General features: G+C 39.4%; 2 protein-coding genes across 7 annotated transcripts; one reads left to right on the top strand and one right to left on the bottom strand.

Moving 5' to 3' along the window:
• Window positions 1-49,135: 49,135 nt before the first annotated feature.
• On the top strand, window positions 49,136-84,326 carry LOC148011068 (peptidyl-prolyl cis-trans isomerase FKBP53-like). Of its 3 annotated transcripts, XM_087671879.1 has the most exons (10): window positions 49,137-49,392; window positions 49,497-49,573; window positions 49,726-50,012; window positions 56,615-56,709; window positions 56,849-57,107; window positions 57,207-57,747; window positions 83,301-83,388; window positions 83,493-83,534; window positions 83,669-83,717; window positions 83,819-84,326. In XM_087671879.1, the coding sequence occupies exons 1-10, from the start codon at window positions 49,380-49,382 to the stop codon at window positions 83,895-83,897; spliced, it is 1,530 nt and encodes a 509-aa protein (XP_087528005.1). In that variant the 5' UTR covers window positions 49,137-49,379; the 3' UTR covers window positions 83,898-84,326. The 3 variants fall into 3 exon arrangements, 2 of the variants coding, with proteins under 2 accessions (XP_087528006.1, XP_087528005.1); XR_015689528.1 differs by lacking the exon at window positions 83,301-83,388 and having other exon boundaries at window positions 49,136-49,392; window positions 83,819-83,854; XM_087671880.1 differs by lacking the exons at window positions 83,301-83,388; window positions 83,493-83,534; window positions 83,669-83,717; window positions 83,819-84,326 and adding an exon at window positions 59,132-59,336 and having other exon boundaries at window positions 49,136-49,392.
• An 11,032-nt stretch (window positions 84,327-95,358) lies between these two features.
• On the bottom strand, window positions 95,359-105,583 carry LOC148011067 (uncharacterized). 4 transcript variants are annotated; one of them, XM_087671718.1, is made up of 6 exons: window positions 105,496-105,583; window positions 104,164-105,369; window positions 103,687-103,883; window positions 103,431-103,572; window positions 103,085-103,271; window positions 95,359-95,869 (listed from the first exon to the last, which is right to left on the bottom strand). In XM_087671718.1, exons 2-6 carry the CDS (start codon window positions 105,187-105,189, stop codon window positions 95,787-95,789), a joined length of 1,635 nt encoding a protein of 544 aa, XP_087527844.1. In that variant the 5' UTR covers window positions 105,190-105,369; window positions 105,496-105,583; the 3' UTR covers window positions 95,359-95,786. The 4 variants fall into 4 exon arrangements, with proteins under 4 accessions (XP_087527844.1, XP_087527843.1, XP_087527845.1 ...); XM_087671717.1 differs by lacking the exon at window positions 105,496-105,583 and having other exon boundaries at window positions 104,164-105,450; XM_087671719.1 differs by lacking the exons at window positions 95,359-95,869; window positions 105,496-105,583 and adding an exon at window positions 96,369-96,614 and having other exon boundaries at window positions 104,164-105,451.
• Window positions 105,584-144,179: the final 38,596 nt, after the last annotated feature.

The raw sequence follows: 144,179 nt of genomic DNA, 5'->3' as shown, positions 1-144,179 counted from the left end.
TCATGATGTATGCTACATGTCTATGTGGTAATCCCAAAAATATGATGTCATTTACTAGTGTTTCTCCATTTAGGAAACATGTGACCTAAAATTTTCAGGATAGTGAGTTCGTGTAGTCAATTATGATGTATGTTTCATGTCCATGCGATAGGCCTAAAAATTATGTGCAGTATGGGATTATTATTTCATTTAGGTAGTTGTATGTTGCTGTAATATGAATATTTCAGATAGATTATTATTTTGCATTGATTATGTAAGGCTGTTACAATGATAAAATGGACTATTTATCCTAAGAGAATCAATCTTAGAATTTGAGCACTCATCCTAAAGAAATTGATGACTTACCCCACACTGGAAACCACATTAGTTTTAGTTTGTAGTTGAAGCCCTGATAGACCCCAAGGGAAAGAACAACCCAAGACTGTTCAAAGATTGCCTTTTAGGATAAATCAATTTTTAGATAAATGATAAATGTGAGTTTTAATTGTGCATGTAATGATCTAGCAATGCATCAAGAATGAACTCCTTGCGATTGCAAGGTAAGATTCTGACTAAATCCAATGAGAATTGGGTTAAATAGGAGGAAGGATGTACTAGGCCTCCCATTGATCAAGCCAACTTTGAGAAGCTCAAACAAAGCTTAGTGATAGCACCCATCTTGAAGCCACCCAACCTAAGCAAATAATTTGAGGTTATAATTTAGCAAGCTCTCTGGCACTGGGTTGTGTGCTTATGCAAAAAGGTCATACTATAGACACGTAGCCACCAGGGCTTCAAAGAGGAAAAGCTTGAGAGCCATGGGAGCCACGAGAGCTACAAGAGTTGTGATCGCAAATACAAGTGAAGACAACATTCCACCTATAACCATGTAAACCCAAGTTCTTCTAATCCCTATAAGTTGTAGAAGTTAATTTGTTCTATTGTTTGAAAGGATAGTTAGCTTGCGACTCAAACTAGATTAATGATGGTATCTAAAATTATCTTAATGAATTCATGTCAAGATTAGTAGCAAATATGCAGTCTTAGACAAAGAAAAGGAAATGTGCATCCAATTAGATTATTCGTAAGCCATATCTTATGGATAGCCCAATAAGTATGCACCTTTTGGGATTTAACTCTCATAAGAAATGTAAATCCTTGTAGATAGTGCCCTGTTAGAGTTGAACCTGAAACTCTTACTCTATCTCCTACGAATCTGATGTTGTTTGCTATTGTTTCTTCATTTAGGAAACATTTGACCTGCAGAATTTAGGGTAATGTGTTCCTATAGCTGATCATGATGTTTGCTACCTGTCTATGTGGTAATCTTGAAAATCTAATGTTATATACTATTCTTTTCTCATTCAAGAAATATGTGACCTATAATATTTAGGATAGTGTGTTCCTATAGCTGATCATGATGTACGCTACATGTCTATGTGGTAATCCTGAAAATTTGATGTCAGTTACTATTGTTTCTTCATTTAGTAAACATGTGACCTATAATATTCAGGATAGTGAGTTCCTATAGTCAATTATCATGCACGCTTCATGTCCATGTGATAGTCCTAAAAATTATGTGCAATGTGGGATTATTCCTTTATTCAAGTAGTTGTATGTCACTGTAATATGAATATTTTAGGGAAGTTATTGTTTTGCATTGATCATGTAAGGCTATTACAATGATAAAATGGAGTATGTATCCTAGGAGAGTCAATCTTAGAATTTGAGTAGATATCCTAAAGAAATTGATGACTTACCCCCTAGTGGTAAGCACATTAGTTTCAGTTCATGGTTGAAGCTCAAATAGACCCTAAGGGAAAGAACAACTCAAGATTGTTCAAAGATTGCCTTCTAGGATAAATCAACTTTTGGATAAATGCTAAATATGATTTTTGATTGTACATGCAATGATCTACCAATGCATCAAGAATGAACTAGTTGTGATTGCAAGATAGGATTCTGATTGAATCTAATCTAAATTAGGTTAAATAGAAGGAAGGATACACTAGGCCTTCCCCAAGGCTAGTTGCAAGGACCCTATTTCAAGGGGGTCAAAAACATTGATTTGGGAAGCTCGAACCGGCCCCATTGCAAGAGGCCACTCTATGGGGTGCCAGTTAGGTAGAAGGGGCTAAGGGTGTGAGGGGGGCTCTTGCTAGTAAATTCCTTAGCTCTTTGGATATGCCTAATCCCTACGTGACCCAAAATGGTCTTTTTGGGGCCTTGATACTAGTTGACAGTGCAAAATCTTGGAGGATACCAAAACTTCAAGTCGATGTTACTTTCATATGGGAGAAGGGAAAACTATAATAAGAAATATTTAAAATAATAAAAGAGTTGTTTATCAATGGTTGTTTGATCTTGCTTTCCTATTATGCCCTAAGTTAAGGCTAATTAAGAGAGCTAATTTTAAGTGTTCAAACATAACTATGGTAGGTAATTAGATAATTAAAAATTCCCATTGAGGGAAGTAGGCGGGAGTTGGATCTTCTTTCGAGAGTTGCACTAGCTAGGAAACTACATTGACCCAAGTAGAAATCAAATAGGAATCTTGACTCCGTGTCCTTTTAGGGGACCAAAGTGAGACTATGCCTTATGGATAGAGGGATCAATATGCTACCCTCCCCCTTGTTTTCACTCTCTTTGAACCAAGTGTGACATGAGTCTGCTTCAATTCGAGTGATCTCATGCTAAGCAAGCATTCAAAGATTGATGCTAGTGAGCCCTAGGTGAGCCCAACTAATTTAGGAGCCCGAATTCAAGCCTGTCCTACTGGGTTCGACCAGAGCACTTCTATCCTAGTGTGGACTTAGGAGAACCTGAGTGATTATAATGTAAAAGCTAGTTTTAGGTGTCATGTTACACCCATTCGGATCTGTAGAGCCTAACATTCAAAAGGTCAAGGCCACAAACATTGACTTTGATGATGAAGAGCTAGTACCTCTTAGTCAATGTCAAACTCATTCCCAAGATAGAGCATAACATAGATGCTCTCATCGATGAAGGTTGAGAATTCAACTCCTTGACCTATGATGCATGGACTAGGAAAGGACAACCCAAAAAATGCAATTGTTAAATGTTATGAAGGATCCCCATATTCCCCCCTAGGAAAATGCCAAATTCTTATGATCGTAGAGGCTAAAAGCATACCCATTGTGTTTTGTGTGCTTGCAAATCAAGAAGAGGTGGGAAAGGAAATATTTCTTGGAAGAACTTTCAAGTGTGTGGAAAAATGTGATGTTAATTACAAAGCACAATGAGTAGAATTGAGCTTACAAGGCATTAGGATAATCATATCTTTTAGTAAAGGCAACCTTGCTTCTTCTTAAGGGAAAGGAAAGAAATCAACCTTGGAATTAATGATAAATTCTTATGAGGACAACAAGGAAGTGCTTAAAGAGTTGTCTAAGAGCCAAGATTAGAAAAGGGAGCCACTAAATAAAAATCCTCCTAATGCCAAGGAAAAACCAAGCCAAGAATAAAACAACTCCCAAAACTACCAATAAACGCATTCCATCAAGAAGGAATAAGAGTCCAAGGCCTTATAGTCATAAGCATTGATAAAGAGTTAGACGAAAGGTGTGGTAGGTTCCCAAAGCCCTACTACATGCATAAAGGTACTATATGGAAAATCTATGGGTTTAGTTATCTCAACCACCCTCATAACCACCTCCACTACCCATAGCCCAAGCTTTGTGATGTTGTTATTTCACAAGAGAAACTAGCACTACATGAGAAACATCAACTCAAAAGGGGGAAATGAAATGGTAGCATTCTTCTGATGCTGCTCAATTTGAAAGAGACAATCCAAAAAGGAAAGTGATAGAACCATTTAGTGAAGGCAAGCAACAGTCCAAGGCAAGTGCTAGTCATCCCCAAATCTAAGGAACCATTGTCACCCAAGCCAAAATGGAGAAACCAATAGTAGCAACCTCATGCCACTATCCAATCCCAAAAAATGAATCCTCGAGGGATACCAAGGAAACACCAAAGAATCGATTATCTCCCTCTAAGAGCATGGTCAAAATGACATGTAAAACTTCTAAGACCAAGACTACAACCAATAAATCCAAGCATCCAAACAAGTAGTTATCCTTGATAGTTGAACACCCAAATTTGGTAGTGGGACCTTAAAAATCATAGCCCTAATTGCATCCAAACATATCACTTTAGCTAAGGAACAAGTTTTTGGTGCTTGAAGAAAACATGATACAAGCTTTGCATTAAAAAATACAATCAACTCATCATTCACAAGATTGGTTGTTCTCGAATAGCTCTCTAGCAAACAAAAAGCCTAAACTGATCAAAAAATCCATTTTGAAGATGTTGCAAGAGATGGCATGCAAAGAGCATAGAAAGCTCCTAGAGAGGCCATTAATATGGGGAGAGCAAGAACGCACCTACATGCATTACTTGTAGATGAAATTTAAGTGTGTTTCTAATGCTACGGCCAAGTAGCTTTGGTTGATCCCTTCATTCCATATTGAGCATTACCAAAATAGCATAGAGAGTACAAGCACTAGAACAAAAAGTAGAAGAACAAAGCGATTTTGCAACAAAATGGTATAGCATTCGAGCTTAAATTGCCAAGATTGGTAGTCTCCTAGACTGATCATATTTGAGAAAAAATGAGCTAGATATAATTCCATGCATCATCCAATGCATGTAACTTCCACTTTCCTGTGAATGATCATGAGTATACAAGGATTCAAGCTATATAAATAGGTCCAACACCTCCCTTTGCTTGACAAACTCCTCAAGAAGAGTTACATATTGCTAGTCAAGTAGGCCACAACCATGTGGTAAAATATGTGATTATTGCCTCTAATTATCAAGTGGCTAACTCACAACATCTCCTTAGCAATGTTGCAACTCTTCAATACAATCTAAACGTCTAAATCATAGTCCAACAAATTGAACACGTATATAAATAAACACACTATTGTTGTTGCATATAAATAAGTTTCCAAATAGGATAAAACCTATGCACACATAAGACCCCAACCCATGCAATGCTTGAAAACATTGCCGCATTTATTGTGTAGAGGGGATACAAGGTACAAGGTTGAGTTTAGAGCTACAATGTGGGATGCTATGGTAAGAAGCAAAAATTGTTATCAACTTTCCAATATTTTGTGCTAGAATCAACTATATGATGCCCTCAAGACTTCACCAAGGGAATACATCATAACAAATGTGGCAAGCATTGAGGAACTAAAAACTCAAAGATGACATTTATAGCAAAAGAATCACTTAATCTACAAAATTTTCAAAACACAAGATCATTGTGGAGCCTCACATGAGAGTTTAAGATATGCAAGAAGAATCAACATCAAGTCCCTAACTTCTTCAAGCAAGATTTATCTTGACTTATACCTCACATGACCATTGTCTTCCTCAAAAGGAGTTTCTATTTGCTTCATCAACAATAGAAGTCTTCGTCGACAACTATAGATCATTAGCACCAACCATTCTGAGAACTAAGTTTACGGTCTTTAAATAGACTTTGACCCTCCCAATTCACACTTTGTAAATCTACAAACCTAACTATATGGTGCTATATTTATTGAGAGAGAGAGAGAGAGAGAGAGAGAGAGAGAGAGAGAGAGAGAGAGAGAGAGAGAGAGAGAGAGAGAGAGAGAGAGAGAGAGAGGTGTGTGTGTGTGTGTGTGTGTGTGTGTGTGTGTGTGTGTGTGTGTGTGTGTGTGTGTGTGCGTGCGTGCGTGCGTGCGTGCGTGCGTGCGTGCGTGCGTGCGTGCGTGCGTGCGTGCGTGCGTGCGTGCGTGCGTGCGTGCGTGCGTGCGTGCGTGCGTGTGTGTGTGTGTGTGTGTGTGTGTGTGTGTGTGTGTGTGTGTGTGTGTGTGTGTGTGTGTGTGTGTGTGTGTGTGTGTGTGCACCATAGGCATTGCACTACACTTAGGGGTCCCCCAATAAGGTGCATCTAATGGCCTTAGTCAATTGGCTCCACCTCTAACCCCATAGCCCCTCTTCTCAATTTCCCCTACATTTATTTAGGGCCTCTTCTCAACTTTTCCCACATTTATGTAGGATACACTTGGTGAGGCTCAACTTGCCTATGGTTAGACCTATCTCACTAAGTCACTTGCACCTATATCCTCTTCACTTAATTCACCCCAATGTCAATTAACCATGAATGCAAGGTGGAAACATTACTCATAGTAAAAAGTGGCTAATTCCATTAACTACCAAGTCTTGTAGTTGAGCCCTTGGAGGCCCCTCCTTCAAGAAATACTTGGATCAACTCAAAGTTTATCCATCCTACCTTTAGGTCTTCCTAAAATTTTCTTCAAGAAATACTTGGATCGACTCAAAGTTTATCCATCATACCTTTCAAGTATTCCTACGATCCTCTCCAAGCATCCCTTTTCCTTAACAATGATAACCAAGTCTCTTTGCTTCATCAATTGTCGTCAATAAGAAGAACCCATGCAACAATCTTCTAACCATATAATAACCTATGTAAGCATGGGTATACATATACTATTTACCATAAAACCTACATATTATTTATGTCCTAAAGTGTGGGACAACACTCTATAGTTGCTTGGAACTCAATCCATCTCCCAGTTGCACTTGCATGAGCACACTCTTCACTGCACAATAAGATAATCACACCCCCAAGGAGAGCAATTCTTCACTCTGTGACGCATGATAAGATAGTCGCACCCCCAAGAAGAGCACAATTGGTTGTAGTTACTACTCAAGACCAAGCAAGAAGACCCATCAACATTGCTAACCTTGATACCCTTCAATTTTTCATCTCTTCACTTCTTCTTTTGTAATGATACATGATGACACCATCCATTGCAAACCATGTCATCATCCATAATACTCCTCAAGTTTATCATTAAAGACAGATAACACTCCTCCAATAGGACCACAATATCGCAATCATCCCTAGCATTCGACATCTATGGTGTAAGTTCTAGCATGTTATCTCCAACAATGAGTGCCCAAGGGACTAGGAGTGGGGTAACGTTAAGGTAATGTTAACTGCAAATATAAAAGGAAAAGAAACAAAGTAAAAGTCAAAATGCCCATTTTCCTATTTTTGAAAGGTGGATTTTTTTCAAGATTCACTATGTTATTTTAAGGCATTTGTAATTTATTTGGTGAGAGACATTATATTTTTGTAAAATTTGAGAGAGCCAAGCTCTGCCTCATGTAAGGGCAACCTATTCATATGTGTATAAACTTTGAGCTACAACTCTTCATGTCTTCTATCTCATGGAACTATTATCAAATTGAGGAAGAGAGTGAGAGTGTGTATATGAGTGAGGGACAACTCGGTGAAGTGAAGCTCATCTCCATCTCTTGCTTCCCTTGTCTTCTTCTCATTAGATAAGAAGCTAAGTTTGAAGTTGTGTATGAAGGAGAGTTTGTGAGAAAGTAAGGGACTTAGCGAGGCAAAGCTCTTCCACTTCTTCATCTTTGTTGGGACCTAAAATGGGCCAAATAGTGGCTCACTCACACACTAAATTTTCTTAGGCCTCTCAGTTTGGCACACCTAGCTTTGATGGTCCTATGTCTAAGAGCGATTGGTGATACTAAAAGAAGACCCACTCGTGATACCATGGTTTATAAAAGACAAACATGAAATCATGCTATGAATGCTAGGTGAATGCTTTAAAACCAACAAATGAAATTCTAATGTTTGGTTTTGATAGACACTCTTATTATTTCTTTTTATGATGGAATGATGATGCATAAAACTCAATTTTAGCACCATTTTGAACTTTATATGAAAGATGATATGATTTATGTGCTTATTCTTATTTTTGCTTCCATTTGAATCCCTGTACATTCCCATACCATGCATCAATATCATACGCTTAATACTTAAAATGACAAGCAACACTAAGGCTGTCTTCATGCTACTAAACCCATGTCTTGGCCCTTTAAACCATGTAACTCTAATAAATATAAAGGAAATCAAGGAGAACTTGATGTCTAACTATTTTATTGGAGGGAGTGAGCCCTAAGTGGAAGCACATGAGTGGAAGCAAGAGCTATGGTGGAAGAGAGAGAGAGAGAGAGAGAGAGAGAGAGAGAGAGAGAGAGAGAGAGAGAGAGAGAGAGAGAGAGAGAGAGAGAGAGAATATGTGGAAACTCCAATAGTCACAATGTGTAACCAGACTTCTCTTATTCAAATGTCATTAAAAAAATAAAGAATGAAGTTGTAGTGATGATTTGCACCCACTACCTGTAGTGTATAGGTGTGCAAGTACTATCGGTATAATAATATACGGTGTCGAAGGGTTTGTGAAAGCAATGTCACATCCACAGAGGACCTTAATTAAATTCAAGATGGAAGATCAATCAAGTGAGTGAATACAAATCTGCAACAGCAACTCCGACATAATGTGCATTGAGCAAAAGAATATTTTCATCAATCATGCCCAGCAACACTTAATTTCTGTTCCAGGCCTGATATGACTGCAATTGCCTCCTGTAATGTTGATCAGTTGGAAAGATCAATAGTATTCATGGTCATGCACAACCTTTTGTATTGAATGAACCAGCAAATCTCCATAAACGAGGAAGAAATACACACAGCAGGGAAAAGAAGTTGATGGTTATCAATGTCTGTAACATTCTCAAACCAACACTGCATCTATTATCCAAGTTGAGACAGCAGTCATCTTTGTATATCTTCTTATACAGGTTTAACAGATTGTTATTGTTGAAAGGTAGGTAGCCAGTGAGACCTCAATTTAGTGAGTCCTCAATTTAGTGAAATAAGTTCAAAGGCATTCAGTAATGTTGGTTTCTTTAATATTTTCTTCTCTGTCACATACTGTTCATCAGAATCATCGAATACTGTGTATACTTCATCAACATGAATGTTTGGAAATCTGTAACAAGTGTCTCTGGTTTGTAGCTTTTCTTAAGCTATGAATTCTGAAGAGTCAGAAGTTATTCAGTGTAGCGACTGTTTTGTTTTGGGCTTTAAATGACTTTCTTTCACTTTCCACAGACAAAGATGTCTTCTGCCATCGTGAACGATCAAAATTCGTGTGACAACTGAAGGTGGAAGAATCTTCCACAGCCAAGAGTTTTACTGTTTAGGAAGGAGCTGAAGTTAAAACCATTAGTTGAACCATTGGCAGAAGCATCAGTCACACACTCATGATGGGCACGCCGTCCTGAAAGTCGTTAGATTTATTGGAGTTGGAACGGCCACGATATGAAGGTATTGAGGGGGCTGAGATTGATGTTGTTAAGGCAGCAGTGGTTGCGACAGGCTGTCGCTGTGGTTGAGCCTAGGCTGAGCCTCTTCGATTTCCCCACAATTTGCAAAAGCTTTTCTTATGTCTTTAGTTGTGACTGAAGGAGGCACACTCTTTAATATGATCGAAGTTTCTCTGCTGAAAGGAGCGTCTTTATCACTGCTCTGCACCATCCTTTGCTCTGTTAGTGATTCACACTCACCATACTCAGGAGTGGCTATGTCATCGTCATCTTCATCACAAGTGTATGACAAACCCTGCTCTGAGAGTCCTTCTACAATGTCGTCCTCTACTCTTGAAACTTGATCTGCTTCGACACTTGCTCGATTTTGTCTGTGACTTCTATCTCCAGCATTCGATCATGATCTCCTTCTTCGTCATAATTACAATTCATTCCGCCATCAAAGTGTGACGAAACTACTGATACCTTCACCTTTCGTTAGATGTCAGAACAACTGTCTCGCCTTCGTCTTCTTTCGAGCTCTCCTGCGTCTCTTGCTACCATCTTTGACTTCTTCAGCACCTTTGTCGACTTCAGCTCTGCCCAAAGAAGGAGTTCCTTTTGCTCCGATTTCAATTCGTATCCTTTTTCCCCTGTTCTCCTCGTTTTCCTCTACTGCATCTCCTTCATCTGTAAGCCGACGATGTTGAAAATACTGCTGTTTCCCTTTGTTTGCCTCCGCATTGTCCTCTCATCATCTGCCAATACTGGACCTTCTTGATTAAGAGTGATCAGTTCCGTCTCGGATAATAGCTCGTATCTTCATATATGATTGTGCAGATCGCAAAGTTTGCAGCCTATCTGGGCTGAGTACCTTTTCAATCATTTCTGCCAGAAAATATGGTACCTCTCCCCCCCCTCCTCTCCAAACTCCTCTGATGTATCATCCTCCCCATCAATCCTCTCCCGTGCCCCCAAATTGCCAAGCTTTTTCCTTGCGTGTCGACTCCTTTTTTCCTTCAGCTTTTTCCTTTTTTCAATGCCTTTTTGGGCACACTTTTGCAGGAGCTGAGACCTCCCCTTTCGTCGCACACGTCCAGGCTATTCCAACTCCTCCTTGTGCTATTCTGATCATCATCTGGTGTTGCTCCTCCTCTATTCCGCGCAGAGTATCGTCCTCTCCCAAATCCATATTCAGCGCTGAATATCGTCCTCCTTACTTCCCCTTTTCTCCCACCAAAAACACTTTTCAAAAACACAAAAGCTTCTCTTTTTCCCCCCCCCCCCAAAGCACGGCTCCTTTCATGGGCTCGAATATGCCTCCACTAAATATGAAACACTAGAACCCAAAAATGTCCCAACAAGTGCCTTAGAACCTTCTTAGACCCTTCAATCATCACATGGAACCGAAAAGGTGTTCAGCACTAGTGGGAAAATTGCATTAGCAGCAGATTTCAGCTTTTCTACTCTTTGTATATCTGATAATGCAATCCCATTCATTTCTAATGAAAGTAATGCTTCCCACCATTGTTGTACCAAATGCTGCAAAAGCCTCCTTTCTGTGAGAAGATCCTTACATAAACCGAAACCTTTCCAAATTCCTTGCTGTTGACGATATTAATTACACGCTTATTGTCAGTGGAAACATTGCAGTATTTGCTATTCACAGCAATAAGATTGATCGTGTACAGATTTGAGAAAATGCCCTCCTCTTGCATCTGTTTGTATAGTTGTAATGTCTTCTCTGCTTGACCCTGCTCAACATAGACTGAAAGCAACCCTTCATACTCGCCACTATACTCATACACAGAAAATAAATGTAATCACAACAACTAAGTATGCATAAAGTATTAGATCGCACACACAACTTTCGGGTGGTTTTCACATCTCGAATGCGCAGCAATACGACATCCACCCCCTCTAATCCTGCGCATCCTCCGGATGGGCCAACTACCCATGATCATTATCTTCAAGATCTACAAACAGATCAATCTCTTCGTTATGCATTTTCGGTAGATCAACAAGATTATCAGCCATATCATCTGTCTCTTCCATTAGAGTTTCTTGTTGTTACTCTTCTCTTGAAAATTCTTCCAATGCATAATCCTCATCATCTCTTTTCTTGAAAATCTTGATTCTTTTTCCAGCAATAGGCACTCTAAGCACTGTTCCATCCAATTCTGTCAGCTCATATGTTGCATTATCAAATACATGTCTGACTATGTATGGCCCAAACCATCTTTTCACCATCTTCCGAAGTGCAGTATGCTGATTTTCAAGGCTGCTATCAAAGACCAATACCCAATCTCCCTCTTCTATTGCTCTAGGCCGCAAGCGATGCCTGCTGTCAAACCTGTCCTTATTTCTTAGTCTAGCAACCTTCAACCTGTCAATAGCTAGCTGAATATCCTCAGGTCTTCTCTCCAACTGTCGAATCCGAAGAGCTAAGAGCTCCTCTCTCGTCAAATCCTCCTGCCAAGGTAAAACTGACCAAGTCAAAGCACAAGTCTCAATCGGCATAACAGGTTTCTGACCATACATCAACTCTGCAGGCATATATCCTGTGGTAACACTATGAGTCATACGATCAGCCCATAAAGCAAATGGTAGAAGTCTTGGCCATTCTCCAATCCGTCCTCTGCATGCTTTGGCTAATGCTTTCACTATCGACGGATGCCCTCTTTCACTCTTTCCATTTCCCTCTGGATTGTATGCTGTGGTTAGAGCCAATTTGATTCCTAGCTGAGAGAAAAACTCCCTAGCTTCATCTGCATCCAATTCACCACGATCCGCAGTGATCTTACCCACACAACCATACCTGCAGAAAATTTCCTCCAATAAGAACTTACACACTGCACTAGTGGTCTTCGTTCTCAAAGATCTGCCCTCAACATGATTAGTAAGATCCTCTCTAGCCAAAACAATGTATCTCATCTGCCATAGACCCATAGGCAGTCTCTGCAAAATCAACTACCCACTTATAATGAATGCATAGCGGATAGGTCGGATGAAGCTCATCTCTATGACGCACTACTGAATACATCTGGCAGTCTCTGCAAGTCTCAACAAAGTGAGAAACATCTCTGTACATGCCTTACCACCAATATTTCTCCTTGATTTTCTCATAAGTAGCCCATACTCCTCTATGACCAGCCCAAGGACTCTCATGAAACTCTCTCATCACCTGTAACTGTGTCTCTCTATCGCAGACAACCCGCAAAGGTAATCCACCTCTTTTCTTCGGATGCTTCCAAAGAAATCCGTCCTTGAGAAAATAACCATAGGCTTTCCTTCTGATCTTCTTGAACTCTTCATCTGTCCATTCATCTCTTTTGCTTAGTGTACTAAGGTACCTGCCAATCTGCAACCAATCTCCAACATAAAGTTCTTCTGTAAAAGCTATAATATCATAGACATGACAAACATGATCAACCATAGTGGCTGAAATTTCTGCATCATCCTCTTTTGCAAGTAGAGTCTCCTCATCATCATATCTGGCTCTAGACAACATATCTGCCACTGGATTATCCTTCCCTGCTATGTGTTTAAATTCCGGATTTAATGACTTGATGTATGCAATCCATCTCAACATAGCTATATCCGGAGTAGAGCAACTCGTGATCATACCAATCAATGGCAAGCAATCTGTCTCTACCACAACTGAAGCTCCAATAAAGTACTCCTTGTCACATTTGAGAGCCGTAACAATCCCCAATAACTCCCTCTTGATTTGCGAATATCTCCTCTGTCTCTCGTTTAGGACTTTCGCCCCAAACCAAATAGCATACATATTTCCATCTGCATCATCTTGACCCACAGCCCAACCTATGCCAATTGGACTAGTGTCAACTGTCAATACAATAGGCCTATCACAATTATAATCCGCTTTCCTGAGAGTAGGAGCATTATGCAATAACTTCTTCAATTTCCGCATGGCTCTAGTGTGACTCTCATCCCAATAGAATTTCTGCCCCTTTCGAAGCAGCTGATACAAACAATCTGCTATGTGTGCAAAATGAGGTATCCAAATCATATAAAACACACAAGCACCAATGAATCTCCGTACCTCTGAAGTAGTAGAACAATACTCTGCAATCTTGCCTATAGCATTCACCTTATCAGGTGAGGGTTTCATGCCATAATATCCACACATATGCCCTACAATAACAACCTCATTCACTCCAAAAACAGATTTTTGCCCTGAAAGTGTCAAGTTCACTTCTTCTAACCTGGCTAAAATCTTCTCACATGCTGAAATATGATCAACCACAAAGTATCTGCATCCCTGCTCATTTAGGCTCTCATTCTTCTCTTCTTCTGCACACCCCTTAATGGGCACATCATCCAAGAAAGGCATAGTAAGCTGAGGTATGTAATCACGAAGGACCTTATGCATGGCATTCATCATATGCGCAACAGAATTAGTGGCACCTTGAGGCAAGGTACACATCCTGACAAGCCCAATAGGAGTTCTCATGGTGGTTATGTCCCTGCTTTCCAAAGCCATCTGAAACTGATCATAACCTGAATACAAATCACCCAAAGAATAGATGGCACGTCTAGCAAATGCCTCTGCAAACTCATCCACAACTGGACCTATACCAACATTCCTGATAGTAACTCTGTTCACTGGCTGCATGTCCTGAATAAATCGAAGAGTACCATTCTTCTTTGGAACTGTAAACCACCTGTTTGAGTATGGTGCAGATGAAGGCTCAAGGATTCCCATCCTGATTTTCTCATTCAATAAATCAATCAGCTTTGGCAAGTGTGCTTTAGGCACTGGAATAGGTCGGAGATTCCATGGGATATGAGGAATAGTAAAAATGACCATAGGAGCAACAATATCAGGATTCACACATCCAATCTCATGTGGCAAAAAAGCAAATCCCCTTCCATGGCGCTCAAGCATATCCTGAAAGCATTGCTTCTCTATGGGTAACAAGAATTCACCATTTCCAATTTTCAATTCAGCAAGTGTCTCTGCTGAAAATTTATGACCAATATGCTCCGGATTCCTCAAAATTTGCTGTTTAGCAGCCCTCTCTATTTGCTAATCACTGTCAGGTGGAAGCGGTACAGCAACCGGCTTCACCTTCTTATCCACAGTTTTGTATTTTGTGTCAACCCTGGCTTCATTATGCTCTTCTGCATTACATAAACCTTGCTGTAAATCAGCAATTCTGCACTCCAATGGCTGAATATTCTCAGCCCTCTGCTCTATGGACTGCATAGAAACAGCCCCAAACTCTGAATGCTGAAATATTTCAGCAGTAAACTCTGTTGGCTGAAAATTTTCAGCCCTCTGTCTCTCTGAAAGCTGATCATAACCAGCTGGAAACTCTGTTTGCTAAATTTCTTCAGCACTCAACACTCTTTGCTGAGTTACCTCAGCCTCTGACTCAATCTGTGACATAAAATCTGCAATTTCATGAAACATGTCCAGGGACTGCACTAATACATTACCATGACAATTCAGCATATCAGTTTTCAGCATATCTCCCATCTCTGACATCGTATCTGCACAAATCACACTGTCATACATACCATCTATGTGCTCATCATCCTCCAAAATTCCTGCATTTTTCAAATTTTTCTCCTTCCTGCATATATACTGCCTGGCAGCTCTAGGCAACCTAGAAATCTTCTGATAACTCATTGAACTGTTTGCTGAAATCCCAACATAACCGGAGGAGAAAACACCGCTGCCAGGAGGCGAGAACTCCAATCTCCTCTCCTTTATACCACCGTCGTCTCGCGAAACGGCGGTACCTAATGAAAACCCGAATCCCTCACAGTGGGCAAAGGTGCATCTCTGAGAGTATCTCTGTTTCTAACATGGTTCACACATACAGTCATAAACTGAACTGCTCTCATACCATCTTTACTGCGAATCCGTGCACAAGCAGATCCATCATCCATGACCTTTGTTTCCATGCGCATCTCTGTAATGAATGGCTGACCAAGAATTATGGGATAAGAGCATGAATCCTGCACAAAGAAATGAAAATCCTCCTCTACATCACCAATAGAAACCCTGACACTAGGGCAAGCAGCATATAAATCACCTGCAGTGTTATTGGCGGCTCTCATACGCCACCCATGCTCTACATCCATAGGCCATCTGTTACTCTCATAAACTCCACGAACAATGAGATTAATCTCTGAACCATGATCAACCAATGCAACATAAGGCACCTGTTTCTCTCCAATCTTTACCATCGTCTCTGTAGTTGCCCTAGCCCAATGGCTCCGCGAGAAGTGACTACGCGGTATCAAAACAGGCTCATCAATTTCAGCATAATGCATAGGCTGAACCCTCTTCTCTACCTGCGGCAAAACAGAAGCATTATCAACCATAACCTCATCATCATCATCATCCAACTCTCCAATCATAACTCCCTGTGTATCAGTGGTAGACAATGCATGTCTTTTCCTCTTCAGGACCTCCTGGAACTGATCCTGAAACTCTCTTTTTGAGATGCCCAAAATCTCAGAAATAGTGAAAGTCACCTCACTGCCAAGTATTTTATCATTAAAGATTTTCTTCATGTCTGTAGATGTCTCAATGTCGGACATTAATCTGAATCCTGGCTGCTTTCTCTCTCTAGGCTCTTGCCTCTTTTCCCTCTTTTTAGCATCCTCCATCTGTCGATCTGGCCCTGATCGTGAAGACGGTCCTGCAGTAGGTGGAGTAACAAACTCACCCCCTCTAGTCTTCTTAGCTGCACTTAGATTTTCTTCATCCCTCTTATGCTTCTCCTCAACAAATACATCTGCACCATGAGATTTAGCCAAATAAGCATAAATAGAGTACCTGTCAACAGGCGAGTCCCAACCTGTCTCTGATCTGATGCTAGAACCTGCACTAGTCAAAACAGTTTGCTGAATTTTCCCCTTGTTTGCAGTCTCCATAGCATAAGTCCATAGTGCGGACTGAGTCTCTGATCCCTTCTCAATCTGTACTCCATATGCAGAAGCATCACCTCTAGCCGTCACATAAGAAGTACGCGCATCCATGTCCTCCACTAACTTCTTCATTCCACCTTTACCAAAGTTGGTAGCAAGTGGAGCTCCTGTCTCAGTCAACCAAATCTTACCATCTTGCCCCCAATATACCAAATTCTGTCTCCTTGCATCCTGGAAAGAATCACAATCTCTGCAATGCTGATGCTCCGTACTATCACACCAAATACATCTCCGATCTCTCCTAGGTGCACTAGGAGCACTCCTAGGTGCAGTAGGAGCACTAGAAGAAGTAGTAGGCACAGTCGAAGCAAACTGCTCCTTCAACTTACCCACCAACTCCGCTTTGACTGACTCTAGTGTCAAATTTGTAATACCTTTGATTATGTCATCAATAGAGGTAGGCACCGATGGAGCGGATGGTTTTGGAGCAGAAGGTGTAGGCATCGGTCGTGGAACATGAGGAATAGGTGGAGTGGAAATAGTAGGCACTGGCATAGGCCAAGAAACTAGCTGAGGAGGAGAAGAAATAACAGGGATAGAAGTAGGCATAGGAGCAGATGATGGTGTAGGTGTCATGGAACCATTCTGTAGGCGAGTCTTCCATATCCTCCTCTTGGTCAAAGTCGAGACTGCATCCTGAGCATCCTGCCAATCAGTTTTAAGACCCATAGGCTTCGTACGATCTTCAAGAAGCTCACCCAATTCTTCTTGAAGAGCAGGATCTGCAGCTTGCAAGAAAAGCTCAACTTTTTCAACATCCAATGCTCTTTGTTCAATAGCATCAAGCTGACTATACCTCTCTTCGAATTCTCGAATCAACTCCGAAGCAGCAAGACCTTTGTTTGGCATGTAGACCCACTCTCAGAATGACCGCCAAGTAGCCATACCAAAGTCCTCAAGGAAGTATTCTTCTTTTAGAGCCTTCTTAAAATCTTGCCAATGTGTATTTTGAATAAAAAGATCAGTCACTTTTGTCCTCAAAGCAGGTGTGACAAGACGAAGGAAGTACTTACTCATAAGTCCAGCAGGAACTCCAAAAAACCCCATCTTGATCTCATATGTCTTTAAATATGCTGAAACATTACGCCCGTCAAATAGCTTCTTCTCACTCTCAACTGCTTCAATAGCCTTAGTCGCGTTGTTTGCATTCTCCTGCTCCGAATACAGTTGCCTTTGCTGAGACAACTGCTGTTGATGCAATTGTTGTTGCTGCTGCATATACATTTGTGTTTGCTGATTTTGGAGCTGCATATACATGGACATATTCTGCAAAATCTATTTTAGATCCTCCGTTGAAGTACTTGACGCAGCAGTCATAGATGGAGCTGAAGTAGACGCAGCTGGAGTTGAAGAAGAAGCTGAAATAGAGGCTGAAGTATCTCCCATCCTAAATTTTCTGCGACGCTTTCACGTCGGGTTCACCAAAGATGTCGAAGGGTTTGTGAAAGCAATGTCACATCCACAGAGGACCTTAATTAAATTCAAGATGGAAGATCAATCAAGTGAGTGAATACAAATCTGCAACAGCAACTCCGACATAATGTGCATTGAGCAAAAGAATATTTTCATCAATCATGCCCAGCAACACTTAATTTCTGTTCCAGGCCTGATATGACTGCAATTGCCTCCTGTAATGTTGATCAGTTGGAAAGATCAATAGTATTCATGGTCATGCACAACCTTTTGTATTGAATGAACCAGCAAATCTCCATAAACGAGGAAGAAATGCACACAGCAGGGAAAAGAAGTTGATGGTTATCAATGTCTGTAACATTCTCAAACCAACACTGCATCTATTATCCAAGTTGACACAACAATCATCTTTGTATATCTTCTTATACAGGTTTAACAGATTGTTATTGTTGAAAGGTAGGTAGCCAATGAGACCTCAATTTAGTGAGTCCTCAATTTAGTGAAATAAGTTCAAAGGCATTCAGTAATGTTGGTTTCTTTAATATTTTCTTCTCTGTCACATACTGTTCATCAGAATCATCGAATACTGTGTATACTTCATCAACATGAATGTTTGGAAATCTGTAACAAGTGTCTCTCGTTTGTAACTTTTCTTAAGCTATGAATTCTGAAGAGTCAGAAGTTATTCAGTGCAGCGACTGTTTTGTTTTGGGCTTTAAATGACTTTCTTTCACTTTCCACAGACAAAGATGTCTTCTGCCATCGTGAACGATCAAAATTCGTGTGACAACTGAAGGTGGAAGAATCTTCCACAGCCAAGAGTTTTACTGTTTAGGAAGGAGCTGAAGTTAAAACCATTAGCTGAACCATTGGCAGAAGCATCAGTCACACACTCATGATGGGCACGCCGTCCTGAAAGTCGTTAGATTTATTGGAGTTGGAACGGCCACGATATGAAGGTATTGAGGGGGCTGAGATTGATGTTGTTAAGGCAGCAGTGGTTGCGACAGGCTGTCACTGTGGTTGAGCCTCTTCGATTTTCCCACAATTTGCAAAAGCTTTTCTTATGTCTTTAGTTGTGACTGAAGGAGGCACACTCTTTAATATGATCGAAGTTTCTCTGCTGAAAGGAGCGTCTTTATCACTGCTCTGCACCATCCTTTGCTCTGTTAGTGATTCACACTCACCATACTCAGGAGTGGCTATGTCATCGTCATCTTCATCACAAGTGTATGACAAACCCTGCTCTGAGAGTCCTTCTACAATGTCGTCCTCTACTCTTGAAACTTGATCTGCTTCGACACTTGCTCGATTTTGTCTGTGACTTCTATCTCCAGCATTCGATCATGATCTCCTTCTTCATCATAATTACAATTCATTCCGCCATCAAAGTGTGACGAAACTACTGATACCTTCACCTTTCGTTAGATGTCAGAACAACTGTCTCGCCTTCGTCTTCTTTCGAGCTCTCCTGCGTCTCTTGCTACCATCTTTGACTTCTTCAGCACCTTTGTCGACTTCAGCTCTGCCCAAAGAAGGAGTCCCTTTTCCTCCGATTTCAATTCGTATCCTTTTTCCCCTGTTCTCCTCGTTTTCCTCTACTGCATCTCCTTCGTCTGTAAGCCGACGATGTTGAAAATACTGATGTTTCCCTTTGTTCGCCTCCGCATTGTCCTCTCATCATCTGCCGATACTGGACCTTCTTGATTAAGAGTGATCAGTTCCGTCTCGGATAATAGCTCGTATCTTCAGATATGATTGTGCAGATCGCAAAGTTTGCAGCCTATCTGGGCTGAGTACCTTTTCAATCATTTCTGCCAGAAAATATGGTACCTCCCCCCCCCCCCCTCTCCAAACTCCTCTGATGTATCATCCTCCCCATCAATCCTCTCCCGTGCCCCCAAATTGCCGAGCTTTTTCCCTGCGTGTCGACTCCTTTTTTCCTTCAGCTTTTTCCTTTTTTCAATGCCTATTCGGGCACACTTTTGCAGGAGTTGAGACCTCCCCTTTCGTCGCACACGTCCAGGCTATTCTAGCTCCTCCTTGTGCTATTCTGATCATCATCTGGTGTTGCTCCTCCTCTATTCCGCGCAGAGTATCGTCCTCTCCCAAATCCATATTCAGCGCTGAATATCGTCCTCCTTACTTCCCCTTTTCTCCCACCAAAAACACTTTTCAAAAACACAAAAGCTTCTCTTTTTCCCCCCCAAAGCACGGCTCCTTTCATGGGCTCGAATATGCATCCACTAAATATGAAACACTAGAACCCAAAAATGTCCCAACAAGTGCCTTAGAACCTTCTTAGACCCTTCAATCATCACATGGAACCGAAAAGGTGTTCGACACTAGTGGGAAAATTGCATTAGCAGCAGATTTCAACTTTTCTACTCTTTGTACATCTGATAATGCAATCCCATTCATTTCTAATGAAAGTAATGCTTCCCACCATTGTTGTACCAAATGCCGCAAAAGCCTCCTTTCTGTGAGAAGATCCTTACATAAACCGAAACCTTTCCAAATTCCTTGCTGTTGACGATATTAATTACACGCTTATTGTCAGTGGAAACATTGCAGTATTTGCTATTCACAGCAATAAGATTGATCGTGTACAGATTTGAGAAAATGCCCTCCTCTTGCATCTGTTTGTATAGTTGTAATGTCTTCTCTCCTTGACCCTGCTCAACATAGACTGAAAGCAACCCTTCATGCTCGCCACTATACTCATACGCAGAAAATAAATGTAATCACAACAACTAAGTATGCATAAAGTATTAAATCGCACACACAACTTTCGGGTGGTTTTCACATCTCGAATGCGCAGCAATACGACAACGGGCAACTAGGCATAGGTGCCTTTATCCCGAACAACCTCCCACTTGAAGGCAAATATGCCCCTAGTGAGGAGAGAATAAGAAAAAAGTGGCAAAGTACAAATGTACATAAGTACAACAAGATGAGGAAAGATGCCATCTCATCCAACACCCATCAACATCCTAAGGAAGACAAAACACTTTGTTGAGAAAAAAGATCTTGACAATGTCAACAAACCTGTCCTCAATGACCTTTCTGATGAAGTGGTAACACACCTCAATGTGTTTTCTCTTCACATAGAAGACCGGATTCTTGGCCAACTAAATAGCACTCATAGAGAGACGCACAATCTCCAATAGTCACAATGTGTGACTGGCCTTCCCTTATTCAAATGTCACTGAAAGAATAAAAAATAAAGTGATAGTGATTGGCATCTGCCCACCACCTGCAGTGTGCAAGTACTGTCAATGTAGTAATATACATGCAACTAGGCATAGGTGCCTTTACCCCCAAGATTTATATATATTGCCTTTTTTTTCTTATTTATTTACTTTTTACATCAAAGAATAGTCCATAAGAATAAAGGAATAATCCAAAACCATGCAAGGAAACTCCATTGATTATTCACAGTTGCTAACATAGTCCACTTGGCTCCATTATGCTTTAGCAAATAGATTTTAAACTCTCTCTTAGCTCTCACTCTCTTTCTATACATTCTTTATGATAGACATATTATGCAGAGAAACAAGCTTTATGCAATAGGAGGCATGGAGGAGAGAGGAACGAGTGTAAGACAAAAAAATCAGGAAACTAAAAACTCAATGATATTGCATAAAAAAGATATCATCACATTATGAAAGGTGAGAAGGATCGAAGCTTGCACACGAGCTATGGCGGGAGAGCAAGAGCAAGAAAGAGAGAGACAAGAAATGGGAACTCCAACAGTCACAATGTGTGACCGGGCCTTCCTTTATTTACTAGTCATCACTAAAAAATGAATGTAAAGAATAAAGTGACGTGACGGGCGCCCGCCACCTGCAGTGTGCAGTGGCGGGTACTGTCAGTGTAGTAATACACGAGGCGGCACGGCGGAGGCACCTTTACCCCAACAACCTCCCACTTAAAGGCGAATCTGCCCCAATGAGAGAGAAAGAAAAGAAAAAGACAGTACAACTGTACATAGGTACAAGGGATGAGGAAAGGCAACATCTCATCCAACGCCCATCAATCTCCTGAGGAAGGCAAAGCGCTCAGTAGTGAGGCTTTTCGTGAGCAGATCTGCAGGATTCTCGTCAGTGGAGATCTTGACAAGGTCAATAGACTTGTCCTCCACGACACCACGTATGAAGTGATACCTCACCTCAATGTGTTTTGTCTTCGCATGGAAGACCGGATTCTTAGCCAACTAAATGGCACTCATAGAATCCGAATGCAGTGTAGGTATAGCATCAATCCCAAGGTCAGCAACTAGACGGCCTAGCCATATGGCCTCCTTGCAAGCCTCAATGGCTGCAACATACTCGGCCTCAGTGGTAGACAAAGACGTACACTTCTGAACCCTGGACATCCAAGAGACAGCACCTCTAGCATAGGTGAATACATAGCCAGAAGTGAACTTTCTACTATCTGCATGTCCTGCATAATCGGAGTCAGTGTACCCCACGACCCCTGTATCCTAGCTGCCATAGCAAATACACATATCTGTTGTGCTCTTCAGGTACCTCATGATACCCTTCACGGCATCCCAATGTTTCCTACCAGGTGTAGCCATATAGCATGCCACAACACCAACTACAAAGGCAATATCTGGACGAGTGGCTATCATGGCATACATCAAACTGCCCACGGCTGAAGCATAAGGGATCTGGGCCATCTCGGCCCTCTACTCATCTGTCTGCGGACAATCGGCCTGTGATACCTTCACATAAGAAGGTAATGGACAGCCAATAAGCTTTACGTCCTGCATGCGGAAGCGCTCAAGGACTTTATGAATATACTCCTTCTGTGACAAGTAGAGGAGTCTCTGATGCCTGTCACGTCTAATGCGCATACCAAGTATGTGAGAGGCCTGTCCCAAATCCTTCATCTCAAAGCTCTTCTTCAGCTGAGATTTAAGAGCATCTAGCTCATTATGAGCTTTCCCTGCTATCAGCATATCTTCCACATAGAGTACCAAAATAAGCAATGAACCATCATGGGCTTTCTTCGTGTAAAGACATGGATCCATAGCACTCCTGTTGTAGCCCTATGACTGCATAAAGGCATCAAACTTATGATACCATTCCCTAGGTGCCTGCTTCAAGCCATAAAGACTTTTCTTCAACTTGCACACTAGGTGCTCCCTGCATAAAGGCTATCATGTCACCCCTACGCATAGCCTCATCATGATAGCCCTCTCCCAGGAGTGCCTGTCCAACACCCTGACCATGAGCATCTGCTGCAGCTGTAGGCTATCCAACTGGCTGTGCAGGAGCTCTAGGCTCCTCCTGAAAGATCACTCTGCGGATCTCAACCATTTTCTCAAGCTGCCTGTGCATCTTGTCTTCATGGAAGACTACATCATGGCTGTGTACTATTTTCCGCACCTGCGGATCCCATAGGCGATAGCCCATCTCTCCTGAATCACCATAACCAAGAAAGATACATTTAATGCTCTTTGGATCCAACTTACTCCTCTTGTCCTTGGGCACATGGCAGAATGCCTCACATCCAAAGACACGAAGATGCGCATAAGAGGGTGGCTTACCGACCCAAGCTTCCTCTGCAACTTGGAAATCCAATCCACTAGAAGGCGATCGGTTTATGACATGCACTGTCGTACTAACTGCCTCAACCCAAAAGCTCTATGGTAGGCCTGCATGGCTAAGCATAGAGCGGACACGCTCCTGAATAGTCATGTTCATGCACTCAGCCAAACCATTCTGGGCGGGGGTGTAAGGGGCGATCAACTGACGCTTAATACCCCCGTCATCACAAAACTGCTCAAAAGCACGTGAGACATATTCTCCCCCATTGTCAGTCCTAAGGCATTTCAGCCTATACCCAGTCTGGTTCTCAACAAGAGCAAGCCAACGCTGAAAGACTGTGCATAAGCACAGGTACATGACGTACATCCCTAAGCAAAAAGGAACTGCCAGTGAAAAACTGCAACTGAATATCTCCACAGCCCACAATATCAAAAGACCTGTCATCTCCAAGTCTTGACTGATCCAGATACAGTACGATAAGAGTGAAACCACTCACTGTAAGGCGTCACATGGAAGGACGCACCTGAATCCAATAACCAGCACTGTGCATACATACTAGGTGTCTCAGTCAAGTGTGAAGCATCAGAAGAACTAGCTGCAAGTATGAACTCATCACTACCATCGGAATCCTCGGTCTGCATGACATTAATTTCTTCAATCTTGACGTTGGACTTCACAGGTACTATGCCGTGATCAGAGGACTTCTCCTGCACTTTCTCTTTGCCCTTATCCTTGTGCAACTTATGACACTGTGGTCTGATATGGCCTTTTTTCCCACAATGATGACAAGTGACATTAGCGTTGCACCCACGCGACTTTCCACGAGATTTAGACCCGACCCTTCTGCGAGTCACGGCCATGGTTATTACTACGATCATTCCTGTCATTCCTGCCTCTAACTGTCAAAGCATGTGAAACACGAGAGGCATCCAAGTTTTTGTGATTAACCTCTTCCTGCAAAAGAGCACTCTCAACATCATTCAGTTTCAAAGTAGCACTAGAGGCACATAGGGCAGTGCGGAATACATCCCATGACCCACTCAGAGTCCCAAGCAAGAAAAGAGGAGTTACTTCCTCTCCAAAGGTGATATCCTGCAAAGTCATGTTCTTCAGTATAGCATGGAACTAGCTCAAGTGAGCAGACATAGTCGCATTATCCTTCATGCGCAGATCCATAAGCTGCTTCAACCAGTATATCTGACTCGCCGGACTTTTCTTATCATAAAGATTCTTGATCTTATTCCATAGATCCCATGCACTTTGTGCTTCCTCAAATACATTATAATGTACATGTTCAGTGAGAGACAATACAATTGTGGACTTGCATAGCTCATCAAGTTCAAGCCAGTCGTCATTGTCCATAGTTTCAGGCTGCTCCCCACTCAACCGAAGTGGCTTAATCTGATATTTCTGCACCAAGACCTGCCAAATTTGACTCTTCCAATAAGAGTAGTTGGTACCATCCAACTTTGTGATGTTAAATATGGCATTATCAGTCGAAGAGGACGTCATAATGCAGGCTGGAAATGCACAGACAATGTAAAAGTGCTGGTTGTTTTACTGCAGAAAATGCCCAAAATCCACTAAAATGAGCTCCAAATGGCGAGAAAAGTGTGCCAAAAGATGCTGCCCACTTAGTATTAGGTGCGATACACCAAATCAGGATATTTCAGCATAAAAAATACTGCTCAGTCCACCAATAAATGCTTGCTGTAATAAATTTCAGAATTGCAATAATGAGAGCAAACTGTCCCAAAACTGGATCTAATGTCAACTAAACAATGCTAGGTCCAAAGCCGGCATAAAGAGGACAAAGCAAAGCCAAATGACAGTGAAAATACATGAGCATAACACCGAGAGATGTCAAATAGCATCTGCCAGTAAGAGGCACACCCCAGACAATCTAGGCAAAATATAGAACCAACTGCCAAAACCTGACACAAATAGGTATCTGCTCAAAAGAAAGCGGATCCAAAATTGAGACTCGGCTCATAAGCATCCTGTGAACCAAGACGTATACTCAATGCAACATCCAATTATCGGAGTATAATCCCAAAGTCTCAATACATCTATAACTGCTCAATGACATAGACTGCTCCAATAGCATGTAATCCCTACTCAAGGTCAAGTAAGCATGCAAGATGCTCCCACTGGCACAAAAGGCGTACAATCGAGTTAAGGGCTCAAGCAACCCAAGACAAAGTACCAGTGACAAGTGACAAAGTAAATGCGTCATACGCTTCCCAAGAGCATGACATACATGAAGCAACTGATGTAGCAACCACTAAGTAAGACATAATCCCAATGACAAGCCTCTTTGAGCCTTGATAGGTGTAAGGCACAATATGAGGAGAATAAGCTTCAAGGGTTTGAAGCCATGGCTACCCTTGCTGTTTACAACCTGTAGACTGAAATAAAACCCTGAAAGAATGATCAAATACCTCAATATCAATGCCTTGAAGGTGCCTCAATAGGCCGGGAAGGTGCTCGGGAAGCCAGGGAGTGACGGGAGCTCGGGGAGATCGGATATGGCTGCCGGGATGGAGATCCAATGCGTGAAGGGAGTCGATGCGAAGGTAGAGAAGCACCGAGTCAAGCTCGAGCAAGAGGAAGCCAAGCTCTGATACTAGTTGAAATGTGAGAAGGATCAAAGCTTGCACACGAGCTATGGCGGGAGAGCAAGAGCAAGAAAGAGAGAGACAAGAAATGGGAACTCCAACAGTCACAATGTGTGACCGGGCCTTCCTTTATTTACTAGTCACTAAAAAATGAATGTAAAAAATAAAGTGACGTGACGGGCGCCCGCCACCTGCAGTGTGCAGTAGCGGGTAGTGTCAGTGTAGTAATACACGGGGCGGCACGGCGGAGGCACCTTTACCCCAACACATTAATCTTGAGTAGTAGGCTTTGAATATACAAGCATATCTACAAAATGCTCCATATTACAAGAGATCTACCACAAGGTTAGAGGCACCATCTCTTAATCTCCTTTTTTCCCAAAATATACACATATTCATCTCAATTTTTTCATTTTCATGTCAATTAACCACTTAAATTTAAGGCCTCCCCCATTTTCCTCATGTTATAAGGTAAATTTGGTAACCAAAATGCATAGAAATGTGAAGCATTTTTTTATCTTAAACATCTTGCAAACCTCCCAGCTACCCCTAAACTGGATTGGACATCTATCATGCCTTTTATTTTAAAATCTTGACTGAAAACCACTTTTGATACCCTCATATACATGTTGTCACCTAATGCTTTTTTGTGTGTTTTGGTCTTCAAACATGCTAGATGGACCATAAAGAACTAGCCACCAAAAGACGTAAAAATATCTTCCTTAAATATGCCTCCCATTCTTCTAAGTCTTCTTCTCTCAACTATGGACTTGCTTGATGTGGATGCAAAGGAGTTGAGGTGTTTGCTTATGGAGCACATTTGGATTGTGGAACCAACTTCAAGCCTTCGAGCTTTAGACTGTAACAAAGGAAGGTAAGTAGGTGAGTTCACTGCACCTTGAACCTAGTCTTGTGTCCTTTGATTTCTTGGGATAGGGAGAAAGGATGGAAGATTGAGTTTGGAGTTGGAGAATGAGACAACTAGGTGAGAGATAGTTGATTCATGGAGGTCACAACTCTTGAAACAACAAGAGTTTCGTCCAATGTCCTATTGTTGAGCATTGAGGCCAACACTTTTTCCCAATAATATAGTTGTTATTTATCTTGTGTGGTAAGCAATAATGGTGGGATGAAAATTTAGACATACAAAACGAGAATACAAGACTAAGAGTTTGATGCATAGTTATATTCTCAAATGGATCTAGGTGCCTTAGATTTACCCCCTACATCATACTAAATAGCATACATTGAATAATATTAAATAGATTGTCCCTTCTAATTGATCATATATGGGTATGTCTCACAAAAGGTCTAGATGAATAAAGCCATCTACTAGTGTTGACTTTAAATATCATGGTTACTCTCTTGTATCTTTTGTCTTAAAACTTCATGGATATTCAAGCTCTTTAGACAATATTAGGATTGTTTAAGCTTGCCATAGATTTTTGGAATCTCCTTGGGTTAGGATTAAGATATTCATGTTACTTTGAGCTAACTAATTCATTTTTAGTAAAACATTGATGTTTGGTAAATTTTTTCTTAGATCTTAGTTAAGATTATAATTATCATATTAAGGAAAGTAGATGATAGATATATAGGGATAGCCCTTATCACTCAAAACTATTTGAATCTATTTTGGCTCCCAAAGATGACCTTCAATACTAAATGTATTTTCAAAAAAAAAGGTGGATAATATTTTTAAAAGGGTATAAAAAACTTAAAATAACCCAAATTACTTTGGAATGATACATTATTGTGAATATTAAAGTCATTTTCTAAAAAGATTAAAGGTGAATAATATTTTTGAAGGGTAGAAAAGACTTAAAATAACCCAAATTACTTTGGGATGATACATTATTGTGAGCTAACTTAACCTAGGCACTAATAAAAATGCTGGTTAATAGTCAAATATTTTATAACTATAGATGAGGGATATTTTGTGAAATAGGTCATGCATGATGTGTGCAAGCAACATAGATTGTATAATTATAGATGACTACAATGCCTGATTTGAAAACATTAAGATTTTGTATGGTTCATATCTACATCATTACAAGCAGAACAATGGGTTCCTACATGGTCTACTAAAATCTTAATCTTAATTCAAAAGCATTTGTGCCCCAATATATCCGATAGGCTCATAAATTATATTTTACAGAGATCGCTATAGTATTTTACCAAGTGACCATCTTAATATTCATGTGACATGATGACTCATAGCTATCCTCATGATGGAAGATTACTAGTGGAATAATGGCATGTGTATAGATACTATGTGCCTTAAGTTGATTTTCTAGATAGTATACTTATGTAACTACTAGCAAGATAGTAATCTAACTAGATAGTTGGCCACTCAAATCTAATTTGATTTTGACTATACTAGATTATATGATAATATGAATATAGATTCAATAGAAGAGTAGCAAAAAGGGGGTGAGCTTGACAACTCTATCCTTGATTCCCAATTCTCTACTTTGTTATTCCATGATGACATTCATGAACATTACAAAATCTTCCCCACATATCAACTCTTGTGTTTAGTTCTTCATTCCAAACTCTCATGCATGAAGCAATTATGGAGCCACCTCCATCCTCAACACTTGGAGCATCTTCTCCTACAACTAGCAATCAATGTGTGCTGCCTTCCTATCCTCACAAGAGTACCATCATCTTCTCCGCCTACCAAAACTCCCCTTTCACACAACCACATCTTATGGTGTCATTGATCCTTAGAGTATGCCTTTCATGCTCCACCTTTTGCCATAGTATAGGTAGCATCAAATGAGCAAGCAATAGATTGAAAGAAGTAAAGCACTAAAATATGGTCTCCTTCATAAGTTGTTGTGATATTAGATCTATATGAGGACAAGTGGATATATTTAAGCAAGGGGAACTTCAAGGCCAAACATCACGACAACATTGCTTGTGGTTTGAATGACTTGTGTGTTACTAACTTGCTAGACAACCAATGTAAACATAGGTGGGAGAATGTGAAGAATTCAGCATGAAAGAGAAGCAAAAAGAATTTGCATTAAGTGTAGAAACATTGACATGGGAGTAATTTAGTAAGATGTTAAATTTTCTCGGACAAGGATTCAATTATGCCTTCACATGGGAAGAAATCATGGCTCCAAAGGTGGTATCTTTGGTAGAGTATGAAGACATAACATTGGGAGACAAAGAGGGTGTTCCTACTCCCCCACCTATGGAGAAGGTAGGTGATAAGATTGACATATACATTGCCAAATCAACTCCATCAAAAAGTGCAAGCATCAACAATAAAGACATCATTTTGGGCCCAACCATTGGTCATGCCATACAAAGCCAAAAAAACAAAAAACAAAAGATAGCATTGGCATTGGAGAGATTAGGAGCATCCTTGAGTGTGGCATTAGATCACTTTCAATGGCATGTAAATGAGTGGAACTACATGGAGCTAAGGAGAAGGTATTGGAAGTGCTATTGGAGATTACAAAACTCCTTGCTCCTTCTAGATCTATTACAACAAATGTTGAAGAGAAGCATTATCAGCAAACTAAAATAGTGCACAACTTAGTGCCTTCTCAGGCTCAAGTGGGGTGTGAACAACTGTCACATGGAGCTAAGGAGAAGGTCTTGGAAGTGCTATTGGAGATTACAAAACTCCTTGCTCCTTCTAGATCTATTACAACAAATGTTGAAGAGAAGCATTATCAGCAAACTAAAATAGTGCACAACTTAGTGCCTTCTCAGGCTCAAGTGGGGTGTGAACAACTGTCACATTGGGCTGAAAGTGGTTAAGGTTTAAACTTTATAGAAAGTTTAAATACGTAGGGGGTGCTTGTGAAGCTTTTGGTAGCCCATAAGGTGCCATATTTTCACATGATGGTCAAGTATGTTGTTATTAGCTTCAATCCTCTCCTTTAGATCAACATTAAAAAATAAGTGACTGCATTTTGGGACCCACTGGCTTTTAAGATCAAGCTATGGATCACAGGGAAATCAACCTCTTCTCTTCTCTATTTTTAATAGACATAAACAGACCCCCTACTTGGGTTCACAAGTAGGTCCTATGCTCAAACCCCTTGCTTAAGCCATATGCAAGCACGCCCCCTACTTCCAAATGACAATTTGCTTGCTTTCTTAATCAAGGCATGTGCTTACATACATCAAAACCATGGGCCAAAACTTATTTCCAAGCATCTAAAGCCAAGCTAGTCTACTTCAACTCCAACTGCTAATGCCTGCCCAAATGCAATCAAATCAGGTAGTGAAAGCCCTCAAATTGAGCATCACTATCTCCTCAAGCCAAAACTCTTGCTTGAATGCGATGTAGAGCTTAATAATGAGAATAACACCTCTTTCAAGATGTGGACAAGAAAGCATGAATGTTGTAAGAAGAGCTCAAATCCTCAATCTTTGCAACAAAACTTCACTCCTTGTACTCCTTGCTTCAAGCACAGGCTCCCACAAATGCTGCTCTAATACCAATTGAGAGGGAAGTAATTTTTGGATGCAAGTATAAGCTATGCATTGCAAGTGGGTTGAAAGAGAAGAACACATGAGAGTTTTGTGGGTACAATGAATGGTGGTGCCCTTATTCTTTGTTATCTTCACTTTTACGACTATATAGTGTGTACTTATGCAAGGGTGCCCAGTTGGTTATTGTCCATTGGCCTTTACCCCAATAATACCATAAGATCCTGGCACTATCTTTTTTCATCTTCATAATAGCAAAATACAATTCACCTTTTTTGAAGGGTGTGTCAATGCTGAAAGAAATAACCTTGCTAACTTAGGTTTTCATAAGGCTAATAAAAGTTGCCAGATGAGCTTCACATCTTATGTCTTCCTTGCCTTTTGCAATGTTCAATAATGGCATAAATATAATCTTCCCACATCTTACATGGTTCAGAGCAAGGAATGAATGTAATGCACAATTGACTAACAAATGTTTATCATGCAAGAAGGACCTATTAGATCTAAAGGGAGGTTGGCTTTATATGTTTCCTTTACAACAATCAAAATGGGGAAGTAATTAAAATCCTAATATTCTCACATTATATGTAAGGCTAGGTGATACCCAATCAACATTGGCATATGCATAGATCCTATCGAGTCTAGCACCTCTTCACCACCACAATGCTTATCATGTCATGTAAATTGATTATTTTCTTGCCCACTTACTTATTCAAAGTTTGTAAGGCCTTTTCAAATATGATTGCATGATATGCAAGCTTTAAGAGTGAAGGTCTAATGTTAGACAAATTAATTATTCATTAGTGTTCCCTCATATATTGTGCACATGACTAACTATGGTTAGTCATGGAGTGTCGAAACAAGACTTACAAGGACCAAAAGGAGTTGTTGCACACATGCTCTCTAGTTTGAATCCATTGCTTGTTGAATGTTTCTAGTAAAAAAGAAACCAAAAAACATATTTTGAAGAGGTTTTGCCTCTCCTCTCTACTTGTCCTATTGGTTCATACTTCTTCTCTCAACTGATGCTTACTAGTGATCCATTCACCTCAAACCTTTTATTTCTCTTATCCTCTTAGCTTAATCCCTTAATCTTTATTTCTTCGTGTTCCTCCACACTTTGACTAGATCTACAAAACTATATTCTCATAATGTACCTCCTTTAGCAAAAGGTCTAATGGATCACTGCCTACAAATAAATCTTCTTGCATTGTTGGAGACATTTGAAGTTAAGAGGAAAGCTAGTAGTCTATGATTCCCAGATTGGTTCTCAATTCTTGTTTGCACATAGATATCAACAAGTCCATCATCTTGGATTATATTTATGTTGGATGATGCTCATTTTCTAGTGATTATGTTGGCTATGTTGATATATAAAGGTAATTTACATTCATTTGGTCTACAATAACTATTTTATGCTTAAAAATAGCCAAACAAATTGGAAAAGTTTGCAAAAAAAGTCATATGCCTTTAGGAGTGTTGGAATATTAGTTTTGTATTATTTTTATGTTGGCTTGATGTTGGCATAGCCATTTCTTGGCTTTGCAAGGCACTTAGTTTTTGTAATTAGTTATCTCTTTTGAGCTTGCAATTGGGCACATCTTACTATCTTTGGTACACATAACATTTTATCATCATTATCGCTTCTTCATCGGCTTCAAATAATGCATTATTCAATATTAAAATGCTTGATAGCAAGAAATTTTCATACTAAAATAGCAAATCTATAATGTATTGGTTCAAAAGAAGAAGGTAAAGCCCAACAAATGCAATGGGATTAAGTTTGAGGTCATGGATGTAGATGTATAAGAAAAAATGGATGAGTTGGCATGTTCCACTATCATGCTAACACTCTCAAAGTCCATGTATTTCAATGTAAAAGACATGAAAGGTGGTGCATTTGGGATCTGGAAAATGCTTACTGACTTGTATAAGAAAGACAGTACACCTTCACAAGTTTATTGGTTGAAAAAACTCATTGATCTCTACGTGGAGGAGGGGGCTTCTATGTACATCCATCTCAATGAGTTCAATAGTATTTTCAACCAACTAACATATCAAAATATCACCTTCCATGATTCAGTTAAGGCTATATCCTTGTTGGTCATCTTGCCTCAAAGTTGGGACACTTTTGCAACATCCATTAGTAACTCCATACTTATAGATGGTCTTATGAGTGTTACTATTGAGAGCAATGTGCTCATGTGAGGAGGTGAATAGAAAGAATAGTGTAGTAGTGCACTTATTAGGAGAGGAATGTCAAACACTAGGGGGAACTATCATGGGAAGATAAGTCAAGGAATAAGTATTGCAACAAGAAGGTTATGAAATGCTTCATTTGTAATAAGAAGAGACACACGAATAAGAACTACTTTAAGTGGAAGAATAAGCAAAAGGGAAAAAATCATAATGAGGATGATGGCAAAAAGGAAGAAAATGGTAAAACAAAAATTGAGGAGATTAGTGCCTATATGGTAATGATGATGGAGATGGAATAAGTGCTTCCCTAGGGCATAGAGTGGAGACATTTGTAGCGATCTTTGAGCAGGTGGTGATACAACTTCAAATTTCACAACTTCTTATCCCAACCAAGGATTTCCTCGCATAGCAAAATTAGATTCAAGATTTAGGTGTTTGAGCAGGTTGTCCATGTTTCTTGCCTAGGTGCTAAGTGAGTGAGTTCCTAATTGTCTAACATGAGCATGTTGTGCCTAGGTGTGAGATTATGTAGACCTAGGAGTTATCATAAGTGTGACCGATTTCACTTGAGGGAGTAGATGCAAAGGGTCTAACCTAGGGGGTTTAGGATATGTTCATAAGTTTGTGTCTAAACATACACCTAAGATGGTGACAAACACTATCTAAGGCTACATGTAAAAATGATAAGAGTGGATTTCCTACGTTTTTGCATCCTAGTGCAAAGTATACTTGCACATGTGTGCAAGAGGTGCCAACTTAGAGGAAATGTAAGAGACGAACCTACGAATAAAGTAAAAGTGCCTATGTGTTGAAGCCCTAAGGATGAAGCTCTAGCCTTAACTTGCAACTAGTGCTTATGATGCCTTAGGGAGGGCATTAGAGACTCTTAATCAGAGCCAAAGTCTGACCAAGTCCATGTTCTAAGATCATTGAAGTAGACAAGAACCTAAAAGGGTTGAAAACAACATGTACATGAGAATGTTGCAAAGGGCCACAAAAGATTATGCAAAACTATTCACCACAGAATTATTTAACTAACAATAAGCATGACATTTATTTAAGATGATTGCATGTTAAATCTTCAAAACATAAAAGTTTCAGCCTAGATGCATCCGAGACGTCTCTTTGTCTCTTGACACTCTTCTCAAATATATTCTTAGATTTGATTGCTTCTTACTTAATAGGCCAGAAATCATATTTGAATACTTCAAGCTAAAAGCATATAATATGATATAAAGACAAATCAAACTTGTGGTCAAAGTAACAACACCATCTGAACTTACTGCCGTGATCATCCTTTGTATCAACCTTTGTGCAACCTAAGAGGCTTTGATGTTAATCAAATTAGCACACATCAAAATATCCCAAGTGATGGACCCATGCCAATGTCCATCTAGAGAGTATTGAGTTTAATGTCTAGTTTTTTATGAGAACATCCCAATGCTATAGCTCATCCAATCATTTGAACAACTCTAGTATAATAATCTAATGGCTTTAAGTTAAAGTTACTCCAATCCTAGTCCTCTAGCATGCTTCATTTGAACAATTTGATCCCATACAATAGCATGGATTCCAGCTTTTCTTTCAAAAGACCAATAATGTCTCCTAAATAGAGATTCAAAAGCACTTCAATGAAAAGGGAGAATTGTAGTATCAAATACCATCATGAGGGGCGAGAGTCATTTCAAGAATAGTAAGTTTGCTTGATAATTTAAGTAGTATTTGACCCCACTTATGGAGTTTTGTTTGAATATTCTCCAATAGCCAATTAAAGCACTACCTCATACAGATGCCAACCCCAATAGGAGCATCCAAGTAACGAAAAATTAATATTTGTGAATGACCTTGAAGCCAAGTATGGCAACTTTCCCCAACTGATCATCCCAATAGTACTTTTGTCTTTTCTTTATTAATCATTGAGGACAATAGTGCTACAAATTCATCATAGATTGCAAGAAGTTTCTATAAAAGCTTGTTCAATAAGGATGATTTTGGAATTATCATTTGTGAACATTTAATATGTAAATAATTCACCATTAGGAAGGAGTAATCATTTCATAACTCCTTAACGTACCTTGAAATCAATATGATGTGGTAGGGCTTGAGTTACTAGAGCAAAAATCAATGGAGCCAAATAATAACCTTGTTGAATGGACTACATGAGCTAAAAGGTTTGATAATAGTATCTATTGATGTATCCTATAGTAGAAGCATTAGAAAACATAGCACCAACCATTTTGCAAAAAATATGGCCCCAAAACTGTACCATTCAAGAATTCTTAAGACAAAATGCCATCTTAATTTGTCATAGGTCTTATCTACTCTTGTAAGCAATATTTGTCCTAGTAAGGGAGTGGTAATGGCTTGGAGTCCTTCTTATCTTGGTAAGGCCTCAACTTTCCTTGGTTCACATATAGCCTCTAAGCTTGGAACTATTCAACATTTTATACAAATAATCAAAGGCACCTACATCCGCAATGCTTCAATTATCTCAAATGGGATACCTAAGAGGGAAGCAATGGTGGGATGTGAGGTAGAGCTATGGAGTGTAAGATGGTTGAGAGAGAAGCACAGAAAGAAGAAAGTGTTGTGGGTACAATGAATGGTGGTACCCTTATACTTTGTTATCTTCACTTATACCATGACTGTATTGTGTGTACTTATAAAAGGCATGCTCTCCTTTACCATTGGCCAGTGGCTTTACCCCCGAACAACCTCCCACCTAAAGGCTAATGTGTCTTTTGGGAGTACACGAAGAAAGTGAAGATACTATCCAAAGCCCATCAAACCTTTGTAGTGTGTAAAGCATTCAGAAGGTAAACTCATTGCTAAAAGATCTGTAAGGTTATCACCTATTGCTAGAAGATCTACAAGGCAAACTCATTGCTAAAAGATCTGTAAGGTTATCACCTATATAAAACTTGACAAGCTCAATGCACTTATCCTCAAGAACCTTCCTCATGAAGTGACGTATGAAGTATCACCTCAATGTGTTTTTTCTTTGCATGAAAGACATGCTTTTGTGCAAATTGAATGGCACGTTGATGATCACAATGGAATGTAGGCACCTTTCATGTAATGGACAAGTCTCCCACTAGATGAATAAGCCATATAACTTCCTTGCCTCTGTGGCTACAACATACTTAGCTTCAATAGTAGATAATGTCCTACATGGCTACAATTGAGACACCAAATAGACTGCACCACCACTTATGAAAGTAAAGACAAAACTTGGTAGACGTCGTAGAGTCTACACTCCTTGCAAAATCAGCATCCACATACCCAATAAAAGATGCATCCTTCATTCCAAATCATATACATGTAGATCTTATACCATTCAAGTATCTCATGCTATTCTTCACTTCCCAATGCTTCTTGATAGGGTTTGACGTAGATGTGATAACTGCTCCCATTGCACATACAATGTTTGGATATGTAAACTATGGCATACATCAAGTGTGTGGACATATTGGCTAATTTGGCCTTCTATTCATCTAACTTGGAGCTATCTTCTTGGTTGAATTTCAAATATGCAAGTAGTGGAATATTAATAGCCTTCCGCCTCTCCATATTGAAACGCTCTAACACATTCCCAATGTGGGATAAATAGATCGTTATTCCCAATGTGAGATGAATAGCATTCCCCCTCTCCATATTGAAACACTCCAATGCATTCCCAATGTGAGATAAATATACTATCATTTTGTCTCTATCTCACATAATGCATATGCCAAGAATGTGAGTAGCATAATTCACAATACACATGAACTTCCCAATGTGAGATAAATTGAGTATCCTCTTGACTTGATCTTGCATAATGCGCATGTCAAGAATGTGAGAAGCATTCCCCAAGTCCTTCATGTAAAAGGCTCCATGCAACCTTTTCTTTAATGCATCCACATCCATGAATGCTTTCCCAGCAATCAACATGCCATCCACATAGAGAATCAAAATCATAAGGCCACCATCCCATGTTGTTCTAGTATATAGTCTCACTTCTAGTGTATCCTTGAGACTATATAAAGGCGTCAAACTTATGATAACACTCCCTAGGAGCCCATTTCACACCACGTAGACTCTTACATAACTTACACATCAATTGTCCCTTGCCTTCCAAAACAAATCCTTCAAGCTGCTACATATAAATATCCTCATACAAGTCTCCATTCAAGAAATCTATTTCTATATTCAATTGAACCAACTCCATTTCATCTTTGGCAACCAATGCAAGTACTATATTGAAGGGAGAAGCTTGACTGAGAGCATGAGTAAGCAAAAGCAATCGAGGAGTGAGCTATGGTGGATGATGGTGTAAGAGAGAGAGAGACTCAAGATGTGAGAACTCCAATAGTGACAATGTGTGATTTGCCTTCCCTTATTCAAATGTCATTGAAAGAATAAAGAATGAAGTAACAATGATGGGCACCTGCCACTTGCAATGTACAGGTTTGTAGAAGCACCCACCATTTGCAATGTATAGATGTGTGAATACTGTCAGTGTAGTGATACATGGGTGGCATGAGCATAAGTGCCTTTACCCCCAACAACATCCCACTTAAAGGCTATCCTGGCCACCATAACATATACACGTATCTATAGAGCCCTTAAGATACCTCATGATACCCTTCATAGCATCCTAATGTCACTTGCTAGGTATAGCCATATAGAATACCATAGCTCCCACTACAAATGTTATGTTAGGATAAGTGGCTATTATGGCATATATCGAATTGCCCATTGCTAATACATAAGGGATCTTGTCCATCTCGGCCTTCTGCTCATCAGATTGTGAACAATCAGCCCAAACTAACCTTTACATGAGAAGGTAGAGGATAGCTTATAAGCTTAACATCTGCTTATGAAACCAGCCAAGGGGGCCTTCTAGATGTACTCCTTTTGCAACAAGTAAAGGAGTCCCTTAGAGCAATTGCGTGTGATGTGTATCCCGAGAATATATAAGGCTTGTCCCATATCCTTCATCTCAAAACTTTTATTAAGCTGACTTTTCAAGGCATCTAGCTCATCATGAGCACTCCCAACAATTAACATATCATCCACATAGAGTACCAAAATCATAAGATTGCCATTACGGGCTTTGTTTGTGTATAAACACAGATATGGGATCTATATCACTACGAGCATATCCCCATGAATGCATGAAAGCATCAAACTTGTGGTACCATTTCCTAGGTGTCTGATTAAGGCCATAAAGGCTCTTTCTCAACTTGCACACTAGGTATTCCCTGCTTTTTGCCTCAAAGCCGATTGCTAGCTATCTTAACATCTATTTGATAGAGGTCCAAATCTAGCTACGCAACCAAAGCTAAAACCAGGGTAGTCATCTTGATGACACAAGAGAAGCCCTCATCAAAGTCAGCACCATGCTTCTACTTAAAACCCTTAATAACCAATTTGGCCTTGTAGACCTAGCTTGGGGCATCTAGGAGTACTCAATAGCTTATACACTCACTTGCATAGCAAAGCATGCTTTCCACTAGGCAAAGGAATCAAATCCCATGTATGATTTTTCCATAGTGAGTCATACTTTGACTACATGGCCCTCTTCCAAGATTGACTATCACCTCTATGCATGGCCTCATCATAGATAAGAGGCTCACCAATATTTGACACCATAACAAAATCCATAAAGAGCACAAATCGAGTAGGTTGATGTCTATCTCTAATAGATCACCACAAAATAGGTTGTGGAGCCTATATGCCTTTTCTAACATCAAGGTCCTAGGACATTGGAGCATCAGCTCTAGTACAGGCTATCTAACTAGCTGTAAAGTAACAAGAGGCTCTTCCTGAAATATCACCCTATGTATCTGAAAGACCTACTCAAGCTGCTTTTACATTTCTCCTCATAGAAAATAACATGATGGCTGTAAATGACCTTCCGAGCTAGTGGATCCCATAGACAATAGCCCATCTCACATGTATCCCCATAACTAAGGAAGATACATTTCATGGACTTAGGATCCAACTTATTGTGCTTGTCCTTGGGAACATGGCAGAAAGCCTCATAATCAAGGACATGCAAATGAGAATATAATGGACGTTTCCACACCATACCTCCTATGTAACCTAATAATCAAGAGCTGTGCATGGGGATCGATTAATCAAATATATGAAAGCAGTAAGTGCCTTAGCCCAAAAGTACTATGGTAAGCCGGTCTGGCTAAGCATATTATGGACTCGCTCCTGAATCATCCTATTCATGTACTCAGCCATGCCATTGTAAGGTGGGGTGTATAAGGTAGTCAACTAATGCTTAATATCCCTCTCATCACAAAAATGCTCAAAGACTTTAGATACATACTCATCCCCATTGTTAGATCTAGGCATTTTAGCCTATACCTAGATTGGTTCTCAACGAAAGCAAGTCAATGCTAAAATGTAGCCAAGACTTTCAATTTTTGATTTATGGGGTATGCCCAAATCTAATGTGAGTAATCATTAATAAAAGTAATGAAATACTTCATGCCACCTAACAACTTGCAAGGCGTAAGTCCACAAACATCATAATGAACAAGAGCCAAAGGCTCACCCATGCGCATAATGCCAAACTTTTTATGCGAACTATGAGTTTGCCTACCATAAAGACAATGATCACAAGAATCAAAACACCTATAATCAAGGGGGCAGAAGATAATGCACAAGGGTAAGCATTTTGATTCCCTTTAAGAACATGTGCCCAAGGCAATGATGCCATAATGATACATGTGGTAGTGAAGCCACTAAGAAGACATTTTAAACCCATATACAAGTAAGGGATAAAGAGTGTCAGACTTAGCATCTCATGCCAGGAGTAGATTTCCACATGGTAATCTTTCATGACGAATCCCCAAAGGATACAACATAACCTACATTGTCCAATTGTCCAGTAAAAATTAGACTTTTAGTCAAAGCCGAAACATGGTGTATACCATGCAAAGTAAACATACCATCGAAAGGAAACTATAGCTGGATATTTCCAATACTAACAATATCTAATGTCAAGTCATCGCCTAATCTGATAGATCCTATCATATTGCGATACAAGTGAAATCACTCTCAATGAGAGGGATAACATGAAATGACCCCTAAATCAATCAGCCAACATTGAGCATAGGTGGATGCATCAATCAACTACAAAACATCAAGAGAAGAAGCTACGAGTATATAATCATCATCAAAATTAGTCTGCACAATATTAATCTCTTTTATCTTGATGTTGGACTTACTAGTAGGGACAATGCTGTGAGTCTTTTCTTGCCCTTTGCCCTTTCACTTGTGATTGTTATCATGCATTTTATGGCACTATGGCTAAATATGACACTCCTTCCCACAATAATGATAGGTCAATGAGGACTTATGGCCATAGGACTTACTATGAGACTATCCACATGACTAAGAACAAGACTTCTAAGAGTCTCTCCCATAGCGATCATTATTGCTGTTACTATCATTGCCTATTATTGTCAAAGCATGAGAACTATAGGAAGCATCAATATTCTTTATGTTAACCTCTTCATTCAAGAGTGCACCCTCTACATCCTGCACTTTCAACCCATCAACAAAACAAGCATATTTGCACACATAGCAATACGAAATGTGTCCCATGACTCAAGCAATGTAACCAATAAGAATAGGAGAGGAAGATTCTTCTTAAAGTCAATCCCCTGCAAAGACAAGTGATTGAAAATAGAATGAAACTCATTTGAGTGGGCGGACATGGAAGTCCCCTCCTTTATATAAAGGTCAATGAGTTGCTTAAGCCAATAAATCTATGAAGGTCAATGAGTTGCTTCAATCGATAAATCTCTGAAGAAGGACTTTGGTTATCATAGATATTGTAGATCTTCTCCCATAACTGCTAGGTAGTTTACCCTTCAGAGACAACACTATAGAAAACTTGCTTAGAGAGTGAAAAAAATGATCATAATTTATATAACTCATCCAATTTAGCCTAATTCTCTACATCAAAGTATTCGAGCTTTACACCCTCGTGTCTTAATGGCTTAATCTACAATTTCTGCATTAGAACCTACTAGATTTGTGCCTTCTAATAGCTGTGATTTATTCCATATAACTTGTCAATGTTGAAAATAGCATGGTCATTCGATCCACTAGCCATAATGTAATGAATGACACAATCCAAGTCAAAGAGGTTGCTGTAAATGATAGCAAAATACGCCAAAATAATTGCTAGGTATATCTAGTAATAAGTGATGTATGGGCAAACTACTAGTAGTCATCACTGAGCATGCAACTAGTACCAAGAACAATCAAACTTAATGTGCCAGAGTGGGATACATCCAATAGGCATAACTATCATACATATAGTAGATCTCATGATAACGAAAGAGAATTGCTATGAGAAATCCTAGATACATCAAGCGTAGAGCCATGAGCATAAAACCCAAGAGAATCTTCAAGCTCGTAATGTGAATGATCATTGTAGCATGGCTAAAGCTCCAATACATGTAACCAGGGTCAAATGTGAAGCTCAAGACATTCCATAACCATATTCGAGTGCATAGCATTAATGTCATATGTCAATACATCCACTAAAGTACTTGAATATCATCAAATGGCAATAGGCATAGACTTCATAGTCAATTAGCTTACTATGATAGTATACAACAGGTATGCCCTAAACAATAGTTAACAACATGTCTATTTTGAACACAATAAATAGCAGGTTTGTCCTCGATGCAATAAATAGTAGGTCTATTTGCAACACAATGAGCAACATGTTTGTCTGCAACACAATGAATAGCAGGTACGTCCTACATAAAGTCTCCATAAAGTAAACATTAGGTTTGTTAAACACAAAGTAGACAATAGGTCTATCCTACATAGAGTAAATAGCAGGTCTATATTGCATAGAGTAAACAACAAGTTTGTCCTACATAGAATAGCTATTAGGTCTATCTTGCACAAAGCAAGTAGTAAGTTTGTTGTCGATGTGAGAAAGAAGAGGCCTGAAAACATGCACAATTTGGGTTATCCATGCTGACCTATTTGTTGCTATTGCTGGCCACATTGGAGCACTTGCAATCAGGTCTACTTGATACCGAGAAGGAGCCCACACATGTTGGAAAGAGGCCTATGAATCATATCACTAATGCATATCTTCTTGAGGGACAACCATTAAATCTTGAGCTATAGATTTCAAATCTAGGCTAAAGCACGCTAAAGAGAAGCTCCTTGAACCAATGCTATGATACCAATTGAAGGAAGAAGCTTGAGTGAGAGCACGAGAAGGGAAAGTAATGGAGGAGTGAGCTATGATGGATGGTGCAAGAGACGTGGGAACTCCAATAGTCTCAATGTGTGACTAGCCTTCCCTTATTCAAACATCACCAAAAGAATAAAGAATAAAGTGACAGTGATGGGCGCTCGCCACCTGTAATGTATAGGTGTGTGGGTACTATTAGTGTAGTAATACACAAGCGCATAAGCATAGGTGCCTTTACCCCCAACATATACGAAGGGTGGCCATGATGACTATTGGTAAGAAGATCTCAAAAGCTTCAATCCCCTTCTCCTCCTTGAATCGCTTGGCCACCAGTCTTTGCCTCGTACTTGGGCAATGCATGAGATGGAGAACTTGTTCTACTATTGTCCCATCAGCCGTAACTAGTTAATCCATGAGCCAATAAACCTTCGTTGCAAGGCAAAACTTGTTGCTTTCTTTGATGCATCTATACTATATTAAAGCATCTTGCCCCAAGGCATCATGATATGCTATAATTGCATTCATGACCCTTCTCGCATGATGATGGCATCATATCCCATAACTTTCAAGGGGATGATGTGTTACTTGAAACTTCAGCTCCTAGAGTAAAAGGTATGCTCATTCGACGCTTGTTTGATGCTACTGACCACTTGCAATAGGTTATAAAAGGGCCCCCTAGTAAATGTGTCTTGCCCTTACATTGTTTAGCCACTATCCCCACTACCACCCCAATGAAAGGTGCATCTTGCTTGCCTTGCAATCGCACATACTACTCCACCGCTTGCCAACTTGTTTGCTACCTCCGCACGTACACACCTCTCACCTACCACCTAGATGCGTGCACTTTTGCCACCTACCACCTCATCTACCACTTGACCATGATGACAAGGACAATGCCATGGCCGACTTCTCTCATTCTCTCTCTCTCTCTCTCTCTCTCTCTCTCTATATATATATATATATATATATATATATATATATATATATATAAAGATTCCTATCAAGTTTTCTTGTGCAATCAATGGTGAGATCTATATGTGATAAGGTGGTCTAATCAATATTGTGTGATTTAAGTAATATTTTGTGCAATTTAAGTTGAGATTGTGTTTTACCAAAACAAATACATGACTAGTACATTAGTGCAGATTTATTAAATTAGTAAGCTTGTGATACGATAGTAGATTAGTAGATAGATTTTGTTAGGTTGAGGTAAGAAGGTGTATTAGGTTGGATTTTGGTTTAGAGTTTAAGGTCCTATTAGGCTGAGATAAGAAGGCTAATAGGTTAAATAAGTATCTTTGAGGCGACTTAAGTAGGTTTAGAGTTTAGGGACCATTCATTATTAATGAGTTGATTTTGCAATTGATATTGCAATCAAAAGATATGTGCCAAATAATCTCAATAGCAATTTGAGGAATGTACAACAAGCATAATGAACCTACATCTTAAACTAACTAGGAATAAGAGATACACTAGAACCTTTCTTTTTATATTTCTTTTGGAGAAGTTTGTTTTTTATTAAAAATTTACATGTGCTTGGGTAATGCAAGTTTGCCAAGTGCACTATGCATAGCATTAAGACACATAAAATTGGTTTACGATCATACAAGCATAGCAAGAGGAATTATGCTATGAATTTATGTTCTCCATGCCAAGTGTGCTATACACTTAGGATTGGTTGCCATGTGTGTCTCTATTGATTTAAGCAACATGACAAGCAAAACACAAGAAAATGGTGCTGCAAATTTATGTTTTCCATTTACTCCAATATAGGGCATGTGCACACACACTTCTACATGCACATGCACTAACGCATGTGCATGCGCACCCGCGCACAACCCCCCCTCCCCCTTACCCACCCACCCACACACTCCCTCTCACACACTCTCTCTTAGAGGCTTGTGTTATGACAATAGTCAATTGAGTGTGAGCTTCATAGACAATGGGCCAAGATAAAGCAAATTGTCTTGGTCTAATCATCAATTGGCTAGTGCTTACAATTCATTGGGTAGATGGTGGGAAAATGCAAAACACTATCCCTTGTGATCTTTGTATCATAGTTACCCACCCTTCAAAACCCATCAACCATGTTGGGAGGGGGCAAGACAGTTGATGGAGTCCTATGAACTGGTTGAGAATCATCCCGAGTTTCATATCTTGTAATTTAAGTGCTTTGGTAAATTTGCAAGTGTGCCAATGTATCCAAACTCTTTTTCTTTGTTTGTGTATACACAATGCTATGTATAATACTTGTTTGCATCATGGCTTCTCTATTCGACCTTAATGAGACCACCCAATCTAATGACGAGGAGATGAATTGGTCCCAAATGTCAAAAGTCTTATCTTCATAGGGCCCATTTGAAATTAACATGCCACAAAGCACATACATTCCCCAAACACATATACATCTTCCATTGTCATTATTGTCTCATGCAATTGGCCACTTTGCTGCTCATGTTAATCTAACATAACCAGAATTTCCTCGTCCTTTTCGTGAACCATTAGTACGTCCACCCCCTTTCCTTGTCTACCATTTCAACAACAATATGCCCATCCATTCCCTCCCAGTCACTCTCCTACTGTCTCAACAAAAACATCCTCATCCATTTCCTCTTAGTTGCTTTCACATGTGTCTATCCGTACTCCTCGTGTCTCACAAGGAACACAAGTTGCATATGAACTACGGAGTGAGGCCAACAAAAACAAGGATACCCTAATGGATGTTGAAGACTTTCATTCCAACGAAGATGATGAATGTGATAGCCCTATCCACAACGATGAGGAGGTGGATGCTACCATGTCTCCTACAAAAGTAATGTCTCTTGGGCAACCCTCCAAAAAAAGGGTACCAAATTTTGCTCACAATAATAATGGGATGTCCAATAAGCAAAAGTGCCAAGTTACATAGGCAAAAGCTTGCCAAAGGTGAGGTATCCACTTATAGAGAAAATTGGTCTATTAATGATTTCACTGTGCTTGTGGATGCTAAGCTTCAGCTTGACAAGGAAATGGCAAAGGCCAAAGGAAAGAATACATTTCATTCACTAGATGAGAGATGGTGTAGGGAGCCTATATGTGTAAGGCTGAAAAGGTAAAAAAAGGTCCTTTGCAGTGTAGGGACAAGTGGGGGAATACCTTTCCAAAATACAAGAAAATACGAGATTGGGATAAGGTGGTCCCATTTGGCAAAAACACCTACAACTTGACAAACACAAATGGAATGCTCAGCAAGGGGGTTTCCAAAGTCCTTTGATGACATCCTAGAGAGCAGGTTTGGAGTTGATGTGCTAGTGGACCTTGGTCCTATCATGATGGACACTTTTGCTGATATGCATACCCTTTGCATTATTTGTAGTCCCTTGCATGTGTTGCGTAACAATATATAACATAATAGAAAGTTGTGTATTGCAAAGAATATGAACTCATCTTCATGATCGGGGAAAAATTCAACAACTAGGAGTTCAAGTGTTGGAGGTGGGGCTAGCAACATTACAACCAATGCAAGAGCAATCCCTTCAAACCCTATTTGTCTAGAAGCCCCAACTCAATCGGTAAGAGGAGGGGCAAGTCCATAAAAAGGAGTTCCAAGACATAACCAAGAACCTCATGGACTATGGAGTTGTTCAAGTTATGCTACCTTCACAATGGTGACAATGTTATAAAAAGGCTTCAAAGTACTTTCATCTAGTTCTCTAGGAGATAGCTACCTTTTAGCAAAATACTATAGTTTTCGTTTGATATATTTCAAGTTAACATGGCTTGCTCCCATGGCATCGCAATGGTTATTGTGAAATGCCCACACTTCATTCAAGCAAGCTAAGGATCATCTTTGCTTCCAATGTCCACTATGTTTTTGTTTCTGATGCATTTGGGTTGCATGGTCCCATAAAAAAAGGATAATCTTTGCCATATGAATACCAAAATTTTCAAAGAATGCTTGGTTCCCTTAGTGTGGACCATCAACAAGAGCATACTTGACACCTTTAGGAGATTTGACCATGCAATTACATTGGCATTTGTATGGGACTTTGTGATTACATTGACTATGCAATTACTCTCGACTTTGTAATACCTTATTTGCTTTATCCATATAGGAGATTTTTGGGAGATCAACTCTAAAAGTAAATATAATGTTATAGTAGTTAAGATTTTATATAGCAAGTGCACAAAGGCTTTTCAAACTTGCAATGATGAACAATGACTTGGTCAATAAAAGAGAGAAAGACTGCCAATGCAATTTAGCACAACAAAGAGAAAGTTACATATGGGTACCATGAATCTCATCAAGATACATTGGTTACATTGATAGCATTCAATGTTGAGGCAATTCCTCATTGTAAATTGCTAGATCTCGGTATACCTCATTATCAACATCCATGCCATGGTCTATGGCCACGTTGTGCAACATACAACACACAGTAATGATTTTGGGCACCTTGTAGACACATGGTTCTTGATGACACCATTCAAGATCTACCAAACATTTTCAAGGCAACCAAAGACTTGTTCAACAATCATTCTAGAGGATGACAAGTTAAAATTGTATGGAGATTACAAAGGTGAGTATGATTCTTGGAAAGGAATCAACAATCATGGTAAGTGGTAGAAACCTCAATCTCCTATGATGTACTCTCAGATGTTATAACCTCATTTAGTAAAGGATAGCCCATTTAGTCGATGATTAGCTTGCACCACCAATTGAAAGAAGGAGCTATTTTGCAATGCCCTCTTGTCATTCATTGGGCTAGGAATACCTACATAGACATCACGGAATTGCAAATTTGCATCAACAATACCTTGCAAGGTCATGAAGTAGTTTCCTTTCCTGTCATACCAATTGGTTGCCAACTCATTTTCCAATCTTTCCATTTTGATATGGGTGCAATCAATCGCACCCATGCAATTAGGAAAGCCTTGGAATTTTGCCATTCCATCCTTAGTTGATTGTATCTCAACAGAGGCAATGAGGCCATCAAACGGTGTTTGTGAGATGGCAAAGCATAGCTTCTATAAAGTTGTTTACAATTTTTGACATTTAAGGTAATCCACATCCAAAATGCTTAGATACAAGAGAATATGAACAATCAGTAGAGCAAGGTAGAGAAGAGCAATGGCAACTTTTCTTTCAATTGGGAATATAAAACCCTTCACAGACAACAATGGCTTTAGTATCCTACCTTGTTCAAGAGTTGGTGTGACCATGCAAACAAGTTGTGAGAACAAAGTTGGGGTATATGAAAAAAGGGTGAAACCACATTCGATCCTGTGTGCCATATACGGTATATTAGACACCAATGAGGAGAGCAAGGTTTTATGTACCGATTTCTATACTGCACTTCATCCCAATGCACATGGGGAGATGAAGAAATCAAACTACAAAAGTGAGCCATGCTAGATGAAAAGAATGCCTAATGCTCGAAGTCCTCTCCAAGTCATCTTTAAAGGTTGAGAGTATCCAAAATAGTTGAAATTGATAGCCCAATGTGGATTGCAAGTGTAGAAGGGATAACATCATTATTTGAAGAATGTTAATGAGAACACCAAAACAATCACAAGTAAAGAATTACCCATGGTACCTGACAAAATAAGTAACTCCATCATCACAATGTAACAAAATAATAACTATGTTAATTTGAGATAATAAGCATCTAATTTAGTCAATACAACAACTATATAAGCATATGAAATTATGCCAATTTCAATTATTAGAGATCATCGTCACCTCGAAAAATTGTCACAACTACACAACTAAGGATTATGTTAAGGGCAAGGTATGCAAGCATGGGGGTTAACATAATGTCAATGACTTGAAATATATTTAAACAATGGAGCCAATAAAAAACAATGTTAAGAGAGAGACATATTTGATTAGATACACTATGTTTTATTAGATAGATGTATATGTAATAAAATGTAATTTTAATAATGATTGATATTAAACTAAAATTAATTTCATGACATAGGGACATTAATATAACCATGTAGGAAGCTTATATTAAATCAATTTGATCTATAGGCACTAAGAAAACATGACATATATTATATTACTCACAATGTAGGTAATATATTATCACCTTGCCATTATAATATATTGCTATAATATGTTATATACATGTCATAATGTAATATGTTACATTGATCAATTTAAGCATTGAAAATATAACATATCATATTATATTTATCTTATTTACCTTGTTAGGTTGTGTGGAAGTTGGCGAGGGCTTTTGACCTTGGAGTGGTGGCGATGGCCTAGTTGGGGTTGCCTATAGTGGTGGTGGAGGACTCATTTGGAATTCAGGAGGTAGGAAAGGGGATGCATTGGCGGAGCTAGCGGGGTAGCTAGATGGTGTTGCACGACGCTCGCATGAGATGGCGAAAGGGGAGCTAAGATGCATGATTAGGCAAGGTGGTGAAGGGAACAAGCATGATTGGGCTAGGTGGCTAATTGGCACAGCACGATCGAGCCACGCAACGGCTCACGTGCTAAGATGCGTGGTAGCCAACGGGGTCGAGGTGGGACAGTTGGCCAACACTGCATGATCGAAAAGGGGCCGGGGCGATGCAGGTGTTGCAGTTGTGGGCGTTGGTTCCGGGGAGCTGGCTGGCCCAAGCGCAACAACCAAGTGAGGCCACGTTTTTATACACATGAGAAGCACCATGCATGGCTTTTGAAATTTTCGACGACGATCCATTGGCAAGGGAACTTGGGAAAGGGCCTTTGTCATGTCACGTCTTGGGCCTGTTTTTTATGCGTGGTGTGAAACCGGCCCCCCCCCCCCCTCTCCCGAATCAAATTCAAATTTAGAAAACAGGTGGTTGTTGCTTATTGTTGATGTGAAATCCACAGCGGGCCTATCAGAGCTACATGACTCTCTCTCTCTCTCTCTCTCTCTCTCTCTCTCTTCCCCCCATCTTGAATGTTAAGGAAGCTAGTGCTTTGCATCTAGAGGGAGTATGTGATAAGAGAAACATTTGAATTTTGTTCCCCTCTTCTCTCCTCTACCTGTAGCTGCCCCCGTCTCTGAGAGAGAGAGAGAGAGGAAGAGAAGAAAAGGGGAGAGAGAGAGAGAGAGAGAGAGAGGGGGGAAAGAGAGCATGACAGATTGAGAGAGATAATGGAGAGAGAGTGTGAGGAAAAAGGGGAGAGAGAAAAATAAGAGGGGGATAGAGAGATTTTAGAGATAGCATATATATATATATACATAAGAGGAGGAGAGAGAAAAAAGAAAAAGGGGAGAGAGCAAATAGAGAAAAGAAGAAAACGAGATAGAAAACAAAAGGAAAATGGGGGCAAGAGAAGAAAAAGAAAAGAGGAGAGAGAGAGAAAAGAAAAGGAAAAGGGAGTAGAGAGAGAAGCAGAAGAGGGGAGAGAGAGAGAGAGAGGGGGGAGGGATGAGGGAACCGAAATATAATATATAGGGATAAAGTGAGGGAAGTGATTGCGTGGCAACTTCGCTTCCATCTCCATGCAATAGCGCGATATAGTGATAATAAATAATAACTAAATGGGCACCCTAATTACCATCCTAGGCCGCGGCAAACAAACGGTGGTGCAAACTTGGAAACAGCGAGAACGAGGAAAGCAACGCCATGCTTTAGAAAGCACAAGAAAACGGGGTTGGAGGGGGGCGAGAGAGAGAGCCAATGAAACGTTCGTAAACCTTAGGGTTTCTGCCAACACAGGAACACAGAAATGAACGGCGGCTGCATTAAGTTAGGGTTGAGCTTCTTCATCATCCGTCGTTAGAGTTCTCTCTCTAAGCCATGTCGTTTTGGGGTAAGTTTGGAGAGAGAGAGAGAGAGAGAGAGAGAGAGAGAGAGAGAGAGAGAGAGAGAGAGAGAGAGAGAGAGAGATTAATTGGGAACCCTTTTGATTGATAGGTGTTGAAGTGAAGCCCGGGAAGAAGTGTAAGCTATATTACGATGACTTTGAAGGCCCGAAGCTGCATCTCACTCAGGTGCTTATGTACTCATACTGCATTCCAGTTTTGCAGTATTGCTTTTTATAATTAATATGTATTTGTGATCAGTCCAAAAGCGACCCATTAAGCTATACGATGTTGCGGTAGTTCCTTTCCCCTTCCCATGTCCAATATATTCCTCTTTGCAGGTCACATTGGGAGCTAAAAGAACAGTTGAGAGAGCCATCTTAATGTGCAAGGTTGGGGAGAAGCCCTTTGTCTTCCTATGCTCTTTGATTCCAGGAGTGATGGAGACATGTTCTCTCAATGTCTACTTCAATGAAGATGTCGTTTTCCGTGTGGAGGGATCCTCCAGTTTGCATTTAGCTGGATACTTTGAAGTCGAGGAGCCACAATCTGACTCTGAGGAAGATGACTACGATGACGATCCTGTGCGTGATTATGATGAGGAAACAGGAGATGAGGATGATGATTCGTATCCATCTAAGCCCAAGTAGGAATCCTTCAGATTCATGAAGCATGTAAAGTGGTCATACTCCACGCAGTCTTACAGAGCATGTCTTTATTCTTGTTATACAGTTAGGTAGTCAGAATAGACTGCAGCTTGTACCATACTGTTTAATATTGTTCTTCCTTTGATTGCTGGAGTATTGTTGGAGTTGTGATCGACCATTAATCTCCTTAGGCTTTTACTCACACACAAACTCGTATTATTGGGTTCTAAAACAAGAAGGCCACCAACACCTTGCATTTACGTTGTCATTACATTCTCTCGGTCTCTCCCCCTATAGACACATACAACTTTTTTTTTGGGAGTGGAATGCTTGTTTCGTTCAAAAATGGAAAAATACATATCCTGATGATTTTAGGTGAGGCATAGTAAAAGATATCAGCAAAATGGTTCATACTCATCATGTAGAAGGTCCTAAGGTTCTAATAAATGTGTGTGTGTGAGAGAGAGAGAGAGAGAGAGAGAGAGAGAGAGAGAGAGAGAGAGAGAGAGAGAGAGAGAGAGAGAGAGAGAGAGATTAGCAAAGGGAAATCATGGTGGGCAAAAATTTTATTGTTTTGAGTGGTGTAGATAGTTCATAGAGCAAAATCTAGTCCAAAAGATGAGGAGAGAGAAATCTAGCTAGTTTTTAGAAAGCACTTATTTATAGACGTGGTCATAGTATGTGATAAGTTATCCCTTGATTGTTGAAACATCTTTGATAAGAAATATGTACTAATTTTTTTTGTCAATTCATGTTGCTTTTTGTTTGAAAGGTTATTTACTATTCTAAATAGTGGAAAGATTCATTTTTTCACAAATTTAGAGATTTCTTTAGGTGCCATAATTGGTTAATGAGCTTGTATTCATGGAGGAAGAAACCTATAAATTTGGGCTAGTGTGAGTTGACAAAAAGAAAAGGTAGAAAATTCACTATATTTTGGCTAATGTGTAATCATGAGGCCTACCTTTTCCTAGTAGGATGGATTGCTCCAAAAAAGGCTTGTAGCATGAAAAGAGTGTTAGAAGCATGGGTAGTGATTTAAGCATGAGAAATTGTTGTAAGAGACTATACAAACTCAAAATACAAAGAGAGACATTTCAAAGAACAATGTGCATTGGGTCTCTCTCTTCACCTCGGATGTAGTTGGGTGAATGTGATGATTGAATGTGGAGGGAGATTGCTTATAAATAGGCATTAGAAGTACCAAAGTAGATGACTAGTTTGACAATCCCAAAACCAAGTGCTTAAAAGTACTAGTTAGTCACTAAATTGTTGGCATCCAAAATTAAGGTGGTCAATTTTAATCTCTAGCTATGATTTAATAAATGTCTAGTGTAATGTACACACTCACACATGAGATGTCTAATTTGCTAACATTCATAGATCATGGGTGATTTAGTACAATATAATATATGATGATAATGAGGCTAATTATAGTATATACAAGGATACTCAAAATGGACCATTGATACCCAAGTAGTGGGTGATGAAGCCACCACCAAGGTACCTTGAAAAGACATTGATGTTGATGTCGATTGTACCAATCTTTGAAAACAAAAAGTAGCCAAAGTAGTTCCTTGTGCTCATCAGCAATGCCTCTATAGTAGGATATGTGACTATGGATTTGTCACCTTTGTCTAGACCACTTAAGTGTCCCCTTATGTGACCTTTGACTAGGAGCTAAGCATGTGCTCTGTTATGAAATAACCATGAATCTATCTAGATGTCAATCCTAGCTCAAGAATTTCAATTTGCCAGGCTTTGTTGATGCGGATGGGAACCTGTTCTCTAGATCCATTGCACTTGTATATGGATGAGACTTAGATGTCCCACCTCCACCATCTTTTGCACTATAATAATAATGGTGACTTGTTGGAGTGGTTACCCTACTTCTTTGTCTGTTTCTTTTTCTAACGATGTCCCTTCTTGCCACATTCGTAGCATTGTACATTTTTTTTTTCTATATGATACCCTCTTTTGAGTTGTAAAAACTTGAGCATCAAGAGTAGTAGGAGAGCCTATATTCTCAATTGAATGTGAATTTATACACGATAAGCTTATAGAAGAATAGTGGAGGATGTCATGAAGTTTGTCACTAGTAATAGAACTCGGAGGAGGTATTGTGAGGTAGATGTGCAAAAGATCAAAAGTGACAAGGGATATGAGAGAGATGAGTGCTTGCCAAGACTTCAGCCCTAAACACAAGCTCAAGAGTTCAAGAAAGCACAAAGAGATGGGATTAAGAATAAATAGAGTGTAGTGTGGAAACATGGCCATTGGTCATGTGCGAACCCTCTCTTAAGGCAAAAGATTAAAGCAAAGGCTGAAAACAACCATGAAGTGTGTGTCGGGAAGAATCATTAGTTGGAAAATAGGTCAGTTGATCAAAACATAGTAGTGCTAGGTGTAGAGTTAAATGACTCACGATAAGTATATAAACCTAGGCGTAGCATAAAGATTGGAAAAATGTTGAGGTTGGAGTAGTAAAATCTACTTAAGCAAGAGCCCTAGAAGATGCCCAGCTCTATAGAGAATACACAGATTGAAGATACAATTTTCAACACTTCGGAGAGAGGCCCAGTCTTGCAAAAGATGGACAACATGAAAACCTAGGTGTAAGGTAGCTAAATGCTAGGTTGGAACTTGGACCAAGCTTAAAATCAAATCTGTAGGAAAAGAGTAGGTATCTAGCCAAGTGTATCAGACTTCAGTTCACAACAGTTAAATGCAAGGCGGAGCAGCAGTGGGATGAAGATAACTTGACCTTGAGTAGCAAGCAACGCAACAAACACTAGCACAAACATCTTATACCATGTTAGAAGTGGGGACAATGATGAAAGCACGAGAAATTGTTGCAAGAGACTACACAAACACAAATCATAAAGAGAAATAATGCAAAGGATAAAGAACTCCAAAAAAGAGTGCTTGAGAGATGGAGTCCATATATCAAGGCAAAAGATAGTACAAGCTTAGAATTTGAGCCATTGATAATGATAATTGGCTCCCTCTCTCCACCATGGAATAATTGAGTGATTTTGATTGAATGTAGAGAAGGGAGCTTACCTATAATTAGGCACTAAAAATACCAAATGGGTGATTGTTTTGGCAGCCCAAAAACTAGACATCCAAATATACTAGTCGGTTACTAAAATGTTGACACTTAAAATTAAGGCGGCCTAATTTGCTGACAAAGAATTGCTCTTATATAGAGTTCTACCCAACCAATTAAATACTATTGCTTGTAAGTTATATAGAAAATGTGAACTTCATTATGCTTTCAACAAATGTCTAATCATGATGGATGTCTAATTGTGAAGCCTATTTCTTCCTAAAAGGGTGGATTGGATCCAATGAAAGCTTTTAGTACTAAAGTCTAAAAACGTTCCCCCTATTTGGATCTTTGCCATAACTCTTGTTGTCAATTCATGTCCTTTTAAAAAGAACACGTGTTACTAGAATGAGAAATAGACTTAATGAATTTATTAATATAAACTCTAATTTTGGCATCCCTAGCTCTTGGTGCAATGACCATTGCACTAGTAGTGAAAGATGATACCAAGCATGTGGTGGACATGTGTATATGTGGTGCAAGGACAAGGCAAAAGAAACACAGTGCAATGTGAAACTTTTATTAAATTGAAAGTTTGTGGCTTAGAATTGAGTTATAATGAAAGTTTCTCCTAGTAAGCAGTACGATTAGGATACTTAAGTTAGTAGGCATGCCTTGAGCTTAAGTTTTGTCTAGTGAGTAGTTCACTTATGATTAATGATTAAGTCATTAATTATTCTTTAATTAAAAAACGTGATTGGATTGAGGAGCAATTGGTCATTCATTTGGAAATTTGATCTTGGCTATTTGGGTCTCTCTCTCTCTCACACACACACACATATTGGAGCAACCCAAGCTTGGTAAGTTGTAGCAACAAAAGGAGATGCATGCTTGTTGATTTTTTACAATGAATAGTAAGAGGAGAGTGTTATGTAAGCATTTTGAGGTGTTGGATGATTGGGAATCATTTTCTTTTTCTCTCTTGGGTTGTACAAGCTTTTGCTTTATAGCAGATCAAAATTAGGATTTTGTTGGTTATAGTAGATCAATGGCTAGGGTTTTTGAAAAATTAGTCATTTTAGGTGTGGAATCACTTTTTGAAGACATTCAAATCAAAACCCTCAATTTGCCCTTTGTTTTGGGTTGCCAAATCATTGAAGATTTGAGGCAAACATCAAGGAAAATGTATTTAGACATGTAGGTGTATTCAAACATGTAGGTCTGATTTTCTAGCCATTGAAAGCATTAAATTCAATGTTCAATCTTAGATGCTAGAGATTAGGACTTATGGATAGTAGGTTTACATGTTTGAATTATTTCAATTTGACAGTGAACTGGTTAGGGCAAAGCTCTAAGATTGTTGTATAATCAAGCTTGAGGCATCATGCAACAAATCGGCTCTAAGATTGTTGTATAATCAAGCTTGAGGCATGATGCAACAAATCGGATTGGTCTAGGATTGAGATTTGTGCAAGATTCTCATTGATTGGAGTGTGGTAGGAATGAGACACTATGGATGCATTCTCAACATTGGAGTGATTGGAGCTTTGTATTCTTGAAGACACACTAGTTTGTGTAATTGAGATAGATTAAAAGCTCATTGGTCTAGGTTGGTGAGAGCATGGCAACATGAAACAAGGGATAGGAATGGGGATGGGGACAAGGTCAGGGATGGCCAAAAGCAAGGAACAGGGACGGGGTGTGGGATAGGGGAGGGGACGACGTACATAAATAGCATTTTAAAATGTATGCATGTGACGTGGTGGGTGATGTGCAGGTGAATGTATGCTACCGAAGAATATGTGCATGTGCATGTATGTCTACATGTATTTTCTAGTGTAGAAAAATTGCATGTGCAACATGGGCTGATTTGATATGGCTTCATACAAGAGTATGTTGATTTTGTATGTGTATGTGTGACAAAAGGGAGGCCCCAACCCTCCACAAGAAACAAGAGGGCTCCCTATTAGGGGATGTGACTAGGGATGGGTGGGAGGGGGGGACAGTTGTTGTGGGTAGGATAGGGGATGTCCCTCGTCCCATTTTGGTATCCCCTCCTGTAGATTTGTTTGGGATGGTGTGTTTGTGTTCTGGGGACCTAGGACGGCCGTTCTCTATTACTATGGGTGAGAGCAAGTGAGGGCAGAGCACTTGGAGCAAATTTGGTTCACTGAAGAGCAAGGCACGTGAGGAATCATTAGCAAAAAGAGTGTTGGTTTGTGACAGCCATGTTGATTGCATGAGCGGGTCACAAGTGGTTCATGTAAAAATATTGCTAGATACAAAGGAGAGTAAAGTATGGCTGAAAATAGAAGGAATTGACCTGAAACTTTTCATTCTATTTGTAGCTAATCCAATCAAACGCTCATCTTCAATATTAAAGAAAATACCATAAGGAGTGCTCACCTCAAGGGCTAATCTTGTGTTGTCTACTGTGCAAGAGTGCTCTAGCTCTTAGGTTCTTTGCCATTTATTTTCTTTGGTGAATTGAATGGTGTGTGTGTTATAAGTTTATGCTCACTACCCTATAGATTAGATTTATAGGCCAGTTTGAGCACCCAACAAACATCTCCACGAAGGTGCTCTTTGTTTCAAAGTCTACTTACTCTGCTAGATAGTGGAAATATTCTTTTGCCACCAATTTAAAGGTTTATTGATGTGGCACAATTGTTTCATGATCTTGTAGCCATGGAGGAAGAAACCTATAAACTTGGGCAAGTGTAAGTCGATAATGAGGAAGGTGGAAATCTCATTTTATGTAAGGTGGAAATCTTATGTTATGTCTAGTAGGAAATCTCATTTTATGTAAGGTGGAAATCTTATGTTATGTCTAGTAAACGTTTAATCATGAAGCTTATCTTTTCCTGCAAGGGTGAATTGGCTGCAACAAAGGCTTTAGCATGAAAATGCTTGCCCCTATTCAAAGATCTACCTGACCAATAAAAATACTGTTGCCTGTAAGCTATGAAAAGGAAAGATGAAAATTCCATTATGCCTTTCTTAAATGTCTTTATCATGAAGCCTGTCTTTTCTTAAAAGGGTAGATTGGCTCCAATGAAGTCTTTTAGTACTAAAGTCTAAAAGAGTTGCCCCTTTTTGAAGTGTTGCCTAGCTGATTCATATTCTTCAATAATTGTTGCTAGTCCTCTATCAACCTGGTAGAAAAATTGGCAGCCTTTAGTCTTCTCTTTAAATCTCCTTAAATTACCTAGGAATAGTAATCTTTTGCACAAATGTGTGCGTGCACACACGTACACACTCATAGGGGTGGGCACCGACTCGTGTGCCCCCCCTCCCTTTTCTTGTTTTCCCCCCTCCCTCTCTCCCTCTCTCCCCCTCTTCTCTTACCCCCTTGCTTTTCCTGTCATCTTTTTTTATTCTCCTCTTAAAATTGCCCAACCACCACCTATACATGGCAACCAATGCAGCAAAATTCTGCATGTGGGTAATAACAAATGTTTAAGAAGGTTGCACTCTACTTTTTTTAATTTCTTGTTTTCAGATTGCATTGTGCTTTTTCCTAAGCTTTTACAGAATGGTGTACAGCGAGGATAGTGAGGATGATGATCCTGATTTTGTTTGTGATGACTTGAGTGAAGATGAGACAATCAGGGTTCCCAATAGAGGGGGTATGCTGTCCCTTCACCCTTTGTTAGTTTCCTGAATAAGTTAAATCATTGTGTTTGCTCTTAAGTCTACTCCCAATGTGGATAGCATGTTTTTGAATGAGGTATGTCTAATGTTATTTGGATTCACTTGAGTTTGTAGTCACAATTGAGGAACTGGATGATGAGAATATAGAGAAACCAGCAAATGGAGGGTTAAAAAGGGCACTAGTTACTGTTGATAAAGGTGCGGTAGCTGCCAAGGGGTCTGCATCAAAGAAAGCAAAAGTCCAGGGTGATAACAATGGGGACAGACTGATCACTGGAAAGTTGCAGAATGTAGATGACTTAGCTAAGGGCTCGGAAGAGGAGCAGGCTATGAACAGTGAGGATGAAGATGGTTTCCCATTGAAGTTAAAAGGGTAGGTTGGTAGAACAGCCTCTTAGATCTCCAAGTCGGTTCTTTGTGTATTTTTGCTATGTATATCCTTCATTTTAAGATAGTTATTCTACCATTGCAGATCTAGTGAAGTTCAACCTTCTCAGCCTGATCTTGACCAGAATAAACTAGCAGAGACAATGCCCAAGGATTCACCAACAGGCTTAAAAAAGTCAAAGAAGAAGAAGAAGAAGAATAAGAAGCAGGAGTCAACTGGGAATGTGGAGACTGTGCCTGTAAATCTGTCTGTTGGGTCTGCGGAGGTTCTTATGAAAGGAGGTGATAACAGAAACAATGGGCCAGATGCTAACATGGTAGATGGGGTGAGCAAAGCTTCAGCCAAGAAGAAAAAGAAGGAGACCCAAAAAAAGGAATTGGAGCAGGATGGAGCCCCTCAAGGGGCCAGTGTGAATGGCACACAAGCAAATGAACTTGGCAACTCAGTGACACCCACAAAACAAGATGGCAGTGGTCAGGTGGAAGTTTCAGAAGCAAAAGCAGCTGATACAGAGGAGAAAACTCCAAATAAGAAAGGGGTTGTCAGGAAATATCCTAATGGACTTGAAGTTGAGAACATATCGATTGGAAAACCTGATGGGAAGCAAGTAAAACCTGGAAAAAAGGTGTGTTCCTCCTCTTCCTGAACTAGCTGCTTATAACTCTATGTTGCATGCACCGAAGATGTTTGAAATTTCTTTGTGCACATAATAAAACCTGCTCTGGTTCAGCCAGGAGAAGTTTATCCATCTTGCATCACAATGGTATAATCGTATGTTAGTCATACATTAATATAAGGCATGACTATTCTCTATGTCAAATATGCTTTGCAAACCCCTTTTTGCAGCCTCATACATATAGGGAAGTAAAGGCTGAATTCCTTGCAAACTTTCAGTATTTTAAACTTCAATACTGATCTTGATCAACTTCTTTGAGACACTACCTTCACAAGTGGGAGGTCAATCCTGGCTCTCACCTACTGCATTAAAAAGTTCAGCGTTTGTAGCGTTGTGTTTAATCATCTTGTCCTGATAGCACATCCACATCTGGTACCAGTGATTTTGGTGAGCAGAAATTTGTAGTGGACTTCTTGTTCTGCTCATGGTTCAGCTTGTTTAGGTGAGCTTTATGTGAATATTGCAAATGTTCTCAGAGAAAAAATCAGGGGTTTATTTGCAAGCATAAAAGATCACACTTCCAACCTCCATTTATGTGGAGTTTCTGGAGAGCTCAGTGCTGTGATTGTTGTTCTTGAGTTAGACAGAGCATCTCTTGTTTTTAAAAAGATGAATAATACACTTATGGAAAGAGTGTATGGGAGAGTATAAAGAAAGTGGCTTGGCCCATTTGGAATGACAGAACTTTCATCAGGTACTGCAATGAAGTGAGATAGATTTTTGTATCCATTCATGTCATTTAAGAGTGCACAAGAGGGTTTAGCAAAGATCCAAAAAGGGAGCATGATTTTTTCAGACTGATTTTAACGCTTCTGGTCCTGTGCCATGCATTAAAGGCCAGCTTTTATTCACGAGTCATCAATGAGCTGTCTTGATGCAGTCAAGTTTGTACCATACTTGAGAGTCTGGTCCTGTACCATGCTTTGAAGGCCAGCATTTATCCATTGTCATTGAGTAGCTGTCTTAGATGCAGTCAAGCCCTGTACCATGCTTGAAAACCCAAGTCCCTTTTTTTTTGTGGTTTTTGGTAATCCTTTGATCACCGAGCAGCCTTAATCTTGAAGAGCAAGCCAGGTAACCTTTGATATATGTAATTTTATCAACAACTTTTCAACATTGTAGTTGAACTGTTGAACCGAGTTATAAATGTTGGGACAATTGCTAAGCTGTCTGTGGGTCTAGTTTCAGTTTTCAGCCTTGGACTTGGTTCAGATTCAGTTAAGTACAAGGGGCAACACCCATTTTCTTTCCAGTATTCTAGCTCTCAATCTTTTCCTTTGTGTGATTGCAATTAGCACGCTTATGTTTGTACATGACATCTTTGTGCTTCCAGCTGCCTGCAGCTTGTAGTCTATGCCACATGGACAGTGGGCCAGAATTTGATTAGAGCCAGATTAAAGCAAATGTGAGCTGCTTTCAGGCTTTTCTTGCCATCCCACTTTTAGCAGGAGCTCTTCCAGCCGGATTATGATTGTGCCACCATCACTAGGAGCTCTTTTCACCCCCTCTCAACAGCTCTTCCCTCTCTCCTACCCTGAGGAGTTCTTCCAGCATGATGGTGATATTGCCAGCCAGTTTCTGACATCAGACATATATAGGGCAGTCTCCACCAACATCCAACGAAGAAAATTTCTTGAGGTTTGTGTTTTCTGCTCAATCAGTGATGCAGTCACACCACTTTTTCTATGTGTTTCAGGACTCTTCTTAACTAAAGTGCAGCCTAGATAGCTGCATTCCAGGATTATGGTGCCTAAACACCCTCTAACTCCCTAATATAGCTTGGAAATGCTGCATGCATATGTCTCTTTTAAACAATCAGATTGGGAGTTTTATCTTCCTTATTGAGTTTGTTTATAACAGTGCAAAGCATTCGGCTATTGATTATAGTCCATTTATGTTTATATCTGGTTATGAGCTGAAACTGTTGATTGATGCTGTTGAGTTCAAGGGGGTGAAAATACAGTCTGTGGTTAACTTTTTGCACGATATCGTGAGATGTTGACAATTGTGGTGAGGGAAGTCATTAAAATGGACTAAAATAATGCTATCTTTTATGGTAATAAGAATTGTATTCCTTGAGAGCTCTAGGAGGACATGTGGGCTTACCTTAAAGTCCCAAAGGACTTCCATTCAAGGATTCTTGGCAAGTGCTATAAATTATCTTCGAGGTGTTGTGGTTCCTTCTAAATTACCAAGAAGAGCGTGTCTTGTGAGTAAGACTTATCCCTCAACATTTGAGTTCATCCAGTGTTCCATGTGAGTTGTTTGAAAGAATGATTGGGACAAGGTTCGCTGATGGTTGCGATAGAGGAGGTCTTGTGACTCAAGGAACTGCTCATTACATTCTTCTTGAGCTTGAATTGGTTTTTGACTATAGGACTAAATAGTCCCATCGAAGTTGTGAATAATTGGTCAAGTGAAAGAATTGTGCGGAGGCAGAGGCTACATGGGAATCATTATGTTCATTGAAGAGTCTTCTTTTTTAAAAAAGAGGAGGAAATTGTTAAGGATGGTAATTATTTATAAGGGGAAAAGTGTTACATCCTTAGACATTCGGATGGATACTACTGATATTAGTCATTGTGGTCATAAAGTTACTAGAGTTTCTCTTACGAGTTAGATGTACCTTTGACATTTGAGCTTACCAGGTGTCCCATATGAGTCGTTTGAAAGAATGATTGAGGCAAGGTGAATTGATGGTTGCGATAGAGAAAGTCTTGACACTCTAGAAAATTCTTGGTTATGTTTGACTCGAGTTTAAATTGGTTCTTGACCATAGGACTCACCAATCTCGTTGGACAATTTATCCGGAGTATTTGGTCAAGTGTAAACATTGCTCGAAGATGGAGGCTACATGGGAGTCAATAGAAGTCATTTTTCCCACTTTATTCATGTAGATAATACTATGAAGAAACAACTAGGGTTTGCATTGAGGAAACATAGAGTGTATGACTATGACAAAAACTCAAAGACATAGACAATGACTTGCAAAACTCAAACCCTAAACACAATGCAAAACTCAAAACACAAAAACACAAACAAAGAGAGAGGGAGAACTTTGAAATGAATGAATCAATGCAATAAATGAATGTAAGAGTGTGCAAAATGCTCAAGGGCAGAGTTGTACATCAGTTGGTGGCTCTTATGGGAGCAGATTGAGGAAGGTGCCAATGTGGATCATCCATCGGAGATGGATCGAGTGCAGTAACCATTAGTCGGAGGAGAGGTTGATAAAGAAAAGTGCTGAAAACACAAAAACGACCTAACGTTGATGATGGAAGTTCATCACCACGGGCAATAGTGGGAGGCTGGATGACAATTGTAGACCACGTAACAATTGCTAAGGTTTGGACAGCTAGTGGAAGAGGGTTGATGGTTGAAACTTGCAGGATGGTTGAAACTTGCTGAATGGTGGATAACTTGTCTATTTATAGCATAGTTACTAGGAATGGGAAACACGACTCCTTGGAATGGGGGAACACCCAAAGTCAAGGAATAGGTATGGAGGGAATTGCATATATATGTATACTTACACACACACATAACATATATATATATGTATGTATGTATGTTCAATCAATCAACACTTCGAATCTAGAGATATGACAAATGGAAAATGCATAGAAATGACTTTAGTAATTTAATTGCAAATTCATTGATCAGTCATATGACCTATACACATAAATTATAAATTGGCCTATTAACATTCTTTTTCAATATCAACCATAAATCATGAAATTAGAGACACAATAATCAACAATAATAAAGATTCAAAAGATTGTAATCAACAGTGGATTATGGTGCATTGTAACCAACAATATTGCTTAAGTCCACAACAGATATGCGTTGCAAAGTCATAAAATATGCACTAAAGGCTAAAGATGCAAGTTACAAGAGCTCCTAGTGCCAAGTCAATACTTAAAAGTTTTAAGAGGCTAAGTGGTCTCATTCATGGAAGATGACTTCCTTGTGCATGAATGTTCATCTTGTTGAAGAACATCCTTGCCATCATCACCACCACCATCATTATCATCGTCTTTACAAAAAAATCACCTCTACAATTGATGTACGAGCTAGCAAGTGAAGATTGGAGCTTACAGAACTAGGTTATTTGTCTTGATTGCACCAAGATAATTTCTCTGCTTTGAGTGAATATGATTGAATGAGCTTCATTGTTGCTTTAAACAAGAAGGGCTAATTGTTTGGGTAAGAATATGAATAGCTAAGCTTTGTAGCTTTGGAGCTTTTGCCCCATAGTCTGCCCATTATATAAGAATCCCAATATTTGTCGTATCCTCTAGTGCATCCCCTATACAAAGTGTACCTAATGTCTACCGATACATAGAGAGTTGATTTTCTATTTTGTGTTGTATTATCCACGGCTAGGATAGAGTCTTGCAAGCAATGTGTCTCAAGCCTTAATCACCTCTCTTGCATTTTCCCTTGAAACTCATGATCAAGCACATATGTTGTAGCATGCACAGGAGAGTCATACTCGTTCCATTTGTTGATACAATTGTGCATAACTTCTTTATTTGCTTATACTTGCTAGCATTTAGCTCCAAACTCTCCAATTTCTTAATCATGCGATTCATATTTTCATAGATCTTTCCAATGTATGGATCTATGCTATTTGCAAGTCTTTAAGATATGAGATTGGATCAATCATTTGATTGGTGAGATTCACCTCATTCCAAAAATCTATATTAGAGACATATGCATTACATAACACATTACTAGTAGTGGTAGTCTTACTCCAATTTTCATACTTATCATCGGTAAATAGCTATGTAATTGCACCTTTGTAATAGTGCAATCAACCAATCATAAGAAAGTTATGTGCAATTTGCACTTTTGAGTATTTGAGAAGTTCTTTGTTACTTTTCTTGTGAAACTCAATGTGTGAGTACTAATGATTACATATAAATATGACAATGTTGTTGTCTTTCACAATAAGAGATGCAATCCATGGGAAGTCTCCAATATACTGATTCAGTGATTCCTTCAACAAGTCATTTAAACAATGTGCCATGCATGGATTGAAGGTAATGTCAGTGGTGACATTAGAGACTAGGCATTAATTAATTGATTAATGCTGGTCTAAGGGCTAATAAGTGCTCAAGGATACTTGGAAGACAAATTGGCCTAGCCAATGTATTTATTGATTGGTGAAATTAATTTTTTGAGCACTAGAATAATTATTAGGTTAATTTTTAAAATTAATATTCTTAAAATTAATTTAATGAGTTGGATAATGCTGAAAATTGAGATACGAAGGTTGCCACTTTGCAAAACTTATCCATGCAAGTGGACAAAACGTTTTTAGGGGCTGGTAGAAGTTTATTTGAGCCATTGTGAGAGAGGAGGTTATTAGAGAGCAAGGAGAGGTTGTTGATGTGATTTGTAGCCCATTAGAGATAAGTCCTATAGCATGTGATAACAGTTTGAAGCTCTCCAAGAGCAAATGGCAGCAACCCAGAATCCTTTTGGTGTAAATGACAGCATACAAGAGGGGGTAGTAGTCTTTTTGGTGGTCCTAAGCTATAGGTGATAGCTTCCATGGTTGTTTGAGCAGGATAGTAGTAGCTTGTCAGTGTTTCTAGCAATGAAACTCTAAAATCTCTCTATAGTATTCTCTCTCATCCCCCTAGCAATCTCTCAAGTTATCTCAACATTTTCTTGCAGTTTGAGCCATGAGAGAAAGAGATTTTAGTCAATCTCTTCTGTAAACCCTAAAGCTCAGCATGAGCATTGCATACGACTAGTGGGTGTTGGTTAGAGGTTCACTTCGGACCTTTAAGTGGGAGGTTGTTGGGATAACGACCCATTTGATCTCTGTGTAAAGTACACGCACATTATTTAGCTGTACATGTGAATGCACCCTTACGTGCCCTAAGTATAAATACATTTTATTCTTTGTGTACCGACACATTGTTGGTATAGTCATATCACATCGTACTTTCACTCTGCTCTTCCATTGACTCACTCTCACCAGTCGTCACGCTCTCACTCTTACTCCTCGAATTTCTGTTGTATCCAGTTGAGCTCCAACAAGGTCCCAAATGGTAGAAGAAAAAGTAGTTTAAGTGCTATTATTATGGTAAGAAGAAACACCTCCAGAAGGATTGCAGGACATTAGCAACTTTATGGCAAGAGCATGAGCAGACAGTGACAAAGGGTGATGACTCTCTCGGTGAGTCTTTGTTATCTCCAAGTCCAAGTTTAGGCTCTAGCTTTGTGGCCATAGCGATTGCTGCAGGAGCCTTCCTTATTACAGATTGCTAGTATAGATGATGTGGTCATCCCTCACAACTCTCTATTGCTAGAGAGGGAGTGTAAGGGGGTGGCGCAATGGGGTTGTAGAGCCTTTTTTATACAAGTGCACAGGTTCTTGAGAGGTGTTTCCTTGATGCATCGACCAAGTCTAGTAGGTTTAAATCTTGGAGCTAGGATTGACAACCATGTTCATGATGAGCGGATTCTTTGACAGCGAGTGGGATTGACTCCTAGTCTGAGCTCACATGAGGGGACACTTTGGAGATTCGGGGAATCCATGGTCACATATGTTTTAGAGACATTTTTGACAAGATGGTCTTGTATGCTATCGGGAGACATTGTTGACAGATATTGAGAGTTATGATTCTTCTCTATTTTTAGGAGTTGGTACGATTGACATCGACATCACGTTCTCTCCAAGGCAACTTGGTGGTGACTTATGCACCCACTTCTTGGGTATCCATGGTTCTACTTTGGTGGTCCTTGTTGTATGCACTATGATGGGACAATATCATTGTATATTGTACTGTATTCGATCAGCCATGATTTGAGAGAGGATATTAGTAGATATGTTAGTTCATGGGTGAGTTTGTGTATGCTAGAGGGGACTCCATATATTCTAGGTATTTTAGGCATTTTTTAGTTGTCATTTTGATGGTGTTTATGACATTTATTGGTGGCCAACCAACATTTAATGTTGGCTGATCTCACATTATTTATGACATTATTTTTGCCTATTTATTCACGCTCCTCCTCCACGGTCATTATGCATCATTTGTCATGCATCATTTGTTTTGCATCATTTGTCATTCATCATTTGATAGGTTTTGGTGGAGGGAGGGGAGCAAGTGCGAGTGTCTTCACAGTCGGTGACTCACATTGGTTTTGTGCCTTCACAGTTGGTAACTCACATTGGTTCTGTACTATCTCATATCTTGGTATATAGATTCCATTTCTCAAGTTTCTCTTTGCTTCTAAGTTCTTTGTGTAATGTTTTTTTCTTTTGGAGTGTTTCTCTTTTCTTTCTCTTGTATTCAGTAGTCTATATTTACAATTTTCCACACTTCCATCATTGCATCCACTTTTGATAGAGGGAGCGTAGTGCAATCCTCTAATGTCGTCAGAGATGAGGAAAATGATCACCAACTATCAAGGGAGCAAATCGTAGTCCTCAGATATTGGGGAGATGGCCTAGCTACTAAACGCAAATGCCATAGGGGTGTGAGCTGCTAAACGTAGATGATAACCGCCTAGATATTGATGTTAGGAGTGTGGATGCTGACGCTAGGTGGGAGGAGTGATTGCATACTGTAAATGCAAACACCATTGTCTATGTGATAACACCGGGAGCCAATAGTTTTTGTGATTATACCAGTTGCAAAATAACCTCCAAATATACCAAGTGCAAAAGCCAAGATGATACTAGGAGTGGGAGAGGCGATGCTTGATAGTGGAGATCCTCCTAGAGTACATTTGCAAACCTGTAGTCTGACGCTTGATGCATGGAAGATGACGCTAGGTGGAGGATATGCCTAGGAAGTGGCAAACGCAAGATGGGAAAGCCTCTTGATTGCCCAATGCAAAGACCAAGGGCTGAAATCTTGACATCAGATGCTTGTGGGTGACGCAAAGAAGAGGAATACTGATAGATGCCCACCATGAATCTCAATGTTCACCTTGAGGAGATGTGAGGGTAGGGGAGAGGCAGGAGGGAGAAGGCAAGAGTGTCGGAATGAAGAAGGAAGATGTGTGAAGAACGGCAGAAGTGGGTCAATAATGAATGAAGTGACACCCTATTTATGCTTTTTGGGGTTGTTAGTGCGAAACCCTAAATGAAGTGTGTAAAGCGAAGAAGTGGTTTCTCAACACCTTCTCTTAGGCCCAAAAAGGGAGGAAGAAAGAGGAGCGAAGAGAGATAGGAAGAAGATGTAGAGGATCTCGAAGATCCAAGATTTCTACCTGAAAGGCAACTTTTAATAAAGAACAATAGATAGTCGAATCTCCAAGGTCCCGGTCTAAGTGGTCTTTGAAGATCTTGGGTATCAATAGGAGAAATGACTTCCGTAAGGTCCTAATCCAAAGCCACCCAGGCTGCCAGGAGGAGATAGACCGTTAGGCGGTTTCAACCCCCAGGTCAGAGATTGAGAAGGGGCACAGATTAGCGAGCGCCTCCACATCCAGTGGGTTGGTTGGGAGGTTGGCTTGGCTTGTACCATCAGGACATGGTGGGAGGTGTATAGGATGGTGGACGAGGAGGTGCTGCAACGAGTATTAGGCTGCCAAAGAGAAGTGGAGTTGAGGAGAAGGGAGATAGACGCAGCAATACCTCATGAGTGGCTTGCTCCCCTGATACGAGAGCCGATAGAGTGTGGGGAGGTATGCGCTGCTATGTTTTCACCAGTAGGTATCCCCCTGTAAAGAAAAATACCCTAACATAGAAACATAAACAGAAACCGTACGACAAAGCACATATTGATAAAAAGAACACAGTTAGGGTTAGGGTTAGAGTAACTTAGAGACAATGAATACAGTGAATAAATGAAATGATATGACTACTAATAATACGATGCTCATGCAGCAAACACACTATGCAGTGAATGAATACTGAACCTTGAACTCCTGTATCTCTAGGATCAGGGCAGGGGTAATGAGCTGGAGAGTATGTCATACTCCGAACGGATCCCGAATCATAGCAAGGCAGCCTCCGGATGTCGAACACTAGCAAACGTAGCAGTGAGAAGTTGGATTTGATGCAGACAGCAGTGAGAAGAGAGAGATAAACTAAATACGGAGCCTGCAGGAGAGAGAATAAAAACGCAGGTAGGACAGCCTGTAGGAGAGAGATAGACTAAAAACAGAGCTTGCAAGAGAGAGAAAGATTGAAAACGTATGCAGGACAGCTTGCAAGAGAGAGACTAAAAACGATTGTAGACAGGTGAGAAAGACTGCAGCGACTGTAGGAGAGAGAAAAGTGTGAGGGCGGCAGCTGGAGCCTGCAAATGCAGCAGTTTGCTGGCGTGGCAGGCTGTACGACAGCAGTGCAGATGAACAACAGTTAGTCGCCAGATAGAAACAACGGTAATCGGCGTGTGGAGGGTTGGAAAGAGGCGCCAGACTGTAGGGAACAATGATAGACAACAAGGGCTGAGATGTCCTCTGTGACCGGGGTGTGGGCAGCAAGCTGGTAACACTTGAAACTTGCAAAAACGAGATTGTGAAAGAGTGGAGGGTTCGTTGCCAATTTATAAAAAATTAGGGTTCTAGATCCTCTCCCACTTAACTTTCTCGATCCGCTCCTCGTTTTAGGGTTTTGGCTAAAATAAGCCTTAAATAAGCATGTTTTGGGGTTGTTTAAGTGGCTAAGTGCATTTCTTAGCACAATGCTTCCTCTCAGGCCCAAAATAGTGCGAGAAAAGTGGGCCAGTCTAAATTTTGACTTACCCCAAGGCGTCCTATCCCAAAGCAGCCAGGGCATTGAACAAAAGGTGCACGTCGACTGCCCAGTGGCCTACCAAGACTACAAAGGCTATTGATATCTTACCAAGGGAGCCCAAGTGATCATCCCAGAGAGGTCAAGGCATCGAACCAAGGGTGCTCGTCGGCTGCCTAAGGGCCTACCAAGGCCTACAAAGGCGGATGGAATCAACAATGGACTTGTTTGTTTGTTTGTTTGTTTTTTTTTTTTTTTGAAAAGTGTTTTGAAAATACATAAGTAATATAGGGGTAGCGGCCGATTAAGTGACAGATAGGAAAAGATAAAGAGAGTTTTAAACCCAAGTTATTCACAAAACTAGCAAGCCAATCCCTCGCACTGACAAGGATAAGTGCCTAAGGATGATAAAAGTGAGTGTATGTGTCAATCATGTGTTGAATATGTGAGAGGCAAAAAAAACGGTGGGCTTAGCAAGACAAGCAAAGCAAGCAAGCAAGCAAGGGTAGGGAAACTGCCTTTAGGAGAACTGCCATGTGTTATGCTACGAATATAGTGGATCCTAGAGTCGACCATTCCAAAAGACCGAAAAGGGATAAATGCGCAGAGATGCATGTTGACATGAACGGAATACCAATGCATAGGGTAATGCAAAGGGAGATGCAAGATGTTATGCTCATGCAATATGCTATGCAACGGTGCCACTGGGACAATACCCTCGCAGGGGAAGTGTTCACTTGTCCAAGTGTCCTTTTACAATCAGGTTATTCTGATAGTGTGGATGAAGTTACAAATGCCCATAATACAATACAAAAGAATAAGTGAATGTAATGTCTAAAAAACTGTAAGCATCATCACTGTTACGATCAAGAGTAGGAGCCGTCTCCCTCTCAAACTGGAAGGGAAAGTAAAAGGGAAGCATCCTCTCTGCGTTAAGCTGAAGAAGTAGGGGAGGGTGTACCCAAGCCGAATCCTGGGTAGCATATACTGAAGATTCGGTCGGTTGACCGCTTTGGTTAATATATCTGCAAAATTATCTGATGAAGGCATAAACTCTAGGCGAATAGTGCCTAGCTCAACTTGCTCTCTGGAAAAGTGAAAGTGGACTCCCACATGCCGTGTTCGTGGTGTGATGATCGGATTGCCCGCAAGTGCAATGGTACTCTGGTTGTCGAGTAGACAACTGTGGGAGAGTCACATGGAAAATGAAGCGCTGCCAGTAAACTCGTCAGATAGATAAGCCTCGGTGGTGCCATCGAAGAGAGCTCGGTACTTAGTCTCGGCCATGGAAGCCGCAATCGTCTCTTGCTTACGGTTGGACTAAGAAATGGGAGCCGTGCCTAAGGTAAAGAGGTAGCCGCCATGGGAACGCCGGGTACGAGGATCTCGTGCCCAATCAGAATCAGTGTACCCTTGCAAACATAAACCAAAACTATATGTCAAGCCATAAGAAAAAGTACACCGCAAATACGCAACACACGAAGACATGCAATCCAATGTGACATCCTAGGTGTTGTGAAATACTGATTGAGTATGCTAAAGGAGTAAGCTAAATCTGGCCTAGTGTGAATTAACCAAAGAAGTTTTTCTACAACAGAACAATAGGTGTGTGTATCGAAGGGCTATCCTAGGGTATCCTTCGACAAGTGGATAGTAGGATCAAGAGGCGTGGCCACTGGCCGTGTTTGATTCAAAGTGCTAAGCTTATCTATCTTGTCATCAGGCATGTGTGTGCACGCACGACACTCGAAGACTCTAAAATGGAAAATAATAGGCCGAAAGCCAAAAAATGCCTCATACGGGGTTTTGAAGAAGAGCTGGAGTCAGACACAAGTTGAGGATGTACACCAAAGTGTTAATAGCCTCGTCCCAAATGCGCTCACAAAGCTCTGATGCGAACAACATAGAGCGTGTCATTTCCATGACTGCGGTTTCTATGATCTACGACTCCATTCTGAGAGGGGGAGTTGGTAGAGGTGAGCTGGCGGAAATTGCCATGCTTCTGTAGAAACTCGGAAAACTCGTGAGAGATAAACTCACCACCGCTATTACTCCTCATGCATCCAACACGACGACCAGTTTGGTTTTGAACCAGCAACACCCAAGCAGAAAAATATGTGAAAGCATCTGACTTATGCTTGAGAAAGTACACCCACATATATCGAGAATGATCATCCACTATTAAAAAGAAGTACAGTGCGCCGTTCAAAGCAGCAGTGGATGGCGGCCCACAAAGATCAACGTGAATCAATCTAAGAGGCTCCTCAGCTCTATGTGTAGACTGCTAAGGAAATGGGGTACGGTGCTGCTTCCCGAGCTGACAGGTTTTACAGACATCTCGAGCTAGCTTTGGGCGTGGAAGGCCCTCAACCAGCTCACGGCGTGACAACTCATAAAGTGAGTAATAACGAAGATGCCCTAAGTGAAAATGCCAAAGACACTCATTGTGTGTAGGCCCCTGAGATGTGGCTAAGGCTTGGAAGCTATGGAACATGGAGCCTTCGGCGGTTGGCTCGGTCAGAAAGTGTGTCATGTGGTATAGGCCATTAGGCTGTGCCTCACCGCGAGCAATCATTAAACCAGTTAGAGAGTCAAGGACCTCGACTGTGGTTGCTGTAAAGAAAATTGCTTGCCCCAACCTGCAAAGCTGCTGAACAGATAACAAGTTCACAGTGGGTAGGTAGAAGTAGGCTGTGAGTGTCCAATGAGTGTCGATTGATTCGGAGGCACTGGAATATGAATGTTTCCATAAGGTGCCGGTGTAGGTGGAGGCACTGAGACACAGTAGCCTTGCCCAAAGTAAGGCTGGGACACATCATTATGACCAGAAGGTCCACTAGGCAATGCCATGGAGGCAAACTGTGAAGGCATCTGATCCACACTCGAGAGAGACTGAGTGGGATATCCAGGCTGCAATGATCTTGAAAGTGTGTATGAGGTAGGTGGAACACCACCCGGTTGAGGGAAGGATGAGATCCTAAAGGATGTGCCTATGTTTCCCTACTCCCCCCGGTGTGATGTGCGGTGCGACATGAGGTGTTTGAAATGGAAATGTAAATGTTGTAAATGGAAGTGGTGAAGCAGCAAAAGAATGTGGTGCGATGGGTGTGTTTTGAAAGTGAGGTGTATGAGGTGCAGATTCTTTTTGTTCATTTTTATCATTTAAAGACTGAAAATGAAACTGTGAAGATGATGATACACCATGTAATGAAATGAAAGGAACACCAAATTCATTCTGATTATGTGAAGTAGACGGAAAAGAAGAAAGGACAGAGGAAGAGTTACTTGGCTTTTTCTTATAATCCTTGCGACGTGTGTTAACATACAAGAATTGACCCTCTAGAGGACCTTTTTTATAGTCAATAGACTGGACTCTTTTTTCCACATGATCTCTACCAATATATTGTAAAACAGAAGAGATAAAAGAAAAGGCACAAAAGACGATTCAAAAGTACCTTGCATTGGAGAGGACGGAAGAGTCTAAAAAATGGAACATACTCCGGATCTTGCTCTCCAAGAGGGGGGGGCATCCTTGATGGAGGTCTTGACGGCCCTACAACATCATCATACTTACGCGCAACATTTGAAGAGTGAAATCCATGTATACCTTTATTTAGAAGCTTTTCTTGAACGGCAATCCTTTGGTCGAGCTCCTCAATCTTCTTTTGTTGATAGGCTATGATCAATTTATATTCCTCAGAGGGCAGCTTGCCTATCTTTTCTTCCATGTACTCAAATGTTTCTTCCACCATGTGGGAACTTTGTGGAGCAAGCTGATCGGCCCACTCTCGCTTGGTTCTCGGCATAGGCTGATTTGGAGACTGAATCGGTGTTGATGTGTTCGAAGTCATTTGAACTTACTGTTGTTTTTGCTTCTTGTGAAGAGCTTTCAAATCAAAGACCTAGGTTTCTCAGAGAGTACCAGGTTTTGATACCATGTAAAGAAAAAATACCCTAACATAGAAACATAAACAGAAACCGTATAACAAAGCACAGATTGATAAAAAGAACACAGTTAGGGTTAGGGTTAGAGTAGCTCAGAGACAACGAACACAGTGAATAAATGAAATGATATGACTACTAATAATACGATGCTCATGCAGCAAACACACTATGCAGTGAATGAATACTGAACCTCGAACTCTTGTATCTCTAGGATCAGGGTAGGGGTAATGAGCTGGAGAGTGTGTCGTACTCCGAACGGATCCCGAACGTAGCAAGGCAGCCTCTGGATGTCGAACACCAGCAAACGTAGCAGTGAGAAGTTGGATCTGATGCAGACAACAGTGAGGAGAGAAAAACTAAAAACGGAGCTTGCAGGAGAGAGAAAGACTAAAAACGCAAGAAAGATAGCTTGCAGGAGAGAGAAAGACTAAAAACAGAGCGTGCAAGAGAGAGTAAGATTGAAAACGCAGGAAGGACAGCCTGCAAGAGAGAGACTAAAAACGATTGCAGACAGGTGAGAGAAAGACTGCAGCGACTGCAGTAGGAGAGAGAAAACCGTCAGGGCGGCAGCTGGAGCCTGCAAATGCAGCAGTTTGTTGGTGTGGCAGGCTATACGACAGCAGTGCAGATAAACAACAGTTAGTCGCCAGGCAGAAACAACAGCAATCAGCGTGTGGAGGGATGGAAAGAGGCGCCAGACAAGGGCTGAGATGTCCTCCGTGACCGGGGTGTGGGCAGCAAGCTGGTAACACTTGAAACCTGCAAAAACGAGATTGTGAAAGAGTGGAGGGTTGGCTGCCAATTTATAAAAAATTAGGGTTTTAGAACCTCTCCCTCTTAACTTTCTCTATCCGCTTCCCGTTTTAGGGTTTTGGCTAAAATAAGCCTAAAATAAGTATGTTTTGGGTCTGTTTAAGTGGCTAAGTGCATTTCTGAGCACAACACCCCCTGCAGGTTGCAGGTAGAGTGGGCGGCGCTCCACCTGGGACCTTCACTGTGCAGGAGGGGGGGTGTCTGGCCCTTGAGAGAGGGGAGCAAGATGAGGGGACAACTATCCTTTCATGGAGGAGGATTCAGGTGATTGGTGTCTTTGGATCTGGGAGGGCAGGACACTTGATGAGCTGGAGTGGGATTCGGGAAAGTGGCTATGGCTGGCCATTGCGGTCGCTAAGAAGCCATCGAGGTTCTTGGAGTACACTGTCAGGATCGGCAGACACGTACTGATGCCGGAGGACATGGATTGGACTCCATCACGTAACGTATTGATGTCGAAGGACATGAATTGGGCACCATCACGTAGCAGGCATTGGGCGGAGCACAACATCACGGGTACTTTCTACGGACCTTCTGGTGATGCCTATGGGATAGCTGGAGGTCGAGGAGGGTATCGTATTTCTTATGGTTGGTGGCACATGGAGGCTTGTCAATGGGAAGTTGACTAGCCCAGATGCAGGAGGGAGATTCTACGCATTGCACACAGTAGCCTTTGGAAACCTGAAAGCACTGCCTTTGGTTGTGAGGCGGCGTAGCTCGTGTGGAGAGGAGCATGCCGCATCCTTCGCCGTATTGCACCCAGCCTTGAATATATCTCATGGGGAGTGTTCTGTTGGTAGGCAGTTAGCCAGGGCTGTCACCTTCTGTATGAGGTCGGAATGCAGGATACAATATTCATTATTGAGGTAGGGTCGTGTGCAGTGGTCGGTTTGGAGGCTCTATCCTTCCACCAGGTACTGAAGCCCATAGTAGACCGCTTTGAGGTTTGGAAGATTATAGGGAGTTTTATTGGATGGCATATTTGGAGGCGCGTAGTGTCAGGAGGCTTTTGGCAGAGAGAGACTTTCAGTACAGGTGACCTTAGCAAAGCTCTGGACCTCCATCATCCACTCCCTCCGCGGCCAATGGGACCAGGTGTAGGGTGAGTCCAGGGCTCGTCAGGAGCTCCGTTGTCATTTCACGCGCACTTTGGGCGGCCAAGTCTTGTTTTTCGTGATGCAGGCATGCAGCCCAAGATGGCGATACATCTCCCCTCCATGGCTTCTTGCTCCCATCCCCCCTAGACCGTCCTGAGAGGCTTGTACATCTGATATATCCGTGACTTTGCATCAGCTCCAACTAGTTTGTTGAGCATGAGTACTTCCTTGTATTCATGTTTTTTTTTGAAGTAATATAATTAGCCACACTTTATTTGCCAAAAAAGAGAGGAGAAATGACTGCCCGAAGACAGCTATCTCCAAAGAGTAAATGGTGTCTAAAGAACTTCAAGATGAGCAGATGTCTCCTTGTGAGGGTGAAGACTCAGGGATCCCCTCTAGCAGCTTCCTTTGAGGTCATGGAAAGAACATCCCCCTTTGAATTTCCCTTGGTGAGAGAGAGAGAATCGAAAAACTCATGGATTGCGGATGCTAAATCATTTGAAGACGAAGTAATTGCTACTGGTCGTGCCCAAGAAGGTATCCGGGGTGCCAAAGGTGTTGAAGAACTCCTAGAGGTGGCCTCTCGAACTTGAGTAGGTGAGGGTGGGGAAAAGGTGAGGCTCATGTTTTAGCCAAGGGTGGGCAACAACAGTGTCTCTCAATGGAGTGGATTGTGGAGCCGAAGTAATGGAAGGCATCAAATAGCCACTGTCTTTCGAAGGAGCAGATCGTCGAGGGGAAAGTGTCCAACAATTATTATCTCTCGGGGGAGTGAATTGCGGAATTGTGGGTTGTCAAGGTGGCATTCTAGAAATCCTAGAAGCAGAAGCAACCTTTGTAGCCCATTGCGGCAGTTGTGGTGCAATGCTCCTTTTGCTCTGATAGGGTTTACCGTTTAGTGCACATTGGATGTGTCTTATTGCCTTGAGCATTATAATCTGAAAGTTGGTGCAGAACAAGCTTTGTGGCCAGAAGGGAGAGGTAGCACAATGAGTGCTGGGGGTAGACACATATACGTCGGCGGTCTAGGGAGCAAAGTTTCATGTCGATAAGCATTAATTGGGGGTCCGGTGATACCAAAGGAGCATCCAGTGGTTTGTCCATCTACTTGTGGAGATGTCATAGCACCAGAGTGTTGACCTAAAAGCGAGGGAGGGAGGGAGATGAGAAAGATTTCTTTGTCTCCTGTTTGATGCAATGGAAACAAGGGGGGGGGGGGAATCAGTAGGTGACATTGAATTTGCAACTTGTCTTTGCCTTCTTTGATGCAAAGGATCTTCATGGCTCATTGAGCACCTTTGGCTCTAATATCATGTCAAAAAAATGACTAAGAGATAAGAGAGATAGTAGGGTTTGTGGGGAGAAACACAGAGTGTATAGGCAAACACGAGTGAGAAGAGAAACTCAGAAACACAACAAAAATGCGGTGATGATGCATTGAATCATGCAATGACAAGAAAAGTTGGTATAGCGGAGCTGAAGCTTTAGAATATGACTACATTGTCTTGTTTGAATCAGGCAGCAACACCTGTGGGAATCTACACAATGAAGGGAGTGAAACACAGTCCTTTGGGCAGTGGGCTATTGAAGTTATCACTGGAAGGTGAAGGGCAACTGTTGAGAGAGCAAATCACAATCCTTTGATGCTGTTGGAGATGAGGAAGATGATCACTAGTTATCGAAGGAGTGAACCGTAGTTCTCAGATGTCGATGAGATGGCTTTGTTGAAAAATGCAAATGCTAGAGATGTGCGAGTTGCTAGACGCAGATGATGGTAGCCTAAATGTTGACGTCAAGAGTGTGGATGTTGATGCTAGGTGGGAGGAGTAATGGTAGCTTGCAAACGCAAACACTAGTAGTCTCCGTGATGACACTAGTAGTAGCAAAACCTCAAATTTGCCAAATGTATAAGCCAAGATTATGCTAGGAGTGGGACACATGATGCTTGATGGTGGCACTCCTAGAGTGCAAACATAAAGCTGTAGTTTGACGCCTAATGCATGAAAGATGACGCTAGGTGGAGGATATGCTTGGGGAGTGGCAAACGCAAGATAGGAAAGCCTTCTGATTGGCAAATGCAAGGACTAGGGGCTGAAATCCTGACACCTAATGCCAGTGGGTGATACTAAGAAGAGGAAAGTTGATGGATGTCCACCATAAGCCACAATGTTCACTTGAAGGGATGTGGGTAGTGGAGAGGTAGGAGGGAAAAGGGAAGAGTGTTAGAATGACGAAGAAAGAGAGGTGAAGAATGATTGAAGAGGGTCAAAGGATAAATGAAGTGACGGCCTATTTATAGGCATAAGCTGCAAACATAAAGTTGTAGTTTGACGCCTAATGCATGGAAGACGACGCCAGGTGAAGGATATGCTTGGGGAGTGGTAGATGCAAGATGGGAAAGCCTCCTGATTTGCAAACACAAGGACTAGGGGCTGAAATCCTGACACTTGATGCCGATGGATGACACTAAGAAGAGGGAAGTTGATGGATGTCCACCATGAACCACAATTTGAAGGGGTATGGGTAGTGGAGAGGTAGGAGGGAGAAGGGAAGAGTATCAAAATGACGAAGAAAGAGGGGTGAAGAATGATTAAAGAGGGTCAAAGAATAAATGAAGTGACGGCCTATTTATAGGCATAAGTTGTCTAGGGTGGCACACCACTGTGTTGGTGCCCACTGAAAAAAGTGACTAGAATATGGACATTGGCTCTTTTTAGGGTTGTCAATGCAAAACCCTAAATGAAGTGTGTAAATTGAAGGAGTAGTTTCTCAACACCCCAAAGCAACCAATGCATCAGAAAAAGGGTGTATGTCTACTACTCAATGGCCTACCAAGACCAGAGAGAGAATGGTTATCTTATTAAGGCCGAGAGAGACCAGGGCGTTAGACAAAGGATACATGTTGGTTGTCTAGTTCCCTACCAAGTCTTGTTAAGATTAATGGAACCACATTGAACCTTTTTTCTTCTCTCTTTTAATTAGAGATGGTTTGCGGTCAATTAAGTAACTGTGTCCATACAAGAGAATGAAAAGGGATGGTCATATCAAACACTCCATAAAACAAACAAGCTTACCCATCCACTGGTGGATATTCATGACGAGGGAAAGGGTGATGTAGTGGGGGTGTAATATAAGAATTGGTGGTGGAGACAACTGAGGATCTCCTCAGGGGTGCTCTACACAGTGAGATGCATAGTATGTTACATGTTGAGAATGCTCATGTAGTAAATGCTACTTGGATAGTGTCGCATTAAGGAAATTGGTCACTTGCCCAAGTGCCCTTTATAAAGATGATGAAATTATACAATGCAAAGGAGAAGGTACAATAGGGGGGAGACCGATGTCGAAGATAAGTGCCGAAACTTGTAGAATATTGAGAAGGGTAGGAATGTGCTCTCAACCTTGGATGTCAATGTTGAAGGAGGGAGAGGAGCTTGATGTCCATCTTTGTGTGGTACCAAGAACCATAAAGATGAATGAAGAGGAAGATGATGATGAAGCATTATGATTGGAAGAGTCGTTGTCATGATAGCATCAAGAGAGATGTTGCACAGTTTGCCTCGCGAGGGGAAGCCTCCATGCTAGTAGAAGAGCAAACCTCCTAGTAAGATGACACTGTGAAAGGAACGACACACATCCCATGTCTCTAGCCTAGAAAGAACCATTGCAAACTTGCAAATTAGCCCTATATTGAAATACAAAACCTTGTAAAAGAGATAAGAATTTGCAAATTAGAGGCTAGGAATGAGATGCTTCAAAGTAAAACAAATTGGAAATTAAGAGCAAAATGAAAAACAATGCAATGAGTGGGTATGTATGAGTGATTGCAGTGGATGACTATAAGAAAAACCTAAGGATAAAGTAACCTATGGACCCAACGCATAAGCCTAAGGAACTAAGAGATCTTGATGATGTTAGCCTAAAGATTTGGTCACCAACATGTTTTTCCATTAGTAGGTCTTTGCCAATGAAGCGCATGACGAGGGTGAGAAAGTGAGCTTAGAGTGGGGGTATAGGAGGAGACCCCAAAATGGATGCAAATAGTGCAATCGGTGAGACACTAGTAGAGCAATCAACTTATCCTTTAGGAGTACTGAAAGATATAGCCTATTGAGGTTGTCCATGTGCCACATGTCCAGTAGTAGCCATTGGGTAGAGGGAGCAGATGGGGCAGTTGGGAGGCATAGTCCCAGTGGACTATCTAGTAGGAGTGGAGGTAGTCACAGTGATTTGTTGAGGTTTCTTAGGAGGAAGACTGTGGATCTTGGCATGATACTCCTTGTCCATATGGCTTGATCTTTGGCAGTGTGTGCAAAATCTATTTTTCTTAGGGGGTTGTTGCCAGATGGGTTTGGTTTCTTTGTTTCGGTCGGAGAAAGGGGTGTCACTCTTAGTTTGAGTTGCCTTTGCACCTTGTGGGTTCTTGCCATCTCTAGTTTTTCCTTGCAAAGAAAAGGCAACTAGACCGCTCTTTGAATAAGTGTAAGTGAAGGACTCCTTGTGGACTTGATTGTGTTGCTGCATGTAGCCTCACATAATGCAAAAACTGACACTCGAACTTGTAGAAGGTTGGCATGCTGAAATGTGATAATGCGTTGAATGAAATGGAAGTTCTTTTTAGGCAACTTATTTGAAAGGAATGTGACTTGATCGTCATTTGACTTCAGTGAGCATAGTGGCAAACTCAGTGAGTAATCGTCGATATTCGACCATCGTGACATTCAAATCCTCCCTTTTTTTAATGGAAAACTCTTGAAGCTTAAAGTTGAGATTGATACGTGGACTACGATTTCTCACTGCATATTGGTCAATGGGACGACTCCAACACTTAAATGCAAATGGAAAATGGTCTAACTGAGAGTGAAACTCAGAAAGCAGTCTTGCATTAACTCAACATTGGTTGTGGCATTGTGGGGTATCCATTGACAGATGTGATTAGGGTGAGTTAGGGTTCGACATAGGCTCTAGACCAATGGGGAGGTCCCAAAGATCTTGAGATTCAAGAACTTGCTACTTGAAGTTCGACCAAGTGGTGAAATTTGACCCATTAAAATGAGTCTTATCTGTGAAAGCATCCTTCGCCATTGCAATAGGAGTGGTAGTGCCAGGAGATAAATAAGGTGTGTAATGGGGATAGGGTGGGGGAGTGGAGTAGACTTGGGAACTAATCTGAGTGTGCACAATGGATCCGAGTGTGGGAATGGATTGACTAGCATGGGTATGGTGACTTCATGAGTAGCCCATGGAGGAAGATTAGGGACATGTGGGGCAAAGGATGGAAATCCTTGCGTACGAGTGACCTTTCATAAAAAGAGGATAGCAATCCTCACATTTCAGAGGTTGATAGATGAAAAGGTGAGTGTCTTGGGGAAGCCAAGGGGACTGGTCCCATCACTGCCGTCCTAGGACGAAAGGAATGGAAGACACAATGTTAAAGGGTGGCATTTCTCCAAACAATGTACCAAGGTGAAAAGTTGCAATGAAGTGAGGGTAGGTGAAATATGGTGTGGAGAAAGAGAGAGTGCTAGGAGCGAAGATGGAGGATCCAACTCCTAGTATGCTAGATGCGGAAGTGGAGCGTAATCCAAGGTTTTTGAATGAAGAAGAGAGAAATTTGAGGTGTACATTAAAAGTGGGTGGGATGGGAGGGGTTTCAGAAGAGTGGTTTATATGCTCAAATGAGATAGAAGATGTAGATATACTTGGTGAAGGATATTTGCTTCAAGAGCCTCCTCTATTGAAGTTAACATATTGAAAAGCATCCGGATGTTGCACGCTAAAATGAGAAACAAGAGAGGGTTTTGATTCATACGACTCAAAGGGTTTGCATGAAGTTGACATTGGGCTTGGCTGAGATAGAGAAGATGGGTTGCCAATGATCCCCATCGTCCCAAATGTCATGTGTCCTCCATGATTGGAGAGGTGGCGAGTCTCACCAACCAGTTCGGATGCAATTTCAAAGTTGGTAGTCGAGGTGTGAACGTGACTATACGTTATGCACAAGTACTCTTCAAACTCCTCTATCATGTGATTGTAATCTAGAATAGGAGAAAATGAAGAAGGTGAAGATGAAGGTGGAGTGCCGTCTTCCTCGTCAACTCTATAATGCATCCTTAGGGTCTCCAATGATGGAGAAATGTGATAAGACAACATGAGGCCTTGAGAATGTGTTTGAGACATTGTGTTTCGGTTAGGAGTTGTTCGTATGCCTCGCACAAAACCAAGCCTCCACAATATCCGCACGGTACTCTTTATAAGAGCAACAACTTTGACACCATATGAAGAAATGGTTGGGTTTGCATTGAGGAAACAGAGTGTATGACCATGACATAAACACAAAGATAGAGGTAGTGATGTGCAAAACTCAAACACTAAAACACAAAACACAAAACTCAAAAATGCAAAAACACAAACGCAAATAGATGGAGAGGAAGAACTTTGAATTGAAGCGATCAATGCAGTAAATGAATGTAAGAGTGCAGAGAATGCTTAGGGGCAGATATATCCGATGTGGCTCTTGCGGGAGTGGATTAAGGGAGGTAATCGATGTGTATCGTTCACCGAAGACAAATCTCGAGTGTAGTAACTACGAGTTGATGGAGCAAAGGCTGATGAATGAAAGTGTTGAAAACATAAAAATGACTTGCTATAGATGATGCAAGCTGATCACCAATAGTAGTGGGAGGTTGGGCGAGAGCTATTGACCACATAGCAATAGTCACTAGGGGTTGGACAGGTAGTGGAAGAGGATTGATAGTTGAAACTTGCAAGACAAGAACGGGGTTGAATGGTGGGCACCCTATCTATTTATAGATGTGGATGGGTGGGCCCTCCCAAATTAGGGTTTACACAGAAAGTCTCTTGAATTGCTCCCCATTTCAGGGTTTTTTCTTTAATCAAGCATGTTTTGGGGCTGTTTAAGAGGCTAATTAGCATGTAATGCATTTTTAGCTCAACAGATACTATTGAAGACATCAATCATTCATAAGGGGGAAAGTGTAATATCTTTGGACATACAAATGGTAGCTAGTAACATCGATCACAATAGGGGGCTTTTAGGGCTAGGGCAGTTGAGAGTTCTATTTATAGGACTCAAGGTCCCTATTTTACACATCCTTGTGTGATCACCACTCAAGGCCCTATTGTAGAGATCCTTGTGTGATCCGCCACTCTTTGACTCTTGGCTCATAGGTCGATGTGTTTGTATATTGGGACAATGTGGATTGGTGGTGGCAACGCCGACTCTTGGGTTGTGATCGTGACTTGGTTTGTTGCTTGCTTCCAAGATCGTGGGCTAGCTCTCCTAGGACTAGCTCTATGGTTGGGAGGTGAGCTTGATGTCCATTCCTTTTATGTTGTTTGTAGTGGACATGGCTTGTGTTACGTCTTACGTGTGTAGGTTGGATCCTAGGGAGACATTTTAGGCGGTTTGTTGGTTGAAGGTGGGGAATCCATAGTCATGATAGCGCGTTGTAGGAAGCTCATTTGTCGAAGGTATCAAGATTTAGTTATTTCTACTCTTTGTGATGAAGGATTGGTACGGTTGACTTCAAGATCCTCGTCTTTTTGAGGAACCCTGGTGGTGGTTTGATCACCTGCTGGTTGAGGATCCATGGTCCCATCTGATTGTTAATTGTTGTATGTATATTGATTTAGGAGAGGGTGTTAGCATTTTGTACATATGTTGGGTTGTAGAGCTCATAGCTAGAAGGTATTTCTATTATGAGATAGGAACGTTTATTGTCAATCAATTTTATTTGAGGTCATATTTAATGCTGGCTGACTTGCTCATTTTCATGTATTTTTCCAACCTATATATTGGCTCTCTCTCTCTCCCTCCCCCCCCCTCCCCCCCACAAGGTAAAAAAAAGACAAACGCTTGATCAGATTGCTTCGTGTGGGAGAGAGTGAGACAGTGGGAGTTTGTTGGTTGCCCATAGGCCTTGTCACGCCTTTTACACACCCTCAAGCCTTGGTATATGGATTCTATTTCTTGAGTTCATTCTCTTTGAGGCCATGTGTTCTTGCTATTTTATTAGTTCTTTGTATCCACAACAATTCTATCAGCTCTCTCTCTTTGCTTTTGTTGCGTCAGCCCAATGTGACACATTTCTCTTGGTGGTGTGTGATTGCCATGTTGTGGTACATATTGAAACTGGCCTTCCTTTTTACAGAAGGCTGGTGGAACCCTTAAATGCACTAATCTACAGCAATTTACATCAAGCGATAAAAGCACGAAATAAATAATGAATTGTAATTTAACACTTTACCACCCTGGGCTAGAATGCCCCATGAAATTGAGACGAGCTGATGTCTCATTGGGCCAGAACGTTGGCAACCCTTGTGATATTTCTGTTCGCATTAATTCCAAACACTAGTTATACAACTAAGAAATGACTCAACTCCCCCAAGAAGAGTTGGACTATGCCTTGGATTGGAGAGGATCACTCTCCAACAAGGATCTCAGTTGGAGAGGAACGCTCCCCAAGGATCCCCTCTTTCTCTATTGATCGAGCCAATTCTTCAACGACAACTTGGAATATCAAGCTGTTCTCTGTAACCAGTAATCATAAAATCTAATTTGCCCCTTGATTCCATCATCAAGGAGGCCCAAATTGAATCTATGCCTATTGCATGCAAATCAGCCCTTTTGTACACCCAAAATCCCACCTATTCTTCAGCCCACTAACCAAATTTGCATTAACAACCTTCCTCAAGATATTGCCATGCTGTTTTTGTCCTTTGGGAGATGAATTCTCCTCATGATCAATCACTCTATTCTTATTGTTCTTTTTGAATGATTTGTTGCCATTATGCTCCATTTCCCATGTCTCAGCATGGTCAATGAGCTCCTTGAAACTAGAATATGATAATGATTAAGAGCAGTACAAAGTTTAGAATGCAAATCTTCATGGAACTTCCTAAGCTTTTAGTTCTGTTGATTTTCTTGAAATATTGGATCTTCGAAGTACCTTCCAAAAGCTCTTTGTATAGTTATCACACAATCTGTTCTTTCTTTGCTAGAGCCGATCCCATTCCATTTTTACATCTCTTATCAAATGGACAAGAAGGAATTGGCCTTATATCATGCAAACAAAGGACTGCCACAATTTTGGGCAGCATGTATAAGTGCATCAATTGTGACATTTGATTGGCAAAAAATTGTGGAGGATCATGTAGATGATGGAGTAGGACATAGTTGATCAAGCAAGTGGCATTTGCCATTGTGATCAGAGAACTATTTGGATAGGCATTACCCTTGTAGCCACCACTAGGATGTAGATATTGGTGGTGTTGAGATTGGGCTTCGACTGGCTTTTATATCCTTTAATCAACCTTCTATATGATGAGCACTCCTTTAAAGGGGCCTACACATTAACATGAATATATATTATTCAATTGGTACTTGTTATCAGTCTCATGCTCCCTCTTTGATAGGTATGTGTTATTCCATTTATAATATGGCTGTTACTTTGTACCTTCAGTACCCAAGCTTCTGAGAAGGGCTGTATGTGCACATTAGAAATCAGTATTCAGCTTATATTGTTATTAACTGGTGTGCAGCTTGTGCTGAACAATTTATTCAGAGTTGGCTGAAGCATATCCACATGTTATTTGATGTAGTGTGTGTAGGCACTATACAGGTTGCACATTAGAAATCAGTTCTTGGCTTACATTGTTATTAACTAGTGTGCAGTTCATGCTGAACAATTCATTCAAAGAGTTGGCTGAAGCATATCCGCATGTTCTTTGCTGTAGTGAATATAGGGATTATACAGGTTTAGTTTCTCTCTTCACAGATGTGTTTTGTCCAAACAGCAAAGCATCCTCCTATGCAAAGCTATTTCAGGGCCATGTCTATAGAATCAATCTGTGAAAGTGACTTGGTGTCATTAGTTTAGTGATTACTTAGTTGCTGCGAAATGTATGTTGTACAGGTTGGAATCATTTACACAGGGAAGTTGAAGTCAACCGGGAAGATATTTGATTCCAATGTTGGGCGGAAACCCTTGGTCTTTAGGCTAGGTGATTACTTTGTTTATTGGTTGCTTCTGCATGAATATATCTGTCTGCTATGCTTTGTGTGCGTGTTCTATGCTTTTACCCCTCCCTCACATTTTGCAATGCAGGTGTTGGCGAGGTAATCAAAGGCTGGGATATAGGTGTAAATGGTAAGATTTTTGTAAACCACCACTCAGGAGTCAGTACTCATCATACTTGCCCAAATTTTACTTTATTAAAATGATAGCTACTTCTTCTGGTTCTTTTTTTGAGTTGTATAGAATGGATGTGTTTGTATGCTCAGGGATGCGAGTTGGTGACAAACGACGGTTAACAGTACCTCCTGTTATGGGGTACTTTGATGAAGCCAGTTCTGATTATTTTCCATTTTCTGAGTTTTCAGGTTTTGGCCAGTTGTGTCTGGATTAACTCTTTCTCATGTCTGCCGCAATAGGTATGGTCAGAAGGGAGTTCCAGGAATACCTCTGAATTCGTGGCTCATCTTTGATGTGGAGTTGACTGACGTGAAATAGCTATGAGCATGAAGGAGGCCTGGCTTATGTTGAACATTCTACTGTGCCGGGTTGGAATTCTGTTTCCACACGTGGAGGCTTTACTTGAATTTTGTTTAGGGGCGGATATATTCTTCTGGAGATGTCAATTTTGTGCTGTTCAGTAAGACATTTGGAGATGTAGGTTGTACACATGGAGATTGAGGTAGCAATGCAAAAAGCATTGAATCATGTTTTTGGTTTTGGTTCGCTGTTGGATGTTCCTGTTCTGTGTGCTGTACGAGGAAGGCTTTCAGATTTTTTTCCTGTACATTGCCCAGAGCTAGAGGAAGAGGAAATTCTCTCCACAGCTGGGCAAAGTGGATGTTTGAGTTGAATTTGATGTATGGGCTATGTATGGAAGACAGCAGTAACAACAGTTATGATTCAAAGAGTATCATTTATAAGCAACTCTTGGGTATGGTTCTGTCTAGCTCTATTGCTCTCCTCTTTCTAATCGGCAGACCACCTGCTTTCTGCTCAGCTACGGCTAATTCACATCCTCCGTTCCTTTTTGCTCGTCTGCTGCAACATCCACCTTCCGTTACATCTACATGTACGATGCTTGTATCACGAATAAATATTAAGGTAAAGATAATGGTGAAAGCACTCATTGTATGCATATGTGGACATGTAGAAAACAAGTGTTACAAGAAGACAGGTTGATGTACTAGCTAGGTTGATGCACACGTATTGTGATGACATGCATGCACTTAGGCGAAGTGGGGAGGGTAACGTTCTAGAGGGAGTTGTGACACTTCTCGTTACATATCATATGGCATTGTCGTCACGCTGCATTCATTGACAATTTTCTGCTTGCAGGAATCGCAATGGTAACAAAACTAAAGTAGCAATCGGGTATCGCATTTTACATAAGTATATTCTTGGTTCTAGAGGTACCAATTACATAGATCCACAAATCGTTTGATTTTCATGATAAAACGAGAGGTATATGAGTTGTCTTTATATATTGCTAATTCTTATTCTTAACTTGAAATTAGCCGATTTTAATAATTTACTCAATGGAAAATGGTTGCGAATACCATGTAACAACACAAAACAAACTTTGTAATAGTGACAGTAGAATGAAACATGAAAACCATAATAGCAAATAAGGGCCTTCCTAGATAAGGAAATAAATTCAAGACAATATTATACTACCAAGTAACAAGAGATGCAAATAACCCCAACTCAAATCTCAACCTAACTACTAAACATTTCCAACCAAATAACAACATTACTTAGTCTACACAAAATCAAACACATTGCTAGATTTGATCATATACATAGAGCATCAACATGAACACCAAAATCTTCACAAACACAAGTTTTGTATCAATGTGTAGAGCACACACTAAACAATGAAATGCTAGTATAATAAAACACAAACTAGCACCAACACAACACAAGAACAACACATCGAACCAATTATTAAAAATCTAGAAGTAACATAAAAATTTATTTCAATCTATTAAAAAGCAAACATATAATTAAAAAACTTCTTACACATTTATACAAACAAGTTAATTCAAACTAAGAGAGATCTACATCAACATGCTCAATCAAGTAGACCTTTATTTACCATTCCAAATCATTAGGGGAAACATGGATTCGAAAAGGGTCCTTTAGCTTAGCAAAAGCCTCATAATATGCATGGGTCCCAATTCCCATTGCCATGTCGGGTGGTATGCATATTTTACTCACTTCATTTTTACCTTTAGGACCATCACTTATAGGCTTGTTTCCCTACCTACCCTTTTACACTTGTCTTGCTACAATAAATGCTTCCAATTTGGACAATCTTACCTCCATAAATCTTTTCATCTAGTCTCTCCTAGGAAAGGCCTGTTCCAATAGGTCAACATGTTTGTGGTGCAAAGGAGTCCAAAGTATCTCCTAGGAATGAAAGTTATGTCTTCCCTTCAAATTGTAAGTCACCGATGTTCATCATGAACTTTAGCTTTTAGTTTATTTATGAAATTTTATAACAATTTTTCTACAAATGTAGCATTTTTTCCTATCAGCTTTCAAATATTGTCAAGGATTTGCCTTTGAAAAGCTTAATTCAGACATAGAAAGCTCTAAACTTTGATGTGGCAAAAACAATGATGAGTGGAAAGTCATAACAATCTCTTTTGAATTGTAAGATTTTCTTCTGTAAGTACACGAATATAGTGCCTACATTGGTAAATTCATATGGTTCTCTTGAATTATTTTCTTCTTCATTTTTTAATTGTTTTGAATGGCCCATGCACTTTAGACATTGAAGGTCACGATCATACATGGCATTTCATAGTTCATCGAAATTTGGAAAAGCTTCAAGATCAATGGGCCTTTCATGGTTTGTGTCAACTCTTGTTTTTGTATATGCCTTCAGGACCACTAATACACATAATTGTCCCTCTATGTTTGTGATGGTATAAGTGAGGACACCTTCATTTTCAACATTGAAGAAGAATAGGATAAGGTGAGTGGGGTGCAAAAAATGTGACATCTACTCATATATAGTGGTGGTCTCTAGTGTTACCTCTCATTACTTAATTGCATGCATATGCTTGTGTTTCTATTACCAATGATGGATGAAGTTGGGCCAAGTAAAATGATTAAGTCAGTATTAATGAGTGATTTGAATTTGAAAGAGCATCTATTACTAATGGGAAGTGCAAGTGGAGATATTTAACTTTTAAATTGGTGAAATGCTTGAAGATGTGCAAAAAATTGTTGTATCGATAGTATAAGTGAGGTATTCATTGATGACAATGAATTTGTCTTTATTCATGATATGGAGAAAATGTTTGGACTAAGGTAGGACGAAGCATTGTCCATGCTAGTAATTGCCCATGAATTCCCCCTTGTCTCACACACCTTGTCCCATCTAATTTGTAGCTTGAAGATATCTAGGGTGCAATAGTATCTCTTGAGGATGCACTAAAGTTACTAGCACATGCCATAGTTGGCTCCCATGAGTTCAAAGTTGTGCAACACATATTAGTGGTTGGGGGTATGCACCACCAAGCACCCCTCCAATGGTGAGTCGAAGTGCAATTAGGACTCGATGAAAGCCTTCAAGACTTCCAATGATGATGAGCAAGAAAACGTAATAATTCTTAATTGTGGCCTTTTATTTTAATGTCTACATTATTTCATGCTAACTTCTTGGCAATGTAGGTTGTTTTAGACATCACCAAGTTTGCAATCGCTTGAAGGGTTGGGGTGCTCTTGTGAAAGATGTCTCAATTGGCCATTACATGCACTCAATCCTGATTTGTGATCTACCATTGTGCATACTTCCTATAGCCCTGACATGCACACTTGGTTGACCATTTTGAAGGTGCTTTCAAACGTGCTTTGTGCTTGCACAATCGCAGGGAAAGTGCACAAGATCATTCTTATGAACGAGGTGGCGAAGCACGTGCTTGTTGTGTGGTAGGATCTTGCAGACCATCATTGCTAGAAGTATTGTAGGGCAAGTCAAAAGGAGGTGTACAATGGTAGCAACCAAGCCCGCTATGATACGTGAAATGGTTTCCAAGCAAAATCTTTTTCCTAGCTTTGCCATTTTATCTTATTTAATGTGTGCACCTTATATAATAAAGGAGAATAGCAACCAAATGGCAAAAAAAAGAACAAAAATAAATTCTTTGCAGCCAATGCCCACCCGATTCTTTCCTTTGTGAACAATTTTTTGTGAGTAGCAAAATAGGATAATGATACAATGAATGATGCATGAAAGAATAGAAATAAACCAATTTATCAACCAAGTATTTATCATAATAAATCATAGCATATTGCATAAACATTGCACTCAAACTTACCAAATTAAACCTCCAAATTACACTATTGTGATCATACAAGTAGAGATAATAAATTATGAATTTGATGGTATAATAAACACATTACAAGAATGCATAGTGTTGGAGTGGGCATATGCAAAAACTTAATGCACTTAGAGCTCTAGTTTCACTCATCTCTTAGCCTTCCAACTAGTCACATGTCTCTTGTGCTTAGCATGAATCATGCACAAGTAGGCCTGCTCAAAGGCCCCATTAATTTTTTATGCTTCTTGAATAGCTTCCTATGCCATGTCTTACATGCAAAAAAAGGATTTCCTTCATTGTGCAAAAAATGAGTGGTTTTCTTATCAAGAGGTTGACGGTCATTAGTTTTTGTAGATTTCTCTAACAACTACTAAGTGGTCTTCTATTTACTCTTTGCTTAGGCACCCATGTTGCTAGACCTTGTTATGCTACGTTCGGATTGCACTTGTTGCGGTTGAGGTTTGGCTGTATTGTTGGGATTGGTTCTAGACCAAGGGTAAGAGCTAGTACCTTGGCTCACTTGGTATGTATCTTCGGGTATCACATATGCCCCTTCCCACTCCCTTGATGCCCTTTGATTATGGCTACATACCTTGGGCTTGTCTATGCTACTTTTGATCCTCTCCATGCCATTCTTGGCTTTTCTTAGTGTGAGGCTCCCTTGCCTCAAAATCTACACATTCATCACCATCATTTCCCTCATCTATAGGAATGTTGTCCTCATTTGCATGTTTGTCATCACTATATTTGTTGCCATCGTCTTCATATGACTTGTTGGCTTATATTCAAAATAATCATCTTCTTTGTGAGCTCGTTTGGAAGGTTCCAAGGATTGGGCTAGGGGTGTCTTTTGACCTTTGGATTATCAATTATTTTTAGGTGCTAGAAGCGGTGCCAAAGAATAGTTTTCCTAGTAATGTATGTCATCACATGCTTTACTAGGTGCAAGCCATGACATGGATTAGAAGAGTAGAGGGAAAGAGAGATTAGGGGAAGTGTAAAATAGAGAATGAATCTAAAAAACAAGAGCTATTTACATGAAACTTACTAAAAGCAAAAAATGAGGGTTCGCACATGGTCTCATGTATGCCCATTTCAACCCTTTCCTTCACCTCATCATAGGCTCTGTTGTGTAACCATAGTCTAAGGGATTTAGCTAATGTGGTAGCCTTTGCATTCTCTAATGTGCTCATCTGAATAAAGGTACATTTGTAAAATCAAATGAGTATTTCTACAAGATAGATACTATTTATGTGATGAACTCCATTGCAAATGTTCTTAAATTGTGTGCCACACGTCTAATAATACGTTTTCTCTATACTTTGGGTGCTTCATATTTCTAAATATCCATCCTTTTCCAAAGTGAAAGATCCAGGAGCATACAATATGTGCTACAAATGGGGGCATTTACATTGGACTTGTCATGATGAATTATATAAACAAAATAAAAAGTAGGTAGTAAAGTTGAAAAATCAACATGTAATGGGTGATGTTGGTTCTTTCCATGCATTGATGACCAACTTTGTAAAATCATTTACTTTATAAAATCTAGGTTGAATTGAAGAATTTGTTGAGGGTTTCAACATGATATACATTAACTTATCAAAAGAATGCCAAACTTTGGCATGGGCATTTCTGAGGTATGGGTCTCTCTTTTGACTTCCTAGTCATGTTGCTTAAGAATTTCTTGTCCAAGGTGTTGATATATTATGGGCTATATCATGAGTTAGCCTTGACATATTTCATTCCTCTTAATCTTAGTCTTGCCTCTATACACACCTAAGGAATTTAATAACTCTTCAATTTTCTAAATAGCCATCTAAGGTCAAAATAACACTTTGGAAAATATGAAACTATTAGAATAAGTGCATCAAATAAAATTCAACATTTTATAATACAAGAAGTCAATGGATTTTGTGTATTGCACCTTGTAAAAATGAGCCATGGTGTACTAGAATTTAATTAGGTCAATATAAGTATTCTTAAAACTCATCATTCTCACTAGGTACTTTTAATCAAAGTTTAAATTTTCAATGTAGAACTTTTCTTTTTGACTTTAGTTCCTTCCACTTCCATTTTCTCTCTAACAAATGAGTATTATCAAATTGAATTTCCAATTGATACATTTGACACTCAATAGCAATACTTGTGCATCGCTTGAATGAGAAAGAGTTACTAGATCCCTATGGATTAATAGAAAAGGTACAACCTTCGTATCATTCTAACTTGACATGGACAAGATCATAGGCTTTATCTTACTATGAGATATGTTTGCTATCATATTTTATATTGCCTCATAGCTTTGTATCATAAGCTATCTACATTTCTTCCATTGACAAACTTTTAAAGATATTTATAAGAACCTCATTCAATGCAGCAAGGGGAAGTGCTTGATACCAAGGGCCTCTCAAAATAGCAAGTAGATGCTTGCATTTTAAGAATGTCTTTAGAAGCTCAAACCACAAGTCCTTTCCTTAGCCTTTAACATCATATAAAACAATTCTTAAAACATGCTTAGACAATATTTAGTGGTATATGAAATTAAGATTATCTACAAGAGATTACTAACCTCGAATTTTGCATGTGTCTTATGCTCCATCATCCATTCATAGTGATAGCATCAATAGTAGGCAATGTTTTCTTTCCTTGTAGCCCATGTAAATTTGCTTGTGTAGTTGCAAATTTTCCTTTTTTACGTCATTTTCCTTCTCCATTTTCTTAAAAGCTACTTTCAATTATACACTACCAACCTTTATAGATGTTTTCTTTACACTTTCTCTACTCTATCACTTGTTCATTATGTGGGAAATTGTCTTTACGTTGCTTGAGTTCTTCTTTAAAGTACTTTATTTTCTTGACCTTGCAGTGCTTTTTGAAATACGAAACCTTATGAACTGCGATAAACATTGATGAGTATTATATCACATTGGTTGATAATATTGATGGATGTGAATATTGTGATTTGAACATTTGTAATTACATAGTAGACCTTGTTTACCATTCTCAACATAAGTGAGCAATAAAGAAGTAGAATTTTAAAATTTGGATTTCGTCTACTACTAGGGTCATTTGGATATGAGCAATCAACAACACAAAGATCAATATCTCTCTTTCCCTTTGAATGATATTGAAAAAGTGGTATTGTATCTAGGCTGCATTTATTATAAGGGATCTTTGTAATAGCATATTTCTCATTTGCACAAACATGTAAATCCGCTTTTCTCTTACAGCTTGTTATGTCTATTAATGACTCCATTAGGCAATGTAGGATGGAGAGTAAATTGTTTAAATGGATTTTCTAAATGCAATCTTGGTTTACAAAGACAAGTGGCAAAATAGAGCATTAAAAAGCTCATTGAACATATAATATTGTTGGGTATATTTAGATATCTTTAACAACTATTCTTTGGAAGGGATTTAAAAAAGTCAATATTTGGGGTCGAAATTAATTGATCTTGCTAATGTGGCACCTAGGAGAAGTGGTGGAGCATCAAGTAGTTATGTAATTGCGTATAGTGTCCTAGATGTGTGGTTTGGAGATATTCTAATGTAAAATAAAGTGTAAAAAATGGGTGTTTTAATATGTAATATAATGCGGCACCTTTTTAGATAACAACTCTTTTTTTGTGAGAACTTTAAAAAAGGCATTTCTTGGGGGCAAAAATTAATTTCATTTTCCAATATGGCACTTTTGAATGAGTGGTGGAGTTATGTAACTCCTCAAGTGGAATCCAAGAATGTAGGGGAAAACTAGAGCACGAATAAGCATGCTATCATGACCATGGAAGAGAGACTAATCAAACTTTAAGATCTATTCCAAGTTTGTTCCCATAAATAATCAATAGATCTATCCATTGCCATATTGCAAAGATGTATAGGTAAACCTTATAAAGGTCTTGACATTGAAATGTCATGAGCACTCTTACCTCCACTCAAAATGGCTAAGATCTTGCTACTTGCAACATGGTCTTAGTTCTTCCAAAGTAATGAATGTAATGATAGTGAAAATGATCAATTTGGCCCTTTTCTAATACATGAAGACATTATAGAATACATGCACCAATTGTCGTCCAAGAAATAATATGAACAAGGTAGGGTATTAGTCTAAGCATAGAAACATTTGATCATCCAAAATTTAGAATTATGGACTAGTTAGTCTACTTGTCTCTTTTTGAACTCAATGAATATGATAAAATTTTCATTTGTAAAGAACTTGCCCTTGTAGTCAAGATGTTGACATTCCTTCCTTTGAGAAATCGACTAGTATAATTTTGCTTTGTTGAGCCTTATTACTATGAGAATATGTAGCAAAAAGGAAAGCGAACAAGGAGAGTAGATAAAAAGAGAACACAAAGTGAGAGAAGGAATGATCCAATTGCAACGGTTGAAGGATACAAAGTTGCAACAGTCCACACCAACACGCAATTGTACGTGTCAATGTGGGTGTAAGATTGTAGCAAGGGGGATGAGAGCATGATGAGGGCTAGCTGATCACAAAGGATCAATGATGGATAATGAGAGAGGAAAAGCCATTTATATTTAGGAAAACTCAAGCCCACATTTGGTAATAAAGTGGCCATACCCAAAATATGGGCACCCAACATAACCTACAATGCACAAAAAGAGATGCACTAATGTGCCCTCAATCTAAAGTACCTAAAGCACATAAAATGATGGGCAAAGACAATGCCATAGCTCCTAATGTTCTCAATTGACTAAGATTGAGGCTCAAGCAAGACATGAGGCTGACAACTGCATAACCTTAAAGAGACCATTCATTGAGAGCTTTATATCATGTGATAATAGAGATAAGATTATTTTCTTCTCTAGCAATGACCACTCTAAAGATGCTCTCTAGTTTCTCTTGGCACAATAACCCTAGAGAATTGTGCATTTACTATTCACTCTAACCTTGGAGAACTCCATTTTAAATATCCTAAACATATTAGGTCCTTAAGTTCATTTTTTTGGCCCAAAAATGCTATAAATAGCAAGAATCACATGAGATGATATAATTCAAGATAACATGGCTTACCAAAAAAATCGCTACTACTATTTTCACAAAAAATTTAGCCTCAATGACTGTCACCAAAGTACCAATAAACCAAAAACTTTCCAATCAAAACCACCACACAGGTAAAACTTAATCAAGTTTATTGCTATCTAGTACATAATTTACCACTATAAGCAATGTGATTGCAAAGTTACTTGCATAGTTGCTATACTACAACTCACACCAAATAGATCTATGGTTGAGTTGCATTATGATCCTTGATTGTAAATGATGGCCATTGGCCATGTATCTTATATGATTTTCTTGAAGATTCATTTTCTACTTTCAAAGCATGCTACCTATGTAGTGAGGGTATTATAAACACCTTAAACAACCTCAAAAGCAATTGACCCCTCATACGAGGAATAAATGTAAAAAACTTTCCAAGAATCAATCTTTTTGCAACAATCTATCCACAAATACCTTTAGTTTTGATGAAACTATTAAATGAGAGCTTAATTAAATAACTTTGCTTGTGAAAACAAGTCCATGACATATATTCACAATTGATTGGAATGCATGTAATCAACAACTCACAAACATGTCTAATCATTCTCCATAATGTTTTGTAGTTCAAAGTGATATCCATATTTGGATTCACTTTGATTGAAGGGAGATGTCAATTCTTTTAAGCAAGAGGCTATGTAGAAGATGATACTTGAGATTGTCAATGTTGGATTTTGTGTTACTCAAGAGAATCTTTGCCATAGGAAACAAAATCCACATTTGGTAGATGCGAGTTCAACAACTTATAAGACAACTATTAGCAATTTTGTACATGTTTACCCATGTTAATGCAAAAGAATAACATTGAAAAATAAAACTTCTTATACACATCATATCATGCAAAAAAAAATAGATGGGACCAAAAAACCCATAAATTAAGTGAGGATAAAAGCAAACCATGATCTTATACACTACTCGCAAACATGTTTAGGCCATCTAATTATTTCATGCAAGTTAAAACACTTCCTTTCGTACAAAATGCCCACAAGAATAACAACTTAAATTTTTTTCTACACAGTGAATTCCAAGAGAATATCTAAAGTCATCTAACAATATCCAATGTCTAGTAGTTGATTCTCAATTAAGAAACTATGATTCCATATATTTTGAAGGATTAAGTGAAGCACCAACATCCTTTTGAACTTGGTATATCTTTCACCAAAATATACATGAACTAAATGCGCACATTATCTCAAAATTAATATTGCAAGTACACCCACTTAACCATTGACATGCAATCAAATGACCATCGAGCACATCATTTAACCAAGGGAACAATGTTGTGAAAATGTATTTATGATTCATTGATGGAGAGAGAGAAAAGCACTAATCGAACCTCAATTGGGGTAAACCATGCATACATCACAAAGAAGCAAAACAAACAATACGTGGAAATTTCCATTTACCAAAAACCTCCAATAACACTAGTAAAATGATGTGAATACAAACATGTAAAGTTTCCCAATAGGCCTAGGTAAGATTTACACTGAGTATATTTGCAACATAAGATGTCATAGGCATAAGATGTGGACCACACTATTACTAAGCATGTATCGCTTCCTATCATTATTTATAAAGATTTTGAGATTGTACACTTCCCTAGTCTCTAAACACATTTGTGGTTGAGGCAATGCATATAACATAATAAGACGACCACAATTTGCACTAAAATTTACTATCATGAATTTTGGATGGAGTCATGCGTTTTGATTTTTACTTTCCATCTCTATTTCATAACGAAAAATATAATGAAAAAGCGTGCAGCATTGCCCCTTGTGATTTCTTCCCCGCCCCTGGAAGCAAGGATTACTTTATTTGCCAGAAGAAAGCCGAACGCCCCGCCCCGCCCAACAAAGAGTCTAAACCGTCATAATCCTACAAAATACAAAATATTCGGCCATTCCTTTCACCGGTTCTTCTCGCAAAAGTTCAGAATTGATAGTCTCTTTGTTGCAAACCTTCTTCTACAACAGCGTCGGAACCGCCGGTTTTGATGGTAATGCAAACAACAAAGGCATCACCAACCAACAAGCAAGCTCCAGTCTACAGTAGATAGCAACTGGGGCCCTTCATACCTACAGATGCTTGCTTGTGTCAAGGTCACTAACCTACGCAAGCGTTGATCTACGCATCCTTTAAGGCGCTGTGCCCTTTCTGTACTACAATGCATCACTCTTTACACAACAAAATGCATTCACATAACAGTAGTAGTAGTAGTAGTAGTTTTTTAAATATAAATTTAATAAATGGCTGACAAGTGCACATTACAGGACCAGTTTTTGTGCTGATTTTGATAGACAAGAAAAGAATCAAGCGCCTTAAAAGAAAGAGAAAGAAACAGCCTACGAAGTGCTAGTAAGGAAGGAGTAATTTTCCCCTCGAGAACAAGCTACCACTACAGCAGGCGTGCTAACGAATGACAAGGGGAATGCTCCAACACACGACACACCTCATGCCCTTTTCTTTTTGGAAGAGTGGTGTTATGCTATGTATCATAATCTCACGAGTATTTGTAGTATTACTTTTTGTCTTGGTTTTCAGAATGAGTTGCAAAAAGTGTCCTAAAAGACCTCAAAGAGCAACCCACAGTTGCTTTCCCTTACTTTGTTTTCAGAGTAGCTAAAGAGTTCGGTGCATTACTTCTTGTATGGTTTTTCAGGATGGATGGCAAAAAGTGTCCAAACTTACTGCTTGGATCTTCAGGGTTGTATTTGCAAAGCAGTCATTTCACCCCATTCAATGTATGCTGACTTCCACATTCAAGTTTTACAATATACATACGTACATTGAATACATTCATTTCTGACATGATGCATGCCATAAAACATGCTCAGACAGCTCATCCAAGTGTCTCACACTATTGTTACAAGATGCACATCAGTAATCTTCTGCTCGATTCTTGTTGATGTTTAAGCAAGGTTTGAACACATCTAGTGATTAAGCAATGGCTATTCTTTCAAGTCTTACTTCAAATGGCACTGTAGCTGATGATGCTCAACTGCCTTGGGTTTCAGACTCATCAAGAACTTTCGACTTACTACAATTGCCAATGGAACAACTGCTATCTCCTTTTTCATCTGGAGAATGCAAATAACAGCCATCATTAGTGTAAAGGCGAGTTTCCTTTTTATCCTGATAGCTGATGACCTTAAATTTCAGTTTCCTTCAGGACACATTCGAGATTTCAATTTCTTTATCTGACCTGAGACGCGGAGAGGTTTAGCAGTGTAACAAACTCTCCCAAAAATCCAGCCAACTAAACTCAAGTTGTATTTCATCACACGACTACAAGATTGGGAAACTTGAACTTGATGAGGAAACATTATAAGGCAACTATGGTGTCTCTTGAAGTAGGCAACTCAAACCAACTATGTACACAAGTTTGGACATCAACTATAACCAGATATCAAGAGCACTATGTGATACCTCTATTTTGAAATATGACTACTGATAAGAGCTTTTTGGTCACACCGTTGGGCAGAGTAATTGAAGTGGATTGTCGGTTGGCATGTGTTGCAAAGTAGGATTGTCAGTTGTTCCTCCATCCAACCTGATGCTTAAGGACTGGGGGTGAATTGATTGTGAAAGTAGTAAACTTCACGGAACAAGCATGAATAATCGTTTTAACATGCTTATCCCACATGTAAGATGGAGAGCTGAAGAAAGGAGAGTAATTTTAGTTGCATATGATTGGTTGATATTCTCTTCACTTTGAACAATGATGAAACTGAAAGTTCACATCACACCTATTCAGCCGTGAGTCTGTGTACCTCTTGAGTTTGTTGTCTTTCCTCTCACAAATAAATTATCAATTTCCATAATCTACAAGACCCCAACAACATCTAGAGTCAAATGTGCATGGGGAAGATTTGAGAGAGAGAGAGAGAGAGAGAGGGAATACACATCATGATATGCACATGCGCAACAAGACGAGTACTAGAGATATCTTTTCCACCTTGGATAGAGGCAGCGGCAAAAGAGGAGGGCTTGACAGCTGCGCTATAGTTTTACCCCTCTTTTGGAGCTGTTGGCAATATCAAAATTGCCCTGAATTTCATTCTTGAGACATTGCGTTTCACCCCAAAATGTTTCACCTTTGGACAAGTCCCAAGTGAAACGCCAAGTGAAACAGTTGAACAAGAGTTGTAACTGACACATTTATACCATGCAACCCCTTTCGTGTCAATAAATGATGTCTATCATATATACAGTGTGTTTAAAACTCTCAAAACGGCACAAAAAACCAATTGTTTTCACGTAAACATGTTGTTTCAATCAGCCATTTCACTGTGGGTGTTTTGCGTTTCAGTGCCAACAAAATGTTTTTCATGGTTACAATGTCCGTGCTACAATTTAAGAGACCATTCAGGGCAACCTTTTGGGAGTGGTTTCAAGGACCCTATTTGCTGTTTGTTGTAAACAGCAGCATGTACCGTTAATTTGCTGCTTCACAAAGGGTTGCAAGTGGGGTTTTGTACTCTACTTGCAATGCATACTTTTTATAATATTGACATGGAGTTCCTCAACAACACACGAGTGATGGTATGGAAAAAGACACTGGATTCAGACGTGCAATCCCAGATTGAGCATTTTCATGATCATGCACAAGGAGATGAAGTAGGCAAGCACTGCAAGCTAGTGGTCGATACTTTGGGCTCAAGCATTCTCGAGGTCCGTTAGCCAAGCTCTTGTCCTCAACAAGAGAGGATCAATGCATTTGAGTCTATGCTTGCTTAAGCTAATAGCCTAATGATTGAATATATTCATGCAAATGAAGGGCAAGCAACTAGTTTACTAGATGGAGAACATGCAGTGGCAATTCTGGGGACATATTGTGTTGCAGCAAATTGCAGCCTTCCATGAGAGGACTACCATCTTCTATTTCACATGCCAGAATCCACTCGTTGCCCATATCTGAGCGTGGCTTGATACACTATTTTGCGTCAAGATTTGCGTAAGGATACTAGCTCCTCTTGTTGAGGAGATTTATAATGGGCCCAAAGGGTTCTTTGAAATCCTCTTTTGCACCTCAAACACTCATGCTCAAATCATGCAGCACATTCCTTTGTTTTTGGACAAACAAGTAGTCCATGTTGTTCCACAGTGACCCATGGAGAAATTCCAAGATATTTAGAGGCAAGCTTGTCCCATTTGGATGGAAGTGGTAAACTTTCCTTCGCAACTTTGGCGAATCCTTCCTCTAGTCTTACACTGATTGGGACAAGTCTTGATGGAGCCTTGCTTGGCATCTTGAAGTAGAAATAGGACCTACCTATTATGGAATATAGGCGAACCTTGTCCCATCAAAATATGTTTTGAGGCTCTTGTTTTACAAGCCTTGGTTTATGAGTTGAAATGGGGAACATTTGTTGGGCATTGTTTTAGGTATGGCTAGTTGGATCAATTCATCTTAGAATGCAACAAAGATTTTGACGCACCAAATTATTGAGTGGGTTCTCAGATAGAGGTGCCTATGCAAGTGCATGAGCCTTAGGTTTTATCTCAGCAACAATATGTGTCCACTCTTGGGCCTATGATGCTAGGCCTCAAGGTGAGCCCCGTCTTACTTCTTAGGAACAAGCTCCAAAGGAAGCTCCTTGGGTGTCTATATTGAATCATCATACTTGTCAAGAATCCCATTCAACTCCAATGATTCCACCCCCAACCAATGTTACTCACATAAGACAAAGGATTTTATTTTAAGACTTAATCGTCTGAAACGCCACACGTGGTTGTGACTAATAAAAGTACTTCAAATTCTACCTTGTGGTTAGATGCTCAAGGAGATTTGTGAATGCCATTCAAAGTGAGATGGAGAGGTTCAAGGCAAGCAAGTCTACAAATGCAAAAGGGACAGCATTGCAACAATAGTTTTAACTTGCTTGCATATTATGAAGCTAGCATTATCAAATATAAAGGGTGTTCCATCCAATAGTAGGCACTACAAGATGTGGAGGACTATTTTTGTTAATATTGGGATGTATAATATGCAGTGGAACACAAGCAATACTTGATGGCTAATGCCATCTATGTATATAAGGATTATATTATTTTCTTCAATGATTATACTTCTCATAGATCTAGGGTTATGTTGGCTATTCACTCTTCATTGCAATCTTCATTACTTTGTCGAGATGTTCAAGGCAAATTCATGATAGTGGGAATTATCTATGAGGGTGAGGTTCTATGGTTGGTGGGAATGTATGCATATGCTACATCATCATCAACTTTGGGAGGACATACAATGCCTCTCTATGGCTTGTCAAGGGTTTGTGATGGGTGACTTCAATACTTGCGAGCAATCATTGCTCACAACTTCGCCTCATTCTCTGATCGATGCTCCAAAGCGCTAGGCTTGAGATGCTTTAAACTTGAAGATTGGGTTCTCACCATATATGTGCACTACACCAATGCACTTATGCTATATTGCCATAGGGATTATCCCACCCTTCCGTACAAGTTTGAATGCTTCTTGTATGGCAGCTATATTAGACACTAGACATGTAGAGTTAATGGATATGATTGTTGGTGCTGTTGTTTCTCCCTTGTCCAATGTGTGAGATGGAGAGAGGATTGAAGCTCACCTGAGAGTGCAGTAGACAATGTGGAGAGTGAAGTACGACACCCAATGCAATAGATTGAAAGAGTGTAATCTAAAAGTACAAAGTACAACCCTTAAACCTTAGGATTATAGGGGATATTCACACCTGAACACGATAAGTGCCCGTAAGTGTGTGACATGAGCACATACTAAACAAGACAATAAGCCTGGGAAAAAAAACCTCTCGTACTAAGAGTAAAAAGTACCCCAGTGTCCCACCTGATCACTGACACTTCTCTGTGAGCGTAGGCGTAAGTGAAAACCCAACAAACTCCCTAGAGTGAAGAGTGATCAAAAGTACAAGGATCATCCACCACCAAAGGAGATAAAATTTAAAGCATTGCGAAATGCTTCAAATTTGTTACCATGAAGAGCTTTGGTAAAGATTTCTGTCACATTACTAGTGGTAGGACAATAGACAAGGCTTATATCACCTGCATGTAGCCTCTCTAACAAAGTGATAATGTATCTCAATGTGTTTCATGCGTGCATGAAACACTGGGTTCGGTGCCACTGCAATGGCACTCTGATTGTCAATGAACAAAGGAGTAGGCTCCATAACAAATACATCTAGATCAGCTAGCAAGCGTCTAAGCCACACGCATTCAACTGTGGTAGTGAAAGTTGGCTTGTATTCAGCTTCACATGATGATGTGGCAACAGTGGACTGTTTCTTACTAAGCCAAGATATGCAAGATGAGCCAAGAAAGAAACAATTGCTACTAGTGGAGTGACATGAATTGTAATCACCAACCCAATCAAAATCACTGTAAGCATGTAACTGTAGTGGTTCCCCTTGGCATAAAGCAATCCAAGAAATCTAGTACCCTGTAAGTAATGAAAGACACGCTTAACAGCTTGCCAATGTGATATGTGTGGCTGATGCATATATCTGCTCAGGGCTGAAACTGCAAACTGTATATCCAACCTAGTGTAGCATAGGTAAATAAGACATCCAACTATTGGAGCGTATGTGTGTATATCAAACAAATCACTGCCATCATGTAATGCCAGCTTTAGTCTAGGTTCCATTGATGCACAGATTGGCTTGTAATCTTGTAAGCCAAACTTCTCAAGAAGTTTACCAATGTATCTTGACTGTGATAAACCAATACCTGTAGCATCATGCATGAATTGAATGCCCAAGTAATAATGCAAAGACCCCAAGTCTAACATTTCAAAAGTTTGCTGCAAATTTTGTTTGAAAGCTGAAATCTAATCTGTGTGTGTCCTTGTAAGCAAAAGATCATCAACATATAGGCAAATGATCAGCATGGATCCCCCCTCTTTAGATACGTAAAGGGTAGACTCAAATGAGCTGTTTATAAACCCTTGGCTGAATACAAAAGCATCTATCTTTGCATACGAAGCTCTAGAAACTTGTTAAGCGCAAAAAAGTCCTAAATCAATAAAAAAGACGCACAAAAAAAAGCACAAGTCAATACTTTTATAAAAAAGCGCAAAACACATCATGATTTATTTTAAGAGTGTCGAGCCATACAAATTGTAAAGGTAGATGGGCGGTAAGAAAGAAGCTAGGAAGATAGGACAATGGAAAAAAAAAAGCCTAGGCCACAGCCGGCCATGTAAAAAGGAGATGGATGCCCATGGAATTTTAGGGCATGTATATAAAGTTCAAAAAGTGAATGAGAGCTCATTCTTTGGTGTGTGGCAAAGTAAACTCTCATTCTTCTCTTCTCCTCTTCCTTGCTTGCTTGTGTGTGCTTGAGAGAGGAAGTGTGAGTGTGAGGGGGAGTGAGTGTGTGAGGGTGAGGGATCAAGGAGGTGAAGCTCTCCACCATCTTTTCTCTTCCTCTTCTCTTCTCTTCTCTTCTCTTGCGTGCAGCTATGGAGGATGAAGCATGGAAGTGAAGGCTTGAGAATTCTTGAGCTTACATCAAGAATCGTGGAGCTATCGAAGTGCTTGAGAGAGAGCAACTCAATCGGACATCAAGGTAAGCTCACTACACTCGTAGAGAGGGATAGCACGTCGGCTATGTGAGAGGTAGCCATTAGTGCTCGTTTGAAACACTTAAACAATAAGAGGTCTATGGATCTTAGCGGTTAAGCTTGAGCTCGCCTCTACACACACACCTAGGAACTTAGACACACTCTTAGGGCTAAGTAAGTACAGATGCATCACATACAACCAAATAATCACAACAATTGGTACCCAACTAGATCATAAACTAGACCGAATTGCCAGTTGACTTTCACACTAGTTTAAATGTACACTTAACTAGGATCTCAATGAACTTAAAAAGTTCTCAACTTAGAATCTCACTCAAATTGGAGAAAATATGGCATAGATACAAGTCATTCAAACACTACAAGTAGGTAACAAGGAACTAATTGCATGATATCATCTAGCTTAGCCCACAGTCACCACAACACAATTGTCATTAAGATGTATTCAATATACCTAACCTATGAGACTTTTGGCACTCTTTCCTAACCAAATGGCAGACATGTTCACATGGCCCAAGTGCCAATGGGAACACATAACACCGTTACAGCTGTAGAACTGAGATTGAAACTCCTCAAGCATAATGGGGATGGCTTTATAGACTTCCTCCTTGAATTTGGGACAGACTGAGAGCATTTTATATGTGGACTGTTTAGAAACTTACGAATGAAGCTCTCTTTGATGGAATTCTCGTTAATCTGGTTTCTAGCCTGAAACTTGACAATTAGTGGCAATTAATAACCCAAAGCTAAAGAAAAAGGTCAAGAAGAGGATCAAGAACAAACTATACAGCCCTTGGACTCAATAACTGAAGGAATTGGAATGCTCCAATCTCCCCCCGCGCCCCCCCCCCCCCCCATACCTAGGGTAGAAAGCAAGACTTGGAGAAAATCTGTTCAAATTCAAGAATGCACTACTCAAGCTACATGACTAAATAAAGCCTGTGTTAGTATTATGCCCTAGCTACTCTGATAACTAAGCCTACATTAGAAAAGAAGAACATATCTGTCAGCTTTTGGTCAACAGCCAAACTCTACTCCATTTTTTAGTAAAATCCCTTTCATTTTTACTTTCACTATAGCACTTTAAAGTTTCCTACACTCCAAAAAAGTGCATGTCATCAAATATGCTACATTATTTCTTTTGTTGGAGTTAGCAATGACGACGCACCCTTCATCATCTATTTGATGGGCTGGTGAGATATGCATTTAGATGAGTGTTGACCAATCCATGTAACAGTAGGCAGTGATCATAGTATCAAAATGTGGATGCTTCCAGTAATGTTATTGATACATTAGAATTAAGGCTCTTGAACAAGCACAAGCTATCGTCTCATTTGCACTTGGACAATGGATACATTCGGATCCATAAGGACTGATTGAGGAGACAGCATCAAAGCTAACAGCTAATAAGTGAGGCCCCTTCAAAAACCAGCTCATTATAGTGATGTCTAAGTTGGAACAGCCTTTTCGTCTTTCTGGATTCATCAATCCCTCTTAATGACAAGGGCCAAATCCCCCTTGTCCAACCACAAGGCTTCACTCATTTATTAACCCTTGAACTCAAGAAATTGGCCTCACCTCCTAGTATTTAGTTGTAACTGCTACAAATAATTCTTTCTTACTATGTCTATATTTTGATGCTGTTTCTCTGAGCTATCTAGATGCTACTGTCCAAACACCAATACTAAGAATCAGATTGAAGAGTGTGTATCAAGAAAAGTACCTCCATGCATACACTCACAACCTTCCAGCACCCTATTCAAGGCATCCAGCATTTCTTCATGTTCAAGGTTTGCACTTATGCAGTCTCTTTCTTCTTTGGCCAACTCTACCTGCTTCTTTAATTGATTCTGTTCATATTTCCAGACCTTGATGAGAGCATCCCTTTTTCTCTCCATCTTCTGCATAGCCTGTCCCCCCTCAATATATAAGGGAACAATGTGGCAGTTATGTCACATGTTGCAAGGAGAAATCAAAGAAGTTGAAAGAATGTATCCATTTAGTGCCAAAAGACCATGTACACATATTCATGCATTGATGAACATACAAAGAGGGGGGAGCAGAGAGACCTGTTGTCTTTTCTTGGATGATGACCTGTCTACATGCAACTGATCCTTCTCATGCATGAGCTCTTCGAGTTCCTCCATTTCTGCCGCTATGTCTCTTTCAAGCCTCATTTCCCAAATATACTTGTCCAGAGCCTTTTGTGCCCTATCACACAAGGCTACTGTCTTACACTCCCCCTTACACATAAAACCCCAATATATCAAGCTTCAAGATACAAGAATCATTCAGAGGAATAGTATCCAAACTAGGAGGGCTTACTCCTCCTTTTTTATGTCTTTTTCTAAACCTTCAAACTGGTCGCGCACTTCTCTGATTTCTTTCAGCCATAATAGCCTTTCTTTTCGTAGTTGCTTCTCAATCTCTTCAAGCTGAGTCCTGAGCTTCTCATTTCCAGCTGCTCCAAGTGAATGGTATTTCTGCAGGTCCTGCTGGAACTTTATATCCATTTCCTTCAGCTGCACGTTTGTTTAAAATCAAATGTGTCAATACATTTTGACATTACTGGTTGTCCTCTGCATAAACCCTCAACCTTATCCCAGGAAACAACAAGGTATAAATATATAGAAAAACTATGTTCTGAGAAGATTGGCTGTCCTTGCATAGTACATACAAATGATATGTTTTTGGGCATGCTTGGTTGTCCTCTACATGTGTTCATCAGAGGACTAGTAAAAACCTTGTAATCTTTAGATCTTGCATAATTGTTGGAAAAAGTAGGAGGAGAAGGTATTCAACCTTCCTTGACTTCTGGAACGGCCATTTGTAAGCGAATGTACAATAGTCACTGCCAGATGCAAAGCTCTTGGCCCACTTCCTCATGACGGTATCAACACTGCTTGTTTCTCTGATTTCTTTTAATGTTGACCAAGTTCCCAAAGGATGATGCTGGTCATAGTCAAAGTGAGTACCGGATGTGCTTGGGCAACTCACTGGACAACTGCCTTTGTCATCATTTTCTTTCTTCCAACTGTCACTTTGCTCAGCTTCAAGATTTGATTTCTTCAGAGCACCATCTTTTTGGATTGAATGTTCATGGCCAGGACTTCCTGATGAGCTGTGCACTTTCTCAATCCGGAATTTCACCCAGTCATCTACTTTAGGAGATTTTTCAAGAAGCTCGGCCAGCTTTTTGGCATCCACCAGACCGACTTCTGCGGCAGGAAAGACCATGACATTTCGCTTACCACCATTACCCCTCTTGTAAACAGCTAAGACTTCCTCTATTTCCATATCCTTCAAGTTCTCTGGAACCTCAACACCTTGAAGCCCTTTCCAACGTCTGAGTGATCCATCAAATGTCAAGCCCCCATTTTCTACTAGAAGTATAGGAGGCCAAGCCATTGTCTCTGCTGGCATAGAAGCAAATCTTTCATTTCTAAGAACCTCCTCCAATGCCCTGTGATAACCTTTATGCTGAAGGGGATAACTCTTCCAGAACTTTTGTGCATGGATTAGAAGGGGACCCCAACCGCGTACTTGTGTGAGGTCACGACACACTGCGCACGCAATCTTGAGCTCCCTGAGCTTCTCTAACTCCGGGTGCTCCTTGTAAAGTTTCACGAGCTGTTTAACCACAGGGAGCAATGTCTGGTATGACCGCTCTGCAATGTAGGAATCGGTCCCTTCTTCGAAGTAGATGGGAGAGAGATCCACATTCAGGCTTTGATCAGGCCTGGACTCAAAGATGGAGGCGATGCTGGTATGTTGATCATGACCTCTACGACTCGAAAGGAGTCGCTTGCGGGTGTGATCTCCCCTCATGCTATGGCGAGAAGAGGCACCACGCCCGACTGGCTTGATGAGAAGAAACGCGCATGAAAAGCTTTGCGGCTTCTGCGCTATGGCAGCTTTTTTTTTTCCCTTTACATGACGCTCTGGAAATTGCGGGGCCAAGGGTCAACGACCCTAACACGGCCGAGCGCCGACGGGAGGTGATGGAAGCTGTTGTGCACAGAAACCATCCACCACTTCAAATTGAGTGCATTCGGGCAGGCAGACACGGAGACAGGAGAGAGAGAGAGAGAGAGAGAGAGAGAGAGAGAGAGATTATATATATAACCTGCTTACCACATCTAGCGCAAACCGGTAGCTGTGAGTTATGTTGTTGTTTGTTTTTTGGTCGAAGGGGCGCCACCATAATAACCTCCAATTGTGATTCGTCGCATTTGAATTTTGCGGGAAGTCACCGCATTGCCTGATCCATAAGATAATTAATTCGCTCATACTTTTTTCTTTTCTCTTTTCCCACATCTCTCTTCCTCTTTTCCTTTTTTCCTCTTTTTTTTTCTTTTTTTATTTTTTCTCTCTCTTCTCCCTCTCCTTTCTTTGTTTCTCTCTCCTCTTTTTTTTCTCTTTTTACATTTTTTCTTTTCTTTTTCTTTTAAATTTTATTTTTTCTCTCTCTATATAATTTTCTCTATGTTTAAATTCTTTCTTTTTTTAATTATTTTTTCTCTCCTTTTTTCTCTTTGTCTCTCTTCTTTTTTTTTCTCTCTCTGAAATTGTATATTTCCTCTCTCTATAATTCTTTCTCTCTGTTCCCCCTCTCTCTCCCTCCATCTCTTTTTCTTCTTTTTTTCTCTTTGTATATTTCTCTCTCTCTCTTTGCTTATTTTAATTTCAAAAATTTAAATTAAATATGTTTAATTTAAGAGAGAGAAAACCTAAGTCTTACACATGAGAGAGAGGGGGGAGTGGGAGAAGAAAAATGTTAATTAAAAAAAAACTATTCTCTTTCCTCTTTTCCCCCCTCCTCTCTTCATCTTCTTCTTTTTATCCTTCTTCTTCTTCTTATTCTTCTTCTCTCTCTCTCTCTCTCTCTCTCTCTCTCTCTCAAAGTGTGTGAAAAACTATGTTCGAAAAAAATTTAATTATAAAATATTTAATTTAAAAAAGTTTAATCTAAGAGAGAGAGAGAGAGAGCCTAGGCCCTACACATGAGATAGAGAGGGGGGAGGGGGAAAAGAAAGAGAGAGATTATAAGTGAGAGAGAGAGGAGGGGGTTTTAATTTAAAAAATGGAGGTGAAGGGGGGGGGGGAGGCTTTAATGAAAAAATTGAGGGGGAAGAGAAAATGAGAGATTACACGTGAGAAAGAGGGGAGGGGAGGGGGTTTTGAAAAAATGAGGTTTAGAAAAGGGAGCAGGTTTGGGAAGCCCTCTGGAGGTTTGGGTCTTTTCAAACCTATAGCAAAAATAATATAGTAGTAAGATTAATTAATAATTAATTGATAATTGATATTAAATAATATCTCAGCACGTAAGTGATACATATGTCTTTCTACTTTGAAGGCATGAGAACCATGACAAGTGGAGGTCTATTTTACCTTTGAGTCACCATAGAAAAGTTCAACAAGGTGTGGCTCATGCTTGTCGACTTCAACTCCAACACTCATGGCAGTTGGATGAGTTGACTTAGGGTATAGAGACCAATAAAGTGACTTCTCCCCAAAAGCAAAACTCACCTAGCCCCAATTTAGTAACAATTTGGTTTAAAAAATGTAGCTTTTTTAGTCACTTCATGTTATGATACAATTTCTTTCATATTACATATCAGCTTATGTGAGTCAACCAATTGAGTCATGTAAATCTTTGTATGTTTTGGATTTTATGAACCCTTAAAACAATGCATCCTTCAATTCTAAGCTTCCATGTCACTCTATTGATCCCTCATTGTCACACTTTTTTGAACCCTTCATTTATAACTAGGCCTACTTCATTAAAATATCAAAATGCCCCAAAGGTTCTTTCTTGTTGTAGCTTCATATTATATATAGTTTGACTATTTAAAAATACTTATGTAACTCGTTTGGAATAGACACCATCAGCTTCTGATGTAGTGATGATGGCCCCACAACCTCATGAGTGGACAGTGGCACTTCCTACCACATGACTCATAAAGATGGTATTACACATATGTGTCCAATGTATAGTCAAATTCTCATTGGTGATAGCTCTTCAGTCCCTATCAAAGGCAAAGGTGTTATGCAACTAATTTTGGATGGGCATGGTGGTGCTCACACATCATAGGTTCTCTATGTGCTAGGTTTGGGATATCATCTACTTTCTGTGAGCAAGATTTGTGTACTTAGCCTTATGGTCAAGTTTGATAAGGACTCCTTCCGAGTTCATGATGGAGATTTGAGAGGGGAGATTTGAGACAAGATCTTTATGCACATCACAAGGAAAATGGAGTCTACAAGATGCAAACTTCTTTGGCCTTTATCTATGTTCTTCCCTCTCAAACACAGTTTGGGCTATGGCACACTCAATTCAACCACCTCAACTATAAATACCTTAGGAAGGTACATCAAAAAACAAGAATACTCTATGAACTATACAAAGTTAAGAAACATGGCATCCTACCATTCATGCTAGTGTTTATCTCTCCTCATGGAGACCACCATGGCTTAAATATGCATGTGGACATATCATTGCTAAAATGAACAAGCCAAGGAGTGTAAGTGATTTTTCTTATGCATGTCCCACCAACTCTTATCTATCTACAAATGTCAAATTTCCACACTGAATATTAGTAGCCTCTAATCCACAAACCACAAGGATTTTAGCAAAGCCTAAATGCCATTTCCCAAACATCTAAGAAATTCATACATTTTTTCTTAAATTTATTTTATGAGAAATTCAAACAGTGCTCCCAAACCTCCAAAAATTTTCTTAGATATACAACTTTCTTTATTTTGTAAGTTTTTAAAAGGGCTACTCAACTTTTGATTTAAAGGTGAGCTACTGCTCCCCTTTTCTTTTTAAGGACATTGGAAGGGCATATAACTATTTTTCTAAATTTATTAAAAGGCTAATATTCTTGTAATCCTCATTTGGAAGGATACCCCCCCCCCCCCCCCCCCCGCCCCCCCCCCCCTTGAAGGGTGTTATAGCTTTCAAATGTTTGATTTGGTATAGAAATGCTTATGGCTAGGGATATTAGTAGCACTAGTAGCAGGCTTCGTGACACGAACTCAAGGTGTGCTTGTATCATCACATATTAGTAGAGTACCTATCTTGAATCTATATTTTGCTTACAATAGCAAGTACTTACCAAGCTTGTGGCAAAACCTATTTATCAATGTGATTGTTATCAACATGTTCTTCTATTTTTGCTTCTTTATTTTTGAGTTATAGGCTATGTGTTGAACTAGTTGTAAAACTTGACAAAGTTATTGGTTACATGATGAAGATGTTGGATAGCACAAGCATTGATTCAACCATATGATTTGCATGTAGAGAGCATACACCTTCATGTAGGATCAAGTGGACATAGGGAGCTCGTGCCAATGCCTACATAGCTATGAAACTCTTCTCCCCTAGAAATATCTAAGTACCAACTTGAAGGTTACTTTATGGTACATGGTTGCAATTATAATTGACAAAGTGTCAAGCTTATTGTGAGCATGTATGCCCTTGATACTCTAGTTATTTTGAGAATGTCAACTGATAAGTTATGATCGATCCATCGTGAATCGATGGTTGTTGATTAAGCGTTCTAGTATTTTCTTTAAACCAACATGCACACTCCATAGTTAGCCAAATATTTTCATTTTCTATATGCAAGGGGTCATTTTGAGCACCTATGGATCCACTGTATGTATAAATTTTATTAAGTAAATTTGGATTTTTAACTAACTTGGCTTTCTAGGAAGTTAAAGGGATGGGGGACTATCCTTTGCTCTATTTATATGAATGCTATAAGTGGAAAAACACTAATAGTACTTGTAGAATTGAAATAGGTTTTCATTTTTGTGATTTAATTTTTGTTTTATTAAGTTGGCCTCAAAGTCTATGTATGTTCAATATATTAAAGATAATAGTCTAATAACAAGCTCTTGAATAATGGATTAAATAATGGTTTTTGTACTATGTACATGTGGTTTACCTTGAGTATGTCAATGAAATGTCCTCGTAGACAAATGCCTAGGAGTTGTGTTCCCAAAACCAAGATAGTTAACACTAGTCTTGTTAGGGAGCCACAAAATTGGCTTGAAGCCACATAAGTGGCTAGAATAGGATTTGGCAAAATTTCACTAATTTGATTTTTTAAAAATGGCATTACAAAGAAAGCCGCAAAAGTGGTATTATTTTTTATCTACACCTCTAACTTCAAGTGCTTTAAAAAATTGAAACTTTTTCTTCAATTGACATAATACCTATATGGATGAGTTTCATACATAACAAAGTATTTTTTATTAAATTTTTGAAGTGTTCAATTTTTTTTGAGGAAATTGTCAATTTGAACCATTGTTTTGTAAAACACCCTTAATGACACCCCCAAAACATGTAGATTCTTAACCAAATAGTATCTTTATATTTTTTTTCAACTTTTATCTAGTGCTGACTACAAATCCCTAAAAGAAATTCCACCAATACAATATATTCAAAGAGAAATTAAAATTATAAGAAGGTATACAAATAGCCACAATTGTGGCTTTTTTGCTACAAGACTAGTGTTAGCATGATAATGATGGCTTTTATAATGCCACATCCTCTCGAGCTTTTTTTTGGTAGGGGGCTCTTCCTCTTTCAGAACTTGGTGGTATCACTTAGGGTTAGTTACTAGTCACAAATTGAACCATCTCCATCTCCTCCAACCAACGCTACTCCACTTAGACTAAACAAAAGAGATAAGTGGGATGATGAATCCACTCAAATTTTGATGAATACCTTAAGATCAAGGTTTAGGAGAATGTCGCATATTTTTAACAAGTCCAAAGGATCTTATATGTTTGATGATGTGACAAATGTACTATAAGTATTTTGACGACTTCAAAGCTTTATGGGGCACTACTCCTACATATGTAGAACTATCTCAAAACATTGAAAGTAACATAGTCTTGTCTCACACTATGATGGTTTGAGTGAGGAAGCTATTGACTATACTCAAGATAAGCTATAAATAAGTAGGTCCCCTTTGAAGTTTTACCAAAGGATGTGGATGGACAAAAAGAAAAGCATCCAGTCATGGCAAGAAAACCTCGCATTTACTTTTCTTGACGTGTTGGAGAGAAGAACAAGAAAATGTGTACTACCATATGAGAGGTAGAGAACAACCATGAGAGCCTCTAAGAAATACTATTCAAAATATAGAAAGAGCAAGAAATGAAGTGGTTGGAGATACATACTTGAATGTAGGTTTAGGTTGCTAAATAAGATGGCATGGTCCAAAGATACGTACTAAGGTAAGGTTTGAATTAGCTGGATACAATTAAATGTATGACACCATGTGAGAGGCTGAGGACCTAAGAATCTCTAAGAAAGGCTATTTAAATTTAGCAAGATCAAGAAACAAAGAGGATGGAGATGCACACGTGAATAAATGCTCACATTTTTTAATATAATGTGGCACAATCCAAAGATATGTGCTAGGGTGAGATTTGAATTAAGGTTAATAGATGTGTTTTAAGAATGGCTCGTGTTTTATATGCCTAAAAGTGGAAGGGTGAGAAGCAAATTTTTTTAGCTGGAGCCTTTTTTTTTGGGCAAGTTGTTTCACATATTCCACTTGTTCCATCCTTATCACCACAACCACCACCAACTCACACACACACACACACACACACACACACACTCTCTCTCTCTCTCTCTCCGTAGAGAGAGAGAGAGAGAGAGATCACATAGAGAGAGAGAGAGTGTGTGTGTGTGTGTGTTTTCAAATCTTTAGATTGACCACATGCGACACTTCTAGGGAAACTAACTAAATTCCTTAAATAGGACAACAACTAATGTAGGCAGGTTGTACTTGCAAGACTTCTCTCAAATTTTGGAGGCCTTATGAAAGAGTTAGGTGGATTCATCTACTTCTTCTCTACTGTCATTGACAAACAAGGCTATCAAAGAGGTGATGTGTTACAACTTACCACTCAATGTCATTAAATAGCTTGATAAATTGTGGCTTGGACCTCTTTTCCTTTGTCTGATTCTTACCTTGTATCAAATTAGGACCTTGTGTCTTGTGTTTGCTTTGCCCATACTCGTAAACAAATGTTAACATCTATCCACTTTGCCTTCTATATTATTGATTTAAAATGACAAGTAAGTCCCTCAAATTGTCCCCCTATATTGAGTTCCAAATAGCAATATTGACTTAAAAAATATAGCTTGCTAGAGAACTTAGCTAGCCTTGGCCTCAAAATGACCCAACTTTTAGGGTGGGACATTCAGTGTCCCTTTGTACCTTGGCCACCTATGTAAAAGCACCCCATTCAAGTCAAATATTATCTACTCCCTATAAGTTGGGGTTTGGCTATGGAAAAATAAAATAATAACAAAGTTAGATATCTACTGCCATAAATAAATTAGCACAGTCTACTATTGTTGATAAATGATGTTTTGTATCATACCTTGCCCCTCACCAAATTTTCCCTGAAGCTATACCAATGCAAGCATAGAACCCTTCTTCCCTTTCTTCCCTCGTTGTTGCAATCTACTCAAGTGTCTCCTTGCTACATGTACATTAGTGGAAAGGTCCTCCAAAAAGCATCAACATGCCACATATAGAAAGTACAATACTGTATCATGACAACCACTACTCATTATGCCACAAGAATACTTGTGCTTTTGGAGGCAAACTTCATATTAAAAGGAACAAACACATCTCTCATAGCATTGTTGATGCTACCAATTTGTACTTGTACTCCCATCCTCTAAATGTTCTACAAGGATGGTACCCTTGTACCACTCATTTGGTTGCATGTGCACTAGTGCATGCATGGCATGTTCTTGCATAAAAAGTATCTAACAATTGGATTATAAATGATTTAAAAATAAGTAGTACTAACATAGCCATTAATTCCAATATTTGATTATCATATGTATAAACTAATTTTAGTTGGCCCCTTTTCTAGTGCTATGCATATCAATATCTTAGAATAAGCACACCCTCCAAGTTTTTTGCCTTGATTCCATGCATCTACAACCATCCTCCATGATCTATTATGTGATGAGATCACGAGTGGATCGCACAATAACAATGACCACAAGCAACCCTTCATCTCTAAGAGGATGTTTGGCAATGTACATTGCATCAAATGAATGGAAATTTGTGTGAGAATTCCACAAAAGAACATCAAGACCCAAACACTACATCGAGCAATTAGACTACCACAACATCACATGTGCTATTTGTGCAAGTACCATCAATGTTGAGCCAATTATCTTGGTTTGCATCTTTTTATGCCTCCAATGATTGGATATTTAATGCACATTCTCGGTCTACCTTCAAGGTCTTAGTAGCCTTAATTGGGTCAAAAAGAGCAATTCATCATTCTACCTTTGTCATTGCCTTTTTAGGGAATGCAATGGCCCCATTGGATGCCATCACATCCATATTAATGGGACTTGTTGTGAACACTTGAACCAATATCAAAACATGATAATATTTGTTCATGTAAATTTATAAGACTTGTTCCATGATAGTATAATCCTTGGTGCCTACAAATTGATGGTTGTTGACATGTTTTGGCTTCATCTACCTTCTCCTTGCACATAAATGGCATGTGTCCATCTTCGTTATTTGTCTCCACACTTGTGAAACATCACCATGTCGTATATTCAAAGACAACACACTAGTCAACTTGTAAAAACTAGTATTTTCATATCAAATAATAGCTTATGCACACAAAGGTGGGTTGTCCATGCCATCCAACATACTTATTGTCCTTACTAAATACTCTCCTTCTGTTAGCATTAGTACTATCCCTACATCTTATGATTGTTGCTTATCTATAAAGCATTCCAAAAATTGATTGGAAATAATTTAAAACATGGGCAAGTAACAAAGTGTAATTTGACGATTGAACCCCATGATGTGCTTGCAATACATATATACAGTATTACATGGAAAGTGATATCATACTAATATTTGTTAAAGGTACACAAATGTACATGGTTGTTTCTATTTCATCCACCTTCTTTGATTGTTGCTCTTGTGTTGGCATTGGTGGTGTTCCTAGATCTTGCAATTGTTGTTCCTCTACAAAGCATTCAAGAAATATATTTACTAAGTAATTTAAACATAGGCAAGTAATAAAGGTTACTATGCTAGTTATTGATATACGAAACTAGAGGTGGCTAGTTTGTTGCTCATTACCTTCATAGTCTGGTCTACACAAATCCTTCTCCAATTTTTGTGTGATTGTCTATTAACTTCTTCTTGGAAAGGTGAGAAAAAGATTTTTAAAAATCATCAAGTTGGAAAAACAAAAGCCCAAGGTGTGGACATCAACAAAATACACAAAGGAAAAACTTGGCATAAAGGCAATTTTCATTTTTTCTAGAGCATTATGTTGAAAATAACCACCATGCAAATTGTAATGGATTTCAAAGTGAGACATTCGTGGCATGGATCTTTGGCTCACTAAAATTGGGAAGGATGATCAAAATTAGAAAGCATATATAAAACAAGAGAAGTCTAGCTTTAGGACAAGTAGAGTGCCCAAAAATCAAGCCCATGTATAAAACCCGAAAAATGAATGGATAAGCCTATTCTTGTGGTGCGCAATCTTGAATAGCTCTGTCTTGCTTCTTGCTTTTATTTGATTTTTCTTGTTTGGAGAGAGAGAGGGACTATTGTGTAAATATCTTCATCTCTTTATTCTTCTTCTTTCTCTTCTTCAAAAAGTGAGCTTGGAGTGTGATGTGCCCCGACTGAGAAGCCCTCAATAGCACAATTTAGTGGTCCATTGAGATGTTTTTCTTAAGTGATGCCACTCGAAACTTCTTTAGAATAACGCAAGGTTGTTGCTTAGGCTTTCTCGAGTCCACTTCACAGATGAAAGGGTTTGGCTATACCCATAAGGGCTGACATTAATTCCAGCTCCTTTGTAAGCTAAGGTCACCTATCATTTACCTAGTGTCGGTCTTCGAGAGTCTGCTTGCACCGCTAGATCACTCAAACCAAAGCTGACTCATAGATTTGGTTGTCCCCTTGAGATTATGAGTGACTAGGGCACACACTTTATCAATGACGTGATTGCGCATCTGTTGTCCACCTTCATTGTCATTCATTAAAAATCATCACCTTACTACCCTCAAGAAAATGACCAAGCAGAAGCAATGAACAAAATCTTGATCAATGTTCTAATTTTAAAAAAATTATCCTCTTGAAGTGACTGGGCTAACAAGCTTATGGCAACATTGTGGGCCTATGTAACTAGCTACAAAACAACCATTGGTCAAATTTAATTGAAATTAATATATGGTACCAATGCCATAATGCCAATAGAATTCTTGGTCTCGAGCTTGAGGGTGGCTATGGAAGAATTATGGGATGGTTGAGAAGCTTGGACCAATCGCTTGATGGAACTCAAACGCTATTTGAAACAAGGCTACTAGTGACACATGCCGTGATTTGCAAAAAGGCTAAATAGAAGGCCTAAATTGACAATTGTATCAAATAGAGGAACTTCAAAAAGGGTGACCTAGTATTACTCTATTCCATTAAAGGCCATAAACAAAAGATGAAATTTAGAGGTATGGACCCTTTCCATGTATGCAAAATTAGGAGAACCAATAACATAGAACTTGAAACTCTTGAGGGAGAAGACTTCGGCTTTTTCAATGGCACCCCCACCAAAAAGTATTATCTGCCTATACATCCATTACATGAATCACCAATGATGCAACCAACCACTAATTGCCATTCATGGTATGAAAACTGTAGAATGAGGACAAAAACCTTGTACCAGTAGGCTATCTCAGGGTCAAGTTCACAACAACAAAGAAATAAAACACAATTGATATCCTAATCAATGAGGGACCTCAACTCATCCCAACTACAGTCAAAGTCATCCTTATGGGGGTACTTCTTACAGCTTCTTGGAAAAATGCCAAATGGTGTTAAATATTGAGACTAAAAGCCCATCCATCATCTAGTGTTGCTTAATGCACAAGGAGTTGGAAAGGAGAAATTGTTAGGATGACCATTTAAACGACATATTAAATGTGTATTTGATCGTAATACACAATGCATACACCTACAGCTTCCCAACATAATAATCATAATGGCTTTCAGCAAAGGCACACTTGTTTCTTCAAAGCAAGTGACACCACTAACTGGTTCCCCAACCATAAAGCCTAAGGAGGGGGTAAAATCCTACTAAATTAGCTACTACAAGTGCAAGTAAACCACCACATATTAGTGAGTGTAACTATTAAACCAAATCAAATTTGTCAACAATGGGTCCCCGAGGTTGAATTCAAATATACAAAAGTTACCATTCAAGTTAAATGGCCAAGGAAATCTACCACTTGAAAGTGATGTCCTTGCAATTGTTCCCAAGGTGGATGTGTCCCAAAGGCATTGTTATAGGTGTAAGGCTATTATGTAGGTAATTCTTAGCTATGGCTATCAAAGTTATCACAATCATTGATCCCAACAAAATCTACAATGATGCTATCACCTACAAAAAACACATATCAATCATAGGGCCAATCATTTCCAAAATCGCGAAAAAGATTGAAGAATTGAGTGTTACGGTGCAAAGCTCCATCCAATAAACATGAGTTCATATACAAGAAGAAACCATCTACCAACATGCCTAATCTCAACATCACATGCACAATAGGTAGCTCACAAGAATTCTTGACAAACACGTGAATCATGGACTTAGTTTAAAGCTTCAGCGAAAACCAACAGATCACATCATGCACTATGGGAATAATGAGGTATTGTTTGAATCTTCACATCTCTTTGTCGATTTTAGTGGTAACAAGCCACTTGTGCCACATGATAGTGTTCCTTCCCACCACTTGCATAAAAAATCCACATTATAAAGTCAAAACTACATTCCCATTCAATTCATCTACTCATATTGACCAAATTAGCCCCATCTAACTAGATTTTCCTCTTGGTCTAAATCCCTCTTACAAGGGGTTTTACCTTGTTTGCTCGTAGCTACAACATGATTGATTTTGGCATCCTTGACAAAAATATGACCAATGATGTGAGATCTCTATCCTACTCATGGAAGGAATTTGAGTTTATCTTCATCAAGCACCCTTTGATTATTGTTGTCAAAGAGCTAATTTCTACTCAAATATCTTGGAAATAAGCTATCATAGGATGACTTATAATCTCCTTCAAACATAATTGCATAAAAATGAACCTAGAAGATCTTGCCAATCTAGATTATCTCCCAAACTTTGAGTCCACTTTAAAAATGTTTACCTCATATGAAGCCATGAGAAATACATAGTAATAGTGCCCAATTTCATCAACCAACCACACACTTATACCACATCTATGCATTCCATTTCTAAAGCAATCAAGTTCAACCATGTGTTATAGTTTTCAGCCATATGCAAGGGAACTTTGGGGCACATTTGGGTGCTAATCTCCTCATCACCTTGTCAATGGCTAATTTATTTATGAAGCTATGAGTACTATCATTGCCTACCAAAATGAAGATATATTTTGGCATGGATGATTCCCTAAATTTAGGGTGTATCCAAGCCCCTAGAACATGTCCATGCTTCCATAGAGATAGAACAAAGTGTAGTGGCAGCATACAACTTAACCCTACCCAAATCAAAAGGTACATGCCCACTGGGTTGAAAGAAAAGCCATCCAAAGGATCATAAAATTGGAATTGATCAAAAGGTACATGGCCACTTGGGTCAAAAGGAAAGCCATCCAAAGGATCATAAAATTGCACTTGATCAAAATCCTCCTTATAATCTTTATTTTCAACCCGCATCATAACAATTGGATCCTTAACTTCTTCTTCCAAATCCTCAAGAACATTCATGTTATAATTCTTTGCCTTTGCATTTTGTAGGCCTACTTTGAAGCATGGTCGACTGAATATTTTCCCCCACACTTAAAACATAACTCTTTCTCCTTATGCTCCTTAAAAAGCTTTATGGGGATTTTTTTTTTTTGGCATTTTGAGCTATAAAATATTTGATCTACTTTCATTCATTGATTTGTTTTTAGCTTGCTTATTATCCCACCTTAGGGCCATTTGCTATCTTGAAATTGTCATGTGTGTCCTTGATGCATTAAATGGTAGGTAAGTGGACACTCTAAGACTACTATTGGACACATTACTTCCACCATAATTCCTTCCAAATCATCCTTGCCTCATAGTAGTCCTTGGTTGTCTACAAGATGGTTGAAATAATGGCTCTCTCTAGTACTTCCTAGAATAGCTTTCAACTAGCTTAATAGCTTTGAATAGATTGGTAAGATACTAGGTCATTGCTTCAATAGATAAATTAGGATCTAACACATACGCGTAGTTGTGTAGCTTGGCATCATCATTAACACTTCCAACATAGATGGTAATGTTAGGAAATTGATTTTTGTACTCTTGTACAATAAGTCCATGTTGCTCTAAGCTATACCACCTTTGAGCAAGCCTTTCCTTTTCAATCGGGGGGACAAAAACTTGTGCCAAGAGTGACTTAAACTCATCCCAAGAGTCTATAAGGTGATTTTCCTGCTTCATAAATTGTCACCAAGTGTGTGCAAATCCTTGTAAATGTAGAGTGGCAAATTGGATCTTTATATCATCCATCATTGAAACAATGTCAAAAGTGGCTTCCACTTCAGCTATCCATTTTTCAAGTTTGTATTAGAATGAAGATTGATCATTATAATTTGATAGCATTATCTTGTCTCTAAGTTCATGTTCATTGTATGTAGACTATCCATTATGGAGATTATCATTTTGATTACTCAAAAGGCCACTATTGCTAGTGTCATTTTTGCCATAAGAGGGCTGAGATCTTATTGTAAGAATGGGTGGTCTTGGATGATAAAAATTTACACCAGGTAACACTACCAATAGGGTCCTCATTCCTATGGGAAGGGCCCTATACCTCATAGGTGTTCCTAGGAATGCCTTGCACAATAACATTAATTGACTGAAATGTCCACATCTAACTGTGGTTTTTTCCCATTTTCTTACTATTTCATTTGAAGTTATCTTTACTTCATTTGAATTTCTCTTTCCCTTTCTTGAATTCCATCCATTTTTCAAATTTATTTGTAAGTCTACCAATGGAGGACTTGGCCTAATTCATAGCATCCAACAAGTGCTCATGCCTTGAGGAGTGTTGGGTTTCATGCTCACATATGGTAGCATTCAATCAAAAAAGAAATCAATTAGGCCCCCATCCCAGCCAATAGGTCCTAAAGCGTTTAGCCTTTTGAACCAAAGCCAACAGGATGTAACTAAGCTTCCCATACATTTGAGCATCATCTAGAGGTCTTTCAATATCATTCTCCAAGAGGGAATCCTTGATCTAATGTGCATGCTCCTCAAGAGACTCATTTTTACCCTTATAATCCTGTAGTACCTATTGTCAATGAATCGATTATAAATTTTGCTAGAAAATTCCATTGAGGGACTTCTTTATTCAAATCAATACTTACTTTTCTCTCTTTGAATGGAGTACTTAATCTTACAATTTTTTTAGGTATAGAAAAAGTTATTGTTGCTCAAAGTTGATTGATAGAATCTATCTTAGACTTGTCTATATCTGAATAGACTTGTGGATGACTTGTATACTCAATTCAAGCCTTTTCAAACCCTATGGAATCATTGGTTAGACTAAAAGAACATTGTAGAGTACCAAGGAACTTGTGTATGGCTTGTATGAGGTTCAAGAGAACTTACGACACCTGTGTTTTAACTTGAAAATAACATCATTCTCACTGTAACCCCTATATCAGCCTGTATAACTTGTAATGGACTAAGGATGCCATGTAAACTTCTATAGGATCTAAGAATGGGATCGATTCTTCAATGATAACTTTGTCTTTATTCCTCCACAATGATGTACCTATGTGAGAGATAAAACAACATTCTTGGCTCCCTACATGGGCGTCAAGACTTGAGGGGTGTGCAAAATTCCTACTCAAGTTGGGTTGTGTATCCCTTCTAGATACTAGATACAAGGGAGGGTCATCTCTCTTTTGTCTCATATCTCACTCAGAATCCACTTTTTCCTCATGGGAATTAGAGCATGCCAAGAGCATTCTAGGTTAATGAAACAACATGATATGCATGGATCGAAATCAAAGCTTTCAACTTTCTATGAAATGCAATGGAGATTGAGATGAAAATCAAAATGGAATGGGGAATAGGGCTTTATTAGGGGTAGATAGTGTCTCACTATTACCACTTATCCTTTCCAATGGATTTTCTTATTTCTCAATGAGCAAACACAACCACATTGATCAAGATTATGGGTTAGAGTGAATAAATCAACTCTAATGAATCTCCATGATCAAATCTCAATCTAAATGCATAGATTGAAGGAAAATAAGCTTATTTATCTATAATACAAGGGAATTCAAGCAATATGATGGCTTCAGTTTTATCATAGAATTTAAGTCTTAAGTCTTCCTAATAAATGGATATAAGCTTAGTAATGTGATTGAAGAAAAGAGACTAAGAATCAAGAGAGTATCTTGTTAATAAGCTTGATGTAGAATTCATTCAAGAGATAATGCAAATATAGCCATAAACTAATGTAGATACTCCTCTTCAATAAGCTCCAATTTCTCTTCCATGATGATGTTGCTCAATCAAACATGAAATCCACAATTTATAGCTCCCACAATGCATTCCATAGCTTAAGAAGGTCCAATGTCACTCAATGTCAAGTTGAGATCACTTGAAGGTTGAAGAATATTAATAATAGAAATCTTTCACCCCTCTTGAATGCTAAAAAATAGAAGATCCAAGCATTTTCAAGAAAATCCCCAAATTCTCCCCCATGAAATCTTCTTGAGGTCTAGTAAAGCTTCAATACTCCAAATCTAGCAAGAATCTTGAAGAGAACTTATTATAAGTGAGATCCATGAGTCAAGAGATGCAAAATCCCTATGAATATAAGAAGCTTTGATGGAGCTTTAATGGTTGTTCATGGCCTATACTGCTAGGGTTTGAAGAAGATGATAGAATGCTCAAATGATGGAAGAAAAGGCTTCAAGCTGAAGTTCAAGAGCTTCATTAAGTATCAATGCTTAGTGTACACAATTCTTGCCTTGCATGCAACAATAATGAGCTATCTTGAAGCCTCAAAAAATTAGGGAAAAATTCAAGTGTGCATGCTTCAACATGGCTGTCCAAGATCTATCATATTGGTGTTTGGCTTGAAGGAAATGAAGTAAGGAAGCGTGTAATACCAAGAGTTTATGCTTAGAGATGTTGCCTTGAAAGATGTGAGAGATTTTCCACCATGGGAGCTACATGAAATTTGATGATGACATTTTAAGTAGTTTGCCTCCAAATTTGCCACCATCTCCTACAAGAGTCTTCAAGAATACTTGCCTTCTTCATGTGAAGGACATTGGTCACTGCAATGCCATATGTAAGGTTTATACCTGTTATGCATGAGTGGCCATGGATTTCTTAACTTAAAAAATACAAAAAAGATGTTTGAAATATAGCTAGAACTAGACCAAAGACCTACGCTTTGATACCAATTATAAAAAAGGAGACTTGAGAGTTCTTTGTCAGTTTCAAAGGCTTAAAAGATTTTTTTTTTTGCTAATACACTTTGATACATTTCGCCAAAGAATAAATATTCTATTGACAATCATGTAGTTTTTGCAACAACTCGTCTCTATGATTTGCTAATAAGTGATTCTACAATCGAGGAATATTCTTCTCTACAATAAGATTGAGTGTATAATCAAAAAGCTCATTATAATCATGACCAATAAACCTCATCAAGAAGAGAAGGGAAATGCTTTTTTAATGGGATCTTTGGGGTATAACCTTCAATCCAACCAAATATCAAAATTTTTATTTTCTTCAAATCTAAATACATGTTTCATGGACTTTGAAACAATGTTGGATTTTGTTATTCTCCCGATCAGTTCATACTCACTTTCTAGCTCAATGTGAAGATGATAGAGAGCTCTTTTACTAGTGCTACAGAGCAACTAAGATCCAAATCTATCTAAAGCTTCGAATGGGAAAATTGTGAGAATTTGATAAAGAAGAATAATGAGAAAGAAACTAGCAAGAAAGGGTGCAAAGGAGATAGAAAGATTGATGAGGAGAGAGATAATAGAAATGGAAAGAGAAATAGAGAGAAGCCATGAAATCTACAAGAGCAGGTTAGATGACAGAGGCTTTCTTGATTATTGTTGAATGGTGAAAAAAATAGAAGTCGCTTACATATTATACCCAATCAATGTGACTGGTATTTTATTTTCTCCAAATATTAGATCTTCCTAGTCCTTTACATAGACTTTGATTGGAGAGGAGAGGTTACAATGATCCTCAATAGGTTCTATAGCCCATTTCTCCTCTATGTTGAGCGTTGTTGGATGTGAATAGGGATTTCTTACTTTATTGATGCAAGCAACCTAGCATACCTTGAGGCAATCCATTAGATGGACGAGCTTAAGCTATTCAAAATCTTTATCTTTGTAGAAGCCATAGTGAGTTCCCTATTGTACTTTAATGGCAAATGAGCCTTTCAAACTCATTATATTTATGAGTGGGTAATCCGAGTATTGTCTCTAGAACATGTGGCTGTATTGGGAAGATTTTGATATCATAATAATGTGAAATGACTTTTTGACTTGCACATCAAATATAGAATCCTTGATGCATTTTTTGAGCCACTTATCTTTGGGGCAACGAGGCTTAGTGAATTTCATGGATAAACTTGTTGTATCTAGACTCATTTGAAGAAACAACTCTTTTGACTATACTTTGTACAATGAAAAATGATTACTTGATGATTCCTACCAAAAATCTATTGTAATTAGTTTCTACAAATGATTATCTAGAATTATGCAACCCCTAATATTAAGTTAACTTCCGTACTAGGATGCCCTGTAACATGCAAATCAACTCAAATTTCAAGAAAATAAGTAAAGCCTGTTGAGCCTCTTGAATTTGATGGGAACTGTAAAGACATGGAGGTAAACATATAGCTATGGATAGAATTTGTGGAAGATTAATTTATGACACCAGGGATTAGTATTACTAATTAGACAATGATAGTTAAGCTAAAGTTGATAAGAGAAGCACAACTTTGTTGGAGACAATGGTGTAGGGATAGCGGCACCTAATAGGCCAATGTTACTCGGGAAGAGATAAAAAAGACTATAACAGGATAGCACTTGCTTGCTGTTGATGAGTCCATCAAGTTGAATGTCACTTTGAAGACATATGTAGATGTCATGGAAATCACCAACCAAGTGGGAAGGTTTTGTCCTAAATTATCCTTTGAGCACATAATTGTTTTCTATGTGGCCAAGTGACCTATCAAGATGTACTTCTTTGAGCAAAGTCCTTGATGAAAACCTTTGAAAAGAAGCCTAATAGACAAAACTATTTTTGGGTACAAAACAATTAGCATGCAAAAATATTCTTATCTCAAAAGAGGAAAATCAAACCAACAATAGGGCCAAAGAAAAAGGGGCAAGCGAGACTTGCAACAAACACGATGGGTGGAGGTGCTTTAACTACAACTAGTTGGGCTATTTTAAAGCCTAATGACTTGAACAAAACAATGGAAAGTGTCCTAAATGATTCAATCGCAAAAATAATGGAAAGTGTCCTACGCGATTCAATCGCAAAAATAAAACACCTAACAGAACCGCAAATGACTAGGGTAGAGGGCCTACAACAACAACATGAGCTCACCTAGACAATTGGATAATTCTTCATTTGACCATTGGGAGAGAAGTTTAAAGGAGAAGTATACATAGAACTTCAGATAATAGAGGATCAAACCCTAATTTTCAATGATCAAGATGCATGCAAATCAGAAAGGTACTCCCTTCAATGTGTTGATTGATTAGTAACCATTCACTTATTTCCCCAAAATGTGCAAATTAAAACTAACCTTCCAAGAAAACTATTGGTGAAATTAGCAAACAAAAAATAAGTATTGTTGACCTAGAAAACAAAACGAATTGAGGATTGAACCAACCAAGGGCAATTTCAAAGGTGATGAAATGGGGAGCTCCTGATTGTGCCTACTAGGTACAGATTTGCTTGTTGGTTTGTTGCAAATGATGCTAATATTCATTATGCCAAGGGACTAGTTACCTTCAAAAATCTTCATGGAAAATTGGTAACAATAGAAGGAGAAGCTAGAAAGCTAAAAATTCAGCTTGCTAAAGCATCTCACATAACTTAAGGCATCAAGAAAGGACTTATTGTGTATCTCATCAACCTCAATAAGCCAAAGAAGCTCCCAAAGAATGAGAAAGAGCCTTCTTGGATAAAGAGCATATGGATGTATTTTCAAAATCGCTAATAGAGTTATTAGATATGAATCACGAGATCAAATTGATCCTGAATGTAGGTCTTGTTACAAAAAGATCATATAGGATGTCAACTTCCAAAGCCATCAAACTAAATGAGCAACTTAAGCAGCTACTAGATCAAGGATTTAATTTCCCCAACAACTCTCCTTAGGTAGAAAAAGTTGGATGGCTCTCTTAGATTGTGTATGGACTACATGTGTCTAAATGAGGTCATAGTTAAAATAAGTACCCTATCTCTTAAATTGATGAGCCCTTCATGAGGGTTGTCTATAAGAAGCAAGGATTTCTCAAAGATAAAAGCTTAGATTTGGATACTACTATCAAATCAAGATTAAGGAGGAGGATATACCAAAGACAACATTTAATACTAGGTAAGTACATTATGAGTTCATTGTTATGTCCTTTGATCTAACCAACACACTTGCCACCTTTCAATAGGCTAATGCATCATATTTTCCAAACTTACCTCAATGAATTTGACTTGGTCTTCTTCGATGACATCCTAACATATTGAAAGGAGGAAGAAGAATACTCCAAGCATTGGTGCATTGTCCTTGCAACACTTAAAGAGCACAATCTACATGCCAAAGAGAGAAAGTGTATGTTCTTTAAGAAATGGTCAAGGAAATCAAAGGATTCCTTGAATTGATACGATGGTATTGGACTTTTATTAAGGATTATTCTCATATAGTAGCACCTCTCATCAAATTTCTCAAGAAGCAAACCCAAATAGTATAGATATGAATGTAATAGAAGAGTTTTAACAAGTTGAATGAGTGCTTGAATATTGCTCCCATCTTAAAGTTGTTAGACTTATCAAAAGAACTTGACATTATTATAGATGCAAGCACTATAGCACTAAGATGTTTCCTTACCTAAGAGGGATGCCTGATAGCTTACATCTCCTATAAATTGAAAACTTATGAGAGGAATTATGAGAGAAATCTAATGGCTTACTTCTCCCATAGTTGAAATCTTATGAGAGGAATTATGCTATACATGTCTTGAACTTCTAGCCATCATTCATGCCTTAAAGTTATGGTGATATTATTTGCTAAGTAAGAAGTTTATCCTAATTAGTGTGACCATAAGAGCCTATAGTGGATAGTCACTCAGCCAAACCTTAGCATGAGGCAAAGGAGATGGATTGAACTTCTTTAGGAGTTTGATTTTGAGATCAAATATCACCTTAGGAAGAAAATTATGTTTATATATATCCTAACTTTGGAGGCATTTTTAAATGCAATACTTAAAGAGATTTGCAAAGGGAAAGCCTTGGAACAACTCATATCAATGCCAAGAAACCCCATTCTTAAGGTAGTTTTGCTAAAGCCATTCCTAAGGATTTAGACTATATACAACCTCACTAACTTGTTCATGATAAAGGAGTAGAGGATTGTAGACTATGATAGAAGTATAAGGATCTCCATATAGAAAGAGGATATTTATATTTCAATAATAGGCTATGCATTCTAAAGATTTGGTAGGTCAAAAAGAGAATACTTTGGATAGGACTATTAATGCAATAAGGAAGAGCTTTTATTAGCCAAGCATGAATGGTAATATACTTAAGTATGCTAATTAGGGTTTACATTGTTAAATGGTATAATATCCCCATTACTCATTCCATTTCAATAAAATGTGTGTGTATGTAATTCACTTCAATAAGACCAATGCACACTTTTAAAAAGTTAATTAATATGGAAAAAATATTGGATAAGTGATTTTGTTAATGAAATGTGAATACTTGTCAATTTGCACATTTTCATATTATTAAACACGAGGATACTTTGTAAAAACTATCCTGTAACGCTAACATAAGAAAAAATCCACATGTTTTAAATCAAGCTATTTAACTTTGAAGATGGGAAAAATTAATAGCCTAGATGTGTTCATCTTGAAAAATTAGTCACTCTACAAATGTATAGCACACTATTGTAATGTTGGGAGCGCATTAGATATTATTTGTATGAAATAGAGCAAAAGCACTTTTGGATTAATTAAAAATAGGAAAAGAAAAAAACGATTTTGAGTGGAAAAAGGAAAATTCAAATTAGCTTTTGTGTAAAAATAAGGAAGCAAAAAATAAATACATACTTTTGAGAGAAGGCATGCTCAACTAGGTCTATTTTAAAAATAGAGTTTCAAAAAAAGCAAGGGGATAGAAAAGTATATTAGACTCTTCTTCCCCTAATATCTATATAAACATTCCATATTATTGGGTAAGAAACCATGGATTCTCATCTTTGCAAGTTAGACTAAACACCATGAGCATCTTGATCTTCTCTTCACAAGGATTTTAACCGTGTTCTCCATTCAAAGCTTCATGCTACACACAATCTCCCGAGTATTCCAACATGACGGTGCTATTTGTTACCCTCTTTCTCTCTTTTCTTGGTAAAGAACATTGTTATATATTTTTAAGTCTGGTCACACTATCTTCTACCTTCTTCTTACTTAAGACCCTATTTCTACATATTGTATGTGATATCATAGCCAAGAGTTACCCTTCAAGTATCTAAGCACCTACATCCTAGCTTCCCAATGACTTTCTCTTAGTTTGTTTGAGAACCTGCTCAAAATACCAACAACAAAACTGAGACTTGGCTTGGTGTTTGAGAAATAATACAATGATGATTTTTTTCTCTAAAGGAACTTGGTACCTTGTCATATGACATTCCAAAGCAAAACACTATATCTTTTTTTCTAGTATAGAAGATGGAAGAAGATAAACGATGCATGGATACCTTTGGACCCTAAGGAAAGCAATGATAAATTTATAGTGACTGTCTACTTGGAGGATGAGGGTCAAATGTATTTGTTAGTAAAGAAGAAATGGACATTGGCAAACATTGGATAAGCACTTCAAAGTCTATCAGCAACAATGCATACAAGATCTTGATTTGAGATAAATGGTGAATTGATTGTACAAAGGGTAGAAAAAGCATATACATATTTTGTTGCCTTGGGATGGCATTGTAAGATTTTCAAAGTTTTGAACTTATCACATTTATAAATCTTTTTCCATTTGCCTTTTAAGTGCTTTAGCTCATAGAAGACTAGCATGCTTGGAATGAAATAGAGAGAATTGTAAAAACTAATATTTCTCAAGGAAATAAGAGAAACTCAATAAATGAACAAAAATAATTGAGTTAGTATTGATTTTTGATGAATATGAGAAGTTACCTACATTTACAAGGGCCTTGTTTGATATGTTTCCAATTAGGTTATTCTAAAGTTTCTAAGGAGATACCTTAAACTATGGTTGTTTACTTGGTACCATAGGGGATATTCTATGGGAGCCTTGATCTCCATGAAACTTTAGTGGGACATTTTGGGAGCCTTCCAGTGCCCTTTAGGGGGTTTGCTTAGCCCTTTGTGGGGAACTTTGTGGTGGCATTGGGCCAATATTATCATGATTATATTTCTTACGACTCTTTCCTTGGTTGTTCCAACTATTTCCTCAAAATTTCTCTTATCATTGCCAGATGTACGCTCCTTAATCTTGCTTTTATATACATGCTTCTTAGCTGCAAATGGCCTTTTTCCACTTGGCTTCTTGGCTACATCTTGAAAGGCAGAGATCAAGTGGAAGCACACAAGCGAAAGCAAGAGCTATGGCGGATAGAGCAAGAAAGCAAGAGAGAGAGACACCCATATTGTGGAAACTCAAACAATCACAATGTGTGACTGGGGCATTTCCTTATTCAAATGTCATTGAAAGAATGATACTGATGGGTGCCCGGCACCTGTAGTGCACATCTATGTAGGTATTGTCAATGTAATGAATACGTGGGCTGTTAGCACATACACCTTTACCCCCAACAGCCTCCTACTTAAAGGCAAATGTGCTCCTAGTGAGGAGAGAATGATAAAAAAGTGACAAAGTACAAATATACATAAAGTACAACAAGACGAGGAATAGATGTCACCTCATCCTACACCCATAAACTTTTTAAGAACAAAAAAAGTTCTGCTAATAGATTTTTAGTGTGCAGATTTTTAGGATTAGTGTGCATACTTTTAGGATCCTTGTTAGTCGAAAGATCTTGACAAGCTCAATAGACTTCTCCTCTACCACCTCCTTGATGAAGTGATAGTGCATTTCAATGTGCTTTTTCTTCACATGAAATATTAGATTATTAGCCAATTGAATGGCACTCATAGAAATTGAATGCAATGTAGGAGCCATATCAGTCATACCAAGCCTCCTTGCAAGCTTAGTAGTGGCTACAACATACTCTGCATGTGTACTGGAAAGGGCTATGCATTTTTGCACCCTGAACATCTAAGAAATAGTGCCTCAAGCAAAGATGAAGACACTGCAACAAGAGGTGGACCTCCTATCATCTGCATGCCTTGCATAATCAGAGTTAGTGTATCTCGTGACTTATATCCTGGCCACTATAACATATATACATACCTGCAGTGCCCTTAATGTACCTCATGATACTCTTTACGACATCCAAAGTCGCCTTGTAGGTATATCCATATAGTGTGCAACAACTTCTACTGCAAATGCTATATTAGGACAAGTGGCTATCATGGCATACATCAACCTACCCAGGCCCCTGATAACTCTCTTACCCTGTAACTTGATGCAATGTGCCTCAAGTTGCTACCAGCTTAACTACTTTGGCCGTCTAACCCAAAAAAACTAGACCCACAACAGTCACCTTTTTGCCATCCGGTCACATAAAACTCATCTAACATACAAGTTAGGACTCAACCAATATCCAGGCTCACATATGGCTTCTTCTCATAATGGGGGCCTTACGACTTTGAGCACCATGGATCATTGATAGCACCTTATGAGGGTGGGGCATTGAGCATATCTAACACCCCCCCTCAATGTCCACCCACATGAGAACTATCTCCTCGGCCCAATGCCGAGTGTCTGAAGATGAACTTGAAGTAGATCCTTCGTAAGTGCTTTGGCGAAGATATCCCCTCCATTCTCCTCTGTTGGATAGTAGACGTTCCACTATCCTATCCTCAATCAAATCACACACATAGTGATATTGGATCTCTATATGTTTGGTGTGTGCATGAAAAATTAGATTTTTTGCAACGGTGATGCAACTCTGATTGTCACATCTTAGCACAGTTGGTTCTTCATCTACACTCCCATATGCCATAGGATTCTTCTCAACCATACTACTTCACATGCAGCAAAATAAGCTACCTTGTACTTTGCTTCAGTAGAAGGCAATGCCATTGTTGGCTGCTTCTTACTAATCCAAGAGAAAATTCTTGAACCCAAAGAGAAACAATAACCAGAAACCGACTTTCTGGAATCACTGTCTCTTGCCCAATCTGAGTCACAGTTCCCCAAAAGGGAAGTTTCGGAACTATATGTGATACCATAGTCAAGAGTTCCTTCAAGTATCTGAGCACATGCATCCTAGCTTTCCAATGACTCTCATGAGGTTTGTTTGAGAACCTGCTCAAAACACCAATAGCAAAAATGATATATGGTCTGGTGTTACACAAGTAGATCAGATTGCTGACCAACCTCTTGTACCTCCCAATGTTTGCTAGTGCTGATGTATCCTCAACGGATAACTTTACATTCACCTCCATAGATGTAGCTATCTCCTTGCACTCGGTCATGCCAAATGCCTTCAAGATCTCCCATGCATACTTCTTCTGAGAGATGAAGATCTTTCTTTGCTCTAGACTTCAATCCCCAAACAATAGTGCAGCAAGCCCAAGTTTGTCATTTCAAACTCAGAACTCAAAGCCTTTCGAGTTTGATTGATCATATCTTTAAAGTCACCTGGAATAAGAAGGTCGTCCACATATAGGATAATCACTACATACTTTTCACTATCCCTGTAAACATACAAGTTAGCATTTAAGGCATATCTTTTGAAGTTTAAGCTTAAAACAATCTTATCTATCCACTAGTACCATGCTCTGGGGGACTTGTTTCAGCCCATACAATGCCTTCTTCAGTTTACACACTTTGTTCTCAAAATGGGGGGCTTCAAACCCTGGTGGCTAAGCCATGTACACCTCCTCCTTGAGGTCACCATTTAAGAACGCTGACTTAACATCCATTTGGTAAACTGGCTACTGCAAGTATTGTGTGAATAGTGGTCATTTTGGTAGTTGGAAAAAATGACACTTGAAAATCAAACCCTTCAATCTGTGAAAATCCCTGGGCAACCAATGTGGCAATGTACTTTTCTAAGGTACCATAAACCTTGTAATTTACCTTCTAGATCCACTTGGTGCCAATAACCTTCCACTTAGCTAGTCGATCCACTAGCTCCCAAGTGTCATTCTTCATTATGTTGTCATACTTGGCTTGCATAGCTACCTTCCATGCTGGATCTACAAGTGCTTCTTCTAAGTTAGTTGGCTCCTTTACTTCTCTCATAATCTCAAACAAGGCCATATTGACTATGTGAGTAGAAGCCCTCCTTTGCTCCTCTATTCTCGAAGACCTCCTTGGTCCATCTGCCTTCTTCTCAACAGATGTAGGCATAGGATTATTGTGATCATAGAGCTGCTTCACCCAACACAGCAATGGCTTTTCCGGTGGGGTGATGTCAGGTAGGTGAAATTTTTCCTCATCATTTGAAGATGATGCTTCCTCCTCCTTAAGGATAGGGACAACTCTCAGGACATGTTCATAATGGACTACTTCTTTGCCTGATGATAAAGTGGAAGAGCTTGCCTTCTCCGGCTGCTCCTTGAACATCACATCACGGTGTCGTGCCGCTATGCACACACCGTGTAAAAAAATCTAGAGTGTGGCTTCCTTTTAGATTTAGAGAGCCAATGCCACTTTAGGCATTAGTATTAGTGTCCATGGTTCAAAATATTAGATTTTTTTGGACAAGTTTTTAGTCAATTTTCGATATTCTAGATAGTATCTCTTGTAAAAATCCATAAAACTATAGATAACTTCTAGATTAGGAGGACATGTAAAAGAAAGCATGTAGCTTTTAGCCAATTTGAGAGGATTTTGTGTAAAATAGAGATTAGTGAAATCGTACGACGAGCGATCGCTGTTTTCAGGCAGTGAATAACACTTCGAAAGTGGGAGATGAAGAAGGAGTGATCTAGCAGGATTCTGGCCAAGTGTCCTGGTATTTAACCCCCCTTTTGAAGCCATTAAAAGCATCAAATTGGTGATCTGAGTAGCATAGAGGAAGGTATTATTTTGTACACGTTTTTGTCTATTAGAGTTATATTTTCTTATAATGCTGAAAGAAATTGACATGCTTCATCTCTGTCAGTATTCTTCTATATTTTCTAACTCTTTTTGGGAGTATTCTTTTACATCTTCAATCTCTTCGAACCCCTTCTCTTTCGTTTACTCCTCTCCTTGAATCTACCTACACCCTGCTGTCTCTTATCTTCAAGAACTTGGCTTGAAACCTTCAACCCTTCTCTTATCTCTACCATCTCCAAAGTCTAAGCTCTTGAACTCCCATACATTCTTCTCTTGCCAAACCCCTGTGGTGACCTTCAACCCTACATGCTCCGACATTGGTGAACTCGATGTGAAGGTCAGTGTAAGAGAACTCCAAGATGGGGGATTCTTTAGGAGATACTCTACAACAATTGGTGCGCATATTGCAACAGACTAAGCAATAACAAATCCAAATGTTACAACAACAACAACAAAGGCAAGACAAAGAGAAGATTGATTCCACAGCTATCAAGGCCCTAGAGGAAGTTGGGCGTGAATTAAAATAATTTAATGGTCAAAATGTCTGTTTTTATTCGCTTATATGTTGAAAAAATGCTCTTGTTTGGTGTACCACAACATGCATGGAGCCGTTATTTTGCCAGACTAGCCAAGCATGGTCTTCAAGAAAGAATCCATGGTCTTTTTCAACAAGATGCAGATTGGGCTGCATTCAAAAAAGCCCTACGTGAAGAATTCTTCTTTGAAGACTCTGGCCTAATGACGAAGAAAAGTTTCACTGAATAGGTTGAAAAACCCAACAAAGGTTTAGCTGCAACAGCTCTATACCATGAGTTTGAAAATAAATTTGAACAACTTGATGCTGAAAACCAACAAAGTATCGAAGGTCAAAAGATTGAATTATTCCTTAAGGATGCATATCCCATTCTGCAAGAGAATCTTGCTGATTGCCTAGAAAATTCTACCTCCGAATCAAGAGTCAAGACTTCATGGATAGATGTTACTAATGCAGTTAACATGATTGCTCGAAGAGAGCAGATATGACTAAGATTGGACTCTACTTCAACTTCAACAACTCCATTGATGGAGCTTGTTCCACCTTCAAAATCCCCTATTCCTTTGACTAATCAACCAACTCTTTCTTCTTCTGTTCCTTCTAAAAATGATGTAATGGATGAACTCATTAAAAGCATGTGTGACCTTCATCTAAATCTTATAGAAATTAGTTCCAAAGTAGAGAAGCTGGACGTCAAAGTTGAAGAGCGAGGACGAGCATCAACTCAAAGACCCATGAGAGAAGGCTTTAAGAGGCATTGTATTTGGTATGACAGCCAACAACATGACAAGAGGGAGTGTTTTGCCTTCCATGAGGTTGAAGCATAGAACCTCGTCTTTTGGAAAGACGGAAAAATTCATGCGGTTGAAACTGGTCTTCCACTGGAGCCAAATTTTGGCAATGGTGGAATGAAGAAAAGATTAGAAGATTTGGCTGTAAAGAATGCCTATGCAACAATTGATGCAGCTACCTATGGGCTGCAAAGTAAGCCAATGAAATCAAGTTTGAAAGCATGTAAAGCTAATGTGCAATCTAAAGTATGGATGCAGACACCAGATCAAATGGAACATGGTAAAGCAACCAAACAAGATTTGGCTAATGCCAGTCAGTATATTCGAGGAATAACTAGTTGAAAAGAATTGGTAGATTCTTTTTTTGCCTTTGCACATTTGGTTGACGTCAATCATAAAGAAGTCTTGATTGAAGAAAAGAGAAGAAGATAAGATGAACCAGGGCCTTCCTCTTCTGGCCCTCCGAAACGGGTAACTAGAAGAATGCCTAAACAACCAAAGCTTGCTGAAAATATAACCCCAGATCAAGAGATGGAAGATGTGCCACAAACAAAGAAGACCGAAGAAAAGAAGAAAGGCAAGCAGCCACGCTATAAATTGCAGTCTGACATAGAATCGGCAACTGATCTCAAACGAGTCCTAGAAGAACGAATTCTAGGAAGCAAAACTGAATTCACTTTAGGCGAAATTCTTGGAATTGCCAAACGTGAATTCCATGATGTAATTATTAATGTAATCAAAAGGAAAAGACAATATGTTGGTGATGAAGCTAAAGAAATAATGCATGCTTTTTTGCAAGTTCTTCGAGTTTTTGTGTAGGATGAAGAGAAGATGACTTCACAAGGAATTCAACTTGAAGCAGTTAAAGAATTAATTGCAGCAATTGAAGTTGAAGATAAAGAAAACATAAAGAAAACATGAATGCAAAATTTAAAGAAGTGAAAGCTGAAAATGTAATATCAGCTGGTCCAAACCAATTGGGCAGTTCATCTCTCAAAAAGAAGGCCGCCTATAGCACATGCATGAGGAAGAAGAGGCTCAGTTCATTCCAAGCAGGCACGACTCGCGTACACATTGGGAAAGAGCAACAACGGAAACAATCGTCAAAATTGGAGAAAAAGAAACACTATGTATTGCACTCTTAGACAATGGCTCGGAGATAAACGTCATGGCAAGGAGTCTCTATGAAAGTTGCAGATGGCCCATAGATGTTGATCCAGGTTGGCGAATGAGAGTTGCAAACAAATCTTCTGGAGAGTTATATGCTGCATGTCCTAATGTACTGGTAACTATTGGAGACATAAAAGACAATTTTCACTTTTTTGTTCAAGACTCTTGTAGTTACCCTATCATTCTTAGGCAACCTTACATTTCTGAAGCCCGCTTGGAAACAAAAGCTCTTGATGATGGTTCTTCCTATGCTCGAATCCAAAGCAAGGATAATGAACTAGTTGTCCAATTTCTTACTGTGTGTGTTAACCATTATCGAAACAGATATCGACTGCGTGATTATCATGTGCCTCCTAATGCACGAGAATTCAAGGGTTTTCGGGCTGCACTACTATAAAGGGAGGCTATGGTAGCGCGCCATGTAAAAAGATTGAACCTCCTTATGCTACAGAAATTGTGTCTCTAGCAAATTTGTATGTATGTACAACCAATAGTATGGGCTATTATAAGTCTCTTCCGGCCATGACTAAGGCTGAAAGAAAATATTTATGTCGTGTAAAAAGGGAGCTGAAAACTTATGACATGATGGCTGAAAATGAAGATATATCGGGCATTTTTTTAAGACTGATTACTACTGACACGTTGGCTGAAATATATACAGCTGCTCATGCTGAAAATTAGGCAGAAAATCATTCCATAGAAGTATGTACATTGGATTTTTATCAAACAATTCAAGAATTTGTTGAACAGGAAGACAATGGTTTACTCAACAAGGCTGAAGCACAAGTGGAGACAAAATACAAGACAGTGGATAAGAAAGTCAAAAGTCCCACTGCCTCTTGAAAGTGAAGGGCTCGTTGATAGGGTAGCAAATCAGCCAAGTCTTCGTGATCCTTCCAACATTGGTCACAAGTTCACATCTGAAAGTATAAAGGAGCTCAAAATAGGTGAAAATTCTTTCCTTTCGTCTTGCTGAAAAACACTCTTTTATGCAAATGCTAATGAAACATGGAAAAGCTTTTGCATTTCAACCAAGTGAAATAGGTTGTGTGGATCCAAACATTGTGGCTCCTATGGTCATTTTTACGGTCCCACATGTGCCTTGGAACCTCAAGCCCATTCCCATTCCAAGGGCGCATCTGTCCAAATTATCGAAACTTCTAAATGAGAAGATCACAATGAAGATTTTAGAACCTTCTTCAGCACCTTACTCAAGCCGATGGTTTACTATGCCTAAGAAAAATGGATCTTTACGATTCATTCAAGATCTACAGCTTGTCAATCGTGTCACAATCCGAAATGTTGGTTTGGGTCCAATTGTTGATGAGTTTGCTGAAGCTTTTGGAGGTAGAGCAATTTATTTTATGGGCGGCCTATATTCAGGATATGACCAATTTCAGCTTTCATTAGAAAGCTGAGACATTACCACAATGAAGACACCTCTTAGATTAGTCCGCATGTGCACTCTACCACAAGGTGCAACAAACTTCGTAGCCCATATGATGAATGCCATGCACAAAGTCTTAAGGGACTTTATTCCACAACTTACTCTTCCATTTCTTGATGATGTAGCTATCAAGGGATGTGAAGTCAATGAAAAGAATGAGAAGCTTGACAAAGATGGTTGCAAGACATTTGTAGTTAACCATATTCATGATTGTGACAAGATTTTGACAAGGCTAGAAGAGATACATCTTACCCTTTCTAGAGCTAAGTCGATTTTTGGAGTAAAAGAAGTCCTAGTGGTTGGTCATCTATGTGGCCCCTATGGACACAAACCTTCTCCAATCAAGATAGATGCCATCAGCAGAATGCAAGAAAAATGCACAAATGTTTCAGAGGTGAGAAGATTTCTTGGTGCATGTGTATTCTATCTCATATGGATACCACATTTTGCTCATATAGCCAAAAATCTTTATCAATTATTAAGAAAAAGCCAAAGATTCTCTTGGAATAAAGAGCATACTCTCACTATGCGTAAATTAAAGAAGCTATTAATTTCAGCCCCCACTCTCAAAAGGTCTGACTATTCAAATAGTCAACCCATCATCCTTACTGTGGATACAAGTCCCATTGGGATAGGATGGGCTGTTGGCCAAGAGGATCTTGAAGGTAACATGTATGCAATTTGTTTTGGAGCAAAAGCTCTCAATGAACGTCAAAGAAGGTATGCACAAGTAAAAAGGGAATTGTGGGGAGTTGTAACAACATTAAAGTGTGATCGTGAATACTTTATAGGTGCTTTCGTAGTGGTAGAAACTGATTGTGTTCCACTCTTGGGCATGATTGCCAACTGCTCTACACTCGACATTGCTATGCTAAGATGGATTGCATATATTAAGTCTCTCAACCTCGAATTAAAGCATATTGTAGAAAAGGTGAATCCAGTTGCTGACATGCTATCACATGCAATATATGACAATGAAGAAGAGCTGATGGAAGAAGATGAAGCTGAATAATCTATACTTGTTGAATTTCATTCCATGGCTACTGAAAATACATTTTTAGTTAGTGCATATACTGGTCCAAAGTTGAAAACAATAGGATGCTCAACTAGAAGCTAGCATGCTCATTGCATTGCTCAAGTTCTAGTTCATTTTCCTGAAGAAGATTATGAAGAAGATTGGCTAAAGATCGGCCAATATTTGAGCACAATGAAGAAGAAGGAGACTTGGACTGATGAGGAGTTCAAACATATCAAGAGGAAAGCTTATGGATTTTTTCTTAAAGAAGGACATCTATGGAAGCATGCAAAGAAGAAGAAAGGAGAGCCTATCCGCGTTTTAGGTAACAAAAGATTGCAACAACAGGTAATGAAGGAATTTCATGAAAGCCTGTGGGCTGGCCTTAGAGGCATATGGGGAACCTTTAGTAAAGTCAAATAAAAATATTGGTGGAAAAACGTGTATCGGTACATAGCACACTTTGTTGAAACCTGTTATGTGTATCAAATGTATTCTATGGTCAAGCATCGAGATGGATTACAACCAACTTATCCTTTGTTTATACATTATAGATGGGTTATTGATCTTATAACCATGCCTACAGGAATATGGAATATGCGGTATTTAGTGCTTGCAAGAGAGGATCTAGCCAATCAAGTTGAAGGCAAAGCCTTAACAACCAAACCCACTCAAGCTGTTTGTCATTTTTTGCTTGAAGAAGTGTTTTGTAGATATGGTTTTGTGGGTAAAGTAACTGCAGATAGAGGAGAGTTAGATGCTAATGAGGCATGCAACTTCTTTGCTCAATTGGGTATTAAGTTAGCTTTAACATCATCCTACAACCCTGAAGGCAATGGAAAGAGTGAGAGAGGTCATCAACCTATTCTCAAAGCTCTAGCAAAGTCTTGTAGGGGAAAGATCAAAGAATGGCCTAAAATGCTACCTTTTGCATTATGGGCTGATCGGACTACTCACAGTTTAGTGACTGGCTATATGCCAGCTGAACTTATGCATGGACAACAACCAATTATGCCAATTGAAGAATCTATTCTCACATGGAGTCTTCTACCTTGGGAGAAAGGCATCAATAGAGAAGAGTTACTGACTTTGCACATATGGCAGCTAGAAAGAAGGCCTGAAGATGTTCAAGCAACTATTAAGAAGCTAAAGATAGCAAGACTAAAGAACAAAAGAAGATTTGATAGGTGACATCGACTTTGGCCAAGAGCAATTCAAGAAAATGACTGGGTGCTTGTTTATGACAGTAGTCTAGACAATCAATACAATGCTTCTTGGAAGATGATAAAGCGTTGGTTTGGCCCATATGTGGTAAAGGTCGTTCACATGACAATGAAACATATTCATTGGTTGAATTGGATGGAACAAGCGTGAAGATACCCATAGCTGGAAAAAGAATCAAGTTCTTCAAACGAAGAGAAAGTTCAACATATGAGCTAGAAGACTTGAATATAATTCAAGAGCATGATGACATAGAGGAAGAAGAAGAGGCAGAAGATGAAGACATTGACATGGCAGAAGATACTTCTTCTGATATTGCAAATCCGTAAGACTTTGGCACATGCCAGAGGATGTGCAGGTTAGGAGGGGGTGGATGTCATGCCGCTACGCGCACACCATGTAAACAAATCTAGAGTGTGGCTTTCTTTTAGATTTAGAGAGCCAATGCCACTTTAGGCATTAGTATTAGTGTCCATGGTTCAAAATATTAGATTTTTTTGGACAAGTTTTTAGTCAAATTTTGATATTCTAGATATTATCTCTTGTAAAAATCCATAAAACTATAGATAACTCCTATATTAGGAGGACATGTAAAAGAAAGCATGTAGCTTTCAGCCAATTTGAGAGGATGTTGTGTAAAAAAAGAGATTAGCGAAATCGCGTGACGCGCGATCGCTATTTTCAGGCAGTGAACAACACTCCGAAAGTGGGAGATAAAGAAGGAGTGATCTGGCAGGATTTTGGCCAGGTGTCCTGGAATTTAACTCCCCTTTAGAAGCCATTGGAAGCATCAGATTGGTGATCTGAGCAGCATAGAGGAAGGTATTATTTTGTACACGTTTTTGTCTATTAGAGTTATATTTTCTCATAATACTAAAAGAAACTGACACGCTTCATCTTTGTTAGTATTCTTCTATATTTTCTAATTATTTTTGGGAGTATTCTTCTACATCTTCAATCTCTTCGAACCCCTTCTCTTCCACCTACTCCTCTCCTTGAATCTACCTACACCCTGCTGTGTCTTATCTTTAAGAACTTGGCTTGAAACCTTCAACCCTTCTATTATCTCTACCATCTCTGAAGTCTAAGCTCTTGAACCCCTATACATTCTTCTCTTGCCAAACTCTTGTGGTGACCTTCAACCCTACGCGTTGCGACAACTGTCGTGATGATCTTCTTTGCCTCTTGGTCATATAATTTGTAAGCCTTCTGCTCATCACTATAACTTAAGAAGATACATTTTCTACTTTTTGGTTTTAACTTGCTTCTCTTCTCATTTGGAACATCTGCATAACATTCACATCCAAAAATTCTAAAATGTGAGATAGATGGTTTCTTACCAGTGTAAGCCTCATGAGGTGTTTTTCCCTTGAGAGAATGTAGACTCCAGTATTAACAACTTCAACCCAAAAATGGTAGGCAATCCCTTGCCCTTTAGCATGCATCTTGCCATCTCTACAATGGTATGAACCTTGTATTCCACAACACCATTCTGCTGAGGTGTGTGAGGTGTCGTCACAATTGACCTTGATCCCTTTGCTCTTGCAAAAGTCTTCAAAATCCTTTGAATTGAACTCACTACCACCATTTGTTCTAAATTTCTTCACACTTTTCCCTGTTTCATTCTCAACAAGTCTTAGTTATTCTTTAAACTTACCAAAAGCTTGAGCCTTATCAATCACAAAGGAAGTACACCCGCATCTTCCTATTGTAGTCGTGACAATCAACATAAAATAATAAGATCCCCCCAAGGCCTGTGTAGGCATCTTACCACACAAGTTAGCATGCACCAACTCTAGAGGAGCCTATGCTCTATTATTGCTTTCCTGTGGAAATGCCTTTCTTTGTTGCTTGCCCATCATACAAGCTTCACATGGGTCCTTCAATTCAGTCATCACTGTAGGTAGGTGAGCAACCATACCTTGCTTATGCATCTCCTTCAACACTACAAATCCGATGTGTCCAAACTTTTCATGCCAAAGCTTACTTGTGCCCGCTCCAACGGTGGCTGTAAGAGCACTTAGCTCATACATGTTGTTTCTTCTTTCTCCTTAGCCACAATAACTTTTTCAGCACTGTCGAGAATTTTTACATCTATCTTCTTGAACCTCACTTCATGACCAAGATCAATTATGGTAGCAACAACTAATAAGACTTCTCCTAATTTTAGGAACATACAATATATTTGAAAGCTTTTGGACTTCACTATTTGTAGCAACAAAAGAAATAGTACCTCTGCCCGTAGCAAGGCATTTTACATCATTTCCAACCATCATAGTGATGGATTCTTGTAGAGGCTGCATAGAACTATATAGACCTTTCTTGTTGGTCATGTGATAGGAGGCCCCACTATCCAACACCCATGAGTCAGTGGTAGATTCTTCTTGCCCTAAGGAGCACACTTCCTCAATGGTCGCCATGAATAACTCCAACTCTACTTTAGTCGTATTGGTTGTCTCTTTCCCTTTACTTTTAAGGGTGCCATTCTATTCATCTGCCTTCTTGACACGACAGTCTACGATTTCATGTCATTTCTTCTTGTAGTAGAAGCACTCTCCTTAAAACTTCTTCTCACCACCCTTCTTCTTTTTGTCACCATCATTTTTGGTGGAGGAACCACCTTTGCCTTTTGCATTGGCAGAGAGGCAACATCTCCATTGTTGCTTCCTTCTTAGGCTTTTAGCCTCAACTCCTCCTCCATCAATCATACATCAAACTCCTCAAAAGTCAAAGCTTGAGGTCTCACCTGAGTATTAAGGGCAATTACTAGTCCATCAAAATTTTTTGGACAAATTCGAAGACACCTCCTTACTAGCTCCTCGCTAGTCTTTTGTATCCCAGCGCCAGTCATTTGGTCGCACAGATTCTTAATTCAAGTGATGAATGGTTCAGCCGTCTCTCCTTCAGCAAACTTCTCCGTTGCTAGTTGATTCTCCAAGTTTTAAATCCTTGTTTGGTTTCGCATTTCATATTGACTCCTCAGTACATTTTAAGCCTCTAATGCTTTGGTTGTATGCTGAATCAAAGTTAGAACACTGTCAGGATAGCTTGTAACTAAGGCACACACTGCATCTGCATTCCTTTGTTTTTCCAAGCTTGTAGAAGATCTGCATTCGAAGGAATCATCACACTAGAAATTGATGGGTTGGGGGTAGTAGGCTTTGGTTCTATGTCAGTCCCCAGCATAGTCTCCAAAAGCTCATAAGAATCAATGATAGTTGTAATTTTGAACTTCCACAAGGTGTAGTTTATACCATCTAACTTGCCTTCGCTGAAGGTTGGTGGACGAATCCTCATTGTTTGAATAGCCGGTATAGTAGCACCACCTCCTACACCGCTTCGTGATGTGCCAAAACCGCTTCTGAAAGACGACATCATTCCTCTTGCTGTTGAATCTTATCTAAGAAAGAGATAGAGAGTACATAACAAATAAGAGGATAATTAAATAAAATTCTTTAGCTCCAAACAACTGATACAAAGATGGCTCTATCCACTCATGCACATCCACTGTGAAGCTTAGATGGCGATCTAGACAGAAGATAGGTGGAACAACTCCGACTGGGTGAAATATAGATTATGGATGGCTGTGAAGGGGTTTAGCTTATAGCTTGCGAAGGTGGTTGGGTTGGCCTGACCGATCTACCATATGAGCCTCCACTAGTTGGCGAGGGAACTTTACCTTCAAGGTGGGGGCACTGCCCCCCGGATCCCCACTAGGGGGCTATTGGCCCCCTTGGGACCCCCTAGCCAAGGGCTACTTTTGCGGCCTTCGAGCCCCAAAATAGGGGCCCCTAATAACTCCCTTACCCCACAACTCGATGCCATGTGCCATGAGTTGCTACCAACTTAACTGCTTGGGCCATTTAACCCAAAGATTAGACCCACAACAGTCACTTTTTTCCATTCGGTCACATAGACCTCATTTGACATACAAGTCAGGACTCAACCAATATCCGGGCTCACATATAGCTTCTCCTCATAATGGGGGCCTTACAAATTTGAGCACCATGGATCGTTGGTGGCACCTTATGAGGGTGGGGCATTGAGCATATCTAACATTACCTCCTACTTAACATCATGGTCTTATTCCATAGGAGTATTAATTGTTGCAGGCTATCTAGATGGCTATATAGTAACAAGAGGCTCCTCTTGAAATATCACCCTGCGTACCTTAACAACTTGCTCAAGGAGCTTATGTATTTTCTCCTAATGAGAAACAACATCATAGCTCTAGGGATGACCTTTCGAGCTTGTGGATCTCAAAGGCAATAGCCCATCTCACTTGCATCCCCATAACTAAGAAAGATGCATTTCCTTGGGAGAATGTAGTAGAAAGCCTCTCAACCAAAGATATACAAATGATCATATGATGGAGGTTTTTCAAACCATATCTCCTCTATAACTTGATAGTCAAGAGTAGTGCATGGGGATTGATGAATCAAATGTACAATAGTAGTAATAGCTTCAACCCAAAAGTATTGTCAAAAGCTTGCACGGCTAAGCATACTATGAACTTGCTCTTAAATTGTCCTATTCATGTGCTCAACCATACCATTCTAGGGTGGGGTGTATGGGGCGATCAATTGACGCTTAATATCCCTCTCATAGCAAAATTTCCCAAAAGCTTTAGATACATATTCTCTCCCATTATTAGATCTTAGGCATTTTAGCCTATACCTAGACTAGTTCTTAACAAAAGCAAGCCAATGCTGAAATGTAGCCAACACTTCCAATTTCTTCTTTATGACATATACCCAACCTTATGTGAGTAATCATCAATGAAACTAAAGAAATACTTCGTGCCACCTAAAGACTTGCAAGGCAAAGGTCCACAAACATCAAAATGAACAAGAGCCAAAGGTTTACCCATGTATGTAATGCCTGACTTTTTATGCGAATTATGAGTCTACTTGCCACCATAAAGATAATGATCACAAGAATTAAAACACTTATAGTCAAGGGGTAGAAGGTATTACAAATGAGTAAGCATTTTCATTCCCTTTAAGGACATGTTCCCACCAAGGTGACAATGCCATAATGATACATATGGTACTATAGCCATTGCTAAAAGATGGTTGATAGATCTAGATACAAATAAGGGATAAAGAGTGCTAGACTTGGCACCTCGTACCAAGATAAGATTCCCATGGGTAAGTTTCCATGAGGAATCACAAAAAGAGATAGTATAATTTGCATTATCCAATTATCTAGCCGAAAGCAAGCTTTTGGTCAAGCCGAAACATGGTGTACATTATGCAAAGTAAACATATTACCTGAAGGAAACTGCAACTAGACATCTCCAATACTAACAATATCCAAGGCTAGGTGATAGGAGTGGAACCAATCTCGATGAGGGGTGATATGAAATGAAGCCTCTAAATCAAGCACCCAACATTGAGTATAAGTATATGAGGCATCAATCAATTGCAAAACATCAAGAGAAGTTGTAATTATGTAGTCATCATTAGAATCAATCTGCATGACATTAATCTCTTTAATCTTGATAGTAGACTTGTTAGGGACAATACTGCAATCATCATTGTTTCCTTACACTTTATCTTTTCCCTTTTCTTTGCGCTTGTCATCATCATGCATTTTATGGCACTGTGATGGAATATGACCCTGCTTTCCACAATAATGATAAGTCAATGTGGACTTACAGCCATGGGTGTAATGAAGGAGATCTAGGAGAGAGAGGGAGAAGAGAGAGACTACAGAAGACAGGAGAGAGAAAGAGGGAGAAGATGAGAGAAGAAGAGAAAAGGATAGGAAAAGGGAGAGAAATAAAAGGGAAGCCATGAAAGCTGAAAGGAAGGGTAAAAGAGACTTGATTATTGATAACTCATGCCCTAATTTGATCTCTTGAGATCTTAAATACCGCATCAATGTAATTGAGTATTCCCGTGCTAACCCCGTATCCTATCCATCTATCCCCACTCTTTTACATCCCATCTTGACACTGAAGGTTTTTGCCCTCAAAAACAAAAAGAGGACTTATTGGTGGGTGTGGCTGATAGGGGGAGGGGGGTTTACAGAGTACTACTCTGTTCAGCATTTCAAAGGATAATATAGATATGGAAAGGTAAAATAGCATGGGAAATTGGGCATATAAATGTGTATAGGATGCATGCAACATGTGCAAGTGTTTGGCCTTCGGGGCTGACAAATAGTGGACAGCATGCTGTCTAGAACTACTGGAGAAAACTAGTCATAACTTCCTACGGGAAGCTCCGATTGAGGCACGTGACATGTCAAAACAAAGCTCGTGAAGCCTACATTCAACCCATATAGGTGACACTTGATTGTCATTAATGCAAGGTAAAAAATATTCTAAAATAATGTATTGTATGCAAGTTGTCTATAGTGCTGTAGACTAGGGCAAAGCTAGCTAATCCTCAGTCAAAATTGCACCCTTGAAGTAGGGGGAGGACTGCACTGGTGAAATGTTGATCGAGATAGGGCTTTTCCAAACCCTTCCTTCACCTGGGATCAAATGGATAACCTACATGGTAAGCATCAGGATCATAGGGGTCATCCATACAAGCATGGGTCTCTGCACTATCATCGGGGTCAAAAGGATAATTGTGATCCAATGCATCCACTATATCATAGAATTGATTCACGGTGTCATTCTCAAGCACTGGTTGTTGTGCAAGATCTGCAATGACCCACATAGTAGCATGAACTAACTTGTCCATAAACTTATCAGGAACCAATGTGCCATGGAGGATTGGAGCAGATGAGGTTGCAAGTCACTACTATATTCATTGCATCAACCCATAGACGCATTGCATATCCTTGAGCCCCACATTCATGGCTACTATTGGACAATCAAAGTTAAGGGTTTTGGATTAATGGGGCTCCTTCTCATGAAGATACAATGAGATGCTCTCATCACGACATCGTTTGTGAGAAGTATCATGTTGCTCATAAGGAAGATCATGCTGCTCATAGTAATGATCAAGTGGCTAATGATATCGAGTACTTTGTTTGCTGATAGTGAGGTTGCTCCCCATGTACATACTCATATACATTTGCATGATGATGCCCATGTACATAAGGCTACCTAGATGGTTGTCCATGCCCGTGACCATAATGCAACTCATAAGAACACGCATAGTCATTAGA

Source organism: Lygodium microphyllum, chromosome 29 (assembly GCF_053477565.2).
Source record: "Lygodium microphyllum isolate KBCC chromosome 29, Lygodium_microphyllum_v1.1.10, whole genome shotgun sequence".
Taxonomy (NCBI): domain Eukaryota; kingdom Viridiplantae; phylum Streptophyta; class Polypodiopsida; order Schizaeales; family Lygodiaceae; genus Lygodium; species Lygodium microphyllum.
Note: the sequence above shows the minus strand (reverse complement) of the source record. Positions and strands in the feature narration are given on the sequence as shown.

Coding starts and splice junctions, on each gene's coding strand:
- LOC148011067 (XM_087671718.1), bottom strand. CDS start 105,189: ATGAGGGGAGATCACACCCGCAAGCGACTCCTTTCGAGTCGTAGAGGT. Junction 103,884..104,163: donor CGTTCCAGAAGTCAAGGAAG/GTTGAATACCTT, acceptor ACAAACGTGCAG/CTGAAGGAAATGGATATAAA. Junction 103,272..103,430: donor CATCCAAGAAAAGACAACAG/GTCTCTCTGCTC, acceptor GAGGGGGGACAG/GCTATGCAGAAGATGGAGAG.
- LOC148011068 (XM_087671879.1), top strand. Junction 50,013..56,614: donor GGAGATGAGGATGATGATTC/GTATCCATCTAA, acceptor AAGCTTTTACAG/AATGGTGTACAGCGAGGATA. Junction 83,389..83,492: donor ACCCTTGGTCTTTAGGCTAG/GTGATTACTTTG, acceptor TTTGCAATGCAG/GTGTTGGCGAGGTAATCAAA.